Genomic DNA, 122,408 nt, shown 5'->3' with positions numbered 1-122,408 from the left:
TCGGAGCAGCTGTGTGGGGATTACTTAGCCTCCTGACACTTTTACTTAATGTCACGATTTCGGCTGGCCAGAAATCAACTCTGAAAGGAAGGAAGGGGGGGGGAATGGGGGGGGAGAGAAAAAAAATTGATTTTAACTTTTGCTTCTTGACCCGGAGACGGCCATTAAGGAGGGGGAAGAAAGAGACCTGCAGAAGCCGACGGAAAATCGATAGCAGGAGAAAAGAATATTTCTATTTTTGAAGGCTGCTTCCCCAGCGAGACCCCTGGAAGCCCTCAAAAGCCCCTCTCTCGATTCAACACCTGCCTCCTTGGAATAGAAGGGAGTGGCAGGGGTGGAAGGGACCTTGGAGGTCTTCTAGTCCGACCCCCTGCCTAGGCAGGAAACGCTACACCACTTCAGACACCAAGGGTTATCCGACCCCTTTTGAAAAACCTTCCCGTGTTGGAGCATTCACACCTTCTGAAGGCAAATTAATTGGTTAATTGGCAGGTCGGCTGGTTAATTGTCCTCACTGTTCTGGAAGTTTCTCCTTCATCCCTGGTTGCTTCTCGCCTTGGTTAGTTTCCGTCCGTTGTTTCTTGTCCTGCCTTCAGGGGCTTTGGAGAATAATTTGACCCCCAAATCTTCTTCCTTGGGGCAGCCCCTCAAACACTGGAAGACTGTTATTATGTCAGGAGAGAAGCAACTTAGAACCGAGAAGGAACTTCCTGACAGTTGGGACAGTTAATCAGTGGAACAACTTGCCACCAGAAGTTGTGGATGCTCCAACACTGGAAGGTTTTAAGAAGATGTTGGATAACTATTAGTGTCTGAGGTGGTGTAGGGTTTCCTGCCTAGGCAGGGGGTTGGACTAGAAGACCTCCAAGGTCCCTTCCAATTCTGTTATTCTATTCTATTCTATTCTGTTCTGTTCTATTCTGTTCTATTCTATATTCCTATTATCTATTTCATTCCATTCCTCCATTCTATTCTATTCTATTCTATTCTTTCTCTATTCTAAATTTTCTATTCTATTCTATTTCTTATTCTATTCTATTCCTATTCTATTCCTATTCTATTCATTTCTATTCTATTCTATATTCCTATTATCTATTCCATTCCATTCAATTCCTCCATTCTATTCTATTCTTTCTCTATTCTATTCTTTCTCTATTCTATTCTAAATTTTCTATTCTATTCTATTCTATTCTATTCTCTTATTCTATTCTATTCCTATTCTATTCATTTCTATTCTATTCTATATTCCTATTCCTATTATCTATTCCATTCCATTCCTCCATTCTATTCTATTCTTTCTCTATTCTATTCTATTCTATTCTATTCTATTCTATTCTATTCTATTCTATTCTATTCTATTCTATTCTATTCTATTCTACTCTACTCTACTCTACTCTACTCTAATTCTATTCTATTCTCCGCTCCCCTGGTCCTTCTCTTCCCTAGAGTAGCCAGGCCCAGTTCCTGCCACCGTGCCTGTTTGAGCCTTCAGTCTCCTCATCCTCCTGGTTGCTCTTCTCTGCACTTTCTCTAGAGTCTCCGCATCTTTTTTCCATCACCAAAACTGGACGCAGCGTTTCCAAGGGCCGCCTCACCCCAAGGCCTTACAAAGCTGTATTAACACGTCACGTGACCTGGACTCTGCCTCCCTCTTGATGCAGCCTGGAATTGCACGGGCTTTTTCCGGCCACTGCAGCGCACGGCTGGCTCATCCTTCCTTTTATGTAGTGTATGTGCCGCCCCACTGGGCCGTTCGAGGGTGCCGGAGAGGGTTCTTCGCAGCCCCATCCGGCGGGGGTGGGGGTCTCTCTTCCCTTGCCCCCCCAGGCCCCCAGCACACTCACGGCACAGGTTGGAGAAGCCCAGAGGCCTTAGGGGAGAACCTGCAGTTGGGCAGGTGAGCATCCAGTGCCCTTTTTTCGCAGCTGCAAATGGTAAGACGGTCACCAGTCCGCCAAAGGGGAGGGAGGGGCTGCTTGGTCCGGCTTAAGGCTTTGGGGAGGGGGTCCCTTAGATCTCCCTCCCCCCCCCTTCCCAAGAAGAGGAGGGTTTTGAGCACATGGGCACATCTGTGTTGCCACCGCTTGCAACACCCCCTGAAGGACGGTTTTCTCATACCTGGAAACTGGGTGAAAGTCGGCAGAGATCCTCCGTCATCCGGGTCACGGCTGTCCCGAAGGCGCCTTTTTCAGGAGGCGACTGGACTTTCTTCGAAGACGTTTCACTTCTCATCCCGGAAGCTTCTTCTGCTCTGTGACTGGACGGCGGGGAAGAATTCACGCTCCTCGCAAGACAGAGCTGGTCATTTGCATCCTTTTAGAGGGTCCCTGAGGCCACTTGGAGGTTGGCCTGTCTCCTTTGGGTCCCCCGAGTCGTGTTCCTGGTTCCTAAAGTCTGCTATTTTTTTCCCCCTCTGGAAATCCATTCCTACTTCCACCCCATCAGAGGTTCGTCCCCAAATTGGATCATGAAGAGTCTGCAGAGATTCTCCATCACGCAGACCACAGTTGTCCCAAAGGTTCTTTTTCAGGAGGCAGGCCCAGGACCTTTCTTGCTTTTTTGCTTTGTTTGAAGACGTTTCGCTTCCCATCCAAGAAGCTTCCTCAGTTCTGACCGGACCGTTGGAACCTGAGTGGTGCATGTGGGCGTGGAGCCTTCTTGGGGGGGGGGGCAGGAAAAAACATCCTGCAGCCAAGAAAGCTCCACACACCCATTTGCACCACTCAGGTGACCCTGAGGACACAGATAAAACTTCCAAGCGGCCCCAACGACCCTCTCAAAGGGTGCAAATGACCAGTTCTGTCTGCAAGGAGCATAAATCCTTCCCTTCCCCACCCTCCAGTCAGAGCTGAAGAAGCTCCTTGGATGAGAAGTGAAACCTCTTCAAAAAAAAAAAAAAAAAAAAACACCAGAAAGTCCAATTGCCTCCTGTTTTATCTTCCAGAATTCTGGCTGGGGAATTCTGGGAGTTGAAATCCACCAGTCTTAAAAGCTGCCAAGGTTGGAGACACCGGCCCCTCCCCGATGCAAATCAGGAAAGGCCAAATTAGATTGATTGATAACCCCACCGGGTTATTAAAGTTACTTATTTATCCAATTCATAGGGTGCCCCTCTCACCAAGACTTTGGGCAGCGAATAAGCGTGAAGATAGAACAAAACTTCCTCCTCCTCCTCCTCCTCCTCCTCCTCCTCCTCCTCTTCTTCTTCTTCTTCTTCTTCTTCTTCTTCTTCTTCTTCTTATTATTATTATTATTATTATTATTATTATTTATTATTATCATCATTATACACACTGCGAAGGTTGAAACACACAGCGGAAACAGAAAACATCAACCCAGGATACGAACGTAGCCGAGAAGCAGGTCTCTGCTCGGTGTCCGTTGAGCCACGCTGAGCTATGATCTCCCTCCTCCATCCGCTCTTTTGTGGTTGCTGAGACGGAGAAAGATGGCTTAGGAGAGGTGAGGACAAGGGACCGGAGGTTTTTTGGGGGGGGGGGGTGTCACAGGGAAGGGGTGATGCCAGGTGGCGGATCTGGGGTTCCCAAGGACCCCGCAGCTGGAGGGGCGTCCAGCCTTCCTGGAAAGGGAGAGACTGGGGCATTCAAAGTCCTCCTGGCCAAGCCCTCTCCACCCCGGAAGCAAGAAGGAGTTGAGACCCTTTGGAAATAACAAACCAGACCAATCTTTAATCGTTCAAAATGACACCCACGCACACGCTCACAAAACCTGAGAAGGGTCCCCTTTCTCCCGAAAGTCTCTTTGGGACCCCAAGCGGCAGAAGGTCCTGGAAGCCCCTCAAGGGCCCCTCAGAAGTTCTCCAGAAGTTCCATGATCCGTTTTTGCTCGCTCTCCAGGAATTCGGAGTTCTTCCCATCTCCGATGTTCTCCGCATACTCTGCAGGGAGATTGGGGGCAGCTGTGAGTGAGAGCGAGGGTCCTTCCAAGCCCCTCTCACCCCCCTCCCCAAAGAGAAGGTCTCTCAGCCGTGGCTCCACCGCCTTCGCACGGCCTTGGCCTCCCAGGGCCTCTCTCTCTCTCTCTCCCCCTCTCTTCTCTCTGGGGCCCTTTGACTCTTTGCCGTCTGAAATGTTGATAACTTGATCAGAACACAAAGCACAAAGGAAAGGAAAACCGCGGGAAACCAGGAGAGGAAACCAGGAATAGAATAGAATGGAGCTGGAAGGGACCTTGGAGGTCTTCTAGTCCAGCCCTGTTCGAGCAGGAGAAGCTATACAATCTCAGACAAATGGCTGTCCGCTCTTTTCTTAAAAAAAAAAACTGACCTGGGTCAGGTCGAGGGGGCCGGGCTGCTCACTCCCCTAACTGGGGCTCCGTCAGATCCCTTCGGCTCTCAGGCCAGGGTTGTGGCCTGTCGGCCGCCGAATCAGAAGAGGCGGCGTGGGAGTCAGGGTCAGCATCAGGCAACCAGGGAGCTCCGAGGGGGAAGAGGGAATGGAGATGGCCGAGAGAGAGACAGAGGTGGAGCCTGAGCCGTCCATCAGCCCTCAGATGGAGAGTCAACCGCCCCCAGGTCTGGAGGAGGCTGATGAGGTAGAGGAGGAACAGCCGGGTCTAGTGCCTGATGCACGGATGCACAGAAGGCAGAGGAGAGGAGAGCAGTGGAAATCTATGGGCTGGTCCTCAGGACGGAAGAGCCAGGTCTGGAGGTGGCTGATGAGGAAGAGGAGGAACAGCCGGGTCCAGTGCCTGACAAACGGATGTGCAGAAGGCAGAGGAGAGGAGAGCAGGGGAAATCTATGGGCCGGTCCTTGGGATGGAAGAGCCAGGTCTGGAGGCGGCTGATGAGGAAGAGGAGGAACAGCTGGGCCCAGTGCCTGATGTGCAGATGCGCAGAGGGCAGAGGAGAGGAGAGCAGGGGAAATCTATGGGCTGGTCCTCAGGACGGAAGAGCCAGGTCTGGAGGCGGCTGATGAGGAAGAGGAGGAACAGCTGGGCCCAGTGCCTGATGTGCAGATGCGCAGAAGGCAGAGAGGAGAGGAGATCAGGGGAAATCTATGGGCCGGTTCTCGGGACGGAAGAGCCAGGTCTGGAGGCGGCTGAGGAGGAAGAGGAACAGCTGGGCCCAGCACCTGACACTCAGATGCGCAGAAGGCAGAGGAGAGGAGAGCAGGGGAAATCTATGGGCCGGTCCTTGGGATGGAAGAGCCAGGTCTGGAGGCGGCTGAGGAGGAAGAGGAACAGCTGGGCCCAGCACCTGACACTCAGATGCGCAGAAGGCAGAGGAGAGGAGAGCAGGGGAAATCTATGGGCCGGTCCTTGGGATGGAAGAGCCAGGTCTGGAGGCGGCTGATGAGGAAGAGGAGGAACAGCCGGGTCCAGCGCCTGACAAACGGATGCACAGAAGGCAGAGGAGAGGAGAGCAGGGGAAATCTATGGGCCGGTCCTCAGGACGGAAGAGCCAGGTCTGGAGGCGGCTGAGGAGGAAGAGGAGGAACAGCCGGGTCCAGCGCCTGACAAACGGATGCACAGAAGGCAGAGGAGAGGAGAGCAGGGGAAATCTATGGGCCGGTTCTCAGGACGGAAGAGCCAGATCTGGAGGCGGCTGATGAGGAAGAGGAGGAACAGCCGGGTCCAGCGCCTGACAAACGGATGCGCAGAAGGCAGAGGAGAGGAGAGCAGGGGAAATCTATGGGCCGGTTCTCAGGACGGAAGAGCCAGATCTGGAGGCGGCTGATGAGGAAGAGGAGGAACAGCCGGGTCCAGCGCCTGACAAATGGATGCGCAGAAGGCAGAGGAGAGGAGAGCAGGGAAATCTATGGGCGGTTCTCAGGACGGAAGAGCCAGGTCTGGAGGCGGCTGAGGAGGAAGAGGAACAGCCGGGTCCAGCGCCTGACAAACGGATGCGCAGAAGGCAGAGGAGAGGAGAGCAGGGGAAATCTATGGGCCGGTTCTCAGGACGGAAGAGCCAGGTCTGGAGGCGGCTGAGGAGGAAGAGGAACAGCCGGGTCCAGCGCCTGACAAACGGATGCGCAGAAGGCAGAGGAGAGGAGAGCAGGGGAAATCTATGGGCGGTTCTCAGGACGGAAGAGCCAGATCTGGAGGCGGCTGATGTGGAAGAGGAGGAACAGCCGGGTCCAGCGCCTGACAAATGGATGCGCAGAAGGCAGAGGAGAGGAGAGCAGGGAAATCTATGGGCGGTCCTCAGGATGGAAGAGCCAGGTCGGGAGGTGGCTGATGAGGAAGAGGAGGAACAGCTGGGCCCAGCACCTGACACTCAGATGCGCAGAAGGCAGAGGAGAGGAGAGCAGGGGAAATCTATGGGCCGGTCCTTGGGATGGAAGAGCCAGGTCTGGAGGCGGCTGATGAGGAAGAGGAGGAACAGCCGGGTCCAGCGCCTGACAAACGGATGCACAGAAGGCAGAGGAGAGGAGAGCAGGGGAAATCTATGGGCCGGTCCTCAGGACGGAAGAGCCACTGCTGCTTAGCAAAGCCCCACCCTGGCTCTGGGGATCAAAGGAAGGGAGGTGGGGGGGAGATGACTAGATGTGGCAGACAACTGTCCATCTCCTGGGTGGATGGACTCATCCTTAGCCTGCGGTGAGAGAAACGTTTCCAAGGAATCTTGTCGTGTTTGGGGGGCTGGGTCGGAACAGGCAGCCTCCCCTCCCCTCTTCAGAGGCCGGCCTGAGCGTGCAGCCCTTCTCCCTCCCTGCTTCGGTCTTGTACAGGCGTGGTGCCTTAGCTGACCCCAGGACCCACGTCTGTACTGGACCGGCAAACGCCGGGGCAGGAGTGAGCCAGGGCAACGTGCGAGACGAGTGTGGAGCTACCTGGGACTCCAGAACATCCGCATCCGGCATTAATATTTCATGGTGCCAACACCTGCGCATCCCGAGGAGCTCATCGGATGCTTTTATACGTGCACAACAGGCAGGCTGGCGCAGGCAGGAATCGGGGGGGGCGGAGGGAGGGAGGATTTTTCCTCTCAACAACTGAACATCAGCCACACCGAGCAGGGACTCGGCTTCTGCCGGTCTCCCGGGAAAAGGGTCCTGAATATGCATGAGGGTGCACATCTGGCCAATTCTGGCACAGGAAGGAGCCCTGCCTCCCCTGGGGAGGAGGGGGGGGAGGGGGGAGGAATGGGGGAGGGGGTTTTATGAAGAGAAGGACCCGGGGAGACAGGAGAGCAGCATTCCAGTATTTGAGGAGGGGCTCCCCCAAAGAAGAGGGTGAGGTGGGGGGGGGTAAAGCTATTCTCCAAGGCACCTGAAGGCAGGAAACTTGCTTCTCACCAAGGAGAGAAGCAACCTGGAACTAAGGAGAAATTTCCTAAATAGTGAGGACAATTCATCAGTGGAACTGCCTGCCACCAGTAGTTGTGGTTGCTCCATCACAGGATGGTTTTTAAGAAGAGACGGGACAGTCACTTGGATGAAATAGTCTAGGGTCTCCTGCTCAAGGAGGGGCTGGACTAGAGGACCTCCAAGATCCCTTCCAACTCTGTTATTCTTCCTTCCTTCTTTCCTTCCTTCTATCCTTCCTTCCTTCTTCCTTCCTTCTTCTATCCTTCCTTCCTTCCTTCTTTCCATCCTTCCTTCCTTCCATCCATTCCTTCCTTCTATCCTTCCTTCCTTCCATCCTCCCTTCCTTCCCCGCTCCCTTCCTTCTATCCTTCCTTCCATCCTCCCATCCTTCCATCTTTCCTTCCCTTCCTTCCATCCTTCCTTCCCCCACCCTTCCTTCTAACCTTCCCCCTTCCTTCCTTCCCCCTTCCTTCCATCCTTCCTTCCTATCCTTCCTTCTATCTTTCCTTCCTTCCTTCTATCCATCCTTCCTTCCCTTCCTTCCATCCTTCCTTCCTTCCTTTCCCCTCCCTCCCTTCCTTTCTTCCATCCATCTACCCATCCTTCCTTCCCTCCCACTGCAGGTTTTTAAGAAGAGATGGTACAACCAGTTGTCTGAAAGAATGTCGGGTCTCCTATAGGGCCTCCCAGTTCTTTTATTCTGGGTCCAAAGAAGCTCCTTGCAGCAAGGAGGAAGCCATCTCAGCTCTTTGGGGCTTCCAGACAGAGCGCCCCCGGATGGGGGCTGTTTGCCAGGCTCTGACTAAGAAAGTGACTCTGACTTTGCAGCAGATACAAAATGCCATTAATTGGGGGCAAGAGGAACCGGAAGGAAATGGGAGAATCGGCCTCTGATTGAGCCCAGGGGGAGAAGAGAGGGAAGAGGCAGGAACTGGGCCTGGCTGGTCTAGGGAAGAGAAGGACCAGGGAGACAGGAGAGCAGCCTTCCAATACTTGAGGGGCTGCCCCAGAGAGGAGGAGGAGGGGGGTCAAGCTATTTCCTAAAGCCCCTGAAGGCCAGACAAGGAATAATGGAGGGAAACTGAACAAGGAGAGATTTAACCTGGAAATAAGGAGGAATTTTCTGACAGGAAGAACCGTCAACCCATGGAACAGAAGTTGTCAACCCACTTTGGAGGTTGTGGGAGTTTCATCCCTGGAGGCTTTCAAGAAGAGACTGGACTGCCATCGGTCAGAAATGGTGTAGGGTCTCCTGCTTGGGCGAGGGGGTTGGACTAGATGGCCTATAAGGTCCCTTCCCACTCTGTTCATCTAATCTCATCCCTTTGCAGCCGAGTGGCAGGAGAGATGGAGACGGTTGCCGCATCCGGAAGGCGGCCTCTTCTCGCCTGCCTGAGAAGCCAAGAGCTGCCCCCACCCCCCCCGGAGACCTCCAGGGGCCTCCCTGGGCCCCAGCTTCTGGGTCCAAACCCTCAGATCCGAGGCCGAGACCCATCAGGCACCCCTCTTCCCCCCTCCCGTAACCTCCCCAGCTTAGCCTGATGGGGACGCAGCCCATGGGGAACGCAGGTTCCCAAGATTGGACACCTCAGGTCTTCTTCTCAGGGAGGGGGGTTGGATGCTACTGGGTTCCTACCTGGTTTACTTCCAGTTCGATGCCTGACCCTGTGAGCGCACGTGCGCACGCACCCCTAATGTACCAATCAGCCGAGAGGAGGAAGAGATGGAAAGCTGGGAGCCCAGGCGCTTGTCGCTTCTTCTACCCTCTTCTACCCAAAGTCTTTCTTTCTCTCCCCCAAACTCCGCCAGAAACGAGTCTTGGGGACCCTGCAAGGCCTCCTGCTCCAAGAGGCTGCGCCGGCAAAGACTCATTTCTGGCGGAGTTTGGGGGAGAGAAAGAAAGACTTCTGCGGCTTCTGCTGTTTTCCTTGCATGAAGCCAAAAGTCTCTCCCCCCCTCTCTCTCTTCTCCTGAGAACGGAGCTGGAGACGGTCTCCTGCGATCCCAAATAAAAATCGATCGATCGGGAGGAAAATGGGGCGTGGAATTTTCCTGCACACTTTTTGGGGGGATTTTCCCAGGGTCTCTGCTCCGCGGGATTTAAAACGATGAGGTTGGTGGTCCCTGAGGTCCAAAAAGTTGGCGACCCTTAGACTAGAAGGTCCCTACTAACTCTGCATTCTGAGGGTTTACCAGCGAGGGACCGTTCAGCCCAAGGCTGTGGAGACCAGACTGGGGGCCTCCAACAGATTCAGGGACACCAGAGGTGAGGAGGTGAACCCCCCACGCGGTGACCTCGTACCCAACTCCACCCCCTTGGTTCCCTGGTCCACCTGTCCAGCATGTCTGCAGCCCTTGGGGTGTCTCCCCCGGAGAGAAAACAAAAAGGGGGTTCTGGGTGGGTGGGTGGGCGGCTAGGTTCCCCCATCCCCTCCACACACACACACACACACACACACCCCTCCAGGGTGCTTCCAAGGGGGTCCCAGCCTGGTCAGCCGGCAGCCGCGAGGGATGCCAAGGGCTTCTCCCTGCCTCTCTCGCCCGACCCGAGACCCCTCCCCCTCCCCACCTGTCTTCCTATGCAAAAGAGCACCGGATCCCTCTCCGCTCTCAGCCTCCGCCCTCGCCTCCTGCCCTTCCCCCTCCTCCCTGGGGATCCATCGGCTGTCAGGCCGCCAGAGAAACAGGGAAAATATGTAGGCCGTAAAAATCAGGCTCAGAAGCAGGCGGCCAATTAGCATGCAGAAGAGGGAGGAAGGGAAGGGGGAAGGGCGGGGGGAGAGGAGCAAGGGGAGGGGTGGCTGGGACAGAGGGTCCCCAGGGGAGGCTCCCCCCCGCCTAGGGCCTGGAAGGGGGGGGGTCTCCCCAATTGCCCACCCCCCCACTTCCTCTCTCCTCCGTTCGCAGGACCCGCCAGTGAGGTTCACATGGTCAAAATCCTCCCGTCTTCTCTGGGTGCTGCAGTCAAATCAACGCGCCCCCCACCCCCCCGCCCACCATCTGCCATATTTGGGGGGGGGGGGAACAGGCTGCCCCCCTTTCCCAGCATCAGAACCCCAGCCTCCTCCTCCTCCTCCAAGCAGGACAGAGATGCCCCATTCTAGGTTTGCAGACCCCAGAATTCCCACCACCGCAGGAAAGAATCCCCCCCCCACCCGTTTGCTGTTGGCTTTGCATGCCAAGTGGCCTTCGGTGGGGGAGGGGACTCTGCTGGACACCCCGATTCCCCTACAAAAGAGGAAGCTGCGGGAAAATCACCTGGCCAGGTGAGGGGACTCCAGGGGAGGAGGAGGAAGAGGAGGAAGGGGGCGTTCCATGCATCCCAGACGGCTTGGGACTCACCTTTGATGATGTGCCGGACGATCTTGATGGAGCTGCCCCGCATGTTCAGGATCTGGTGCACCCTCTGGCGGATCTGGGGGGAAGGGAGAGAAGAGAGAGAGAGGGGGGCAATGAAGGGTCTCTGTTGGGGAGAGAGGAAGCCTCCCCCTCACCTTCGGGGAAGGGACAGAGGATCGGGCTCCACACGTGGAGCGGCAGCTCCAAGATGTATAGCTCAAACCTACGGAGCCGCGATAGGGAACCCAGGGCACATATGCCGGAAGTGGCAGGCAGAACCATCGCTCCAGCCACGCCAGCCGTCGCTCTTCCGGGTTCCGGTGCGCCGGCCAACCGGTCTCCGTGCGGCCGTGCGCGCTAGAAACCGGAAGTTCAGCTTCCCAGCGAGCGCATGTGTGCCCTAGGGAGCTGCTCCTCCGGCTTCCGGTGCTCCTCCCATGTGCGCTGCCGTTTCGGCACTCGGTGCCAAAAAGGTTCACCAACACTGCTCCAGAGGTAGTCCTCGAGTCAACGACGGTGACTGAGCCCAGGATTTCCGCTGCTAGACGAGACGTTTGCTAAGCGAGTTTGGTCCCGTTTTGTGATGTTTCTTGCCCCGAGAGGTTACGGGAATCGCCGCCATTGTTAAGCCGAGTGGCACGGCTGTTAAGGGGATCCGCCTTCTCAGAAGGTCGCCAAAGGGGATCGCGTGAACCCTGGAGCACTGCGACCGTCGTAAATGTGAGTCGGTTGCTGAGCGTCTGAATTTTGGTGCCGTGACCATGAGTTCTAACTTTGAATGGTCACTAAATGGACGGCTCTAAGTCGAGGACTAGCTGTATACAAGAATCTGGTCAACCAAGGTTCAATATACTACAGGGGCGCCTGGGAAGAGGCAACGGAATTCGGCCTCAGGACCCTGGCTTACCCAGACTGAACCGTAGCAGGCGGCATGGAAGCAAAGAGGCCACAAAGGAAGTTTGGCTTAGTGGTTAAAGGCTCGGAAAGCAAGACACAGGGAGTTCTAGTCCCGCCTTAGGCATGAAAGCAGGCTGGGTGACTTTGGGCCAATCACCAGGAGACGGGGAGTTCTAGTCCCGCCTTAGGCACGAAAGCCAGCTGGGTGACTTTGGGCCAATCACCAGGAGACGGGGAGTTCTAGTCCCGCCTTAGGCATGAAAGCCAACTGGGTGGCTTTGGGCCAATCACCAGGAGACGGGGAGTTCTAGTCCCGCCTTAGGCATGAAAGCCAACTGGGTGGCTTTGGGCCAATCACCAGAAGACGGGGAGTTCTAGTCCCGCCTTAGGCATGAAAGCCAACTGGGTGGCTTTGGGCCAATCACCAGGAGACGGGGAGTTCTAGTCCCGCCTTAGGCATGAAAGCCAACTGGGTGGCTTTGGGCCAATCACCAGGAGACGGGGAGTTCTAGTCCCGCCTTAGGAACGAAAGCCAGCTGGGTGACTTTGGGCCAATCACCAGGAGACAGGGAGTTCTAGTCCCGCCTTAGGCATGAAAGCCAACTGGGTGGCTTTGGGCCAATCACCAGGAGACGGGGAGTTCTAGTCCCGCCTTAGGCATGAAAGCCAACTGGGTGGCTTTGGGCCAATCACCAGAAGACGGGGAGTTCTAGTCCCGCCTTAGGCATGAAAGCCAACTGGGTGGCTTTGGGCCAATCACCAGGGGACGGGGAGTTCTAGTCCCGCCTTAGGCATGAAAGCCAACTGGGTGGCTTTGGGCCAATCACCAGGAGACGGGGAGTTTTAGTCCCGCCTTAGGCATGAAAGCCAACTGGGTGGCTTTGGGCCAATCACCAGGGACGGGGAGTTCTAGTCCCGCCTTAGGCAGGAAAGGGTTCTTGTTGTGGGGAAAACCGGAAGAAAGTCTGTGTCAAACCTATTGGCTGCCTTGAATTATTGACAGAAACGATAAAGGCGAGATACAAATAAACAAATCCTATCTATCCATTCAGAGAGAAAGCCAAAGGTGAGGGCTGAACCTGGAGGGTGGGAGGAAGGCGTGGCCGGTCCTACCTGTGGGATGCCCGCATTGCTGATCTCCGCCATGATGTAGCAGATGAGCTGGAGCACAAACAGACCGGCGTCCAGGCGCCGCAGGTAGAACTCCTCTTCCGTGTCGTCGTCGATGATCTCCCCGCGGCGCACCATGTCCTGCAAAGAGAGTCAGGATAACGGGGTTGGGAGGGACCTTGGAGGTCTTCTAGTCCAACCCCCCACCCCCCCGAAGCGGCAGAGATCCGAGGCCAAGGACTCTGCTTGCTTCACCCACCAGAACCTACAATTTCTTTATATATATATATATATTATTGGTTTTTAAAGGCAAACAAAACATAAAAACATCCAACTTTCTTGCATAAATGTACAAGCAGTGTGTCGGTTGGTTTACAAGTTTTCTGTGCATCCATTTCATAGTCTCAATTACAGTTATATTACATAATAATTCATATTATCAATCAAAAATTGAATACCCTAGTATCATTATCAATCAATCATTTGACTATAATTTTGTTCATTCATACTTTGTGAGATAACTATAATTTACCTAGTTTATTTTATAACAATTCATATAATCCTCCCAAATCTATCCTAAAAACATTTTATAAATATAATAATAAAAAAGAAAAGAAATACATCTTTATATATCCATTATTTTCTAAAATTCTGCATATTCCATTATTGTATTTTATTATCTAGCCATTGATAGAAAAGGTCCCAAGTTTTATAAAATTGTTTGTCCTCTTGAGCTCTAATTTCAAATGTCAATCTACTCATTTCAGAACCTACAATTTATGTGGGGTCCTGGGTGCTCTCTGAGCTTGGTGGCTTTTCTTGCAGGCATTTCATGACCCAACTAGGGGACATCATCAGTGCTAGAACGGAATGTGGTTTATGGAGAAGAGGAGGAGGAAGAGGAGGAGAACTTGATGCTCTCTGAGCTTGGGGTTTTTATTGCAGACGTTTCATGACCCAACTAGGGAATATCATCAGTGCTGGAATGGAGCGAGTGGGGTTTGTGGAGAGGAGGAGTGGGAGGAAGGAGGAGGAGGATGAGAGGAGGAGGATGGGAGGAGGAAGAAGAAGAAGAGGAGGAGGATAGGAGGAGGAGGAAGAAGAGGAGAATTAGGGGGTCCTTGGTGCTCTCTGAGCTTGGTGGCTTTTCTTCCACATGTTTCATGACCCAACTAGGGATGATCCAGGAGGAGGAGGAGGAGGAGGAGGAGGAGGAGGAAGAAGAGGAGGAGGAGGACAATGACTGTGGGGTCCTTGATGCTTTCTTGGTTGTTTCCTCGCAACACTGCATGACTAGATAACGTCATCAGTGCTGGAAGGAGGGAAGGCATTTATCCTATATTCTATTCCCGGGATGGCCAACCTACGGCACGTGGAACCATCGCTCCGGGCAGGCCAGGCATCGCCGGTTGCTCTTCCGAGTTCTGGTGCGCAGGCCAGCTGGTCTTTGTGCATGCGGGAGCGCCGGAAACCGGCAAAGCAACTCCCCGGCATGGATGCTGCACCAGGGAGCTGGTTCTTCCGGTTTCCGGCTCACGCATGGACGCCGGCCAGTGTCTGACTCGCAGCTGCACAGAAGGCAGAGGAGAGAGAGCAGTGGGCATCTATGGGCCAGACCTTGGGACGGAAAAGCCAGGTCTGGAGGTGGCTGATGAGGAAGAGGATGAACAGCTGGGCCCAGTGCCTGATGTGCAGATGCGCAGAAGGCAGAGGAGAGGAGAGCAGTGGAAATCTATGGGCCGGACCTTGGGACGGAAGAGCCACTGCTGCTTAGCAAAGCCCCACCCTGGCTCTGGGGATCAAAGGCAGGGGGCAGAGATGAATAGATGTGCCAGACAACTGTCGATCTCCCGGCCTGATCGACTTGTTAGCCTGCTTTGTGTGTGTGTGTGTGTGTGTGTGTGTGTGAAAGAGAGACATTTTGCCGGGACTGTCGACGCTCCTAATAAAGGAATCATTGATTTAATTACAGCTGGTTTGTCGTGTTTGGGGAACCGGTCAAAACCCTCTGCCTTCTCAGCCCCGGCACTGCTGCCACTGACCCATCCTCCCCGGCCCTGGCTGCGGCCACCCGCAGCCTCTCCCACCCGATGATCAGGCGCCTCCCAATCCTCCAGGAAGGGACTCACGCCGACAGACGGTCTCCCCACCCCCTTGCCCATCCCCCGCCCTCCCCACTGCCCTTGCCGGATCCCATTTCTGCCTTGGGAGGTGGTGGCGGCAATTAGCATCTCATTTAGGAGCCCATTAGCATGCAAAATGCCCGGCGAGAACGTTTTATTGAATCAACCTGCTGAGCATAATTTCCACACGCGACGGAGGATAATGTATTGAGCCATCGCCTGCCTCCCTGTTGCCCTTCCGTGCGGTAACGGTGCTGCCTGACACCGCTGGTGCCCTCCCCCTCTGGGGATGGGGGGGGGATCCGGTTGCCTCCTCCTCCCCCCCGAGGAAAGAGGGAGGCGGGAGGAAGCCCAAAGCCTTTAATTTTGGAAGCTTCAGCCTTGCCCCACTGGCCCTCTGGGGCTCCCTGGGTCCAGCCCTTCACTGCAGGAAAATGAGCATCTCCACCATGTCTCCCAACAAAACACCACAAGCCGCCCGTTTGGGTCCCCGCGCTACACACACACACACAAAAAAGGATGTTGAGATTTTGGGAAAAGCGCAGAGAAGAGCAACTAAGAGGATTAAAGGCCCAGAGATTAAAAAACACATCCCAGGAGCAGTCGCAGGAATCGGGTTTGCGGGGGGAAAAAAGGAAGGAATTAGGGGTGACAGGATAGCGGTCTTCCAATATTTGAGGGCTGCCGCGAAGAAGAGCGGGGGAGGTCCATTTATTCTCCAAAGGAGGGGTCTCCAACCTTGGCCACTTTTAAGGCTTGCGGGCTTGTCTGTTTCTCACCCACCGAAGTGGAGAGATTGCAGAGGAAGGGATCACGAGAGAGAGAGAGAGAGAGAGAGAGAGAGAGAGAGAGTAAGCTTTGCTGGCTGAGGGATTCTGGGAGTTGAAGTCCACAAGTCTTAGAGTGGCCAAGGTTGGAGACCCCTCCTTTGGAGAATAAATGGACCTCCCCCACCCTCCTCTTCGTGACAGCCCCTCAAATATTTGGAGACCCCTGCCTCAAAGCACCAAGACAAAAAGCAACGGATGGAAACTAACCAAGGAGAGAAGAAAAACCTGGAATTCAGGAGAAACTTCCAAAGAGTGAGGACAATTTTAAGCGGTGGGACAGCTTGCCACCGGAAGTTGTGGGGGCTTCATCACTGGAGGCTTCCAAGAAGAGACTGGACTGCCATTTGTCCGAAATAATATAGGGTTTCCTGCTCAAGCAGGGGGCTGGACTAGAAGACCTCCAAGGCCCCTTTCAGCACGATGATTGTATTATGAGCAGTGTTTCTTTCCTCCTCCTCCTCCTCCTCGCCAAACCACTCCCTTCTAGCACCGATTATCCGGGGTCCCTAACTCCCAGGCCGTGGCTCATTCACCACCAGGCCACGCGACCTCTTGCGCTCGTGCGCGAAGCTCCAGTGGGGAGTGGGGGGGGGGCTTCTGCTCACACGAATGGAGTGGTGCGCGGAGGGCCTGTCCCTCACGCACGATCCCCCCCGCCCTCTCCCCCTCCCGGGTTGTCAAGCCTGCAGGGTTGGGGAACCGCTGGATGGTGTTACCTAGCTGGGTAAGGAAACGCCTACGAGAGGACAACCCAGCTCAGAGAGCAGCCAGGACCCCTCCTGTCCAACCCCGAGTGACAAAGAGTTTTGTGAGCTCTGTGTGTGTGTGTGTGTGTGTGTGTGTGTGTGTGTGTGTGTTGGGTGGAGCCATGCTACTCCTCTAGCTCCCCACAAAGCCGGGAAAAACAAAAAAAAGACTTACGTGCTTTTCACCTTCAATCTTCTTGTCGGCTACCTGCACGGCGTCCAGGTACTTGAAATAGAGCTCCATCAGCCTGTCCACCTGGAAGGTAAAAGGAGATTTCTCCGGGTTGGCAGGGGTGTGTGTGTCTTTGGCGTGTCAGGGATGGAGGCCGAGCCTGCCGGCTGAAACGAAGCCCTTTCATGCAGGCTCTCCCCATGTCTCACTTCAGATTCACACAGTGGGAAGGGACCTTGTAGGTCGTCTAGTCCAACCCCCCCACCACCACCACACCACACCCAAGCAGGAGACCCTACACCATCCATTGTTCCTTGTCTGGCCTTGGGGTGCTTTGGTAGAATAGCTTGACCCCCTTCCTCCTCCTCTCTGGGGCAGCCCCTCAAATATTGGAAGGCTGCTCTCCTGCCTCCCCTGGTCCTTCTCTTTACTAGACTAGCCAGGCCCAGTTCCTGCAACCGTTCATCGTATGTTATAACAGATTAACAGAGTTGGAAGGGATATTGTAGGTCATCTAGTCCAACCCCCTTCTGCCCAAGCAGGAGACCCTACACCATTTCTGACAAATGGCAGTCCAGTCTCTTCTTGAAAGCCTCCAGGGATGAAGCTCCCACAACTTCTAAAGGCAACTTTCATGTTCCATGGGTTGATTGCTCTCACTGTCAGAAAGTTTCTCCTTATTTCCAGACTGAATCTCTCCTTGTTCACTTTCCATCCATTGTTCCTTGTCTGGCCTTCAGGTGCCTTGGAGAATAGCTTGACCCCCTTCCTCCTCTCTGGGGCAGCCCTTCAAATATTGGAAGGCTGCTTTCCTGTCTCCCCTGGTCCTTCTCTTCCCTAGACTAGCCAGGCCCAGTTCCTGCCAGTGTTCATCGTATGCTTTAACCTCCAGTCCCCTGTCCACTATTGACCTCACCCCATTCCTAAGAGGTCTGTAAGGGGCCTGCATAAGTGCACCATCGTGCCTACCGTCCCCGTCCTTTGGTCCCCGTTTATTCCTACCTATTTCCTGTATTCCAACTCATGTTTATACTTGTATCCATTATCTTGTCAGCAAATGACCAATCCAATAAATAAATAAAAATGAAAATATATAAATCATCCTGGTTGCTCTTCTCTGCACTTTTTCTAGAGTCTCAACCTCTTTTTTATAGTGTGGGGACCAAAACTGGATGCAGGACTCTAGGTGTGGCCTTACTAAGGCTTTATAGAGTGATATTAGTACCTCCCTTGCTCTCGATTGTATCCCTCCGTTAACGCAACCCAGGATTGCATTGGCTTTTTTGGCTGCTGCTACACACTGCTGTTCTCACTGATAGAGTGCCTCTGAACATGGCAGCTTTACTTACCCCTCATGGCCCCTGAAGCTATGGACCGACCTTTTTTCCGCCTCCTCCGTAAATTTGAGGGGAGGGGGAAATATCAATTCTAATTTAAAGCAGCTCAAAATTGTAAAAGAGCACAGGAATTGCCGCTCTTGCAGAAGACATCCAGCCAGGGGCACCTTGGGATACGCCCGGCAGACAAGCCCGGTGCCCCTCGCATGCTGTTCGGGTCGGACTCTGCCGCCACCGATTTCCCAGAACGGACCCCTCGTTTCGATCCAAACTTATTTGCACAACAGGCTGTGTGTGAGCTCCGATCGAGCGATGCTTTCAAGACGGATGCGCAAAAGAGGGAAGGCGGAAGGAACTGGACTAGGGGTGGGGGTAGGACTAGATGACCTACGAGGTCCCTTCTCACTCTGTTCATCTGTTAAACTCGGGGTTGCAGGGCTGGCCAAAACAGCCACCGTGGAAACTGAACAAGGAGACATTCAACCCGGGAATAAGGAGGAAATTTCCTAACAGTGAGGACAATCAACGCATGGAACATGAAAGATGCCTTCAGAAGTTGTGGGAGCTTCATCCGTGGAGGCTTCCAAGAAGAGACTGGACTGCCCTCTGTCAGAAATGGTGTAGGGTCTCCTGCTTGGCCGGGGGGTTGGACTAGACGACCTATAAGGTCCCTTCCAACTCTTATTAATCTCTTAATACTTTAACACGGGCGGAAAAGCCAGCTGGGCAAAAGACGGGAGGCGGAAGGAACTTGGGGTTGCAGGCGCTGTCCAAAACAGCCATCCCGGGCAGGAAGCGAGAGAAGGAAGGAAGGAAGGAGGCCCTGCCAAGCTTCCGGCACCTTCTTGGGCAGTGCCAAGGTGAAGCACAGAGCTCGGCCTGGCCTTTTCTTTCTATGGATTGATTAGAATAGAATAAACTCTACGGCCACTTGGAATGTCCACTAATGGGCGTCCACTACAAGGAAGACAAGGTGGCCTTACGGCTCGCAAAGGGTCTCCCCTTCTAATGTAAGCATAGGCAGGTCCGCTCCGGCCACCTCTGGCCGCCCCACCACTGACCTTCTCGCTGTCGTTCTCCGTGAACTTGTTGAGCAGCCGCGTCCTTTGCTGACTCCGCAGGTTCCTCAGGAGGGAGGCCAGGATGGAGCAGACGTGCTCTGGGGACGGACCGGAGGAAAGGGAGGGTGGGAGAAAGGCAGGCGTGAGCAATTCCTCCTGATTTACTCTCTCTCTCTATATATATATATATCCAATTTAAAAACCACCTTTCTTTCGTAGAGAGAAGATGTAAAAAGAACAACCAGGTAAAAAAAGTCTGTAGAGATTCTGCATCCTCTAGGTCAGGCTTATAAGGAGATGAGAAGGAGATTCTGGGTCATTCCGACCCAACAGAAACCTGATCCATTGTGCTTCGATGGACGTAACAGGAAGACATGGCCGTGAGAATGAGGGTAGTTTCCAAGGACAAGGAAACAGGTGGTATGCAACAATCATAGGGGTGTGGCATACGGCGATACGTAGTTGGATAGACTGTGAACCCGGGAAAGAGGCAGAAACTGTATATTTGAGCCTGTATATAAACCCCGGCCCTCCTGGGGAAAACGTCTTCTGCCATGAGCAGAATTCCCTTTTGCAAAAGCTAAATAATAATAATAATAATAATAATAATAATGATGATGCAGCTCTTCCATATTGTTCGTCTCCAGTTGTTTTTGTGATTATTATCACATTTGCTCTCCATATATACGGTATGTACATATCCAATTTAAAAACTGCCTTTTTCTTATAGAGAAGATGTAAAAGTAACATCCAGACAAAAGCCCGCAGAGATTCTCTATCTTCCCAGTCAAAGTTGTCCCAAAGGTCCTGTTTTTCCCAAGAAGCAACGGGAATTCCTGGTTTGTTTGTTTTTTTGTTTTCTTGGAAGACATTTCCCTTCTCATCCAAGAAGCTTCCTCAGCTCTGACTGGATGAGGGGGAAGGGAAGGGTTCATCTGCAACGGTTTGCAAAGACTATAAATCCTCCCGTTTGTCACCATCCAGTCAGAGCTCAGGAAGCTTCTTGGAGGAGGAGTGAAATGTCTTCAAAAGAAAAAGACAAGCAGTCGCCTCGTTTTTTTTTTTTTAAAAAAGAGCACCTTTTGGGACAACCAGGACCCGGAGAACGCAGTACTGGACTGTCCTCTGTCAGAAATGGTGTCGGGTCTCCTGCTTGGGCATGGGGTTGGACTAGATGACCGACAAGGTCCCTTCCAACTCTGCTCATCTATTAATGTCCCGTTCATTCTGTCTGTTGGGGTCACTGAGTGACTTTCGTGAACACGTTGGAGAGCGTGGAGGTGGGACAAGCTCTTCTCCAAAGCCCCCCAAGGCCAGAGAAGGAATAATAATGGATGGAAAGCGATCCAGGAGAGATTCAACCTGGAAATAAGGAGGTGGGATTTCCTGACAGGGAGGACAATTAATCAGGGAATCACTGGAGGTGCTTACGAAGAGATTGGCTTGAGCAGAAGGCTGGACTAGATGGCCTCCGAGATCCTTTCCAACCCTGTCCTTCTGTTATTTTCTTTCCCCCAGGACAAGGCCTCTGTGGCACAGAAGCTCTGGAAGAGGAGGGGGAACTGGCTGGCTAAAGACACCCCCTCCCCACCCCCAAAAAGGCTTGCCTTGGCAGACCCTGACAGACCAGCCCACCCCAAATCCTCCGTTCTCCTTGGAGGGACCCCTTTAGATCCATGGGGGGTGGGGGTGGGGGTGGGGAAGAAGGGGGCCTGAAGGGATCCAGGGGGAGGGAGGGAGGATCTCTGGGCAGCCTCACGGCCTCTCCGGCCTCCCAGAAGTCAGAGAGATGCTTTCCGGAGGTCCATTTATTGCCTTCGATTCACAGGGAAGGTTTTGGGCTGAAAAACAGGCCAGGGGTGGGAAGGAAGGAATCGCTGCCGGGGACAAAGCCCCGTGCCGGGATTTAAGCAGCAAAGAGGAAAGGGGATTTTTTTTTGGTGGGGGGTGGGTGTGGGTGGGTGGGTGGCCCTCCAGCAGCCAGAGAAGCCGGTGGGGGCAGCAGCTTTTCTGCCCCTGCGCTGGGTGGACGGGGTGGGCAGGGGGCTCCTGAGCGGCTTGGCTGCCCTGCACGAGGGCTCAGGGTGGGCCACACAGTTCAATGGGACAAGGCCAGCTGCCCCATTTCCTCCTTGCGATGGAAAGGATTACAGAAAAGGAAGGGCGGGAAGGGACCCCGGAGGTCTTCTAGTCCAACCCCCGTGCTCTGGGATGCAGGCAGGGCTGGCGAGGCTCCATTCACCGGATTGATCTCGACTCCACTGGTTGTAAAGCAGAAAACACGAAATCCCTCCTTTCACGGCTGCCCACCGGGTCGGTTCTTTCGGTCCCCCGACGCTGCGGTGGTTCTTCTTCCTCGACGCCCCCTTTTAATGGGCCTTGGCCCAGCGGGGAGGGGAGGTCAACAAACGGCGCCTGAAAAGCACCACCCTCCACCGATCCTGAGAAAGACGCTGAGGGTTTTTGCAGGCTGGGTAGTAAGAGGGAGGGAGGGAGGGAAGGAGGGAAGGAAAAGAGGGCGGGAAGGAGGGGAGGAAAGATAGATAGAGGGAGGGAGGGAGGAAAGGATAAAGAGGGAGGGAAGGAAGGATAAAGAGGAGGGAGGGAAGGATAGATAGAGGGAGGGAAGGAAGGATAAAGAGGGAGGGAGGGAAGGAAGGATAAAGAGGGGAGGGAAAAAGGAAGGATAAATGAGAGAGGGAGGGAAGGAAGGAAGGAAAGATAGATAGAGGGAGGAAGGAAGGAAGGTAGGAAAAGAGGCGGAAGGAGGGAAGGAAGGATAGAGGAGGAGGGGAGGGAGGGAGGAAAGGATAAAGAGGGAAGGAAGGAAGGAAGGATAAAGGGGAAAGGAAGGATAAAGAGGGAGGGAAGGAAGGATAAAGAGGGAGGGAAGGAAGGAAGGATAGATAGAGGGAGGGAGGGAGGAAAGGATAAAGAGGGAGGGAAGGAAGGAAGGATAAAGAGGGAGGGAAGGAAGGATAAAGAGGGTGGGAAGGAGGGGAAGGAAGGATAGATAGAGGGAGGGTGGGAGGGAAGGATAAAGAGGGAGGAAGGAAAGATAGATAGAGGCAAGACCCTCCCCCCTCCCCCTTGTTGTGCATGCCCCTTCCCGCAATGCCTGGCCTCTCTCGCTGGCAGTAAGCACAGCGATGCTTGGCACGCGGAGAACACAAAAGCCGCCCTGCGTGAAGCAGATAAAGCCTCCTTCTGCCAGGGGTCTGCCGTGCGGCACCCGAGTTGGCAACAGGCCCCCTGCCAGGCGCCAGGAATGCCTTGATGATCCAAAGATACCTGCCAGCCTCACGCTCCCCACCTCCGGGCTCTCCACAGCCCCAGCGTGACGGAATTCACAGAATAATAACCGAGTGGGAAGGGACCTTGTAGGTCATCTAGTCCAACCCCCCGCCCAAGCAGGAGACCCTCCACCATTTCTGACAAATGGGAGTCCGGTCTCTTCTTGAAGGTCTCAAGGGATGGCGCTCCCATAACTTCTGAAGGCAACTTCTCTTCCATGGGTTGATTGTCCTCCCTGTCAGAAAATTTCCTCCTTATTTCCAGGTTGAATCTCTCCTTGATCAGTTTCCATCCATTATTCCTTGTCCGACCTTTGGGTGCTTGGGAAAATAGCTTGACCCCCTTCCTCCTCTCTGGGGCAGCCCTCAAATATTAGAAGATGCTCTCCTGTCTCCCCTGGTCCTTCTCTTCACCAGACTAGCCAGGCCCAGTTCCTGCAACCGTTCGTCGTATGTTTGAGCCTCCAATCATCCCCTCATCACCCTGGTTGCTCTTCTCTGCCCTCTTTCCAAAGTCTCAACCTCTCTTTTTATAGCGTGGGGACCAAAACTGCATGCAGGACTCTAGGTGGGGCCTTACTAAGGCTTTACAGAGTGGTGTAAGTCCCTCCCTTGATCTCGACTGTCTTCTAGTCCAACCCCCGCTCAGGCATGAAGCCCTATACACCACATTCTCACTTCCTGAATAGAATCAGAACTATTGAAAGGGGAAAAAAAAAACATCCTAGAGAGAAATCTTGAACTATGGGAGATACCTCCTTTCCTGCAACCGTTCTTCTTAGAGTTTATCCTCCGGGTCTTTCATCTTTAGTTGCTTCTCTCTGCCCTCTTTCCAGAGTCTCAATCTCTTTTTTTTATATCGTGGCGTCCAAAACTGGATGCCAGATTCCAAGTGTGGCCTTACTAAAGCATCATAAAGTGGTATTAAACCCTCCATGTGATCTGGATTCTATGCCTCAATTGACTCCCTCTTCTTTGGGGCAGCCCCCAGGTGCTATCCTGTCCCCCAAGTTCCTTCTTTTCCCCAGACTAGCCAGGCCCAGTTCTTCCTCCAGTCCCTTATATCATCTTCGTGGTTTCTCCTCTTCCCTTCTGGCGCTTTGGAGAATAAATTGAGCCCCTTTCTTCTTTGGGGTAGCCCCTCAGATGCTATCCTGTCCCCCAAGTTCCTTCTTTTCCCCAGACTAGCCAGGCCCAGTTCCTGCAACGGTTCTTCATACGTTTCATCCTCCAGTCCCTTAATCATCATTGTTGCTCTTCTCTGCACTCTTTGGAGAGTCTCAACGTCCTTTTGTACATCGTGGCGACACCGTAAGCTGCTCAGAGTTGCCTTGAATGGCGACATATAAATTGAATAATCTTAAAAATAAAAGAATATCCCCGCAGGTTCTCCAAAAGCTTCCTTCCCAAACTCCAAGACGGAGGCTCCTTCCCAGGGGCCCTTGAAGAGCAGAGCCTGCTTTCAAAGAAACTCTCGTTTTTCCATCCGGGTTTTTCGGCTGATGAGAGAGCTTCGTCCCCCCCACCTGGATCTTTGCTCCTCCGTGACGCCAATACATATTGCAAGGCGCTGCTATGCTCGCCTGATTAATTGAATAAACTCACTTGCTCTTTTTCTTCCTTGTCGCTACAAATTCATCTCCGGTGTAAAATGCTGACCGGATGACAAGCTTGCAAAGATGTTTCACTTCTTGTAGCAGGAAGGCGGAAAAAAAAAAAGGGCCTCGGAGAATCCGGAGGGACGAACTATTACCGGGAGTGCTCGAACTTACGACCGCCATTGGAGCCTCAAATTTCCAATCGCTAAGCGAGAACAGTTTTGCAAAGCGAGTTTTGCCCGGTATTGCAAACTTTCCTGCTGCCGTTGTAGAGCAAAAGGCGGCAAGTTGTTAAGCGAATCACACAGCTGTTAAGTCAACCTGGCTTTCCCCGTTGGCTCGTCGGGAGGTCACAAAAGGAGAAACGCATGGCCCCGGGACACTGCAACTGTTGTAAGCGCGAGTCCGTTGCCGAACATCTGAATTTGGATCCCGCGGCTGCAGGGATGTTTCGATGGTCGTAAGTGTGAAAAACAATCGTGAGTCGCTTTTTCCCGTGCTGTTGTAACTTCTGTTCAGAGTATTGCAGCGTAAATTCAGCGCCAGAAAAGTAAACACAGATGGCTGAGGCTTCATTTAACTTCTTTATAAACACATAAAGCAAACTTTACAACACCAGTCGTAGATTTCTCCAGCGTGGAGCAAACGTAGACAGAAGCAGAGATGTTACAGGTTCAGAGCAGAGCTCTAGTTCTCAACAAGCAAGCAGGTTAGTTTCATTTTCAACCGACAGACTCAGAGCTCAACAAAGCTTCAGAGCTGCAGAGTGTAATATAGAGCCACGCCCAGGCTCCTTCCACTTTCAGTTTCCAAACAGCCCTCATTGGCTGACTTAGTTGCTCTGCCTATTCATTGGCTGACCTTGTTACCCTGCTCTATTCCACTTCATGAATATATTCTGACAACTTCAGACTGTCACTAAGTGAGCTGCTGTAAGTTGAGGACTATCTGTGCGGTTCATTTTTATCGAGAGGGGGATCCCCATAATTTCGCATCTAGCATAAGAAGCAACGGAGGGGAACCAACCAAGGAGAGAAGCAACCTAGAAGTAAGGAGAAACTTCCTGACAATGGGAACAATTCCCCCGTGGAAGGGAAGTTGCAGGGGGGTTGGACTAGACGACCTCCAAGGCCCCCCTCCAGCTCTGTTATTCTGTTAGAACCAAGGAGGAATTTCCCAACACTGAGAACCATCAATGGAACGACTTGCCTCCGGAGATTACGGCTGCTCCATCGCTGGAAGTTTTCATGAAGAGACTGGACCGCCCTCTGTCTGGAGTGGTCTAGGGGTTGCTTACCTGCCCAAGCAGGGGGTTAGACTAGAAGACCTCCAGGGTCCCTGCCAATTCTTGTTATCTGTCTCTCCCGAAGCCAGGCCTGCTGGCTGCCTTGTCTCTGAGCTTTCCCCCACAAACCCTCCTCTTTCCATCACTCAAAAGTGGAGGAATCGAGCAATTAACAATTTCATTTCATTCGAGCTGCCTGTCACCTCGATTCATTACACGTCGGGAAGGCCCTGAGCCGGGGGCGCAATTCTGAACAACCTTGAAAGCGGTCAGGGGTTTGGCACCCGGGGAGACAAGGGTTCAAGGCTTCTCCCCCCGAAAAGTCCACCTGTCTCTGCCAGCCAAGCTCGGAAGTCAGCGGAGGCCGGGAGGGAGGAGGGGGCTCCTTCATTGCTCCTCTGGATCGGACAATTGTTCCTCCCTCCAGCCCGGTCTGACCCTGCAGCTGCTCCTCCTCAGTGACAAGGACACCACCCTGAGGGGAGGGGGAGGGAGGAGGAAGGTGGGGAGGGGGGGAGGAGAGGCATTCAGCACCCTCCCCCTTGAACGGCCTGAGCCTTGCTCTGAAGGCAACCAACCAATGACGCTCCCACCATGAAGGGAGGAGGAGGCAGGAGGAGACGGGAGCTGCACCAGAGCAGAGCAGAAGCCCATAAGGCTCAGGAAAAATGGGGGGCTGCTGACCAACCCAGAAATCCCCTAGGAGCAGCAAGGAAGCCGTCTGTGGCCAGCCCACCAGCGACAGCTATCAGCGGTCCAGCAGAACCAGATCCCACTTCACAAGAAGGGTTCTCCACTCCTCTCCTTGTTGCAGAAGACCTGATGCCACTAGACTCGAATTTCTAGACCTAGAAAACCTTGAATTACACCGTCTTCGGTCTGATCTAAGTATAGTATATAAAATCATACATTGCAATGTCCTACCTGTCCATGAATACTTCAGCTTCAACCATAACAACACAAGAGCAATATTAGCACAGTTGAGAAAGTCCAGAAATATTTCACAAGAAGAGTTCTCCGCTCCTCTCCTCGTTGCAGAAGACTTGATACCACCAGACTCGAAATTCTAGACCTAGAAAACCTAGAACTACGCCGCCTTCGATCCGATCTAAGTATGGTATATAAAACCATTCATTGCAATGTCCTACCTGTCAGTGAATACTTCAGCTTCATAACAACACAAGAGCACACAATAGATACAAACTCAAGGTAAACAGCACCAAACTCGATTGCAGGAAATACAACTTCAGCAATAACAGAGTGGTCAATGTTTGGAATACTCTACCCGACTCTGTGGTTTCTTCCCCAAACCCCCAAAACTTTAATCTTAGACTGTCTCCTATTGACCTCACCCCTTTTCTAAGAGGTCTGTAGGGGACGTGCATAAGCGCACCAATGTGCCTGCCGTCCCTGTCCTATTGTTTCTTTTTATTCATATCCGTTTCATGTATTCATAACCATGTTTAGACTTATACCTGTTATCTAATACTTGCTTGACAAATAAATAAATAAATAAAAATAAAATAAAAACTCCGAGACAGGCATTTCCTCAAAAGTTTCCTCCGATTGGAAAAGTTCTACTGGCACATCTGAGAACCCCCCCAAATCCAAAGTCCAAAACCCAACCCCTGCACCCATCAATCCACCCATCCCATGGTCCCATCGCCCACCGTCCCAACGGGAGACACCCCTTCAACCTCTCCTCCTCCTCCTCCTCCTCCAGGGGCAGGAATCACATGACCTGGACCGAAAAGAAGAATGCTGGGATGTCTAACTATCCACACTCTAAAAATTCCCCCCCTCCCCTATTAATTTCCCAGGCACAGGAATGTGGCGGCATGGAAGTTTCTGGGGTCAATATGGCTTCCAAAGGTGACCTACTGTGCCATGAGGAGGAAGAGAGTAAGAAGGGAGGGCAGGCAAAGGGGAGGGGGTGAAAACCTTCCGGCCGGGGCAGGGAGGGAAAGAGGGCAGCTTCGAGCGATTCCCAAGAGAATGAAATTTGGGGAAGTTGTGGCTGCTTCCTGTGCTATCGGCTGCTGCTGCTGCTGCTGCTGCTTTGGTCACATGATCTTCACTCTCAATGGTCTGTGACAGTTTCCCAGCCACTCTTGCAATCCCTCACTTCCTTCCCTGTCAAGGGAGCAGGCCACTTACCTGCCGGAAAGGAAGGGAAGGGAGAAGAGGGCAGGGGGTAAAGATAGGTTAGGTAGGAAAGACGGAAAGAAAACGCAAGGAAGGAAGGAGAGAGGGAGGAAGAAAGGAAGGAGGAATGGAAAGGAGGGAGGGACAAAGGAAGGAAGAGGGAGGAAGGAAGGAAGGAAGGAAGGAAGGAAGGAAGGAAGGAAGGAAGGAAGGAAGGAAGGAAGGAAGGAAGGAAGGAAGAAGAAGGGACTATGGGGTACTTGGAGCTCTCTGAGCTTGGTTGTTTTCTTGCAGACATTTCATTAAATAACTAGAGAATATCACCATTGCTAGAAGGGGTGGGAAGGAAGGAAGGAAGGAAGGAAGGAAGGAAGGAAGGAAGGAAGGAAGGAAGGAAGGAAGGAAGGAAGGAAGGAAGGAAGGAGGGAGGGAGGGAGAGAGGGAAGGAGGGAATGCTCCCTGCCAGCTTCCCCGGAGAAACTCAGTGAGGAAGCTGGGAGGATGGTGGGAGTCCCTCAGGCTGCTTTCTTGCCCACCTGTGGTCATCCCCCCCCCCATTTTCAGGTGAGGAAATGCGGCTGAAGTCTGGTTATTATTATTATCGTAATTGGGCCGAGGCTTTCATGAGTTCCAGCTCCCTTCCTCAGATGCAGGGAGCATTACTGATATGCATTAAGTATGTAATTCCTAAGTAGATTTGCTAAGTACACTTAATAAGCGTACATTTATGGGAACAGGCTGCAGGATTACAGATAAAAATTACTGATATAGGTTTAAGAGGGGGAAATCAATGCAGATTTATAGAAATAAGCATGCAAATCTGTCTTATAGAGAAACATTAGCAGGGAATCAGAAGCCTTAATACTCCCTGTTCCTGGGGTGGAAAGCCTGCTGGGGGTCAGTTCCCAGAGAACACCCCCCCCAGAAGATCCTCCCCCCTCCCCACATAAGGAGGGGGGGTGGAGGGGGAAATACTGCGGAGGGCTGGCCCCTCAGCAGCTCCCGCAGGGCTTCAAAATCCTTAAGCAAAAGATGACAGCAAGTGGCTGATCCCAAGCCTTCCACACAGGTGCCAGGGAGAGCAAAATACAGAATAAGAGAGCTGGAAGGGACCCTGGAGGTCTTCTAGTCCAACCCCATTTTCCAGCAGGAGAGCCTTACAGAATGACAGAACGGACCCAGGCCAGACGAACGAAGGGCCAATGGCATCCCAAGCCGCTTTCCTCTTGGTGGCTACGCATGGATTCCAGACTAATTCCTCCCTTATACTCTTCCCCCTGCGCATGGCCAGCTGCCCTCCAATGTAACAAGCATTTTGTTTTCTACGAGACAGGCGGCAAATAAATCAGAAATGAACGCTCGCACCAGCCGATATTGTTACATCTGCCTCGGCATCCTTTCCTATCTCCAATTCATGCCCGCAGCCCCGAAAGTCACCCCAAATGGCGAGATGGGTGCTACAAATAACAGATAATAGAGTTGGAAGGGAGCTTGTAGGTCATCTAGTCCAACCCCGCACCCAAGCAGGAGACCCTACACGCCATTTCTGACCGATGGCAGTCCAGTCTCTTCTTGAAAGCCTCCAGGGATGAAGCTCCCACAACTTCCGAGGGCAACTTCTGTTCCACTGGTTAATTGTCCTCACTGTCAGAAAGTTTCCAGGTTAAACCTCTCCTTGTTCAGTTTCCATCTATTATTCCTTGTCTGGCCTTCAAAGGTGCTTTACAAAATAGCTTGACCCCTTCCTCCTCCTCTCTGGGGCAGCCCCTCAAATATTGGAAGGCTGCTCTCCTGTCTCCCCTGGTCCTTCTCTTCCCTAGACCAGCCAGGCCTAGTTCCTGCAAATGTTCATCATATGTTTTAGCCTCCAGTCCCCTCATTGACCTGGTTGCTCTTCTCTGCACTTTTTCTAGAGTCTCCACATCCTTTTTATGATGTGGTGACCAAAACTGGACGCAGTACTCTAGGTGTGGTCTTACTAAGGCTTTATAGAGTGGTATTAGTACCTCTCTTGATCTTGATTGTATCCCTCTGTTAATGCAACTTAGGATTGCATTAGCTTTTTTGGCTGCTGCTGCACACGGCTGGCTCCTATTTAGCTGGTTGTCCACTCAGACTCCAAGATCCCCCTCCCAGTTCCTGCTATTGAGCCTGGTTTCACCCAGTCTATATGTGTCCTTTGGGTTTTTCTTGCCTAAGTGTAAGACTTTACTTTCCTCTACATTGAATTTCATTTTATTGGACAGGGCCCAGTGCTTAATTTTGTCAAGATCCCTTCTGGATCCTGAGCCTGTTTTCTAGGGTGTCAGCTCTTCCTGCCAGCTCAGTATCATCTGCAAATTTGGTCAGTTCCCCTCCTATTCCCTCATCTCAGTCGTTAATGAAGATATTAATTGAAGAGTCCTGGGCCTAAGACGGAACCTTGTGGTGCCCCAATTTGATAATTAATAAATATACAGAGTCTCCTTTTCACAGGCTGACTTGCGGACGGGGGCTGCCGAGCAGAAGCAGGCCAGAATTATCAACTGGGGCACCCCCCCGCCCCCCCATGCCTGGAAGTCAGGAGAGCAGCCCTGAAATAGCGCCAGCGAGCGCCAGGCCCCCTTCTCCACCCTCCCCAACGAGGCGGGAGGCCTCTGGCAACTGTGACAAGGCACCGACAGGAGGAGAGACACAGTTTCGGCTCTGCGTCAACAGGCGCCTGCTGGAAGGCGCATGTAGGGAGTGCGTGGCGTGTTTAAACAGCTGGCAGAGACCGGGAGGCGAGATCAAAGCCGACTTAAATCGCTTTTAGCCTCCCGCCTGGCAAATATTTATCCGCCGAGCACAACCGCACGGACCCACTTGCCGTGGAGGCGGCTCTTGTCCAACTCGGGGTGGTGAGGGGTTTTGGATCGTCAAGCGACGCAGTTGGCATAGTGCAGGCAGGGGGGTCCCGGGTGGCACAGGGACTCTGCCAAGCCCCTGGGTCGAGTAGATGGGGGCCCGTTGGATTTATGCCTTTTGCGGCTAGTTTGGTTCCCGGGAAAGAAAAATATGGGATCGTGCTTGATTTTCACACTCTTCCGTTTTCCCAGCTCTGGGAGAGAGGGAGGCCCGGTTCGTTTTTCAACCCACACATCTGTACCTACAAGTCCCTTCTAGCACTGATGAGGTTCCCTAGCTGGGCCATGAAACGTCTGCAAGGAAACCGCCAAGCTCAGAGAGCACCCAGGACCCCACAATTGTTCTCCTCCTCCTTTCTGAAAACTCCCTTTCTTTATAGCCCTGAAGATGTTACTTAGTTAGGTCATGAAATGTCTGCAAGAATGGCCACAGCCTTCCTCCTCCTCCTCCTTTCTTCCCTATTCCAGAAACCCTGCCCTCCCTTCCAGCACTGATGAGGTTCCCTAGTTGGGTCACGCAAGAAAACCAAGTGGTTCAGAGAGCACCAAGGACCCCACAGTCCTCCTGTATTTTCTTATTTTCTAAAGCATCTGCTGTTTTCTAAAGCAATCCAATCTTCTCCAATCTTGCCAACGCTAAGGCTTGTGGACTTCAACTCCCAGAGTTGGTCTTAAAGTTCCTGAGGTTGGAGGCTCCTGTTCCAAAGCACCTTTGAAGGCCAGACAAGGAACAATGGATGGGAACTGACCAAGGAGAGATTCAATTTGGAAATAAGGAGAGATTTTTCTGACAGGGAGAACAATCAGCCCACGGAACAAAAGTTGCCCTTGGAAGTTGTGGGAGCTTCATCCCTGGAGGCTTCCAAGAAGAGACCGGACTGCCCTCAGTCAGAAATGGTGTAGGGTCTCCCGCTGGGCCAGGGGGTTGGACTAGATGACCTACAAGGTCCCTTCCAGCTCTGATGATCTGTGGTTATCTCCTCCAGTAATCTTCCCATATTCGTTACAGAATGGACCCCGGATCTTGTGAGTAAATACATGGTTGACTTCGCCTCCTGCTCTCCTTTCCTAGTGGAAATTAGCTCAGGCAGAGGGGCCTGGAGAGGAAAATGGGGCTCACTGGTCCATGAAAGCCCCGAGAAATCTGGGAATGGTGGCCCCCACACCCCAATTGATGAAGGAAGGCGGGTGCCCCTGAAATTCATAGAACTGGTCTCTGCTGCTCCAAGAAGAAGAAAAAAAAGGTGAGGGCAGCCATGATGATATAGGGTTTCCTGCCTTTTACATGGGGTTGGACTAGAAGACCTCCAAGGTCCCTTCCGGTCTTAGAATTCTTTGAAAGACAGCCGGGTGGCTTTGGTCCAGTCACCAGGAGACAGTGAGTTCTAGTCCTGTTTTAATGGTGAAAGCTGACTAGTTGACTCTGGGCCAATCACCAGGAGATGGAGAGTTCTAGTCCAGCCTTAGGCATGAAAGGCATCTGGGTGGCTTTGGGCCAATCACCAGGAGACAGGGAGTTCTAGTCCCGCCTTAGGCATGAATGACGGCTGGGTGGCTTTGAGCCAATCACCAGGAGACGGGAAGTTCTAGTCCCACCTTAAGTATAAAAGGCAGCTGGGTGGCTTTGGGCCAATCACCAGGAGACTGGGAGTTCTAGTCCCGCCTTAGGCATGAATGACGGCTGGGTGGCTTTGGGCCAATCACCAGGAGACAGTGTGTTCTAGTCCTGTTTTAATGGTGAAAGCTGACTAGTTGACTCTGGGCCAATCACCAGGAGATGGAGAGTTCTAGTCCAGCCTTAGGCATGAAAGGCATCTGGGTGGCTTTGGGCCAATCACCAGGAGACAGGAGTTCTAGTCCCGCCTTAGGCATGAATGACGGCTGGGTGGCTTTGAGCCAATCACCAGGAGACGGGAAGTTCTAGTCCCACCTTAAGTATAAAAGGCAGCTGGGTGGCTTTGGGCCAATCACCAGGAGACTGGGAGTTCTAGTCCCGCCTTAGGCATGAATGACGGCTGGGTGGCTTTGGGCCAATCACCAGGAGACAGTGAGTTCTAGTCCTGTTTTAATGGTGAAAGCTGACTAGTTGACTCTGGGCCAATCACCAGGAGATGGAGAGTTCTAGTCCAGCCTTAGGCATGAAAGGCATCTGGGTGGCTTTGGGCCAATCACCAGGAGACAGGGAGTTCTAGTCCCGCCTTAGGCATGAATGACGGCTGGGTGGCTTTGAGCCAATCACCAGGAGACGGGAAGTTCTAGTCCCGCCTTAAGTATAAAGGCAGCTGGGTGGCTTTGGGCCAATCACCAGGAGACGGGAGTTCTAGTCCCGCCTTAGGCATGAATGACGGCTGGGTGGCTTGGGCCAATCACCAGGAGACGGGGAGTTCTAGTCCCGCCTTAAGTATAAAAGGCAGCTGGGTGGTTTTGGTCCAATCACAAGGGGATGGTGAGTTCTAGTCCCGCCTTAGGTGCTCCATAACTGGACGTTTCCAAGAAAAGATTGGACCACCATTGGTCCTAGATGCTATGAAGTCCCCTTTTCATGGGGTTGGACTAGAAGACCTCCAAGGTCCCTTGCAGGCCTAGGGTCGTAGGATTCCCCGGAGGCCGCCTGGGTGCCCCTGGTGCAATTCCAGCCCCCGGAGGAGGTGAGGAAGCAGGCGGTTCTCCTGCCTCTCCCTCCCGGGAGTCCCAGCTTCCCCTGGATGAATGGGGGGGGCGTGGGGGGGCGCTCTCTTTCCAGCTGTGGCAACCCAGCTGTGGAACCCGGGTCGGCCTCCTCCGGGCTGCAGAATCCGCATCGGGCAAACCATCTCCGGTCTGCACAAACAAGATCACCAAGTGACACAAAGCCCAGGCCAGCTTGCCAACCCACCCTCTGCGGCTGCAAGAGAAGATAACGGCCGGTAATTGAAACGGTGGTGCGCCAGGCACAACTGGCCAGCCGGGTCTGCCGGAGAAGGGAAGGGAGGGAAGGGTGAGCAGCCCCCGCCTCTTTCCTCCTGCCCGTGCAGGCCTGGCTTCCCGCAGAAGGAGTTGGGGGGGGCTCGGGCTGGGGGGGCAGCTGGAAGAGGGAGGTCACCCGGACTGGCCCCTCTAGGGGTGACACTGGCGGTTTTGTGCCCCCCTCTGTGGTACCGAGAAAGGAGAATGCGGGTAGCTCATCTGGGAGGGTCTTTAGCAGACGTTTCATGACCCAAACTAGGGAAACCCATCAGTGCTAGAAGGGGGGGTTGACAAGAGGAGGAGGAGGGAGAAGGAAGAGGAGGAGGAGGAGGAGGAGGATGGGGAGGATGACTGTGGCCCTTGGTGCTCTCTGAGCTTGGTAGTTTTTTTACAGACATTTCATGACCCAACGAGGGAACTTCAGCGGTGCTGGAAGAGATAAGGCCTCTGGACCCCCTCAGGTGGCTCTGGACTTGAATGGTGGGTTGTGCCTTTGGGGGAGGGGGTGCAGGAAGACCCAGGGGCGCATTTAGCACCATAAAGGAAAATATTTGTAGCTCGAGGTTGATTGTGGGGTCCTTGGTGCTCTCTGAGCTTGGCTGTTTTCTTGCAGACGTTTCATAACCCAACTAGGGAACACCATCAGTGCTAGAAGGGAGGGGGGGGTTTGCAGAGAAAAAGAGGGGGGGGTGAGGAGGAGACGGCTGCCCCCTCTGCCGGCCTATTTGTCTGTCTGTCTGTCTATCTATCTCTATTATCCCATCCCACCCCATCCCATATCTACCTACCTACTTACTTACCTACCTACTTATCACTATGTATTTATAACAGAATAACAGAGTTGGAAGAGTCCCTGGAGGTCTTCTAGTCCAACCCTACCCCACTTCAGACCAACAGTTGTCCAATCTCTTCTTAAATATCGAGATCCCCCTTGTTTTACTTTGTTAAGTAATCCAAGATGGCGAACACCCACTCCGTACTTCTTCCTCCTCCTATTTTCCCCGCAAGCCACCCACCCGGCTTTCGTGCCTAAGGCAGGAGTAGGACTCACCGTCCCCTCTTGCGATTGGCCCAACTCACCCGCCCGGCCTCCCTGCCTAAGGCAGGACTACACCTCCCCGTCTCCCGTTTCTAGGCCGGCACCTTAGCCCCCTACCCCAAACGGGCTCTCCGATCCGATCCTGCCTCTTGTCCTGGGCCAACCAGAGACGGGGCTCCCAATACTCGCTCCCAGAGGAGAAGCCAGGCCGAAGAGAGGCCCCCTACTCCGCCGTGGGGCAACCCAGCAGGCCCCAGGGGCCACGAAGGGCAGGCCCCAGATCCCCAACCCTTTTCCTGCCCGCTTTGAGCAGAGGTTTGAGGGCTCCAGGAAATCCTTCATGGAGGAAGGAGAACTTGGCTCGGCTGTTTCCACAACTCATTAATTCTACACGGTTCCTCCGGCGTAGGAGAGCTGGAAGCGGGAGGCTGTGGCTGCAACCCAACTATGCGCCTTCTTAGCTACTTGCATTTAAATAATTTAACAGTCTGAAACGAACACAACCTCCACCCACCCACCCAGGTGCAGATTTCAACAAGAGGTTAGGGATATAAACGAATGATTCTAATAACCCAACGTGGCAGCCCTGTTTGAAACCCCCGAACAGCAACCGGAGGGGATCTGCCTTGGGATTAGGGACCAGGCGGGTTTCTGGATCCGACCCCAGGAAACCTATTGAATCCAGCCCAGAATGAAGGAGAGCCCCACCCCCCCCTGTGGATCCCACCACTGTCGAACTGTCCTGATGTCGGGAGGCTCTTAAGGAGCTTTGTTCCCAACTGACTCCACGTGGAACAATTCTGAGAAACTTCAGGGCTGCCATCTTGTCTCGCTGGACGAGAAACACGACCCAAATCGAGTTCTTCTGCGTCCCTCAAAGCCGCCATCCAAAGGGACGGCTCCACCGCGGTGCCTGTTCTGACCCAGTTTCTCTCTCATCGCAGACAAGCAAGTCCATCCCTCCAGGAGATAGAGAGATTAGTTGTCTGCCACATCTATTCATCTCTGTCCCCGGGCTTTGATCCCCAGAGCCAGGGTGGGGCTTCGTTAGCAGCAGTGGCTTTTCCGTCCTGAGGACTGGCTCATAGGTTTCCACTGCTCTCCTCTCCTCTGCACATCAAGCACTGGACGTTCCTCCTCTTCTCTCTCTCTCTCTCTTCAATACTCTCATCCCTCCCTCCCTCCATCTGTTCATGGTTTACCATCCAACCATCCATCCGATAAGAGTCTACCTTCCCTCCCTCCCTCCTTCCTCCATCCATCCAACCAACAACCCATCCACCGGTCTCTCTGCCTGTCATCCATCCAACAGTATCCGTCCATCCACCCTCCCGCCTCCTCCTCTACACGGACGCTGCCTCAGCCACCAGCTACATCGTCACTGCCTGCTCAGCCTTGTTTCAACACAAGAAAGAGTCCGGCTGGTCTCCCTTACTGGATGCGGGAGCAGAACCGTAGCCGACAAAGCTGCTGCTCAGTACCGGTCCAGCTCACCAGTGATCGATGATGTGGGGGGGAACCTGGGAGTAGGGTCAGGGGTAGCTTCCCATTCCCTCCCAGGGCAGCGGAGCCTCCAAAGCAGCCCGTCTCTTGACCTGCAGCCGTTGGCGGCTGGGCACTCCATGATGTTGGGTTGCTCTGACAGCCAAGGGATCATAATGGGGAATTAGTAGCCCTTATTTTATGTCTTTTATTTTTATGGGTTCTGCTTTCACACTCCATAACACCCAAGAACCGATCTCTGGAAGCAGGGTGTACATTAAAAGGTTATTAGCACATCCACATATATATATACATATATATTAAATCTTACATACTTTTCCTCTGAAAATGCTTAGTTAACTTTGCTTAGCGATATCCCGCCTATGACCCAATTCCTTAACAAGGTTTATTTTTGAAAAAAAACAAAGAAGATAATCTGAAATCAAAGATTCATTAGAGTGCTACAGAATTGGAATTGCGGGAGCGGGAGGTGGGGGAGGCTTGGAGCCCAATATTTGGAGGGGGTGTGTTTCCTCTCCTGTTGGATGGGTGGAAGGCAGGAGGAAGGATGAAAAGAGGGAGGGAGGGAGGAAGAAACAGAGAAAGAAAGGAAGGAGAGGGGGAAAAAGAATGGAAAGGTGGGAGGAAGAAAGGAAGGAGAAAGAATGGAAGGAAGGAGAGGAAGGAAAAACGGAAAAGAGGGAGGGAGGAAGAATGGAAGGGAGGAAGAAACAGAGAAAGAAAGGAAGGAGAGTTGGAGGAAGAATGGAAAGGAGGGAGGAAGAAAGGAAGGAGAAAGAATGGAAGGAAGGAGAGGAAGGAAAAATGGAAAAGAGGGAGGGAGGAAGAATGGAAGGGAGGAAGAAACAGAGAAAGAAAGGAAGGAGAGTTGGAGGAAGAATGGAAAGGAGGGAGGAAGAAAGGAAGGAGAAAGAATGGAAGGAAGGAAAAATGGAAAAGAGGGAGGGAGCAATGGCGGAAGAATGGAAGAAAGGAAAGAGAGGGAGGGAGGAAGAATGGAAAGGAGGGAAGAAGGACAAAAGGAAGGAGGGAGAAAGAATGGGAAAGAGGGAGCAATGGAGGGAGAGAGAATGGAAGAAAGGAAGGAGAGAGGGACCGAGGAAGGAAGAATGGAAAGGAGGAAGGGGGAGAGGAAGAAAGAGAAAGGAAGGAAGGACGGAGCAAGGGAGGGAGGGAGAGAGAAAGAATGGAAGAAGGGAAGGAAGAGAGGGAGAAAAGAAAGGCCACCTGCACCCCGCAAGCAGACCTCAACCTGCCCTTAATGGAAGACGACGATGCACAGATAGTCCTGGAGATACGACTGCCGATGAAGGGAGCTCGAGCCAGGAAGCTTTTGCAGACCACGCGAAGGCAGCCAAAAGAGGGCATCTTGGGTGAACCGCAAGGAAAATGGCGGCCCCTCGCTGACCTCCTTCCTTCCCCGAGGGGAGAAGGGCCGGAGACCTTCAGGAGGGAAACAAGCCACGATGGACGGGGCCCCAAGGCCTGAGCAATCCTGGTGTCAGCTCTGGAAGGAAGCCATATTGGGATCCGGTGCTGCCACGTAGCCTGAGAAAGGGGGGGAGGGGTGCGTGGGTTCAATTGAGTAGCTCTAAGCAGACAAAACAAAACTCTTTCGTTAGGCCGAGGTCATTAAGTGCGGCGCAGGATGAAGTGAGGAGCTTACTCTGGGACGGATGGGGATGGGGCCAGGCGACGTGATGACGGCCAAGAGCGGGATGGATTTGTAGCTTGGAATATGGCAAAGGAGCCCGGATACTTTCCGATTGCGGATTCCACAGATGTGCCCGTTTGCTATCTTAGCAAAGCAATCTTTGAGAAGACGTTTGTCTTGGAGTTATTGGCTGGGAAGGAGGGTTGGTGGGACGCTGACACCTGGAGGGAGGGCATTGGAGGGGGACCCTTGTAGCCACCCCTGCGGTCGGTCGTAAGTGCGAATTATTTCGGGGGAAGCGCACAGCAGCAGCAGCTGCAAAGCAACAGCTTAGGAGTAGCTTTTGGGAGGCTCTGTTGGGATTTCGAATGGCCGTTACGTGAGTGGTCGTATCTCGAGGAAGGCCTGCGCTGTGGATGGAAGTGGGAATAACAAACGCGGAACTCTTTGAGTCTGGACGTCTCTCTCTTTGGAGATCGAGGGAGATCCGGGCAGTCCTTGAATTACAACCATCCCTTTAGTGGCTGTTTGAAGTTACAACGGCACTGGAAAAAGAACGTGTGTCTTTCTCACACTTAGGACCGTTGCAGATGCCTGGTGGGTCACGTGATCAAAATTAACAAACTGAGGTGATTCGCTTACCGGCTGGGGCAAGAAAGGTCGTAAAATAGGGTGAAACTCACCTAGCAGCTCTCTCGCTGAGCCATGGAAACCTGGGGCTGAACTGCGGTCGTAAGCCGAGGACTACCTGTGAGCGAAAGGTTTTTTGGGGGGGGGAACGTCGCGACCGTCGGACAAGCCAAACCAAGGCAGAAGCCAGATTCACTTAACAACCGGGTTGCTGACTGTTGCTATGAACCACGGCGATTCGCTTAACGACCGGGCTGAGAAAGGCCGCAAAGTGGGGCAAGACAACTGTCTCACTTACCAATGGAAACCTGGGGGCTCCCGTTGTCTTTGCAACCTGATCCAAAAGGTCAGGCCCTCCCCAGGGACGGGTGTCCATTCCCCGGCCAAAAGACCCGAACCCCGAGATGGCCGAGAGGTGTTTGCAAAGGGCCTCCTGGAGCCATAAATCACAGGAGGTGACAGGAGATCCCTGGACAGGCAGACAGGGGAGACCTCGGGGGGGGGGAGGGGGGGGCCTACTCGGAGGGAAGACAATGGCTGCACCGGCAGAATTGCTCTAATTAAAACAAGCAAACAAGCAACAACGTTTAGCTAATTAGAATGAGAAAAGAGAAAGGAAAAAAAAGCCTTAGCCAAAAAAAAAAAAAAAAACGTTTCCCTGAAAATACGACCTACCCTGAAAGTAATTCCTAGCTGGATTTTTACCCGTGAGCCCAATAGAAGCCCTAATTCAGACCCCACCCACGCCGGAGTGGACAGGTAAAAATTAAGCTGCAGTGCAGATTTGAGGGGGTGGAGCTGCCCTACTACGACAGGTGTAGCCAGGCCTCGCACACCCCGACACCTGCCTTGCCGGCCCATTTCTTCTGCAGCCGGCAGGCCTTTCCTGATAACCAAATCCAGAGCTCCCTTATTGGCCGCAGAGGCCATCGGGAACGCCTTTGCCAGCCGTAGAAGCAGCTCCGGGAGGCTTGTCGGAATCTCTCCGTGTTCAGTTTCCATCCCTTGTTCCTTGTCTGGCCTTCAAAGGTGCTTTGGAGAATAGCTTGACCCCCTTCCTCCTCCTCTCTGGGGCAGCCCCTCCTCAAAGGACTGGAAGATGGCTACTTAGTTTTGCCCCCCCGATGCTCCTTCCTTCTTCCCAGACGAGCAGAGCACTTGGCCTATTTTGTTTAAAGCTCCCTTTCATAATTCAGGCCACCTTCGCTCAGATCCAACCATTTCTTCGAAGGTGCCAATTATCCCGTTATTCGCTTGATCGTGCGCATTCTCTCAACGCACCGGCTGGCTCTTCCTCCCTTTCCCATCCTTCTCAATGACCTGCCGAAGAGCGAACATTTCTACATCTTGTTCCTGGCCACTTTTTGTACTGTCAGGTGGAAATCTGCTAAGCACCTTATCTCAGCAAATGGATCCCCCTGCAACTTGTTGCGTTCGCTCTTGCTGCCTTTTCCTCGGTGTAAGAAAAGAACCGACACCTTTCTTCCAGCCACCAGGTGTGGACGCATCCTCCAGAAACACATCAAGCAAGCTGTACAACTACAGCGCTAAAGTGAGCTAACGTTCCCACTGTAGCCCTTCTCTAGATACACTGTCTACACCTGCAGCCCAGCCAATCTTTCAATGAAGCTGTACAGCTAGCGCTTCTCTAGATACACCATCTATACCTGCAGCCTAGTTCGTCTTTCAATATTCCCGTAATAGGCTTTGGAGGCAGCCGGGAAGGGTCAACTGCTGCAAGATTCCCAGTTAATTTGAGTCCCTGTTCCTCTTCATTTTAGTTCCTGTGACAGTTCCTGTTAATTTTAATATTTATGCTGTTTTTATATTCCTGATTTTATCATGCTGTAAGCCGCTCAGAGTTGATTTGGATAGGGATATGTATACTGTATATTTATTTATTTTTGTCAATTGCTTACAAAATAATAGGTATAAGTAAAACATAGTTATGAATACATGGATACATATAAGAATAAAAGAAACAATAGGACAGGGACGGTAGGCACGTTGGTGCGCTTATGCAGGCCCCCTAAGACCTCTTAGGAAAGGGGTGAGGTCAATAGTAGACAGTCCAAGGTTAAAGTTTTGGGGGTTTGGGGAAGAAACCACAGAGTCAGGTAGAGTATTCCAGACATTGACCACTCTGTTGCTGAAGTCGTATTTCCTGCAATCGAGTTTGGTGCTGTTTACCTTGAGTTTGTATCTATTGTGTGCTCTTGTGTTGTTATGGTTGAAGCTGAAGTATTCATTGACAGGTAGGACATTGCAATGTATGTTTTTATATACTATACTTAGATTGGACCGAAGGCGGTGTAGTTGTAGGTTTTCTAGGTCTAGAATTTCGAGTCTGGTGGCATAAGGTATTCTGCAACAAGTAGAGGAGTGGAGAACTCTTCTTGTGAAATATTTCTGGACTTTCTCAACTGTGTTAATATCAGATACATAATGTGGGTTCCAGACTGATGAGCTGTATTCGAGTATTGGTCTAGCAAATGTTTTGTATGCTCTAGTTAGTAGTGTAATATTACCAGAGAAAAAGCTACATAAGATTAGGTTAACAACTCTTAACGCCTTTTTGGCTATGTAGTTGCAGTGGGCTCCAGCACTTAGATCATTTGAGATGAGTACTCCAAGGTCCTTGACATATAAACTCGATCGATTAATCAATTCCTCAATCCATCAAACCGGGCAGTCCACCTGCAGGCAGACTACTTGCTAACAGATCACTGGGCCAATTCTGAAGTGCTAGTTACCCCACTTTGAAGCCTTTTGGAGCACAGCACTGTGATGTACAAGGCAACAACTGGCCAACATTGATTCTGTCCATGCAGTCAGACCATTTGGAGAACACCCAGTGCAGACTTGGGAAGGGAAGGTGCCAAGTAACACATGCCATCCATCCAAGGAACGATGGATGGAAACTGACCAAGGAGAGGTTCACCCTGGAAATAAGGAGGGATTTTTCTGACAGGGAGAACAACCAACTAGTGGAATAGAAGTTGCCTTCAGAAGTTGTGGGAGCTTTATCATTGAAGGCTTCCAAGAAGAGATTGGACTTCCACCTGTCAGAAATGGTGTAGTATCTATTGCTTGGGCGGGGGTTGGACTAGATGACCCACAAGGTCTCTTCCAACTCTGTTCATCTTTTAATAATTCCTCTCCAGGGTTTTTCTTTTCTTTTTACAGACCATTTTTTGTTACAGGAAATTCCTACTTCTCCAGGGAGATAGAGAGAGACCCTACTCTATAAGTTCTTCTACAACGGGCCAAAACAGATGGGGGCATTTGGCTGTGAGACTAAGTAAACTATGGTTCTGTACCAGTTTTTTTTAAAAAAATGTTGATTTCTACTACATAAGTGCGCTTTGGATGCATAATTTGGTTGTATTCTGTGCGGAGTCCACTAGGGCTGGGTCAGACTATAATCGCAGTAGAAAGAAATAATAATTTTCATCACTTTCCCCCCTTTAAATACTAACATTTGGAGCAGGGGTATCCAACTCTGGCAGCTTTAAGACTTGTGGACTTCAATTCCCAGAACTCAACGCTGCCTGGGGAATTTTGGGAGTTGAAGTCCGCAAGTCTTAAAGTTGCCAAAGTTGGGACACCCTTGAATATTTTATTCTGCTTCTACACTTCAACATATCACATTCACTCGCATAAAAACCTCTATTTTTTTAACTCCTCTCTATTATAAAAACGTGCGTTTTTAATCTCTTATTGGTAATTCCATTGCTTCCTCGGAAACTTCTTGTTTAGTTCTTTTACCTACTTCCAAATTATATATATATATATTATTTAATTTCCACCAGAACTGTTCTGCATTTCGTTTGCATCTTTTAATCTTATTCCTTACTTTGTTTCAACCGCACCGATCTTTCTCTCTGTATTCACCCGATGTCTCTGTTTTTAGCTCGGCTCATTCTCCGGAATGCATTCCTGCCTCATCTACATTTTTTCCCTCCTTTCATCCTTCCAGCAAAGAATCCTTTTTACACACTTTTTTTTCTCATTAACAAACTCCACATACTGCTGTGTCATCGGCAGCATAATTCTTTCCGCTCTCTATCAAACCGCTTGCGCAGTCTCCTTCCGAAAGGCCTGGCGCCTATTCATCCTGACGGGAGATCGATATTTCTCTCGCTTTTGAGATGCACGTCTCTCTTTCGCAACTGGATTTCCTCGGAGTGCCACCCCATCCCACCCCCACCCACGAAGATGTTTTGCTTCTCATCCAAGAAGCTTCTTCAGTTCTTGGAGGAGAAGCGAAACGTTTTCAAAGCAAAAAAATCGAACAAACCCAAGTCCTATCGACTTTTGGAAAAGCCCCTCACTGGAAACCGCTTCTGGGCTTTGTGCTTGAGGCAAAAAAAAAACAAACAAACCCGAAACTTTGTCAGAGTCTGTTCATGAACTGGAATAGAGCATGGCCAATGAATAGGCATAGCAACTAAGTTGGCCAATGAGGGCTGTTTGGAAACTGAAACTGGAAGGAGCCTGGATGTGGCCGTAACGTCTGTCTATTGAAAGTGAGACGGCTTCTCTCCTCTGCTGTGTGACTTGCTTGCCTGCTGAACTAAAGTGAAACCGATGTCTGTTTCCGAGCTCCTGAGTTGCTGTTGAAGTTACTTGCAACATGTTTCGGTCGGAGTTTGCTCCACGTTGGAGAGATCTACAACTGGTTTGTAAAATCTACTTATTATGTTTATAAAGAGGTTAAATGAAGCCCCAGTCATCTGTCTTTTCTTTTCTGGTGCTGAACTTACGCTGCAGTACTCTGGACAAACTTTGATTTGGGGTTTTACTGGTTAGATAGATTGATTGCTATAGAAATGGCTAGTTTCTGTTATTATGCAAAAGTATAAAGTTGAAGGTAGATGTTAACGTCTTATTTTACTGCACCCAAAGAGTCATGAGTCAATGCCTTTTTTCTTCCCTCTTGCTTTCTCCCACTATCCCCTGCCCTTTTTCCTTTTCTAATTTCCCTAATATTTGCCTTTGTATTCTTTTCATATGTCGTGTTGTAAAATTAATAAAACTATAAATACTGACTTTTGGAAAAGCCCCTTTGTGACAACCATGATCTGGATGACTGAGAATCTCCACAAACATTTGCCCTGGAATACTTTTGCGCGCTGACGATTAAGGCTACACATCCATTCCGTGCAAATCTCAGTCATAATCTCACCACACCAAGCAACTCTTGGCAGAAAGGACCACAACTTCAGCAAACACCACAAAGCCACTTTTTCTCCATCTTTCACGTGTTTGGGTTTTTTGGTTTTTTTTTTTTTTTTTTGGAGAAGATGACATCTTGAGTACAAAGGAAATCATGGCACACTTTCTACGTGGATAATTTGTACCCCGCTTCATTCCCAGGGCAACAAATCACACACCTTGGCCTGTTTCTGGAAACACCTGTCCGGGGAGGTGTCCTTATTCCGTCTTTCGTACCAGCCTTGCTGTCAGTTTTGGAGGCCATTTTGTAATTAGAAGCTTCCATGCCTGGGAATTTGGGAGTGGGGATTCCATAGAGAGGGGGAAGTTTAGACATAAGCAACACTCCTTTCTCAGAGAGTCAAGGACTTGCTGCCCTGCACCTGGAGGGGAGTGACTGGAGGGCTGTCTCCACTTGGGATGAAGATTTGGTTGGGCCGTGGGATGGACTGGTGGGTGCAGGAGGATGGGATTTGGATTCTTTTTTAATTATGCAGGGAAATGTTCTCAACAAAGGCTTCCGAGACCGTAATTACACACACACTTATTTTAAAAACAAGTCTGGTTATATTTCAATGCTGGGAATTATGTGCATTCCCAGCCGGTAATGAATGTCAAACAGTCCCTCAAGATAAGCACCCACCTTTCTCTCCTTTGAATGGCTGCCAACAACTAGAGTGCCAAATGAGTGATAAAAAACACCAACCGAAGTACAAACTCCAGACAGAGCTTCAAGAATGAATTTGAACCGAATGGACGACATTGCTTCCTGCAAAGGTTTCCCTACCTTTGCCTGTCCTTTATATCTTAGGGGAGGGGCAATCACCTCCCAGCCTTACTCCCGAGTCGCCCCTTTTGTCTTAACTGCTCTTGCCTTCTGGCAGCTCTGCCCACTTGACTGTTTCCTAGTATGATTGGATTGTTGATTGTACCCTATGACTACCATTAAGTGTTGTACATTAGGATTCTTGATTCTTAACAAATGTATCTTTTCTTTATGTATACTGAGAGTATTTACACCAAGACAAATTCCTTGTGCGTCCAATCACACTTGGCCAATAAAGAATTCTATTCTATTCTATTCTATTCTATTCTATTCTATTCTATTCTATTCTATTCTATTCTATTCTATTCTATTCAAGAGCTGCATTTACCCGATTCAGCCATTCACCTCTTCTCTTTTCTTCTCTTCTCTTCTCTTCTCTTTCTCCTCTTTCTATTCTATTCACTTTCTCCTATTCTAATTCTATTCTATTCCATTCCACTCTATTCTTCCTTCCAATATTTATTCTATTCTATTCTATTCTATTCTATTCTATTCTATTCTATTCTATTCTATTCTATTCTATTCTATTCTATTCTATTCCATTCCATTCTATTCTATATTCTAATTCTATTCTATTCAAGAGCTGCATTTACCCGATTCAGCCATTCACCTCTTTTCTCTTCTCTTCTCTCTTCTCCTCTTTCTATTCTATTCACTTTCTCCTATTCTAATTCTATTCTATTCCATTCCATTCTATTCTTCCTTCCAATATTTATTCTATTCTATTGTATTCTATTGTATTCTATTGTATTCTATTGTATTCTATTCTATTCTATTCCATTCCCTTCCATTCCATTCCATTCTACTCTTCATTCCTCTATTCTATTCTATTCTATTCTATTCTATTCTATTCTATTCTATTCTATTCTATTCTATTCTATTCTATTCTATTCATTTCTATTCTATTCTATTCTATTCTATTCTATTCTTATTCCATTCCATAAGAAACAGGCTCCCCTGGTTCCTCTGCCCCGCTGCTGCCAGACTCCGGAGGCTCCAGAGTCAGCACCTATCTCCCAGGGGGCCCTGGCCCCATCTCGTCTGAGCCCTCCCCAGGCTCCCGGACTGGCCCAGGTTCCTCCCCAGCGGCCGTCTCCACAGGCTGCCCGCAGATAACAAGAGGAAAACCCGGAACTCTCCGAGTCGGGTTTTCCCAGATGTGTGCCAATGTGGCTTCGTCAATCCATTCTTCCTGGAGTGAACTTTGCTTCCGAGCGCTGACTGGAGATGGGCAGTTTCACGGGAGCGCCGACACTTGCTGCGCCTCGTGACAGAGCCACGTTGAAACCAGGCTGACGGGGATCCTGGATGTGGTTCCCCCACCCGGGCCACCTCTGGGGACTCAGCGGGAGGAAAAAGGGGAGGACGTTAACACGAGCCGGCAGCAATTTGTGCCTGGGCTACCTGATGTTCGTGTCACACTTCAGTGCCAGGAGCCAAAAATACTCCTTTGGAGGTGACATTTGCAGCGGGCTCATTACTCTTTTCCAAAGAGCTGGCATCAAAGAGACAGCTTCAAACAGGCGGCGTGCACCGCGGGCACAGATGCCGGAGCTAATTAGCCACCCAGCAAGCAGGGAAGGAGTTGGAACTAGGAGGAGGAGCCCAGACACCTCCTGGCTCTCCTTGCTGGCTGGCTTTGCTCGCGGGAGGGGAGACGGATGGACCAAGCTGCCCTCCTTTCGGGGCGCCTGTCCCGGGAAGAACGCAAGGAAGTCCTACCTTCGTGCTCCTTTTCGGAGGCTCCCACTTTCTTGATCTTCTTCGGGGACTTCATGAAGAGAGGGAAGATGGTGCGGAGGCCCAGGATGTCCACAAACTTGTGGCAGTTGTCAGCGCCCTCCGGCCCAATCATGGCATGGTCCAAGACCTTCAAGGCGCTGCTCCGGGAGATCTTCTTCTCCCTGTGGGGAAAGGAGAGTTGGGCCCATGAGCCTGGGCTCTGCTGATGGAGGAGGAGGAGGAGGAGGAGGAGGAGGAGGAAGAGGAGGAGGAAGAGAGGGAGGAAGGAAGGAAGGAAGGAAAGGAGGAGGAGAGGAGGAGAGAGGAGGAGGAGGAGGAGGAGGAGGAGGAGGAGGAGGAGGAGGAGGAGGAGGAGGAGGAGGAGGAGGAGGAGGAGGGGAACAATTGTTGGTGCTCTCTGAGCTTGGCTGTTTCCTTGCAGACGTTTCATGACCCAACTAGGGAACATCATCAGTGCTAGAAGGGAGTGGGGTTTACAGGGAGGAGGAGGAGGAGGAGGAGGAGGAGGAGGAGGAGGAGGAGGAGGAGGAACAACTGTGGGATCCTTGATGCTCTCTGAGCTTGGTTGCTTTCTTGCAGACATTGCATGACCCAACTAGGGGACATCATCAGTGTTAGAAGAGAGGAGGAGGAGGAGGAGGAGGGTAGTGGGAGTGGGAGGAGAAGGGGAAGGAAGAAAGAAGGAAGAGGAAGAGGAGTAGGAGAAGGAGGAAGAGGCCTACTACTGTGAGGTTCTTACTGCTCTCTGAGCTTGGCTGTTTTCTTGCAGACATTTCACCACTGAACTAAGTAACACCATCAATGGTAGAAGAGAGGAGGAGGAGGAGGAGGAGGAGGAGGAGGAGGAGGAGGAGGAGGAAAGAGACGGTGGGATCCTGGGTGCTCTCTGAGTTTAGTGGCTTCCTTACAGATGTTTCATGACCCAACTAGGGGACATCAACAGTAGTAGAAGGGAGGAGGAGGAGGAGGAAGTGTGGTTAAGGCACCAAGCTTTAAACTGGCAGACCCTGAGTTCCAGTCCTGCCTTAGGGACAAAGCCAGTTGAGTGAACTTGGGCCAGTCACACCCTCCCAGGCCCAGGAAGGAGGCAATAACAATCCATTTGCCAAGGAAGCTGCCGGGACTTGTCCCCAAGAGTCAGACATGGTTGGTTGGAAGAAAAAGAAACGATTAGAAGGGTTTACTACATTTCACGAGACAAAAAAGCCCAGCCTACTGTTTCTTTTATCAATAACTGTTACCGATGAATCAATCCTACAGGCAAATTGGAAAGAATGACTGGAATAAGAAATCAGAGATCCTGATTCTGTCTGAACAATGGGAAAGGTTTTAACTTCAGGGATAAAACTTTCCGTAGGTTTTAGATTACAGCTTATTCCACAACAGCAGCAAAAGATTTGGATATACAGAATTGCATCTCCTTTTCTTTGTACAGTATAATGCGTAAGTCATAATGTCTAAAACATTTTTGTACAGAAATACTTGGAGTTTCTATTCTATTCTATTCTACTCTATTCTCTAGTATGTTCTTTATTCACTAGCTATTCTAGTCTTCTGTTCTATTTTTTATTCGCTATTATTTATTTTCTGTTCTATTCTATTGTTTATTCTCCTATTCTATTCTATTCTATTCTATTCTATTCTATTCTATTCTATTCTATTCTATTCTTCTATTCTATATATTTTTATTCACTAGCTATTCTAGTCTGTTCTATTCTGTTCTATTCTATTTTTTATTTGCTATTCTGCTTTATTTGCTATTCTGTTCTGTTTTATTCTTTATTCGCTCTTCTCTTCTCTTCTCTTCTCTTCTCTTCTCTTCTCTTCTCTTCTCTTCTCTTCTCTAGTCTCTTCTGTTTAATATATGGTAAGAATTCACGTCCGTTTCCTAGCCCCTTAAGAGGTATCCCTAAGGCTGAGGGACCTGTTTATAATGTCTCTTTAGAGCCGCTTCCTGCTTTTCCGTCAACTGAATCAATGCCCTTCCTTGTGTTTGGCTCTTTAGAGAACAAATCATCATTTCTGAGGGTGATGCGGAGCCATCTGCAAATATTATAAAAAACGAGTAAGCAGGCAAGCACGCAAACCCATCAACGGCTAAGGAAGGTAGGTCAGAGTTGCTCCCGGTTCAAGTCCAACTGTCCATTCAGAGCCTCTCGGCGGACACAGCCTTTCTCGGCCCTCCGGCTGGGCTGGAGATGGATGGGAAAGCTCAGCCACCCAGGGGAGCCCAGCAGCCAAATGCCCCCCTGCCCACCCTCCGAAACCCACCCCGTCGACCTTCTAGGTTGCGCCAATTACGGATGCGTTTGCCTGCCTGAGGAAAAAAACGCATTTTGGCCTCTGGTGTGCACATTCCTGGCTTGCTCTCGAGTTGCCATAAGAAGGAATGGATGTGTGTGTGTGTTTATGTACGTGTGTGTGTGTGTGTGTGTAGGGGGTGGTGAAGATCTGATGGAGCAATTCGTTGCTATGACCAGAAGCACATTCCATGCGTATCTTTCTCCAGATTGTGTCTCAAGTTACCAAGCCCAGCTGGAGAGGCTTATTTTCCACAGCTCGGGAAAGTGCTTTGTTGGAGAATGTGATTTGTGACACACCCTGAGAGGAAGGGGGAAACAGGGTCATAGGTCAATGGCGGCTAAGCTTTTGGGGCTCCTGTGCCAAAAATTGCATGCATGTGCGCTCGCGTGCCAGCACCCAGAAGGGAATGCGCGCGCCTCCCCCGACCCCTGTGAATGCGTGCGCAATTCCCCCCGTCCCACTGCCCCCTTACCTGCACTGCGCCTCCCAGCTGATTTTCGGCCTGATTGAGGCCTTTTTCGGCCTGCCGGAGGCTTGAGGGAAGCCTCTGCAGGCTTTGCAGGCCGAAAAATAGGCCCGTTTCATCATTTCCGGAAATGATAAAACGGGCCTATTTTTCAGCCTGCAAAGGCTTTCCTCAAGCCTCTGGCAGGCCGAAAAAGGCCCGAAAATCAGCTGGGAGATGTGCGCAGGCGCAGTGAGGTAAATTTGCCTGGGGCTCGCGCGCATAAGTTCACCATCACAGTCACAGGTGAACAGTAAATTACGTAGGGCAGAGACGACTCTACTTGGAAAAAATGCTGATATAAATAATTGGATTTCTTTTGAAACTTGGCTCATGAATTAATTAGGGCATCCTTCGGAACCCTGACATGCTCGTTTTAATGCACCTTCATGTGACTAGGTGGGTGTGGCTTTTTGGGTGCAGCCCACTTCCCGTGCTCCATTTTTTGGGGTGAGGGGGGGCTCCAGTGCCTCAGGGAAGCCTCCTGGGCAAAGCAGGGGGATCCCGGCACAGCTGATCGTCGGCACAGCTGATCATCGGGAGGAAAAAAAGAAATAAATACCGGTTTGACTGAACCAATAGCTGGTTTTTTTACTACCAGTTCCCGAACCGGCAGAATCCCACCCCGGCTCAGAGTGGTGCGGTGGCCTCGAGTTGGAGCTCTCAGCTCCCAACCTGAAGGCTGTGAGTTCGATCCTAGGTCAAGGCCGATATTTCCCTCTCTGGTCACAATAAGAATGTATCTGCTGAACAAAACTCCGCATTGGTGACAGGAAAGGCATCCGGCCAGCAAAACGCTCTTGCTAACTCCATTCAGTTGCCAAGACTCCCGCAAGGGATTATGGGGTCGTTAAGATGATGATGATTTCGTGACCGCTCAAAGTCACAACAGCAGTGAAACAAGTGATTTATGACTGTTGCCCCCACTTACGATCTTTGTAGCAGCCTCATAACCGTGGGATCAACGTTCAAACATTTGCCCACTGGCATGTACTCATGCCGGTTGCTGTGTCCTTCCCTTTTGCGACCTTCTGAGTCCTTGGGGAAGGCCAGGTTCACTGAACAACCGTGTGACTAACTTAGCAACTGCAGGGGTTCGCTTAACAACTGTGGCAAGAATGGTCGTAAAATGGGAGCAAAACTCAACTTAACAAACGTCTCCCCCAACAACATAAATTTGGGACTCAATTGTAGTTGTAAGTTGACAATCAGCTGTATCCATTTTATATTTTACCTATTTTTAAAAAAATTTATTTTAAAAATTTTGTTGGATGGTGGACGCACGTTTATCCCAAGTACGTTTAGGAAGTTGATTTTTCAGGGCTCCGAAGGGCAGTGTGTTGGAACAGAGGAACCGGGGATGAACAACAATTTATTCTACTTCTCTCCCAACACACACACTTGTTGAGGTAATTCCCCGTTAGGAGAATGAGCGCATACAGGGAGACGTATTTGAGAGAAGTGTTGGACTAATACACACACAGCACACAGATACACTGTACAGTAAATGTAAGTTTTTTACTTTCAATAAAGGTTTAAGCAAAGTTCAAAACAAGCAGTCCAAAGTCATTCACAGGTAAGATCAGTCAGTTTTCAGTCCAGGGATAATCCAATAACAAAGTCCAGTGTCAAAAAAAAGTTCAGTAACAGACGTACATTAAATCTATGAATATCAGTCAATTAGGAAAAATGGAGGAACGGCAAAACTCTCCAACAGAAGGAAACAGAGATACACTCACACTCTCTTCTGAGACTAAGACTACGACTAAACAACCCAGGTTTCTGGCTCCATCTTATGGCCGTTTGAGAAACCACACCCAATTACCCTTTTAGGATTCTCTTAAAGAGGCAGTATTAAAATGTCTATCCTGGTTTATATATTTCCAACCCAAATAGCCGTTAGGTGACTTACATTCCTAACAACAATACACACACAGAGAGAAAGAGGGGGTTGGACTAGAAGACCTCCAAGGTCCCTTCCAACTCTTGCTCTTTTGTTCTTTTATTTCCAAAGCCCGCTTGCTCCACCTGGAAAATCAAGAGTTAAAAGACTAAACCAAGTTGGCATTTCAGCTTGGGAACTAGGTCTGGAAGGGACCTTGGAGGCCATCTAGTCCAGGGGTCGCCCAACTTTTGGACCTCGGGGACCACCAAACTCATAATTTTAAATCCCAGGGACCACTAACCGGTTCTGTAGGTGTGGCCTAATTTGTGGGTGTGGCTTGGTGGTCATGTGACTGGCTGGGCATGGCTTGTATGTAAATATTATAAATATTGATATAAATGTTGATTTTTTTTATAAAAAAAGAGCAACTTTTACCCAAAATCAGGCAAAGCAGGCAGGCAGGTTGAGTTGCTCACAGAATCGCAGATTCACTCAGAGATCTACCCTTCTGCTATCTGCTGCCTGAGTCTGCACTGAAAAATAGAAGCTAGGAAGGTTCAGCTATGCTTTTAGATTAGTTAGAAAGCAAGAAATCTGACTGTTTCCTGCTTCCTATCTAATCTAAATCTCCTGGCACAGCAGAACAGCTGATGGTTGGGAGGGAAAGGAAAAATAGCAATTTAGCAGGCAAGTTTGCTGGGTAAGGAGTGAAGCGGGCAGGGAGGGTTCCCACGGGCCATGTGGGCGGCGCAGCCTTGTGTTCCTGCGCAGCCTGGATTGCTTTGGGAGGGTGCTCTGCGGACCACCAGAATTGGCAACCGCTGTTCTAGTCTACCCACAGCAGAAGTCTTCATCTCTCCCTGGGTAAATGGCTGTCCAATCTTTTCTAAAAAATCTCCAGTGATGGAGCACCAAACTACTCCGGGCAATTGCAATTAAAGTCTCTTTCCTTCGAAGGAAGCAATTGTATATTGATCAGAGCTCAAGACAGCTGCATGGAGCTGCATGCCTGGAATATTCATGGCAATTTAAGTTCAGGGCTTTTACGGATCGATAGATCTGTCCAAGGCTGGGTTTTTTTTTTAATTTGAAATATTTGTTCTACCAGAGGGTAGGCAGTTCGTCTTAATCACTTAGAGAAGGGACGGGCAACGGCGGCTCCTTTAAGACCGGTGGACTTCGATTCCCAGAATTCCCATGGCTGGCTGGCTGGCTCGGGAATTCTGGGAATCAAAGTCCACCGGTCTTAAAGGGGCCATCGCTGCCCACCCCTGTTGTAACCCATGCTCTCTTGCATGGGTGGCGTGACGTTTGCCAAAAGTGGCTGCTTTGGAAAACATGGCCCGGGCTGCAGAAACCGACGGAGTGAGCAGAGATGGCTAAATTGACTGTTTGGATTAAAGGGGAAAAATACAAATAGATTTATTTCTATTTGACTGAGAATCTCTAGAGATTTTTAGCTGTGCAACTTGGAATGAACTCCCCTTGGAATGGGGTGGGGGTAGGAATGGCTTTCCAGAGGGAAAAATTGCAGGCTACAGGAGCCATTTGCACCGCCCAGGTGACCCCGAGGACACACAGACCATCCTCCAAGTGGCCTCAGCGACCTTCTAAAAGGACGCAGATGACCAGCTGTTTTGCAAGGAGTCTAAATCTTTCCCTTCCCCACCATCCAGTCAGAGCTGAAGAAGCTTCCTGGATGAGGAGCGAAACATCTTCAAAAGAAGAAACCATAAAGTCCAGTTGCCCCCTGAAAAAAGAACCTTTGGGATATTTGGAAACCGCTCATGGACTTTGCTCGAAGTTGGGGAAAAAATGAAGCTTTGATTTAGGGTTTTACTGATTAGATAGATTTGTTGTTATAAAAATGGCTAGTTTATATTATTATGCAAAAGTAAAAAAGTGGAGGGTAAACGTTAATGCCTTATTTTATTCCACCAAAGGAGTCAGAAGTCAATGCCTTTTTTCCCCTTTCTCTTTTACACACACACACACACACACACAGAGACCCCTCCCTCCTCCTCTCTTTCTCTCTATCCATCTCTTTTTCACTCTTTCCCTTCATTCACTCTTTCTCTGGGCTTTTCTCTTTATCTCTTTCACTCTTTCACTCTCTGTCTCTCTGGGCCATTTGTCTGAAACAGTACAGGGAGTCCTTGAGTTACAACTGAGCCCCCCCCCCGAGCTTTTGTCACTAAGTGAAACATTCGTTAAGCGAGTTGGCCCCGTTTTATGACATTCCTCGCCACGGGTTGTTAACTGCAATTGTTAAGAAGGTGAACACGGTTGCTGCGTGAAGGGAGCCTCCCCAGAAGGTCGCAACAACAGGCCGCATGACACACACCGCCTGGAGACCATCATAAATACGAAGCGGTTGGCGAGAGTCCGAATTTTGATCAGGTGGCCCCGGGGAAAGCTCTGCACAGCGGAGGGAGATATGGTCCTTGGTGGCTGTTTTTTTATTTTTTATTTTATTTTAAATATGGTTTTACATCCTGTAAGCCACCTCGAGTCGCCATGGGCGAATAGGCAGCAGTATAAGTAGTAGTAGTAGTAGTAGTAGTAGTAGTAATAATAATAATAATAATAATAATAATAATAATAATAATATTTTCAGGGCCGTTGTGACTTCAGCCATTAAAGGAATGGTTTTGAGGAAGTCCTGTACCGTTTTCGTGCTTTTAAATATTCTACCTGTGCACTGCCCAGAGACCCTCTTTGGCGTCATTCAAAATATGAAGAAATAACTGAAATATATATTCCTGGGAGTTTCACACAACAGTTCCTGAACGTACTGCCATCGGTTGTAAACCCTGCATAGGGCTTCCTGCTTGAGCCCTATGGGGCTGGACTAGAGGACCTCAGAGGCCCCTTCCAACTCAAGCGATCCTGTCCTGTCCTTTTTCTGAAAGCTTTGGCAGAGGCCGCTCCTCCTCCTCCTCCTCTGAGCGGCTGCGGAGGCTCCTGGCAAGGGGCCGCCCGCCCTGCCCTGCGCATAAATCCATTTGTCTTTTGTGCTGTACGGCTGGCCCTTCCGGCAGCGTCTCGGCTGGTGCCTGGCAGCCAGAAAAGGCCTTTGCACAGGTCAAAGAAAGCCCGGCTAATGGCTTCGCAGCAGGAAAACACTTCTCCCCCTCCCTCTAGCTGGGAAACATGGCCGGAATTTAAAAACTCAGCCGGCGCCTTCCCTTCCGCGGGGAAAGGTTTCCCCGGTTATTCTGCCCAGAGATGGAAGCTGCTGCCTTCCTCTCCCTCCCAGAGGAAGAAGAGGAGATGGGCAACGAGGAGGGGGAGGAGGATTGTGGGGTCCTCGGTACTCTCGGAGCCTGATGGGTCTCCTTGCTGATGTTTCATGGCCCAACTAGGGTGAGGGGTGCTAGAAGGTGGGGGGCTTGTGGAAGGAAGAGGAGTAGGTGAAGAGGAGGGAGGGAGGGAGGGAGGGAGGGAGGGAGGGAGGGAGGGAGGGAGGGAGGGAGAAAGGAAGGAAGGAAGGAAGGAAGGAAGGAAGGAAGGAAGGAAGGAAGGAAGGAAAAGTAGAATAAGCAGGAGGGAGAGAGGAAAGAAGGCAGGCAGGTAGTCAGGAGGAGGTGAAAAGGAAGGAAGGAAGGAAGGAAGGAAGGAAAGAAGGAAGGAAGGAAGGAAGGAAGGAAGGAAGGAAAGTAGAATAAGCAGGAGGGAGAGAGGAAAGAAGGCAGGCAGTGTCAGGAGGGAGGTGAAAAGGAAGGAAGGAAGGAAGGAAGGAAGGAAGGAAGGAAGGAAGGAAGGAAGGAAGGAAAGAAGGAAGGGGAAGGAAGGAAGGAAGGAAGGAAGGAAGGAAGGAAGGAAGGAAGGAAAAGTAGATAAGCAGGAGGGAGAGAGGAAAGAAGGCAGGCAGGTAGTCAGGAGGGAGGTGAAAAGGAAGGAAGGAAGGAAAGAAGGAAGGCCGAAATCCTGCAGCTGTTCTTCATATGTTTTTGCCTCTGGGCCTTTAATCCTCTCAGTTCCTCTTCTCTGCACCTTTCCCAAAGGCCCAACCTCTTTTTTATAACGTGGTGATCAAAACTGGATGCTGTGTTCCAGGTGTGGCCTTGCTAAAGCTTGACAAAGCGGTACTAATAACGTCACGTGATCTTGATTCTATGCCTCTGTTTATGCAACCCAGGATCGTGTCAGCTTTTTGGGCTGGTGCCACATAAAATCTGGCTCCTGTTCAAGCGACCATCCACCCGGACTCTCTCCCAGGATTCCTCAGATCTGGTTTGGCTTCTGCTTTAACCACTGGGCTCTGTAGTAGCGAAGTCTAGTTACAAGTGGAGTCGAGGGTCTTTCTTTCCCAGACGCCCGACCTGAGACGGGCCTGACAGCATCACGGGACTCCAGGACACCGCAATTGTCGTAAACCCGCTGCTGCGAACGGTTGTTGAGGAAGGCCTACGGCCACTGACCGCGAGAGCCAACGCGTCGCGGGACCTGGTTGTATAATATCGAAGGAACAGCGGAATCCCTCACTGAACAAAGGAGAAACCAGACGGGAGAAGAAGAAGAAGTTTAAAATAACCTCAAAGGTTATTTTCAAGAATTAAGCGGGACTTGTTGGATTCGTCCCGCTGGGGTGAGTTGCCCCCCGCTTGAGCTTGGGTCGGCCAAGATGGAGCAGCAAACGGTTGCTGCACCGCAGCGTGACCCTGAGATGAGATAAGGGGGTGCTGGGAAGAGGAGAAGGATCGGGGGTGGGGGGGGTGGGGAGAGCCAGGGAGGAAAATCCGAACGCTGGACTCTCAAGGACTCCGGCTAATTAGCTCTGGAGTCCTGAGGAGAAAAAGGACAAAGAGATTGGAAGAGGGAAGGAAGAGCAGGTCGGCTTCTCCGCTCCCCGCACCACCACCCCGTTGCAGAAGGGCTTCAATTAGCCTGAAGAAAACTCAACACAACGCCTTCCCCCCCCCCAAATAATCCATGCTTTCTGGCTATTTATTTAGTTCCCTGCTGTTTCTGCTGCATTAGCTGGCCTCGCTCGGCAGGAAGGGGGCTCTCTCTTTCCCCAGAGCCCCCTCCCCGCCTTTGAGAAAGCTGAGAGCAAGGGCGGAGGGGAGGGGGATGAGCTTCAGTCCCCCGTGGGAGGGGGATGGAAAAGGGGGCCTTGGTGCATGCTGTGTCTTGGGTCTGGGGGCAGCTCTGGCGTCCCATCGACCTCAAGAGCAGCTCCGTGTGTTCCACACAGAAATCCTTCCCTCCACTCGGCCACGTCCCCTTCACAAACGGGTGTGGACACAAAGGGGCTTTTTTGGGGTGGGGGTGAGGGGCTTATGGGAGGCAATTCAGGGGTTGCTGTCCTCTCAGCGCCTGCCACAAACTGTCACCTCAGCGGGAGACCCTTTCCACAACAGCAACGGGACTCTACCCGGAGGGCCCCCCCACCCGCTGCTCTCTCAGCCTGGCGGTTTTCTTGCCCGACGTTTCCCCTACCAAACTAGGGAACATCATCAGCGTAGAAGGGAATAGGGCCTGAAAGAGGAGGAGAAAGAGACTGCGCTGCAGAGTCAGCAGCGGAGGGTTCGCGGGTATTTTCAAATCTATCCCTGTCTCGGTGCTCTATCCCTACCTGCCTGAAGATCTCCATTGTAGTGCCAGTCCCTAAGCAGACAGTAGTGGCATCTCTCGATGAGTATAGACCAGGAGCTTTAACATCTGTTGTCATGAAACGCTTTTGTCGAACTACATTCAGGCTGGTCTCCCATCTACTTTGCACCCCTACCGATTTGCAGGTAAGAGGAACAGATCAACTGATGCTGTGCTGTCCAGACAGTTTAGTTAATGGGATTTGGGATAGTGAGTTAGGAATTGTGAGCTGTCCCCTTAAGGCAGGGGTGGGCAAACTACGGCCCGCGGGCCACATCCGGCCCGTTGGTCTGTCCAATCCGGCCCACCCCTGAAAAAAAATCGCTGGGCGTGGCGTATTGCCCTGCACTGCGTGGCCCCCAAAGCTGCAAAACAGTGCAGAGCACTCTCGGGGTAGGAAAGAAAAGAACTTTGCAAAGGACTCGGCTGGGAGTTTGAAATCACCTTCGAGTGCGACCTCTCCGAAGGTGAGTCCCTGCCGATCCCCCTTTTTTTCCGGGGCTTCCAGGCTTAAACTTTGCAAAGGCAAAGTTTGCAGGCAGGAGCATCTTCCCACCGAGGAGCAGGAAGGGTTCCGCCTGGCGGGCGGGCGGGCTGCTTGGAGAAGGAGGCTTTTTTTAATGGCCTTTTATAAAATTGGTTCGGCCCTCGAACGCAGATCTGATTTTCCATGTGGCCCCCGACAGAAATTAATTGCCCACCCCTGTCTTAAGGGAATGCATCATGGAAAATGGAGTTAAGGTACCCTGGGAAATGGTAGTCCATGTCACGTGGCCACATCTATAACCCTGATTGGTCACTAAATTGACCCTTGATGGGTCAGGGGAGGTTTCTTCGCTCTTGCCTGAATCTTTTACCATGCGGCCGCTTCAATCATCATGGGGTTGAGACCTTATGATCTTCCTACACCACAATTCAGATATGCAAAGGATTGGACATTCAAGAAGAACCTCGTCATCAATGTGAGTTGTCAGGATGCCTGATGAACCAACAAAAAAGACTTTGTATGGATGCTTTGTGGCGTTGATCTATCTGCTTTTGTACAGTATTTGTACGGGACAGGCAGAATAGTAGGAAGATAGTAAGGTCTCAACCCCATGATGATTGAAGTAGCCGCATGTCTATTGTTGTCTATGTTGTATTCAGCAACAGGGAACTTACATAAGGCTGTTTTTTTGTGAATTATAGTTCTACCTTTAACTCCATTCTACCCAATGGGTTGTTTCTTAAAATATCCAATTTGGGCAAAAATCACAAGATTTGTTTGTGGATAAAGGATTCTCTGACAGATTGGCCACAGTCAGTAAGGATGGGATCTCACCGTTCTTCTACTCTTGATACTAAGCACAGGAGCCCCCCCAGGGTTGTGTGCTAAGTCCCTTCCTTTATTCTTTGTACACACAACTGCACCCCATTGTATGACACCAACACAATTATTAAATTTGCAGATGACATGACAGGGGTGGGGCTCATTAATAAGGACAACGAGTCTGCTTATAGAAAGGAAGCACAAGGGCTGACACTGTGGGGTAAAGAAAATAACCTTACACTTAACACCAAAAAAACCCCTAAAGAACTTATAATTGACTTCTGGAGGAAGAGAGATGTACATTTACCGCTGTTCATAAACGGTGAGGAGGTGAAGAGGGTGGGTGGTTTTAAATTCCTGGGCACTTCTGTCTCGGAGGACTATGAATGCAAAGGTGCTTGTGAAGAAGGCACAGAAGAGGCTGCACCTCTTGAAAAGGCTCAGGGAGGTAACTCCATCTAAGCGCCTCCTTCTGTCCTACTTCCGCAGCACCACTGAGAGTGTCCTGACATACGGCATCTTTGGATGGGATGGGAGCAGCTGTGGAGCGGACAAAAAAAGGCTCTACAGAGAATCATTCAGACTGCCCAGAAGATCCTCGGGCTCCAGCTACCAGCCCTGGACGACACCTTCGCCTCTCGCTGTTTGAGGAAGTCGCACAACATTCTCAGCGACTCTTCCCATCCTGCTCACAATCTTTCTGAAGCTGTTGCCTTCTGTCAGGAACAGATACAGAACAATTAAAACTCGGACCACACGAGTTTCCTGAACAGCTTTTATCCCAGAGCTATAATGGCACTTAACAATGAACTTAAGGACCATCATCAGTGAGCTGGTCTGTTGTGTGGAGGCTTGTGTGTTTTTAGGAGGCGGGGAATTTTGGCAGGTGGGTGGGTGTTTGGGGATTATCATGTGTGTGTGCATGTTGAGTCTGGTCTCTGGGTGTTATGTGAATTTCATTGTATGTTTATACTTTGTTTATTCATACAATGACAATAAAGAATTCAATTCAATTCAAAAAGGGAAGGAGTGGAGGAGGAAGAGGAGGAGGATCGTGGAGTTATTCAGTGTCCTCTCTGAGCTTGGTTATGTTCTTGTACACGTTTTTGCTACCAAACTAGATAACATCATCAGTGCTAGAAGGGAGTGGGGGTTTATAGAGGAGGAGGAGGAGGAGGAGGAGGAGGAGGAGGAGGAGGAGGAGGAGGAGGAGGAGGAGACGACGACTTGTGGGGTCCTTGGTGCGCTCTGAGGTTGGTTGTTTTCTTGCAGACGTTTCATGACCCAACTAGGGAACCTCATCAGTGGTGGAAGGAACTGAGGTTTGTAGAAAGGGAGAGAGGAGGACTTTTCATTACCCAAACTACATAACATCAAGAGTGCTAGAAGGGAGAGGGTTTTACTGAAAGGAGGAGGAGGAGAAAGAGGAGGAGGAGGAGGAGGAGGAGGAGGAGGAGGAGGAGGAGGAGGAGGAGGAGGAGGAGGAGGAGGAGGAGGAGGAGGAGGAGGAGGAGGAGGAGGAGGAGGAGGACTGTGGATCCTTGGTGCTTCCTGAACTTGGTAGTTTTCTTGCAAATATTTAGTGAAGCCCAGGACAAAAGAGGAGAAGGAAGGAAGGAAGGAAGAGGGAGTCAGAGGGAGAGGGAGGAGGAAAGGAGGAAGAAGAGAATACAGAATTGCCCTTGGAGATCCTTCCAGCCCAACCTGAAGCCCATTCCAGACAGGTGGCTCTCCAATCTCCTCTTCTTGGAAACCTCCAGCCATGGAGCCCCCACACCTCCTGCAAGCCAGCCGTCCCTGTGCTCTCCAGACACCCCGCTTCTACCTATGATTGGGGCTTGAGCCCCCATCCCTGTCCCCGCAAAACCCCCACCCCCGTGGCCTGGGCCTGCTGTCCCTAACACCCCTCCCCCCTTTCACCTGAGCATGAGGTTCATCAGCTGCAGCCCTTCCCCCTTCAGGAAGCGATCCCGGTTGGAGCTGAGCATCAGCGAAGAGCAAAGCGCGTCAAAGAGGTTCTCCATCATCTCTTCCTCCTCCGCGGGGCCCGGGTTGTGCCGCTTGAACACCTGTCCGGAGGGGACACAGCACGGGGGCGGGGGGAGTCATCAGCCACCTCCCCGACTCCTCCCCTCCACCTCCCCTTCGTGGCAGCCCCGGAATACTGGACAGCTCCCCATCACGTCCCCGTCCCCCCCCGGTCCTTCTGGGCCTTGAAACCGAGACACGCCCCCGGTCACGCAACCCCGCTGGGCCAACGGGGAATATTTAACTGGGATTTAAAGGAACTGGGGCTGAGGAATATTCACGTTAAGGAAATAGACACAGAACTGCTAAGGAATCTCAGTCCTTCCGCTCCCCCCCCACCATTCGGGCCAGAAGCGAGGAAGCTTCCTGGGTGAGAAGCGAAACATCTTCGGGGGGGGGGGTGAAAAACGACAACAAGGAAGTCCAGCTGCTTTTTGGAAGGAAAAACAAAACCAAAAACCAACCCCCCACCTTTGGGACTTGCAGGCAGGAGCTGGTCTGGCCTGGGGACCCCCTTTCAACAGGCGGCCCTGCTGCGTCCCCCCGTATCTCCCCACTGGGTGGTGTCCTTGGGGCGGCCTTGCCTGACCCGCTGCAGGAGGGGGCGGGGAGGGAGCCCGTCCCACCCCCCCTCCCCTTGGTCTTCCCATCAGATGGCTCTTGGGGCAACCTTGTTGGGGGTGGGGAGGAGTCTGCCCCCTTTTTCTTCCCACTGGAGGGCTCTGGGGGCAGTCCTGCCAGGGAGGAGGGAGTCTGCCCGGGCCCCCCACCCATTACCAACGCTGCTCCTGAGCCGAAGGGAGGAGGCTGAGCCCCATGGCAGCTTCTGGCCCAAGAGGATCCTGTCCCGGGGGGGAGTCTCAACTTACGACCTCAGCCCGGAGCAGAACGGCCGTCGCTGAGCAAGGCGGGGTTGGGATGGGCGTCGCACCCAAGACGAGGATCCCTTTTGCCAGGGTTACTAACCAAAGCCCTGAGGTTAAAGTCAACTGACGTGGACTTGGGGTGCTTTAATTCCGAAGTCGGTTTCCCACCCGGCTCCTATCCCGCAACTCCGGGGGCATGCAGCATGAAAGGAACATGGGGGAAGGGGCTTCGACAAGCTGCAAACGGATTGAGTTGTTTAAAGAAAACATCCTGGGGGGCTTGTTTCGCAAGGGGGAGGGGCAGCGAATATTGTAATCATATCATCATCTGTCTTCAACTAGAGGGGACAATAGGTGTGCAATGTTGGTTTGTTTGTTTTTTTCATGCACTTTTGAATGCTTTGATAGTTTGGGGTGTTTTTCTGTTCCTTCTGTTCCCCTTTTGCACCTGTTTTTTTTTGAGTTCTGTATTCTGCATTTTAACTTGGTTTTGATCCAAACGGAAAACATCTAAAAAAAAGAAAAGCACTAAAAACCCCCCATGAAAATCGAGCTCCGCAGAAACACTTGGGTGGGGGGGGGGGTCAGAAGCCAGCTGGACCCTGGGATGCGAGTCAGTCAAGCCCCCCCAAATTCTGATCATGTCCAAGGCTGGCCTTTAAGTCGCCTTTTTTTTCCCCAGCACCGTCGTAACTTCCAACGGTCACTGAATAAGCAGACGTACGTCAAGGACCCCCTGAAAATGCTCCTCGCGGATCCTTCCTGGGCTGCGTGAAGGAGGTGCGTCGCAGCCCCCGCCCCACCCTGGGTCTCAAACCCTGCTGGGCTTCGGCTCCGAGTCTCTGCCCCTCGCGCCTTCTCCCCTCCCCTCCCCTCGGCTGAGCCTTCCCCCCCTTCTCCCCCCCCAGCCCCCTCAGGCCAAGCCAGAGGGCAGCCAATCACTCACCGACAACTGCTGAAGCAGGACGTCGATCCCATCCAGTTCCCCCAGCATCTCCCGGTTGTCTGCAGGGAGGAGGAGAGGGGGTCAAAGGTCAGCTCTGACAGCCCCCCCCCAACCCGGCAAAGGCGAGGAGGGGGCACAAGGCAGATTTGACAGCTACCTTCCAGGTCAATCTCAGCTTCTAAAATCGATAGGGCTGGCCCAGAGAGGCGGGGGGATTGAGGGGGGCACGGAGCCCGCTACGGACTGGGCGGGGGTGGGGGGCAGGTCCAGGACTCACCGTCTGTGTTCTGGAGAAGGATGGCCAGCACCTCGCTGCAGTAGAGCTTGTTGGCATCAAAAGGCATCTTGGCCTGCAAGGGGGGTCGGGGGTGGGGGTCGGGGGGAGAACAGAGCAGCTGGTCAGGAAATGCATTTCGCCCCCTTCCTATGGCCAAGGAACTCCGGTCTTGGCGGGGGGGTGGAAGGGTTGGGTGCCCAGCCAACGCCAACCCTCTTCGTGTTTTCAAGGGACGATTCACATCCTGGTCGGTGCCCTTTTCTCACTCTGACCATCGGGAAGACGACACAAAAGCACGGCCGGCCAGACAACAAGGTTTACAAACAGCTTTGATCCGTGGGCTGTCAGACTCCCAAATGCAGCTACAACCGCTCTCCATGCATACGTGGAAACATCATTGCTAATTGCTTGTATAAGGACCATTTTCTATAATATTAGGCACGTTGTATTGTACCATCCTTATGGAGAGCACCAGCAGGAGCAAGATCGATTTCGCTGTATATATGTACAATGATAGTAAAGGTGGTGGTGGTGGTTGTTATTATCATCATCATCATCTTCTTCATCACACAGTCAGTCAGATGTTCCGACTGGGTTTGGCATTTCTGTCTACCTATCGAGCCCTTCCTGAGGACCGGGATGCAAAATTGGATGTTTGATGGTGTTACAGAGATCGCCGCAGGACGGAAGCTGTTCCAAGCAAAGCTGCCTTCCGCAATTGACCGGCGGCAAATCGGTCAATGCCGCTGATGGTGTTTAAGTGGTGCTCCAGTGGTTTTGGGACCGCGCCCAGGACGCCTATGACTATGTTTGCCTTTGCCATAGTCGTTCTATTTCTGTTTGTAGGTCTTTTCAATTTCTTTTTCTTCTCCTGTTCGTTCTCTTCTCTTCTGCTGTCTCCAGGCACGGCCACATCCACTATCCGGACCTTTTTCTGTCTTTCTTGTCGACAACTGTTAAGCCCAGGGTGTTATGTGACAGGTGTCTGTCTTTCTGGATTCTGAAGTCCCAGAGCAATTTAACTACTTCATTTTCCATGACCTTTTTCTACTTTGTGGTCCCAGGCAAATGATATTTCTTGCAGATCTTCCAGTGGACCATTGTTGCTACTTTGTCGTGCCGCTGCTTGTGGTCAGTTTGTGCAATCCTCTTGGGGCAGCTCACCAAGTGGTCCACTGTTTCTTCAGCTTCTTTGCATAGGCGGCACTTCCTGTCTGTTCCTGTCTTCTCCATTCTGGCTTTGCATACGTTGGAATCGGATTCCGAGGCGGAGGCTCGGGAGTGGGAGTGGGAGTGTGGCTCCGGTGGCTGTGGAGGAAACTGGGGAAGGGCACAGGCTGGCTGGGCATTCAGAGGAAGACCCAGACCCACCCCCTCTTCATCCTAGGGCACGCAGGGAGGAGCGGAGAAGGAAGCAACGTGAGTTACGGGGGAGAAAAGGGTCCTGATCCCCTTCATTAGCTGCAGCTGGGAGAACAGGATTTTAAAAGGGTGTTTGCGCACAGCTCCTTGCTGGAAGCAAAGCGTGAATTATCTTTGTTTGTCAAGTCTTATCTGAGTTCTGGCATCCTCCCAACTGTGTGTGTTTCGTTATCTTTTGAAGTCTGCAATTCCTTATCCCGGCCTGTCTCGTTAATTGCTGCAGCTTTGTGGTTTGTGTTGGTTTTTATTTATAATCTATATGTACTTTGGGTTCAGACTGAAATTCTTCCCTTTAAAAACTGTTCTTGGGAGAAGTTTTTTCTCTAGCCGATGATAACTGGTCATTGGGGGCCAAGTTGGAGGAATGAAAGGGACTTTACCTATTTTTTGTGACTTTGTTGCTTTTGTGCCACGCCCCTTTGGGTCATCACACGTTTGTCCTTAAGGCTTGGTCTTGCGCAGCCAGAATTAATCCCTCGGTCTCTTTCTTTAACTTTCCTGCACTTATCCATTGCCAGGTCTTGTTATTATCTGCTTTGCCTGTTATTTTTTTTTTAAATGTACTGGCCATGTAGTGCTTTGTCTTCCCATGCCTCGGTTCTGTTCCTCATTTGGTCTTCCTTGTAGGCCTCCTCCTCCTCCTCCTCCTCCTCCTCCTCCTCCTCCTTCTTCTTCTTCTTCTTCCTCCTCTTCTTCTTCTTCTTCCTCCTCTTCTTCCTCTTCCTTCTTCTTCCTCCTCCTTCCTTCTTTCTTCTTCTTCTTCTTCTTCTTCTTCTTATTATTACGACACTGGACGGACTGGGCAGCCAGTTGTCCAGAATGGTATGTATGCTAAGGAGGTCCAGTCTTAGGAACTTTTAAGACTTCTGGACTTCAGTTCCCAGAATTCAACACTACCTGGGGAATTCTGGGAGTTCCTACAGGTCCTAAAGCCGGCACAGTTGGCCATCCCACCTTAAGAGGAACCGTCAGAGAAAATCTGCCCATGGCTCACCTTCAGCCTCTTAAGAAGCCACTGCATGAGGCCCTGCTGGGCGGCATCCGCACACACCTCTGGCCGAAACTCCGCCATGTTCTCAATGATAGCTTTGAAGAAGATTAAGGGGTGGGTGGGGAGAGAGAGAGAGTACAGAAGAGACTTATCGGTGCTGAATTTCCAGAGATTTCACAGTCACGAGCGTTATCTCAGCAGGCTTCCCAACGCGGCAGCGTTCTCTACAACAGTGGTCCCCAACCTTTTTTGTGCCACGGCCCGGTACCAGCATCACAAAATGATCCGCGGCCCAGTACCGGCATCAGCACGCATGACAAGGCAAGGCGAGCTGAGCGACCGGCCAGCCAGCCGTCCCCCACTTCTCCCCGCCACCTTCAACTCCTCCTTTGTACCTTTGTCGATGGGCTTCGCTTCGGGACGGCTTCGGGACGGTCGCTCGGCTCCCCTTGCCTTGGGTGCTGAAAGAATCCTCGCGCCTTAGTTTCGTTCGAAGCCGCCCCCCCTTCAATGAAACTAAGGCGCGAGGATTCCTTCAGGACCCAAACGCCACTTTCCAACTGGAAAAGCTGACCTGGAAGCACTTTCTCGTCAAACAAGATGGCGGGGCCCAGCAAACTGGCGGCCCGGTAGGAAATGTTCCACAGACTGGTACCGGTCCGCGGCCCGGTGGTTGGGGACCCCTGCTCTACAACAATGTTCCTCGACAATGTTGGCGTGGACTTCAACTCCCAGAATTCCCCAGCCAGCCCGGGTTGAGAAACATTGCGCTAAGACATGGACCTCTGGCCTGGGGCGATGAGAGCCAGGTCATGCCTTGAGAGGCCCAGGCTGCTGGAGATGGGTTCCTCGCTCTCGTTCGCACGCCCTTGTCTGGAAGTTGAGTCAGGGCAACTGGACTTCCAGACAAGCTTCACTGACGTATCTCCACCCGCCGTTGTCATGCTTCTCTTTTCGACTTATTGTCCGTGAATATTGTCGATTCATAAACAATGCAAAAGAAACACAAGGAGAATATAGCTGTAGTATCTATTTAGATCCTATAGATGGCGCTGGCAGCAAACTGCAGTGTCTATAAACCTATATAGGGCCTCTTGGCTACTTGCATGATCTCATCCTCTATCTCAGTGGTCCCCAACCTTTTTTGTGCCGCGGCCCAGTACCGGCATCACAAAATCATCTGCGGCCCGGTACCAGCATCAGCACTCATGGCAAGGCGAGCCGAGCAACCGGCCAGCCAGCTGTCCCCCGCTTCTCCCCGCCACCTTCAACTCCTCCTTTGTACCTGTGTCGATGGGCTTCGCGACGGCTTCAGGACGGTCGCTCGGCTCCCCTTGCCATGCATGCTGAAAGAATCCTTGCGCCTTAGTTTTGTTCGAAGCCGCCCCCCCCCCCCCTCGATGAAACTAAGGCGCGAGGATTCTTTCAGCACCCAAACGCCGCTTTCTACCCGGAAAAGCTCACCAGAAGCACTTTTACATCAAAACAAGATGGCGGTGCCCAGCAAACCGGCGGCCCGGTAGAAATTGTTCCACGGGCTGGTACCGGTCCGGGGATCGGTGGTTGGGGACCCCTGCACTATCTGTTGGGTTGGAAAGTCCTGGACTTTCCAGGCTTATAGGTGATCTCATTTTACTAACATCATCACTAGTCTTAAGGGTTGGTTGGGAGGTTTTGCCCATGTAGCATCTATTCTCCAGTCCAGATGCTGTTATCTATGTTGCCTTTGTCTTCTGGTAAAAACCCTATAAATGTAATAAAGGCTGCCCATGCAGTCAGACATCTTGGCACCCTGCATGATGGCTGGTCTTTAAAATCCACCCTATATCAAGATGATAACCAGAGAGACGGATGGAGAGCAGAGAGCTGGGAGGAAGGAGGGGAACTCCGCCATCAATCCAGCAGCCTTTTCCAGTGTGGAAGAGGGCCGTTGGGACCCCAGGCTCTTGGAAGGCAGGAAGTCTAGGAGGACAGGGGAAGATTTGACCTTGGAGGGCAAGATGACTGCTTCCCCTTCCAATGGGCCCCCAACTTACCCAGAGTATTATGAACGCCGTCCGCCTCTTCCTTGACGCTTTCATCCAGACGCTCCAGATTCTGCACCAACAATGCAACCACCTGCCCGTCCACCTGGGCCAAGGAAAAGAAAGAGAGAAAGGGCAGAGTCTGTTAAGAGTTTGCAGCAATCCAACCAGCACACAAGTAAACAATTCAGCTGGATTCATTTATAGAAGAAATGTCTTTATATACAATAATATTGCATATAATATTACAGGGCCAGCACCAAGGAGGCTCGTTTCAATTTCATTGGACACATGTTGTGCATTGACAATAAACGTTGGTTTGGTTGATTGATGATATACAGTATGATGCATGCATACAATACCCATGCAGCAGAGGTCAGAACCAGAACTCTTAATCCAGAAGTCGTAATCACAGAAGCTATATACACAGAAGCAAATCAACTCTTACATGCAGTTCTTTTAGTTTTAGTTTACTTTATTCCCGTTGCACGTCGTACAAAGAAATCAAACACCATCTTCAGTGTACATCATGAACAGGACCATGAAAATAAATCCATACGGAAAATATACAGAACTAAGCCACGCCCAGGCTCCGAGCCGGCTGGCATGGCTCACAACAGGTACTGTTTCTTAGTCACCAAACAGTTCCTGTCGGCTGATTTGTTGTTGTGGCTATCCCAGCTCATAATTTCCTATATGCAGACGAGACTCAGGGCAAGCAGGCTGGAGAAGGGAAAGGCCCCTACACTGGCAGGCGGCAAGCAGCCAAACACAGCGGAAACCAAAATGGCTGCCACTGAGGGATGCTTTGATGAGTAAAACGGTCTTTCGGTCAAAACTTTGATCCAAAGCACCTGAGGGCAGGACAAGAAGTAACGAGGGGGGGGGGGGGATAGTTAAAGAGAGGTGCAACCTGGAAGGAAGGAGAAATTAGTACCACTCTGTAATGTCTCGGTAAGCCCACGCTTGGAATATGGCATCTACTTTTGGTCGCTGCAATATATAAAAAAGAGGTTGATGCGTGAGGGTCCTTTTGCTTTTATATATATATATATATATATATATATATATATATATATATATATATATATATATATATATATATATATATACACACAGACATAGATGTATTAAATTGGTATGCCGCCCATCTCACTGTTGGAAGAGACTCTGGGCAGCTTACAACATGACTAAAAAAAAAAAAAAAGACAATATCACATGGTTAAAATTAAGAAAGATTAAATAAGGACCAAAAGCTAAGAGGACAGGTGACACGGGGGTGTCACCCACCGGCATACAGTACCCTTAAAAAGGACTCCAGCCCAGCTGGCAGAGCCAACTTTTAAGACTCTCCTTTTTTTATTATTTATAAAAGTTTAGAAAATTTATAAGGCTGCCCGCTCACCCTCTGTGACTTTGGGCAGCTTACAATTTTTTTAAAAAAAAACAACAACCAATATACAAGCATAAAACCAGTAATAACTACGCACCGCTCAGAGCCGTGGGTAGGAGAAGGGCAGTTATACCAAACTTAACCAATAAATAAATAAATGGGGAGTGAAGACTGTAAGGCAGCCAAATCAGGCTGAAGAGCAAATTAACTCGATTCAGGGAAAGCCTCCAACTTCTGTTCAGGAATATAAAGGATTTGATCTGCAAAGCCGGCGGGGGAAGAAACGCTTTGTGATCCCTCCAGCAAGCAATTTATTGACCGCTCAGGAAAGGTCAGCTGGACGGCTGCTGGCTGTGCACAGCGATGGCCGAGAAGGATGGGCCTTGCCGACGGCGTCTGCTGATGGGACAAGCACCATGAGCTTTGGTGTCAAGCGGAAAGGCCACCCCTCCTGGGGACCCTCCTTTGGGGCTTTTGGAAATCGACTGGAAAGGGAGCTCTGAAAATGGGAAAAGGGGGAAGAGAAGCGATGGGATCCCGGTCAAGGAGTCGAAGGGGAAGGAAATATTCAGGCTGGTCGAAAGAGTCTTTGTGAGGGATGGATGGACTGATTGATTGATCGAAGAAATAAATAAGCAAGTAAACAGATCTGGGAGAGGGGAGGACGGGCTAGCTTGCAAAGTTCAAGATGGGAGTCAAATTTATATACATATAAGAAAAAGACCCCTCGACGCATCATCACAAAATCTCCGGAACCGTAAAGCCTACAAACTTGAAATTGGGCACATCTGTTCTTCTTGGCTTCTAGGGGCTCACTAAGAAAGGATTTTTCCAAATGTCCCTCAGAGAATTTAGAGTATTTCCTATATTATTATTATTATTATTAACACGCTCTGATGCTAAAGAGTTCTGCTCCCCCTCCCCACCTGAAAAGAAATCTCTTCCAAAGGCAAAACACAAAAGCAGAGGAGTTTCAGTTTCACAGCAGCAAGCAGCTTTAGGACAGAACAGTTGAGCTAAGCCCCGCCTAGTCTCCTTGCTGTCTCCTTCCTGCTCACCCAGCAAATACTCTTTCAGTTTCCAAACAGCCCTTCAACTCTCTCACACACTGACAGGACGCTCCAGCCTGGCTGGAGAATTCTGGGAGTTGAAGTCCACAAGTCTTATAAAAAAGTGGCCCAGTTTGGAGACCTCTGCCTTAAATGAATCTCATGGCGGCCTAACTAGACGTCATTGGCAAAAGCCTGAAAGAATAATTCATCGAGGAGAGAGAGAGAGGGAGGGAGGGAGGGAAAGAGAGAGAGAGAGGGAAGGAGGGAGGGAGGGAGGGAGGGAGGAGAGAGAGAGAGAGACCAAATACAGTTCTAGTCTATCTACTTTTCTATGACATGAATGTGGGTCCTTTAACAGTGTTGAAGGGAGTTTTCTGGCTTTTTTGTTTTCTGTTATGGTGTTTAGTTTTGATACTTGCAAGGAGAAGAGGATGGAGGGAAGGGGAGGGAGGAAGGAAGGAAGGAATACAAGAGATAAAGGAAAGAGTAGAACAGATGGACAGAAGGAAGGAAATTGAAACAGGAAGGAAGGAAGGAAAAAAAGGGAAGGGAGATATAGAACAGAGGGAGGGAGGGAGGGAGGGAGGGAAGGAACAGGAGAAGGTAAAAAAGGAAGGAAGGAATAGAACAGATAGAAGAGGGGAGGGAAGAGATGAACAGAAGGAACCCAACCAGGCAGGCAGGAAGGGGGATGGAAGGAAGGCAGGCAGGAAGGATGGAAGGAAGGAAGGAAGGAAGAAAAAAGGAGGGAGGAAGGAAGGAAGGAGATAAAGGAAAGAGTAGAACAGGAAGGAAGGAAGGAAGGAAAAAAGAGGGAGGAAGAAGAAGGTAAAAGAAGGAATAGAATAGATAGAAGGAAGAAAAGAAGGAAGGGAAGGAAGGAAGGAAGGAAGAAGGAAGGAAGGAAGGAAGGAAGGGAAGGAAGGAAGGAAGGGAAGGAAGGAAGGAAGGAAGGGCTGGTTTTTCTAGGGTGCCAGTGTTGCAGAGTAGTTGGTGGAGCTTTTCTTGCAGGGTGGGGGGCAGGGAGGTCTTTTCAGCCTTGGAGGGAGGGAGAGCTGCTGTCTTTCGAGAGAGAGAGAGAGAGGGAGGGGGGAGAGAGAGAGAGAGAGAAAGGAGGGAGAGAGAGAGAGAGAGAGAGTCATTATTTCCATCAAAGAAAGGAAAACCTTTCAGACCCTTCTGGCTCAAAGCCGGACAATCAAAGGCACTCGAATAAGCCGTAACAAAAGAGAAAAAGAGAGAGAAAGGGTTTTTTTTGTCTGGGTTTATTGCTTCCCTGGGCGAGAGATTCAGGATGCTTCACCTTCTGTGCTTCTATTCTGTGGGCAAGCGGCAGAGCGGCCTTCGGGGCAACGGCCATTAACCTCTGGAAGGTAACACAATGGCACGCCAAGCGCTGAAGGCCGCCAGCGTGGAGCCACCAGAATCTTTGCAGCTCCGAGTTGAACTGGGGGAGTCCCTGGGGCTCTCTGAGCCTCCTGGCTTCCCTTCACCACCCAACTGTCCTCACTGAGAGGGAGGGAGGGAGGGAGGGAGGCTGTGGAGGGGAGGAGGAGGAGGACTGTGGGGTCCTTGGTGCTCTCAGAGTTGGGGGTTTCCTTGCAGCTGTTTCATCACCCAACTAGCAATGGTGTCGGGAGGAAGTGGGCTTTGTGGAGGAGAAGAGGAGGGAGGAGGAGGAGGAGGAAGGAGTTGAGGAGGAGGAGGAGGAGGAGGAGGAGGAGGAAAATAGACACTTGGGTGCTGAGATGAGTTGTCCTCTTGAGACATTTCATGACCCAACTAGTTAACATCGTCAGTGCTAGAAGGGAGGGAGGTTGCAAATAGGAGGAGCGGGGGTGGGAGAAGGAGAACTATGAGGTCCTGGTGCTCTCTTGAGCTGGGTTGCTTTCTTGCAGACATTTCATGACCCAACTAGGGAACATCATCAGTGCTAGAAGGGAGAGGGGTTTGTGGAGAGAGAGAGAGACAGAGAGAGAAAGGGAGAAAGAGAGGGAGGAGGAGGAGGAATAATAGGAGTGTGGGGTCCTTGGTGCTCTCTGAGATGGGTTGCTTTCTTGCAGACATTTCATGACCCAACTAGGGAACATCATCAGTGCTAGAAGGGAGAGGGGTTTGTGGAGAGAGAGAGAGGAAGAGAGAAAGGAGAAAGAGAGGGAGGAGGAGGAGGAATAATAGGAGTGTGGGGTCCTTGGTGCTCTCTGAGATGGGTTGCTTTCTTGCAGACATTTCATGACCCAACTAGGGAACATCATCAGTGCTAGAAGAGGGGGAGGGGGAGGACAACTAAGGGGTCCCTGGTAATCTCTGAGCTGGGTTGTCTCCTTGCAAATGTTTCATCACCCAACCAGGGAACATCCGTCAGTGTTGGGGGCACTTGTCCAGAGGGCTCAGGACTCCTCCCAAAGGGATGTGGGGCCTCTACAAAGGATCTTCCTTGGCTTTCAAGGCGTTGACCCCCCAGCCCAGCCAGAGATGCCACCCGGTGCTACTTACCAAGGCATCTATGAGGACCCCGGCCCCTTCCTCACTCTCGTGCAGGGTGTCGATGTCCGTGAGCTCTTGCAGAAGGTCCACCACCGCGATGGCGACATGTAAGGGGTTAGGGTTAAGGCAAAGCAGCAGAACCTCCTTCCCAGCAATTAGGGGAGCAGGGGGTCTCCAAAAGGGACACCCCAAAATGTCTGCGCGGATCAACGCCCTTCAAAAATAGGGCCATCCAAAGCAATCGAGCAGTTCTTGAAAGAATGCAAGCTACCATCCCCCTCTGACGGGGAAGGGCCTTCCCCCAGGGACCCGAAGGACCTCCATCTTCTTCAAGCGGGTCTGAAGACAGAACTCTCCCTCCACCGGGCTCCTGGGGGTCGGGGTGGGGTTAAGGTCTTGGGGTTTAAGACCAGAAGTGAAGCTGTTAAAATATTGGCTGATGCAATAAGAATAAGCATAACATGGATATTTCCCTTTTAAGACTAGGGATGGGTTCTATCCCTTTAAGAGGCATTTATATAAAGGCAGACTTTAGAGGGCGTGACCTCTCTTCTTGTGTATTCATTGCAATACCAGAGTTCTCCCTGTTAAGAGTTAAGCAGTTTGCTTACTTGTTATTTTGCCTACCACTTATGTGTCTGTATATAACTGTGTTGTGGCTCCGGGCTTGGATTCAGCTCCTGTGATTGATATGAGTTCAAGTGAAGAGGTCATGGCAGAAAAATATGAGCCGGCATGGCTCAGTGATTGGACTGATAACCAGGATGAGGAGATGGACGTGACAAAGGACGACAGACCTGATGTATTAGAATTGTCAGGACCTTTGACCTCCTCTGGTTCCTTATCTGATCAACAGCCGGGAATGGCTGACAGGGAAGTTTTGAGAGAGTCTTCTAGTGGAGATGAGAACTTGGAAAATTTGTGGTTAAATGTAAAAAATAGAAGACGGTCGAGAAGGCAAAATCAGCTGGAGCGAATGAGAAGAGCAAGTCAGTAAATTAGTACGTTGCCTCAATGAGTATAAAAGGACACAGCTGGGCTGGTACAATTTGCCAGGAACAAAGTGACTATTTGAGTGAGGACGTTACAGCAAGAAGCTCTGAGACTGGAGATTTATTCCCAGGACTGGTTTCCCGGACAGAGTAAAGATTTATGCTGTGGTTTCTGTCAGCCGTTATCTTGTAAGACTTCTTTCCGTTTAATTGTGAAACGGCTGCTTTCTGTTTTGTTCGTTTGAATTTTGAAGGGGAGTCATAACATAACTGTATTGTATATAAACCACTGTTAAACGTCTGTGTGCTGTGTTTTGCTCCTGGGTTGTCTATAATAGCGGTCACGCTGAAAATGCTCTGACGGGGGAGGGGACACACGGATGTGCGCCAAAGGTTGGTGAGAGCTGATCCCTCCAAGGGATCCATTCTGCACCCTTTTTCCTATTCTGCTTGGATCACTGTGGACCACCAAAAAAAAAAACCCAGTGGCCTTATCAACACAATTTTCCAATCCATCAGTCAATGAAAGTCAACCTCCAGGCCTCTCCATCTTCCGAGGCCAGTTTTGGTGAATCTGTTACTAGCCAGGCTAATGTCCAGGGATGTGGAGCCACAGGAAGCTTTTCAAAACCACTCAACAGCTGGGGGGGAGGGGCAATTCCTTCCCCCTCCCCCACCTTTTCAGAGACAGTAATTCTCAGGGATATGCAGTTGTCAACGAGAGCCCTGGCCTTTGACGAGAATGAGAACCATAATTATCTAATAGTTACAAGCCTTCTGCAAAATTGGCTAGGGGTGTCCCACCTTGTCAACTTTTAAGGCTTGGGGACTTCCAACTCCTAGCATGGAATTCTGGGAATTGAAGTCCACAAGCCTTCAAGTTGAGAAAAGTTGGGCAGTTCTGGTCTCAGGGTCAAGATTCCCACTGGAGGTTGGACACAAGACTCAAGTCCCCATGACTTAAAGCTGACAAGGCTGGAGACCCCTGGCTCAGGGCCACAATTGCCATTCCCTGAGTTGCCTGCTCTCTCGCTGGGAGGTATCTCTGGAGAGTCTCCATCCTCCAGTCCTGGTTGTCCCAAAGGTGCCTTTTTTTTTCCATCCAAGAAGCAACTAGACTTCCTGGTTTTTCTCTGAAGACGTTTCGCTTCTCCTCCAAGAAGCTTCTTCAGCTCTGACCATCCACCACCCAGTCTTCTCCGCCATCCAGCCAGAGCTGAAGAAACTTCTTGGAAAGTCCAGCTGACACTTGGGAAGAAAAGCTAGGAAGGAATTGCCGAACGCTGTGGACAAACCTGCCACAAGCAGCATCCGTGCAAAACTCCAGGGCCGCAAAAGCCACCTCGGTGCTACTAACTGGAGAAGAGACAGACTCTTCATAAAGCTGCAACCAATTAACAAAGAAAGCTGGAAGAAAATTAACATGCGATGCACTTAAGAGTGCGCTGCCCTATTTCTAGTCATTAACCTCAGAGGCCGTTCCTCTAACCGCAGCCCCGTCTCGCTCATCCGAGACTGATGGGGTCCTCTCCGGTCAGTTTTGACCTTGGGCGCCCAGATTGTGAAATGTCCTCTATCACAGCTCTTCTGAGGGCCCCTTTGAGATGCACCAAAGAAACCTTTGTTCCTCAGGTGATGTTCTTCTCCAACCTCTGCCTGGCATCCAGGACACCGAATAACAGGGCTTGGAAGGAACTTTGGAGATCTTCTAGCCCAGGGGGTCTTCAAACTGGGGCAGCTTTTAAGATTTGTGGACTCCCGGAATTCCTCCTCCAGTCAGGTTAGCTCAAGAATTCTGGGAGTTGAAGCCCTCAAGTCTCAAACTTGCCAAGTTTGAAGGCCCTTGGTCTAGTCCAACCCCCCGCTCACGCAGGAGAACCTATTGTCAGGATTCTGGCAGGATTCGTGACAAGGGTGACAATGGATGATGTGTCTCAGAGGTGGCTATCTGTCAGGATCCCAGCAGTGACCCCCAATTCAGTCATGAGCCTCGAGCCAAACTTCCAAAACTTCAAACGGATTTATTGGGAGTGAACATGTCCGGCACTGCCTGGGTGAAGCCGGCTCTGAGGCACGTCATTCATTGTGACCCTTGACCCTGGTTTTCCCGCACCCTCTGGGTGTATCGTAATTCCTATTCTCCGATGGGACACATCCTTAGCCAAGAGTCATCAGTCAGGGTCTCCAGTGAGAATTTTCCTCAGCAGAAAGTTCAGTCACCTAGTTACTATCTTTGAAAACATTTATGGAATGCACTTCCGGTTTTGCAAGCTACTACACTGCTCCCCCCTCCCTTTCTGTTGGCAACTCTAAAAGACCATAGAAATTTTTTATGAGATGACACCTATCCCATCTCAGACAAGTGACTGTCCAGTCTCTTCTTAAAAACCTCCAGTGTTGGAGCAGCCACAACTGCTGCAACGGTCGTAAGTGGGGAAAAACGGTCCTCCTAAATCATTTTTTTGCAGTGCTCTTGTTAACTTTGAACAACCACTAAATGATCCGTTGTTCAGCCGAATAAGTGTCCTTTGAACCATACATCCTATTTCAACAAAAAGATATTTTGATAAAAGATTGCTTGATGCAATATTATTTTACCACCGGGGAGAAAAGTCACTTAATTCGGATGATCTGCTCCCAAATGGCTGCCGAACGAGAAAAACGAGTGAATTGGAAGCGAACGAAAAGAGGGAGGGATGTTTTCAGTCACGTCAGGCCACCCCCTGGGGGACATCAACGACTCCAGTTTGTTCTTCCTCTCGTCCTGATTCAGAAGACCTGCCAAGCTCCTGTCTGGCGAGATTTGATAGCGAAACGTGTCCGTGATGGGCTTGCGAGAACCGGCTGCTCAGCTGAATTCGCTTCCTGATCTTTTGATAGTCTTTCTTGTCTGTTGTACGCAGCGATAGAAGCGAATTTTAGCAACAAAGAGAAAACGGAGGGTTTTTTTTTTTCTTTCTTCTTCTTCTCTCTCTCTCTCTCTTCGGAGAGTGATTTAAAGATTAAAACAGCGGGTTCAAGACTCCAGGGACAGAGACCTGTCCTCGGGGGAAGCGTGATGCTATATGTCAAAACTCTTAAAGCATGTCCTGTAAATTGATATGCCGATGGTGAGACATGCAAGGTGTTTCGTTTCCACACACACACACACACACACACACACACACACCGAATAGCAATCGTTTGCTCACCATTTATCCTTGGTGTTTCAAATTGTAGCCCTAGGGGAGGGAACAGAATAAATTCCTTGGCAGGTTTGAGATCAAGCAGAAAATTCTGCTCGCCGCTCAGCTTGGAAAAGTAAACCAGGATAAGGGAAGGGCTGGTGCGTCGCTTGTCATCACGGCTTCTGGTCCAGCCTTGGCTGCCAATGGATACTTGGCTACCAACAAACATCCAGGCACAGGGAGAACAACAGGGCTGGAAGGGGCCTTGAAGGACTTCTAGTCCATCCTTCTGCTCAACCAGGAAACCCTATGCCATTTTGGAGAAATGTAGAATAGTAACTTATCATCCCTTTAAATGTACACTAATTGTGGCAGGCATTCAAATAATGAAATGGCTGTCCAGTCTCTTCTCTTCCACTGTTGGAGCATCCACAACTTCTGGTGGCAAGCAGTTCCACTGGTTAATAGTTTTCACTTTCAGGAAATTTCTCCATAGTTTCAGGCAGCTTCTCTCCTTGATTAGTTTCCCTCCATTGCTTCTCCTCCTGCCTTTTGTTGCTTTGGGACAGGGGTCTCCAACCTTGGGCACTTGAAGCCTGGAGGACTTCAACTCCCAGAATTCCCAGCCAGCTTGGCTGGCTGGGGAATTCTGGGAGTTGAAGTCCTCCAGGCTTCAAGTGCCCAAGGTTGGAGACCCCTGCTTTGGGAAATAGATTTTCTCTGCGACAGACCCTCAAATATCAGGAGGGTGGTGTCGTGTCGTATCATCCCTACATCTTTATTTCAGTAGACTAGATATCCCATTCCTGCCGCTGCTCTTTGTATGTTTCAGCCTCCAGTCCTCTAATCCAGTGGTCGCCAACCGGTGGGCCGGGGACCGCTGGTGGACTGTGAGGAAATGTTGGTGGCTCGCAGAGAAATGTCCCCCCCAAAAACAATTAATCCAGGCTGCGCAGGAACACAAGGCTTGCGTCGCTTGCATTGCGCACAACATGAGGGAGTGAGAGGAAGGGGGAAAAGGCGGAGGGGGTGAACTTGTCCCACGCGCCCCACTTGCCTGGCCTGGCCACCGGGCTGCTTCTTTCCGCTTCTTTCTTCTTCTGCTTCTGGCTGCATGCAAGGAAAGCAGCCAGTCTTTCTTTCTCTCCCCCAAACTCTGCCAGAAATGAGCCTTGGGGACCCTGCAAGGCCTCCTGCTCCAAGAGGCTGCGCCGCCACAAAAGACTCATTTCTGGCGGAGTTTGGGGGAGAGAAAGAAAGACTTCTGCGGCTTCTGCTGCTTTCCTTGCATGAAGCCAAAAGTCTCTCTCTCTCTCTCTCTCTCTCCCTGAGACGGTATCCTGCAATCCCAAATAAAGAACGATCGATCGGTAGGAAAACGGGGTGGGGGGATTTTCCTGCAGATTTTTTTGGCATGTTCCCAGAGTCTCTGGTCCGCGGGATTTAAAAGTATGAGCTTGGTGGTCCCCGAGGTCGAAAAGGTTGGCGACCCCTGCCCTAATCCTCCTGGTTGCTCTTCTCTGCACTCTTTCTAGAATCTCAACATCTTTTCTGTATCATGGCGACCAAAACTGGATGCAGGATTCCTCGTGTGGCCTTAGCAAGGCCTTATAAAGAGGTACTCTGGCCAATGCTCATTGTTACCCCAGATTCATCACAGCTTCTCATGGCTGACGGGGACAGAACCGGCCGTATTTTCTCGTCTTCAAGGCTGCCACTAGCAAGACCTCCATCATTCATGTCCCTCGGCGTGACCGGCCCATCCTAGTCAACCTTTTAACAAATGACACGGCGCCGAGGCTACCGAAGCCTTCAAAAAAAAACCTTGAGGGGGGGAAGGAACTTTCAAGGCCACAGAGCTGCTTACGCAGAGGAAATATTTCCAGATACATTTTCTCCTGGTCTGCTGCTGCTGTTGTTTTTCTAAACTGAACGGGGAACGGGGATTTGCAGAAAAAAAGCATTGCATAGTTGGAAGCTCAAGCCAGCAAAAGCAGCCACGAAAGCCCCCTTTCCCCCGCTCTGAACTGGGGGCCCAGTTGGATGGTTTCAGCTTGATGATGATGATGATCTCCATTCAATCGTGGCTGATTCTTGGTGATTTTATGGGCTGGGAGGGGCCTCTTCGTATCCTCCCACCTTGAACGAGCAGTCCTTCTCGGCTCTGGCCGGTGTCCATTTTCAATGGTGCCCAGCCAACGTGTCCTTTGGCAGCCTGGTTTTCTTTGACTGAAAACTCTTCCCAATGCAATTGCTTCGTCCGGTGAATTTCCCCCCCAAGACCTGGCCGAGGGAAGTGAGGTGCCGTTCTGCGGTTTTGCCTTCCAGGGACAGGTCTGGCACGTGATGCGCTCCAGTGTTTGTTAGTCTCTTTTGCTGTCCAAAGAGCACGCAGGCGCCTCCTCTGGCACCATAGGCTCAAAGGAATCCATTTTCCTCCTGCCCTTTTTTAAGGTCGAACTTTCACAACCACAGGGAGCTGTGGGGAACACAACGGAGCAAACTAACCTACATTCGGTGGCCAGTTGCTCCTAGCTTGACTGCCTTACATATAATGAGCTGTATGCACCAAAATTTCATTTTAATGTATGCTAATTAGTGTACATTCAAAGTGACAATAAAGCTATTGTCAACTATAAAACGTGTATCCAAAATGTTTTATGAGTTCTGTTCTAATATTTTATTGTATACTGTACTATACTATTCTAATTCTATTCTAATCCATTCCATTCTATTCCATTCCAATTCTATTTCTGTTCTTAATAATCTACTTCTATTCTATTCTAATATTCTATTCTTATTTTTATTCCTATTCTATTCTAATATTCTATTTCTATTTTATTCTAATATTCTATTCTATTTTGTTCTATTCTATTTTTATTCTAATATTCTATTGTATCCTATCCTATCCTGCGTTCTATCCTTGCATGCTGTTCTGTTCTACTCTACTGTTATTCCCTTCTATCCCTTATTATATCCTATTCCTATTTTCACAAACATAAGTTAGCACACACCGCTCAGCCTGCCGAAAGTAGCCGCTGTGTACTATATCTGTGGAAATTCTCCGTCATCCAGGTCACGGCTGCCCCAAAGGGGCTTTTGTCCCAATGGACTTCATTGATTTTTTTTTTCTTGAAGATGTTAGTTAGAATGGAAAAAGCTTCTTGGATGAGCAATGAAAGGTCTTCAAATAAAAAGTAATAATAATCAACAAAGTCCAATTGCTGTTGGGGGAAAAAGCCCCTTTGGGACATCATGCAGCATCTTCAAAGAAGCCAAACCAGAAAAATTCCTTTTTGTTGTCGTCGTTGTTGCTGTTCTCAAAGAACACTTGAGACCTTGTTGTTAAATCTGGTGGTGGGTTGTTGTTTTTTTTTCAGCCTTCTCATCTAGCCTGTCTTCCTTCCTGGCCAAGATAACACTTCTAAACAGAGGTTTTCGACTGTTACTTATCAGTCACTAGGAAAGGCAACTGGCTGACATCAGACGGGTGGCGTCTGGTAGATTTGTTGAAATGCGTACGGCAGCCTTGCAGGCAATTTTCACAAAGCCTTTTCCATTTATTTATTTTTTTTCCCTCTCTGCAGCTCCAGGTCAATTCAAGATAAGAGAGACAGAAGGGACTCCCAGCTGACTTCTAACATGGCAGATAGAGGCTGCTTTAATAACCCTCTTGGGCAGGGATCTGCAAACTTGGCGACTTTAAGACTTGGGGACTCCCAACTCCCAGAATTCCCAGCCAGCTTAGCTGGCTGGGGAATTCTGGGAGTTGGGAGTCCCAAGTCTTAAAGTCGCCAAGTTTGAGGACCCTGATATAAACAAATGGAGATGAGGAAGACCACAAGCCTCCAACCCAACCCTTCTTTGAGGTCTTCTTCACCCTAAAGCAAGGGTGGGGGAACCGTGGGCCTTTTAGGACTTGTGGACTTCGATGCCCAGAATCCCCATTTATCCTTTATCACATTCCATCCTATTTGCCGAACCAACTTGGAACTGAGGAGACAGAATCTGTGGGTGCTCCAACACTGGGAGTTTTTTTAAGAAGAGACTGGAGGGGGGGGGGGCATTTGTCCGGAATGGTCTATAGGGCAGAGGGTGGGCGAACATTTTTGACACCGAGTGCTGAAACGGGAGAGCGCATGCGAACACAGGGGAGCGCCAGAAGAACAGCTGGCCGGCGCACATGTGGGCACGCGGGAACCCAGAGGAGCAACGGGCGACGGCTGGCGTGCTCAGAGGCATGGCTCTGCGTGCCACTTCTGGCACGCGTGCCATAGGTTTGTCATCATGGGTATAGGGTAAGAGTGTCTAACCTTGGCATCTTTAAGACTGGCGGACTTCAGTAAGATAGACAGACAGACAGACAGATAGATGATAGGTAGGTACAGAGATAAGATTATAGATAAAGATAGATGAGGTAGATAGGTAGACGATAAGTAGATGGATAGATGGTAGGTAAGTAGGTAGAGACTATAGATAAGATATAGATAAATAGATAGATAGATAGATAGACAGACAGACAGACAGACAGATAGATAGTTGCTATAAAGATAGATATACTATATAGGTAGGTAGGTAGGTAGACTATGAAGATAGATACTATATAGATAGATAAGATGGATGGATGGATGGATGGATGGATGGATGGATGGGTGGATGGATGGATGGATGGGTGGATAGATAGGCAGGCAGGCAGGCAGGCAGGCAGATAGATGATAGGTAGGTACAGAGATAAGACTATAGATAAAGATAGATGAGGTAGATAGGTAGACGATAGGTAGATGGATAGATGGTAGGTAAGTAGGTAGAGACTATATATAAGATATAGATAGATAGATACTATAAAGATAGATATACTATATAGGTAGGTAGGTAGACTATAAAGATGGATACTACAGATAATGATAGATAGATAGATAGATAGATAGATAGATGGATGATAGGTAGGTAGAGACTATAATGACAGATACTATAGATAACAATAGACAGACAGACAGACAGAGATGTAGGTAGGTAGGTAGGTAGCTATAGAGAGACAGACAGACACAAGACTCAGTTCTAATTTGCTGAAGGGCAAAACCTTCCAAAGTGGGCCCACAGAAGGGAGGGGTGGGGTCTCTCGGCCAGCCCCCTCGCCTCCCCCCAAACCGCCCATCCGCAGTCTTTCTTTGCATTCCCCACCCGGCCCCCTGCGCCTCTCCCTGGCGGTGCTGCAGGCCCCCCCGTTTCTCCCAAGACGAACCTCCGGAGCCCCCTCCTGAGACAGCCGGCCGATGCCCCCCACCTCCCCCTCCCCAGATAATCCTTCTGGCTGCCCGGCCCTGGGCGAGGGCGAGAGACCGACACAAACCAAGCGGGGGGCGATCCCTCCCTCCCCTCCCCTCGAGAAGGATATCGGTGTTGTCGTGGCCCAGGAGGCCCAGGAGCGAATGGACGGCGTTGAGCTCCACCAGGAGATGGTAGAGGTCCGGCATGGTGGCCACCACGTGCATCTCTTGAATGATGTCGTTGAGGTCCAGCTCGGATTCCATGAACCTGCGGGAAGGAGGGGCAAGAGGGATCGGGGAGGGTCCAGGAAGATCTCGTCTCCCACCCCGAGGTCAACCTGGCGGCCTTGCCCCAAAAGATGCCCTTCCTCCCCCCCCCAAAAAAGGGCGACTGGACGTTCTTGGGGCTTTTTTGGGTCCCCCGGAAAACATTTCGCTTCTCAACCAAGACCTTCCGCGTCAGAAGCTTCCTGGAGGAGAAGCAGACGGTCCTCGGGGAAAACACCCAAGGAAAACACCCAGTTGCCTTTTTTTTTTTGGGGGGGGGAAGCACCTTCGGGACAAGCAGCCGGATTTGTCCAAATCGAAATCCACACACTTGGCAACTGGTTCGCACTGATGACCGACCGTTGCTGTGCCCGGGGGTCACGTGGTCCCCCTTGGCCACCTCCTGACCACCAAAGCCCATGGGGAGCCTAGATTTACGGAAGACTCTTCCCTTCCCTTCCCTTCCCCTCCCTCCCTTCCATCAGAACAAGCACGGCGATTCACTTCCAAAGGTCGTGAGAAAGGCTGCAAAAGGGAGTCAGGTTCACTTAACGAAGGCTTGCTTAGCGACAGAAATGTTGGGACCCCGTTGGAGTTGTAGCTTGGGGGTTATTTACTTGATAGGTGTTATCGTTTCCATCTTTTTTAAATAGTTTCCTAGTTTTATAAGCGTCAGCCCCGCCCCCCAGAAGTGCCTCAGTGGAGTTGGGCAGGTATGGCAACCAAAGGAGAACACAGGAAGACAGCCTGGGCTGTCTTGCTCTCCTGCTGCCTCCCGAATCCCTCCTCCTCCTCTTCCTCCCCTCTTCCTCCTCCTCTTCTTCTCCTCCTCCTCCTCCTCCCCTCCTCCTCCTCTTCTTCTTCTCCTCCTCCTCCCCTCTTCCTCCTTCTTCTCCTCCTCCTCCTCCTCTTCTTCTCCTCCTCCTCCTCCTCCTCCTCCTCCTCCTCCTCCTCCCTACAAACCCCACTCCCTTCCAGCATTGACAATGTTACTTAGTTGGGTCATGAAACATCTGCAACAACTCAACCAAGCTCAGAGACCATCAAGGACTCCATGGTCCTCTCCTCCTCCTCTTCTTCTCCTTCTCCTCCTCCTCCTCCTCTTCTTCTTCTTCTCCTCCTCCTCCTCCTCTCCATCTTGGGTTTGGTGTTTTGTTGCCGTTAAGCTGAAGGGAAGCGCAGCCTCTGCCTCCACCACCCTCATGGCCAGTTCCAAGCCCCGACTGGCCCATTTTCATCCCGGGGGCTCCGGGAGATGCGCTGGCCCCGCCCTCGGCTTTCCCCTCCCTGGACTCGATCACCACCCCAAAAAGAGTTGATGGGGCTTTTTGTGCAGCCATTCCTTCCGGGTTGCATTTAGGACGGCCGCCCAGAGGAACGAACAGGCGGGCAGGGCCAGGCCCTTCCCCAGACGGACACAGGGAGGAAGACCGTCAGGAAGCGAGTTAGGGCTCTTCCCCAAGGCCCGTTGCTGAAGCCAGGTCAAGGGCAACGGGGGTCCTTTCCGCTCCAAATGGAGAAGGCGGGTGGCCGTGAGAAAGAGAGCGAAAGAGAGAGAGAGGGAAAGAGAGGGAGGGACAAAGGGAGAGAGAGAGAGAATAAGAAACAGAGAGAGGGGGAAAGGGAGATAGAAAGAGAAAAAGAAATAAAGAGAAAAAGAGGGAGGGCGAGAAAGAGAGACAGCAAGGAGAGACAGAGGGACAGAGAAAAAGAGGAGAGAGAGAAAAAGAAACAGAGAGAAAGAGAAACAGAGGGAACGAGAAAGAGAGAGAGAGAGAGAGAGAGAGAGAGATCCTTTGGATAATTCAATAGTCGAACCAAATCTGTAGCCTTTTCTGGATGTTTAGCCCAGGACCACAATTGACCCGAACATTTCTCTTGCTAAGTGAGACAGTTAGTGAGTTGTTAAGTTACTAACACAATCTTTAAGACCATTGCTTGTGAGATGGTCACAAAAGGGGATCATGTGACTCAGGGACACGGCGACCGTCGTAAACACGAGTCTGTTGCCAAGCGGCTGAACTTCTATCACATGACCATGGGGATGCTGCAACGGTCTAAGTGTGAAAAACGGTCATAAGTCCCCTTTGTTCAGTGCTGTTGTAAATGAACACCATTCAGGTGACCACAAGGAGACAGATAAACTCCCCAGGGGCCTCAGTGACCCTCTAAAAGGATGCAAATGACCAGCTGCCTGCAAGAAGCATAAATCCTTCCATCCTCCACCTTTTAATCAGAGGTGAAGAAGCTTCTTGGATGAGAAGTAAAACGCCTTCAAAAGAAAAGACCAGGAAAGTCCAGTTGCCTCCTGAAAAAGGACCTTTGGGACAACCAGGACCTGGATAGCAAGAGCACTTAGACTTATATACCGCTTCACAGTGCCTTTACATCCCTCTCTAAGCAGTTTATAGGGTCAGCCTCTTGCCCCCAACAATCTGGGTCCCTATTTTACCGACCACAGAAGGAAGGAAGGCTGAGTCAACCTTGAACTAGTTATGATTGGCTTGTTGGTAGTGAGCAGAATTAGCCCTGCAATGCTCCATTCTAACCACTGTGCCATCACGGCCCTTCCTTCCTTCCTTCCTTCCTTCCTTCCTTCCTTCCTTCCTTCCTTCCTTCCCTTCCTTCCTTCCATTTCCTTTCCTCTTTTCCTTTCTTTTCTGTCCTTCTTCTCCCTTCTTTCCTTCCTTCCTTCCTTCCATTTCCTTTCCTCTTTTCCTTTCTTTTCTGTCCTTCTTCTCCCTTCTTTCCTTCCTTCCTTCCTTCCTTCCATTTCCTTTCCTCTTTTCCTTTCTTTTCTATCCTTCTTCTCCCTTCCTTCCTTCCTTCCTTCCTTCCATTTCCTTTCCTCTTTTCCTTTCTTTTCTGTCCTTCTTCTCCCTTCTTTCCTTCCTTCTTTCCTTCCTTCCTTCCTTCCTTCCATTTCCTTTCCTCTTTTCCTTTCTTTTCTGTCCTTCTTCTCCCTTCTTTCCTTCCTTCCTTCCTTCCATTTCCTTTCCTCTTTTCCTTTCTTTTCTGTCCTTCTTCTCCCTTCTTTCCTTCCTTCCTTCCTTCCTTCCATTTCCTTTCCTCTTTTCCTTTCTTTTCTGTCCTTCTTCTCCCTTCTTTCCTTCCTTCCTTCCTTCCTTCGTTCCTTCCTTCCTTCCTTCCTTCCTTCCATTTCCCTTCCTCTTTTCCTTTTTCTGTCTTTCTTCTCCCTTCCCTTCCCTTCCCTTCCCTTCCCTTCCCTTCCCTTCCCTTCCCCTTCCTTCCTCCCTCCCTCCCTTCCTTCCCACTTAGCACATAGACTTATGTACTGCTTCACACTGCCTTTACATCCCTGTCTGAGCGGTTTCTAGTCAGCCTCTTGCCCTCAACAATCAGGGTTCCTATTTTACCAACCACAGAAGGAGGGAAGGCTGGGTCAACCTAGAACCTAGTGAGATTCGAACTGCCAAACGGGTGGCAGCTAGCAGTCAGCAGAAGCAGCCTACAGTACCGCCCTGTAAGCACTGCGCCACCACAGCTCATGACTGAGAACCGCTAGAGCAGCGGGGTCCTCCAAACTTGACAGCTTTAAGACTTGTGGACTTCAACTCCCAGAATTCCTCCTCCAGTCATGTTAGCTCAGGACCTCTGGGAGTTGAAGTCCACAAGTCTTAAACTTGCCAAGTTTGAAGACCCTCGTGATAGATGATAGGCAGATGATATATAGATAGATAGATGGTAGATATGGAGGGAGGGAGGGAGAGAGAAGAGAGACAGATGATAGATAGGTAGGTAATAGATCAGGGGTCTTCAACCTTGACAGCTTTGAGACTTGTGGACTTCAACTCCCAGAATTCCTCCTCCAGCCATGTTAGCTCAGGGATTCTGGGAGTTGAAGTCCACAAGTCTTAAAGCTGTCAAGGTTGAAGGCCCTTGTGATAGATGATAGGCAGATGATATATATATAGATAGATAGATGATAGATAGGTAGGGAGAGAGGGGAGAGAAGAGAGACAGATGATAGATAGGTAGGTAATAGATCAGGGGTCTTCAACCTTGACAGTTTTAAGACTTGTGGACTTCAACTCCCAGAATTCCTCCTCCAGCCATGTTAGCTCAGGATCTCTGGGAGTTGAAGTCCACAAGTCTTAAACTGGCCACGTTTGAAGAGCCTTGAGAACTTCAGCCTCCCTTCTGAGGGGAGAGAAGAGGCACCTCCGTCTCCCTTCGCACCATGAGGACTGGACGCCTTCCGGAGAGCGGCCCCTAGAGAAACAGGCAGGACCACCCCCCCAACCCAACTTACTTCTCGGGGTTGTCCGGGAATTTGATCCGGAGCTCCTGGTTCTTGTAAGACCTCTTCTCAAAGGTGAGGATCATCTTCTTCACGGAGCTTTCGTCCAGAGGTTCCTCCTGCCCAAACACAGCCTCGTTTAAGGAGACAGTCACAGCCCACCTCCGGCACCCACCACAAGCCCAGGTGGAAGAGACTCCCCCACCCCGTGGCCTTGGGACTGTCCGCCTGCTAAAGGGGGTCTCGGATCGGGGGGGGGCCCAACACTGGCAAGTGGCAGCTGGGAGGGTCCCTCATTTTGCCACCCCATTGCTCCCTCCCTCCCCACTGCTGTGTCAGGTAACAATTGGTGGGAGGGGGCTCCTTGGTGCTCCCTGCGCTTGCTAAGAATAGGAATAGAAAATACGGAATTGAATGCATAGGAGAAGAGAAGAGAAGAGGTAGAGTAGAAATAAGAATTAGAATAGAATAGAAATAGAATAGAATTAGAATAGATAATAGGAATAGAATAGGAGTAGGAAGGTCGCAAAAACAACCCCTGTGACCATCGTAAATATCTCCCAAGCATCCGAATGTTGAGCGCATGAGCACAGGGAGATGCTGCAACAGTCGTAAGTGTGAAAAACGGTCAGAAGCCACTTTTTTCAGTGTCGCTGTAGCTTCGAACAGTCACTAAATGAACTGTAAAAACAGTCGTCGTCCCCGCTTTGCAGGAAAAATGCAGGAACTGACAGGAGAGGATTCTACGTTCTGTGACGGGGGGGGTCTCCAACCTCGGCCCCTTGCGGACTTCCAGCTCCCGGAATATCTCAACCCGTAGAAAAGGATTCTGGGAATTGAAGTCCACACGTTGAAGACCCTGAGTCACCAAGGGGCCGAGGCTGGAGGTGCCAGTTCTAAGACTGTTGGAGAAGCCATGGTTTCTGCACTCAAGTGGGGACACCACCACCGTCCCCCCGAAAGCGCTGCCTTGTCTGCGTGGCCCCGGAAGGGAGCAGGTGACCGAAGGGCCCGGGGGAGGGGGGGGTCGGCTACCGGCCAGAGCCAGGAGCCAGGAGCCAGGGCAGGGCGAGACCCTCACCTCTTCCTCCTCCTCCTCGCCTCTTTCGATGATGTGGAGCAGCTTCTTCTTCTCATCTTCCGACTCCTCGGCTGCCGGGGGCTCCTCCTCCCGGTAACGGCCACGCTCCCGAGAGGCGACCGGCTTGTGCCGCGTCTTCAGCTCCTCCTCCTCGTCTTCCCGGGTCCGTTTGGTGCCCCTGTTTGGCTGGGAGGAGGAAACGTGACGTCGGCGGAGACCCCAGCCCAGCCCGCGTGGGCCCCGAAGGAAGAGCAGCACCGGGGGGAGCCAAGGCTTGGCTTGAAAGGGACCCCTGGAGCAAAGAGGGAGGGAGAGGGGATCTGGCTGGGGGAGGGTGGGGGACTCCAGGGGTCCTGCCCACCTGTGCCAGGTGGAGCCTGGAAATGCCGGCGGGGACCAGCCAAGGGGGCCACACAGCCACGTCCCAGAAGGCAAGAGGTCCCCTGTGGGGGTCCCGACTCCCTCTCTTCCCATTATCCCCCCTTTTCTCTTTCTCCCACTTCTCTTTTTCTTCTTTATATTCCCACTCCTTTTTCCTTTCCTTCCTCATTCCCCTCTTTTCCTCCCCTCCTTTTTTACTGCCTCTTTTCCTTCCTTCCTTCCTTCCTACCTTCCTTCCTTCCTTCCTTCCCTCCCTCCCTCACTTTCCTTTCCTTTTTCTTTCCTTCCTGCCTATCTTGCTCCCCTCTCCCTCTTTTCCTTCCTTCCTTCTTCCTCCTTTCCTTTCTCTTCTCTTCCTTTTCCCTATTTCCTACACTTCCTTTTCTTTTTTCCCCCTTCTTTTACTTTCTTTCCCTTCCTTTCTTCCTTCGTCAGGGGCAGCAGCTTGTCCTCCAAGGCCGAAAAGACCTCCCTGCCCCCCACCCTGCAAGAAAAGCTCCACCAACTAATCTGCAACACTGGCACCCTAGAAAAACCAGCCCTTCCTTCCTTCCTTCCTCCCTTCCTTCCTTCCCTTCCTTCCTTTCTTTCCTTCCTTCCTTCCTTCTTTCCTTCCTTCCTTCCATCCATCTTTCCTTCCTTCCTTCCTTCCTTCCATCCTTCCTTCCTTCCTTCCATCCCCTTCCTGCCTGCCTGGTTGGGTTCCTTCTGTTCATCTCTTCCCTCCCCCTCTTCTATCTGTTCTATTCCTTCCTTCCTTTTTACCTTCTTCTGTTCCTTTCCTCCCTCCCTCCCTCCCTCCCTCCCTGTTCTATATCTCCCTTCCCTTTTTTCCTTCCTTCCTTCCTGTTTCAATTTCCTTCCTTCTGTCCATCTGTTCTACTCTTTCCTTTATCTCTTGTATTCCTTCCTTCCTTCCTCCCTTCCCTTCCCTCCATCCTCTTCTCCTTGCAAGTATCAAAACTAAACACCATAAGAGAAAACAAAAAAGCCAGAAAACTCCCTTCAACACTGTTAAAGGACCCACATTCATGTCATAGAAAAGTGGATAGACTAGAACTGTATTTGGTCTCTCTCTCTCTCTCCCTCCTTCTCTCTTTCCCTCTCTCTCTCTTTCTTTTTTTTTGGGTTGGTTTTTGAAAAGGGGGTTCCAAAAAAGGAACCCAGGGGACATTTTGTTCGTGCCACCTCCCCCCCCCCCGGGGCCTGCTTACCTCGATTCTCGGGGACCCAATGAGCCCCCCTCTCTCTGACCCCCCCCCCCGACCTGCAGGCAGGCTCTGCGTGTCCTCCCATCGCCTTCAATCCCCCCATTGAGGGCAAGGAGCCTCTCCCACTGAGCTGAGCATCCAGGCCTCTCACGCAGCCCAGCGCTGGGCCGGAGGAGGAGGGGAAGGGGACGCAGGGCCGGGCCTGACAGAGCCGTTCAGCCCCCAACGACGCTCCAGACAACCAGGTCCCCCCCTGCCTACGTCCAAGGAACCCCGGTCGTGCCTGGGATAGGAGGGTCCTCACATGCCCTTAGGCGTCCCTCTATGCCCTTATATATATCTTAGGTGTCTTTATCTGGAGACTAAAACTTAAGATGAATGGAATTGCAGGAACTGGGCCTGGCCAGTCGAGGGAAGAAGAGAAGGACCAGGGGAGACAGGAGAGCAGCCTTCCAGTATTTGAGGGGCTGCCCCAGAGAGGAGGAGGAAGGGGGTCAAGCTATTTTCCAAGGCATCTTTGAAGGCCAGACAAGGAATAATGGATGGAAACTGAACAAGGAGAGATTCAACCTGGAAATAAGGAGAGATTTTTCTGACAGTGAGAACAATCAACCCATGGAACAGAAGTTGCCCTTGGAAATTGTGGGAGCTTCGTCACTGGAGGCTTCCAAGAAGAGATTAGACTGTCATCTGTCAGAAATGGTGTAGGGTTTCCTGCTTGGGCAGGGGGTTGGACTAGATGACCCACAAGGTCCTTCCCAATTCTGTTTATCTGTTATAGAATAGAATAACAGAGTTGGAAGGGGCCTTGGAGGTCTTCTAGTCCAACCCCCTGCTTAGGCAGGAAACTCTACACCACTTCAGACCAAAGGTTATCCAACCTCTTCGGATGTTATGTCCCTACGTGTCCTTATGCGTCCCTAGAAGTCCTTGTGGGCCTTAAATGTGTCCTTGAAAAGACAAGGGCACCTGTTGGAACTTCTCCAGAGGGCTACTAAGCCATTGGCCACACATCCAGGACAGCCTAAATCCAATGACCTCACAGGCAGTCTTTGACTTATGACCACGTTTGACCCCCAACATTTCCACGGCTAAGCCGAGCGCGAATGGAATTTCATTTTAATGGACACCGGTTAGCGTCCATTCCAAGTGACCCTAAAGTTATTCTACTCTACAATCTGCCCTCCCCCCTCCCTGCTGGACCCCCCCGCCCCTCCCATGTGGACCGCGAAGCGAAGCTGGCTTTTGACGGTTCTCCCAACGGAGCCTCTTTGCATCCGGCGTATTTTCAAAACAGCTTGCTCCGTTCGTGATTTGCATATCCCGCAACACAGTGTGTGTGTGTGTGTGTTTGTGTGTGTGTAAGTATGTGTGTGTGTATTCACCCCCTCCCTTTGGAGGTGTGGAGAGGTGATTTACAAACCGTGCCATAAAATAAGATCAGTGCTCGGTGGGCATCCTTTGCCGGATTGCCTCCCGGTGCACGGCTCACCAACCGCCCTGCCTCCAAAAGGGTCCCTTTGAAGAGGCTCCTTCCAGCAAAATAAAAAATTTAAAATCTGGAGTTGCAAGCTCGGGTAAACTCCAGCCTCATCAGCCCGACGCAGCAGGGCTGAATCTGGGAGGAGGGCGGCGCGAGGGACTCGGGCGGGAATTAACGCACTTGCCTTAATCTTGTTTAAGAAGATGCCGGCTGCAAAAGCAAATAAACCCGGTTACTATGGTGCCGGGAAGCCGTGCGTTGCAGGAGGATGAAAGCGGGGGAGAGGAGCGGGGGTAGAGGAAGGGGCTTTGTGGAGGCCAGCAGGCAAAATCTTCAGCCGTCGAAGGAGAAGAGCCACCGATGAAGGTCCCGGTTTGGAAGTCCCAAGTAGGGCCTGGTCTACTCCAAGGCAGCCTTTTCATCCTTGGGGGATCCCCTGGGTAGAAGAAGGCCCCGCTCCTCCTCCCAGACCCAGACTGGCCAGCACCCCCATCCTCACCCCCACCCCCTTAGAAGGAGGAAGCCGCCTGGGCTCCTGCAATTTCGGAAACAGGAAAGTTAAGGTGAAGGAGTTTCATCCCTGGAGGCTTTCAAGAAGAGGCTGCACTGCCTTCGGTCAGAAATGGGGCAGGGCAGGGATGGCAAACCTCTCCGGCAATGCGTGACCAAAGCAGAACGTGTGTGTGTGTGCGCATGCGCGCGCATATGAGCACGCCGGAGTGCCAGAAAACCGAAGACCAACTAGCCGGGGCACGCATAGCTGTTTTTCTGGGTCACTTTTGGCCATTTTCAGCCCATTTTTCGAGCCGTTATTGGCCTGAAAACAGCCCCAAAACATGGCCGCTTTGGGTATGTTTTCAGGCCGTTTTTCCAAGCCAAAAATGCCCCCCCAAAGACTCAGAAAACAGCCTGGAAAATGTGCCATCACCGGTCTAGGATCGCCTACTTTGGGGTGGTGGTGGTGGGGGGTTCGACTAGATGACCTGCAAGGTCCCTTCCGTCTCTTGTCGATCTGTTACAAGATGCTGGCTGCTGGCCTGCTGGGAGGGAGATTCATTGGCCCCTGGCCAGGGAAGGCATTTTTGCAGGCATGGGGAGCGCAGGAGGGGGAACCCTCGGTGGGAGGCAAGGAAAGAGGGGGGGCCCCTTCGTTTCTGGCACCCCCAAAATAGAGGGGATGGTGAGGGGGCTGCCTGGTGCTCTGGGAAGCGGATGGTTTTCCTGCAGACGTTTCTGCTGCCCAACTTAGGTGGGTGCCCTGATGACGTGGCCTAGTTTGGGTATGTCTGCAAGAAAACGTCAACGCTCAGAGACCACCAGAGTCTTCCTCCTCTCCACAACCCCCGTTCCTTCCTAGCCCTGATGATGTCCCCTAGTCGGGTCGTGAAACGTCTGCCAGAAAACCCCAGGATTCTCTTTCTCTCTGAGGAAGTTGAGCGGCTACAAAAAGGCAAAACATAAATAAATCAACCAACAGGCTCGGGGAGCCCCGAGGACCCCCCAGTCTTCCTCCTCCTCCTCCTCCTCCTCTCCACAAGCCCTACTCTAAGCACTGATGATGACGTTCCCTACTTGGGTCGTGAAATGGCTGCCATAAAGCTCAGAGAGCCCCAAGGACGCCATCATTCCACTCCGGACCACAAATACCCTCTTTTATTGGACCAGCAATTTTTTCCCTCTTCAGAAAACTTGGCTTGGGAGAGGGGGAGTAACGGGGAGGAGGCCCCACCCGGCAAAAGATTGGATTTACAGGAGGCAGAGGTAGCTTTACAAAACAGATGAGGTCTGCTAGCTCAAGCGCCAGCGGACCAGAAGGCCACGAAATGCTGGTGTTTTGGGCCGCCCAGCCCCAAGGGGAGGAGAGGTTAGAGGAGTGGAGGCGAAAACCTATCAAGAACGGCTGCAGGGATTGAAAAGAAGAACTAGGGGGGTCTACCAATATCTCAGGGGCCGCCACAAAGGAGTGGGGGTCAGGCTAAGGCTGGGTGGCCACCTGTCTGAAATGGTACAGGGTCTCTAGCAGTGGGGTTAGACTAGAGGACCTCCAAGGTCCCTTCCAGCTGAATGATTGATGGAATAAAAATGGTGATACCGAACTACAACAGAGGGATAGAATCAAGATCATGAGAAGTATTAGTTCCACTCTATAAAACCTTAGTAAGACCACACCTAGAGTCCTGCATCCGGTTTTGGTCACCACACTATAAAAAAAGAGATTTGAGACTCTAGAAAAAGTGCAGAGAAGAGCAACCAGGATGATGAGGGGACTGGAGGCTAAAACATACGACGAACGGTTGCAGGAACCGGGCCTGGCTAATCTAGGGAAGAGAAGGACCAGGGGAGACATGAAAGAGGTTTTCTAATATTTGAGGGGCTGCCACAGAGAGGAGGAGAAAGAGGGTCAAGCTATTTTCCAAAGCACCTGAAGGCCAGACAAGGAACAATGGACGGAAACTGATCCAAGCAGAGATTCAACCTGGAAATAAGGAGAAACTTCTTAACAGTGAGACCAATGAACCAGTGGAACTGCCTGCCACCAGAAGTTGTGGCTGCTCCACCCCTGGGGGCTTTTAAGAAGCAACCGGACAGCCATTTGTCAGGGAATTGTACGCTGTCTGCTGCTTGAGCAGTGGGCTGGACTAGAGGACCTCGAAGGTCCCTTCCGGCTCTATCCCGATTTGACCACTGGTCCTGGGGACCGACTCAGATTGGATCCTGGAAGAGAAGCCCCTGAACTAGCTAGGTGGGCTATGACCCCCGGATGTCACCAGAAAGCCAGGGGGCTACAATCTTTAACCGTCGTCGGCTCAGGCCATCCGCCAGGGCTCCCTCTGGAACTGCCAAGGGGATGGATTTTTGGCCCCTCGGGACAGCACCAGGTGTGGCAGGCAGGATCGTTGTGTTTTCTGCTGCTTCTCCGCCCCCCATTTACCTCCTCCCATCAATACTCAGGGCTGAACTCGGAGGCAGGTTGCCCAGAGGCCGGGCGGAGCCACGGCTGGCACGGAGGCTGTTTGATCAGGCAGAGCCCAGACTCAATGTTTGGAGAAGGGAGATCGGAAGGAAAAAGCGATTACGGAGAGAAGAGGAGGAGGAGGAGGAGGAAGAAAAAGAGGAAAAGGAGGAGCAGGAAGAGGAGGAGGAGGAGGAAGAAAAAGAGGAGGAAAAGGAGAAAGAGGAGGAGAAAGAGGAAAAGAGGAAGAAGAAAAAGAGGAAGAGAGAGCAGAAGAGGAGGAAGAGGAGGAGGAGGAGGAAGAAAAAGAGGAAAAGGAGGAGGAGGAAGAGGAGCAGGAGGGAAGAGGACGAGGAGGAGGAAGAAAAAGAGGAGGAAATGGAGAAAGAGGAGGAGAAAGAGGAAAAGAGGAAGAAGAAGAAAAAGATGAAAAGGAGGAGGAGGAAGAGCAGAAGAGGAGGAGGAGGAGGAGGAAGGAGGTGGAAGAAAAAGAGGAAAAGGAGGAGCAGGAAGAGGAGGAGGAGGAGGAAGAAAAAGAGGAGGAAAAGGAGAAAGAGGAGGAGAAAGAGGAAAAGAGGAAGAAGAAAAGAGGAAGAGAGAGCAGAAGAGGAGGAAGAGGAGGAGGAGGAGGAAGAAAAAGAGGAAAAGGAGGAGGAGGAAGAGGAGCAGGAGGGAAGAGGAGGAGGAGGAGGAGGAAGAAAAAAGAGGAGGAAAAGGAGAAAGAGGAGGAGAGAAAGAGGAAAGAGGAAGAAGAAAAAGAGGAAGAGAGAGCAGAAGAGGAAGAGGAGGAGGAGGAGGAAGAAAAAGAGGAAAAGGAGGAGGAGGAAGAGGAGCAGGAGGGAAGAGGAGGAGGAGGAGGAAGAAAAAGAGGAGGAAAAGGAGAAAGGAGGAGAAAGAGGAAAAGAGGAAGAGGAAGAAGAAAAAGAGGAAAAGGAGGAGGAGGAAGAGCAGAAAGGAGGAGGAGGAGGAGGAAGGAGGAGGAAGAAAAAGAGGAAAAGGAGGAGCAGGAAGAGGAGGAGGAGGAGGAAGAAAAAGGAGGAAAAGGAGAAAGAGGAGGAGAAAGAGGAAAAGAGGAAGAAGAAAAAGAGGAAGAGAGAGAGAGAAGAGGAGGAAGAGGAGGAGGAGGAGGAAGAAAAAGAGGAAAAGGAGGAGGAGGAAGAGGAGCAGGAGGGAAGAGGAGGAGGAGGAAAGAAAAAGAGGAGGAAAAGGAGAAAGGAGGAGAAAGAGGAAAAGAGGAAGAGGAAGAAGAAAAAGAGGAAAAGGAGGAGGAGGAAGAGCAGAAGAGGAGGAGGAGGAGGAAGGAGGAGGAAGAAAAAGAGGAAAAGGAGGAGCAGGAAGAGGAGGAGGAGGAGGAAGAAAAAGAGGAGGAAAAGGAGAAAGAGGAGGAGAAAGAGGAAAAGAGGAAGAAGAAAAAGAGAAGAGAGAGCAGAAGAGGAGGAAGAGGAGGAGGAGGAGGAAGAAAAAGAGGAAAAGGAGGAGGAGGAAGAGGAGCAGGAGGGAAGAGGAGGAGGAGGAGGAAGAAAAAGAGGAGGAAATGGAGAAAGAGGAGGAGAAAGAGGAAAAGAGGAAGAAGAAGAAAAAGATGAAAAGGAGGAGGAGGAAGAGCAGAAGAGGAGGAGGAGGAGGAGAAGGAGGAGGAGGGAAGAGAAGGAGGAGGAGGAAGAAAAAGAGGAGGAAGAGGAGAAAGACGACAAGGGGAAGAGGAGGAGGAAGATGATGACTGTGGGCTCCTTGGTGCTCTCCGAGCTTGGCTGTTTTCTTGCAGACATTTCATGACCCAACTAGGGAACGTCATCCGTGCGAGAAGGGATTGCAAATCCACCAGAAATCCTCCCTCCAGCCAGCTCCCTCCTCCGACCAGCCCTGTCTTGCAGGGACAGCAAATCCCAGCGACCAGCCAGGGGATCGGATGCAGGGCAGTAAATCCGTTTCCAAGCGAGAAGCTTTGAGAGGCGGCAGCTCTTGTGAAAGGAAGGTTTCCTCCCCCCCCCCACCCCCACACCCTGATTCTAGGCTAGGACCAACAGGAGGCCAGAGAGACCGGAAAGAGGCCTGAATAAAGGAAATCTCCCCCACCCCAAATCCCCTCGCTGCAGGAGCCTTTCATTTCCAAAGCGGGTAGAAAAAAATATGAGGAAAATCAATTTTCGTTTTCCATACAAACGGCGGGTGGGGGGGGGGCAGAAATGAGGGCGATGAAATACGGCGCAGTCTTACATTTCGGGATGTCTTCCCTGCCATATGCAAATTATATCAGAAGTACTTAGAATTAAACGAGAGGGCAATCAATAATGGCAAAAGCACCTTGTCCAAAACGGGGGAAAAAAAAGTCCTAAAGAAACAATGAAAGGTGAAAAATGAATGTTTTCCCTCGAAATTAGAAGCGGTTGAAAAGACACCAGTAGAAGAAAATATTCGTAGCTCAGGATTGAACTGGAGTCCCTGAGCTGAGTTGTTTTCTTGTAGGCGTTTCATGACCCAGCTAAGTAACATCATCAGTGCTAGGAGGAGGAGGAGGAGGAGGAGGAGGAGGAGGAGGAGGAGGAGGAGGAGGAGGAGGAGGAGGAAAAAAAGAGGAAAAGAAGGAGACGAAGAATAAGAGAGGAGGAGGAGGAGGAGGAGGAGGAAAAAAAGAAGAGGAGGAGAAGAAGGAGATGAAGAAGAAGAGGAGGAAGAGGAGGAGGACTGAGGTCCTTGGTGCTCTCTGAGCTTGGCTGTTTTCTTGCAGACATTTCATGACCCAACTAGGGAACATCATCAGTGCTACAAGGGGGGTGCATTGGTCTTGTTTGTTTTCTTTCTAGGATTGATGATGTTACCTAGTGGGGTCATGAAAGGTTTTGCAAGAAAACAAGCAAGGACCCCTCCCTTCAACCCTGAAGCACCAACATTTTTTTTTTCTGGTTAAGGTGGGATTTGAACTCACCGTCTCCCAATTTCTAGCCTGGTACCTTAACTACTTGACCAGAAGTCTCCAATCTTCACCTTGTCCAACCGTGGCTACTTTAAGACTTGGGGGGGCTTCGATTCCCAGGCTGCCTCAGCCGGCATTTGCTACCTCGGGGATTCTGGGAACTTGGAAACTTGCAAACTTACCCATTTGGGAAACCATGGTTTAAAGGTGGCTCTCCGGGCAACCCCAGCTGGCTTCGCTTTTGCTAACAAACAGACCTGTCCCAGGTACTCCTAGCCGGGCCCAGGTTCCCGGGATGCCCGAATGGAAGGAATTGGTTGGAAATCATTGCAGCCCCACATGCCTTTTAAGGGACAATTCCCCCTCCGCCAACAATGCTGGCTAAGGCTTAAACCAGCTTGGAGTTTGTTTGTTTTTTGCCTCCCCTCCTGAAATGCAGGTGACAAATCGGCGTTTGCGAGCATCTGACTCCCGGCTGCGGGCGAAGAAATGGATCAGAACGCAGTTATAAAAACATTAGCTAGATTTAGGGAGGCTGCCTTTGGCGGGAAAGAAACGGGCCGAAGGGAACGAGAGGCGGTTCCTGGCACATCGGCAGGAAAGGCGGCCCAGGTGGGGGTAGCCTGAAGACCCCACAGGCTGTGCACCTCTGTGTGTGTGTGTGTGTGTGTGTGTGTGTGTGTGTGTGCCACAAACACTGCAGTCTCACAAAAGCGTTCCGGGTGAGAGGGGGGGGGGTTATTTCAGGCAAAGGACTAACCTGCTAAGTAAACTGGAACAGCCCGGAGTTGCTTAAGACGCGGAAGCCGTAAACTGTGATTTGTGGACCACAACGGCCTGCTTCACCCCACAGGCTAAGCCAAGGCCAAGATACACAGAAGTGGAACCCTGGGGGCTCTGGGAGTTGGGTTGTTGTCCTTGCAGAGGTTTCATGACCCAGCTAGGAAGCGTCATCGTCAGCACCTTCATCAATGCTGGTTTGCAAAACCCCGCGCCCCTTCTAACACTGATGATGTTCCCTAGTGAGGTCATGAAACGTCTCCAAGGAAATCACCCAGCTCAGAGAGCACCAAGGACCTCCCAGTCCTCCTCTTCCTCCTCCTCTTCTTCCTCCTCCTCCTCCAAATCTCCTTCCTTCTAACACTGATGATGTTCTGTAATTGGGTCATGAAACATCTGCACGAAAACAACCAAGCTCAGAGGGCATCGGGGATTTCACAGTCCTTTTCCTCCTCCTCCTCCTCTTCTCTCCAAACCCCCTTCCTCTTAGCACTGATGACGTTCCCTAGTTGGGTAATTAAACACCGAAAAGAAAACCACCCAGTTCAGAGAGCACCATGGAACCCCACAGTCCTCTTCCTCGCCCTCCTCTCTCCAAACTCCTTCCCTTCAAGCACGGTGATGACGTTGCCTAGTTGGGTCAGGAAGCGTCTAAAAGAAAATCCCAAACTCAAAGAGTACCAAAGACCTCCGCCCAGAGAACACCAAGAACCGCAGGATTCAATCCTGAGCTACAAATATTCTGCTCCGGTTCCATCGGATACAGCAATTTCTTTTGAAACTCTTAGAAACACCAATCCTGGAGGATAATTCACCTTGGCAAATTGCGAAAAAGCCATTCTAAAAATTAGCTCCTCTTCCCTGCTGCATTATGTAATAAAATTGCAACTTTCCCCAATTCTGCGGCTGAAGAATCTCTTCAGCAACGGGTTGGGGGAGCACTTTGCCCCCTTAATCAATGCTTCTGGTCCAATAATGGCAGCCAGTTTGGATGATCTGAAAAGGAGACTGGTCAGTTTCACGACGAATCAGGCTGGCAAAGGAACTGGGGAAACTACCGAACGATTTTTCACCATTGCATCTCCTGTCTATATTCCCCTCAGGCATATAAATTGTTGCAATAAAATCAATTCGATTCTCATTTGTTTTCAGAAAATACCAGGAGGCTCAAGGGCAGCTTCTATTACAGCCAGGCTGGCATTTCAAACGCGAAAAATTGGCCAAATAAAGACAAAAGGCTTTGCGGGGGGGAAAGAGAAAAAAAAAAAAAAACCTCTACAAAACGGACAAATCGCTCATCATAAATTACTGATATTCATACTGGATGTGTCTTCTCCGACAGATGAACCCTTCTCTGCGCAAATATCACACTGGACGGCAATACAGAATGTGCAATTTATGATGCCGGCGTTTGGAGGAGTGATTCCCGAGATATTCCCACATAATTAACATCCTGGGTACTTCTAGATGCTCTCTTTTATCTTGGCGGGAATCCAGCCGCGATGCTCGAAGGAGGGCAAGAAGCAATCGCGTGCAAGAAAAGGACAAGGGACGCCACAAAGACCCGTGTTCTAAATTAGCAATTGATTTTTATCTGTCCAGCAGGGGGGAATTAAAAAAAGAAATGACACGCCGCTATATTTTAGCTGAACTTGCTTTCCCTTCATAAGAGGAATGTAATTATTATAGATAATTAGAACAAGCGGAACACGAGAGAAAGACATTTGCTCAGCCGTTCCAAGTTATTGCCGGGATTAAACGAGGGAGACCTTTGGCTCCAGCGAAAAGGACTGAGAGCAAACAGAGAGTCATTTCCAACAAGAGAGGCGGAAAAGCCGAACAAGATCAAATATGTCCATAATTCAAATATGTCCACAATCATCAAATAGACACCCCTCGCCTCCTAGCGCTCCCATTTTCAAGGCTTTACAACGCAGGCGGTCCTGGGCTTACGGACACAATTGAGCTCAACTGTTGTTAAGTGAGACAGTTGTTAAAGTGAGTTTTGTCCCCCCCTCGTTTCACGACTTTTCTTGCCACGGCTGTTAAGTGAATCGCTGAAGCTGGTCGCACAGTTGTTAAGTGGGTCTGGATCCCCCACCCGACGTTGCTGGTCGCAGAAGGGGATGACGTGACCCTGGGACACTGCAACCGTCGTAACTACGAGTCAGCTGCCGAGAACCTGGATTCTGATCCCGTGACCACGGGGAGGCTGCAATCATCGTGAGCCTCTATGAAGATTCTCAGTCTTCCAAGTGCTTTTTTTTTTTCTTTCTTTCAGGAGGCAAGTGAACTTTCTGGTTTTTCATTGAAGACGTTTCACTTCCCGTACCAGAAGCCTCTTCATCTCGGACAGGATAATGGAGAAAGGAAAGATTTGTGCTCCTTGCAGACAGCTGGTCCCTTGCATCCTTTCAGAGGGTCGCTGAGGCCACCTGGAGCTTTCTCGGGGTCCTCGGGGGTCACCTGAGGGGTGCAAATAGGCGTGGAGCCTTCTCCGCACCCATATGCATGAAAACATCTGCACAAAACATCCAGGAGCCAAGGAAGTTCCACACCCAATTTGCACCATTCAGGACACAGAGAAACCCCCAAGCGGCCTCAGCGACCCTCGAAAAGGGTGCAAATGACCGGCTCTCAGCAAGGAGCATAAATCCTTCCCTTCCCCACCATCCAGTCAGAGTTGAAGAAGCTTCTGGGATGAGGAGCGAAACCTCTTCAAAAGAAAAAAAGAAACAAACAGAAAGTCCAGTTGCTTCCTGAGAAAGCTCCTTTGGGACAAGTGTTGTTCAGTGTGAAAAATAGTCAACAATTACGTTTTTCAGTGCCATTGCAGGTTCAAATGGTCACTAAACGAACTAAATCAAGAACTACCCCGTATCTCCTCCCGCTTCCATTTTCAAGGCCTGGAAAGATGAAGTAGAGAGCAGGAAAACTCTGTACAGGAAGTCCTCCATTTACAACAGTTCATTTAGTAACGGTTGAAAGGTACAACGGCACTCAAAATAATGACTTATGGCCCTTTTTCACACTTACCCCCACCGCACCATCTCCCTGGTCATGTGATTTACATTCAGGTGCTTGACAAACGACTCACATTTATGACGGTTGCAAGTGTCCCGCGGGGGGTGGGATCCCCTTTGGAAACCATCTGACAAGCAAACTCAAGGGGAGAGCCAGATTCACTTAACAACCGTGAGACTCACTTAACAGCAGTGATTCTCTTAACAAGTTTAGCGAGAAAAGCCATCCAATGGGGCAACACTCACTTAACAAATTTCCCACTTAACACGATAAATGAATGAATGAATTCTTTTTATTGGCCAAGTGTGGTTGGACACACAGGAAATTTATCTTGGTGCAAATCCTCTCAGTGTCCATAAAAGAAAAGAGACATTTGCCAAGAGTCCAGAATCATCAGGTGCAACACTTAATGATAGTCATAGGGTAGACCCAACTAGAGAACATCATCAGTTGTAGAAGGAGTGGGGTTTGCGGGGAGGAGGAGGAAGAGGAGGAAGAGGACGAAGACTGTGGGGTCTTTAGTGCTCTTTGAATTTGTTTTCTTGCAGACATTTTATTACCCAACTAGGCAACGTCATCAAGGCTGGAAGGTTTGTGGGGAGGAGGAAGAGGAAGAGGATTGAGGGGTCCTTGATGCTCACTGAGCTTGGTTGTTTTCTTGCAGATAGATAGATAGATAGATAGATAGATAGATAGATGATAGATAGATAGATAGATAGATAGATAGATAGACAGACACATATACATATATGTGTATATATACATATATGTGTATATATACATATATATATATATATATATATTTGTGGATCTTTGGTTGTTGGGTTTCTCCCGCGTAAGATTGAGTATCTAGGCAACGTTTGATGAAGTCTCATTCATCATCTTCAGGCTTCTGTCTTCGGCTCTTGCTTCTCAGAGTGAATTCTCAGAGTCACTCTGAGAAGCAAGAGCCGAGACAGAAGCCTGAAGATGATGAATGAGACTTCATCGAAACATTGCCTAGATACTTCAATCTTACGCGGAGAAACCCAACAACCAAAGATCCACATACAAATACCATGAGAACCTCAGAAAACAAATATATATATTTATATATATATTTATAGAGAGAGAGAGAGATGGAGATGGATGGAAGGAAGGAAGGAAGGAAGGAAGGAAGGAAGGAAGGAAGGAAGGAAGGAAGGAAGGAAGGAAGGAAGAAAGAAAGAAAGAAAGAAAGAAAGAAAGAAAGAAAGAAAGAAAGAAAGAAAGAAAGAAAGAAAGAAAGAAAGAAAGAAAGAATTCTTTATTGGCCAGGTGTGATTGGACATACAAGGAATTTGTCTTGGTGCAAATGCTCTCAGTGTACATAAAAACATTTGTCAAGAGTGAAGCATCATCAGGTACAACATTTAGTAATAGTCATAGGGCACAATAAGCAATCAAATCATACTAGGAAACAGTCAATATAAATTGTAAGGATACAAGCGACAAAGTTACAGTCATAGAGTCACAAGTGGGAGGAGATGGGCGATAAGGAGGGATGAGAAGTTTATTGGTAATAGTAGTGCAGATTTTGTAAATAGTTGGGACAGCGTTGAGGGAATAATTTGTTTAGCAGAGTGATGGCTTTTGGGAAAAAAACCGTCCTTGTGTCTAGTTGTTCTGGTGTGCAGGGCTCTACAGCGTCGTTTTGAGGGTGGGAGCTGAAACAGTTTATATATCCGGGATGTGAGGAGTCTGTAAATATTTTCACAGCCCTCTTTCTGACTCCCGCAGCATACAGGTCCTCCATTGCAGGCGTTAAGTTGAGGGCTCCCTGTATGACAGAAGCCCCCTGTGTGACTTAGTCCTGGTAAACTAAACCCATTCAACATGCGTAACAACTCCACAATCAGGTGTCTCTTTATGTACTCTGGTGTGTATGTGTATGTGTGTTTGTGTGTGTGTGTGTGTGTGCGTGTGCGTGCATACAAGAAGGTGGATGGGCCCACTTGCAAAGGAGCGGGGCCTTCTTTCCTACCTTCTTATCCGAAGGGAACAGGGGGTGAAACGGGGGGGGGGGAGGGCGATACCTCCCTACTCCTCACAGGGGTTGGGGGACGCAGGGAGGCCTTGACTCCTGTAGGCCTCCCACCTCTGCCAAGAGAGGCAGCTTCTCTTAGGGGTCCTGGGAAGAGAGCTAAAAACCTATGAACAAGGAGCCCCAGTGCCCCCTTGCACTGGGGATGTTACCTAGCGGGGTCAGGAAACGTCTGCCGGAAAACAACCAACCTCAAGAGAGCACTGAAGAGCCACAGGACTCCTCCTCCTCTCTACAAACCTCCCTGATGATGCTATCAAGTAGGGTCAGGAAACGTCTGCAATCAAACGATCAAGCTTCCTCTCCCCGAGACTTTCTTCTTTCTGGCACTGAGGATGTTTGCTATTTGGATCATAAAAAAATGAAAAATGAAAAAGCCCCAATCAAGGAGAGGAGGAACCTGGAACTGAGAAGAAACTGCCCAACAAGGAGGACAAGGAATCCGGGGGATGACGGGCCTTCAGAAGTCGTGGCTGCTCCGTCCCTGGAGGATTTTTTAAACAAGAGCTGGACCCCCATCTGTCTGGAAGGGTATAGGGTTTCCTGCCTGACCAGCGGGCTGGACTAGAAGACCTCCAAGGTCCCTTCCAGCTGTGTTCTGGTTTTTCTATTTCTATTACTCCCGATTATCCCCATCCAAAGACCACATATAGTTGTCATCCTTCTCCCCTAACTTCCCCCCTCCCTTCTAGCACTGATGATGTTCCCTAGTTGGGTCATGAAAGGTCTGCAAGGAAACAGACAAGCTCAGAGAGCACCCAGGACCCCACAGTCCGTCCTTCCTTCCTTCCTTCCTTCCTTCCTTTTTCCTCCTCTCCCCTCCCTTCTAACACTGATGATGTTCCCTAGTTGGGTCATGAAAGGTCTGCAAGGAAACAGACAAGCTTAGGGAGCCGCAAGGACCACAGAGTTCTCCTCCCCTCCTTCCTTCCTTCCCCCTCCTCCTCCTCGTCCCTTTTCTCAATTATTCCTCCTCCTCTCTCTCCTTCTGCTCCCTTTCATCCCACTCCCTTCTAGCCCTGATGACGTTCCCCGGTTCAATGCCAATAAAGGCTGTTGCTGCTATTATTATTATTATTATTATTATTATTATTATTATGGTATTATTAGTATTGGTATTATTGGTATTATTATTAGTAGAATTGGTATTAATGGTATTATGTGTGTGTGTGTGTGTCTCTTTATGTACTCTGGTGTGTATGTGTATGTGTGTGTGTGTGTGTGTGTGTGCATACAAGAAGGTGGATGGGCCCACTTGCAAAGGAGCGGGCCTTCTCCCTACCTTCTTATCCGAAGGAACAGGGGTGAAACGGTGGGGGGGTGTGTGAGGGCGATACCTCCCTACTCCTCAAAGGGGTTGGGGGGACACAGGAGGCCTTGACTCCTGTAGGCCTCCCACCTCTGCCAAGAGAGCAGCTTCTCTTAGGGGTCCTGGGAAGAGAGCTAAAAACCTATGAACAAGGAGCCCCAGTGCCCCTTGCACTGAGGATGTTACCTAGTGGGGTCAGGAAACGTCCGCGGAAAACACCCAACCTCAAGAGAGCACCGAAGAGCCACAGGACTCCTCCTCCTCTCTACAAACCTCCCTGATGATGCTATCAAGTAGGGTCAGGAAACGTCTGCAATCAAACAATCAATCCCCCCTCCCTTCTAGCACTGATGATGTTCCCTAGTTGGGTCATGAAAGGTCTGCAAGGAAACAGACAAGCTTAGGGAGCCGCAAGGACCGCAGAGTTCTCCTCCCCTCCTTCCTTCCTTCCTTCCCCCTCCTTCTTGTCCCGTTTCTCAATTATTCCTCCTCCTCTCTCTCCTTCTGCTCCTCTTCACCCCACTCCCTTCTAGCCCTGATGACGTTCCCCGGTTGGGTCATGAAACGTCTGCCAGAAAGCCACCAAGCTCAAACAGAGCCCCAAGGACCCCGTAAGGCCCCTGCTTGCCCCTCCCTGGACCAAGGGCCATTGGGGTCTCCTCACGACCCCCACCCCACCCCACCCCCGCCCTTCCTGGGCCCACCCAGTCAACCAATACACACAACAGAACAGCTTCACAAATAAGGTGAACTCTGCCATGGATCCCACCAGGGGAGGCTAAACCAATTTCACTGTATGCATGATGGACAATGCCAATAAAGGCTGTTGCTGCTATTATTATTATTATTATTATTATTATTATTATTATTATTATTATTATTATTATTATTATTATTATTATTAGGTATTGGTATTCTTATTAGTATTGGTATTATTACTATTGGTATTATTAGTATTGGTATTATCAGTATTATTATTATTGGTATTATTAATTGGTATTAATGGTATTGGTATTAGTATTGGTATTATCGGTATTATTAGTAGTAGTATTGGTATTATTATTAATTGGTATTGGTATTCCTTTTAGTATTGGTATTATCAGTATTATTAGTAGTAGTATTGGTATTAATGGTGTTGTTTTGTTGTTGTTGTTGTTATTATTATTATTATTATTATTATTTAGAGTTCAAAAGACCTGCATTTCGGTTAAAGCCCAGCCCAGCCTTGGGGGTCGGAAGGGGGCGAGGGGGCAAAGCAAGGGGGCTCTGGGGAAAGACAGAGGCCCCTCCTCCCCCTCATTTCAGTCAAAGGGCGGGGGCGGAGGGGAGAATGCACAGTTGTGCCCCTTCTCCTCCTGAGCCCCCGACCTATTAGATGCTTCGGGCGGGGGGGGGCGTGGAGGGAGCCCCCTGCTCACCTTTTGAGGCTTTGCCGTGGATGGGAGACCGCGAGGCGATCCCCGCCGCCCCCAATTTCTCGTGGAGGGAGTTTCACCGGCTGACGCCCCCCAGCCCCCCACGCCGCCTCACCTGGTAGTTGAGCAGCTCCCCACGTCCATGGCCGCCGCTCCGCCGCCGAGTGTCGCGAAAGGTCGCGAGTTGCCGTAAAGCGCCCTTCTCTCTTCCCCCCTTCCTCCTTTTAACTCGGGAGGCGGCCAGGCAGGACCTTCCGCCGTAAAGCACGGCGCCGCCGGTTGGGACGCCCCGCCGCCGTAGTAAAGCTCTGCTTTAGAGCGGCCGGCCCGTAAATACGGTAATAGGAGCGCATCAAATGTTTTGGGAGAGCTGTAGTTCTCCGATTGGATGCGCAGCTCAGATTTGGCAGGCCGGGGAGGGGAGGGGGAGATTGTGGGGTGTTCTTCCTCCCTCCCTCCCGCCCCCCTCCTGGGATGCAGCTTAGAAATGCAGAAATGTATATCTGAGAAAATGCAGCTTATTAAGAATAGAATAGAATAGAATAGAATAGAATAGAATAGAATAGAATAGAATAGAATAGAAGAGTTGGAAGGGACCTTGGAGGTCTTCTAGTCCAACCCCCTGCTCAGGCAGGAAACTCTTCATCACTTCAGGCAAAGAAGTCTTCCAGTCTCTTCTTGAAAGCCTCCAGTGTTGGAACATTTACAACTTCTGGTGGCAAGCAGTTCCACTGGCTAATTGCTCCTTGACCTTTAATATTTTGAATTTCAAAAAGATGGTGATAATAATGATGATGATGATGATAATAATAATAATTTGTTGCAAGACAATAGCTCGGACTGACTACAAACAATGTCACAAGTTCCAGTGGACCATCTGAGCGACTGTGTTGTGACGCTCTCTGTAGTCAGTCTGAGCGATTGTCTTGCAACAGCTCAGTATTTGATCAGCGGTTTCATCCAAAGAAGTGGACGAAACCATCGATCACGTACTGAGCTGTTGCAAGACAATCGCTCAGATTGACTACAAACAACGTCACAACACAGTCGCTCAGATGGTCCACTGGAACTTGTGTCACAACTACCATCTGCCTGTAGCAAAGAACTGGTGGGATCATAAGCCTGAAAAAGTGGTCGAAAATGAGCATGCAAAACTACTGTGGGACTTCCAAATACAGACTGACAATGTTCTGGAACACAGTACCCCAGATATCACGATTGTGGAGAAGAAAAAAGTGGGGATCATTGACATGGCCAAACCTGGTGATAGCAGAATCGACGAGAAACAACTTGAAAAAGTCACCAGGTATCAGGACTTAAGAATCGAACTGCAGAGACTCTGGCATAAACCAGTGCAGGTGGTTCCAGTGGTACTGGTCACACTGGGTGCTGCTGTGCCTAAAGACCTAGGCAAGCACTTAAAAACAATTGGCGCTGACAAGATCACCCTTGGTCAGCTGCAGAAGGCCACCTTACTGGGATCTTCTCGCATAATCCGCCGATACATCACGCAGTCCTAAACGCCTGGGAAGTGTTCGACTAGTGATTTGTGATTCGAAACCCAGCGTGGTTATCTCTGCTGTGTATACTGTCATTTTTGTGCACAATAATAATAATAATGATAATATAGGAACTACTAAAGCTCTGATGGTCGTTTTGAAAAATCCTTCCTTAGGGAGCCCTAGAAGCCTAGAGGAATGTAAGTGCCAAATTTAGGACAAATTTCAAGTTTGTAGGCTTGATGATTCTATTGATTTATTTTATTTTATTTTATTTATTTTGTCAAGTGATTATAAGATAACCGGTATAAGTATAAACATAGTTATGAATTCTGGAGATTTTGTGATGATGCTTGAGGGGGGTGTTTTCACTTTTATATAGATAGAAGAAAAGATCAAAGAAGAGATACCTGAAAGTTCTTGTTCCAAAGGCCACGTGTGCATGAAGAGCACAAAAGCCCCTTCAGAAACACCTCCGAGAGGGCTGCTCACCCCTGGAGGTGGCTGATGGTAGTTGAAGTCCTCAAGACTTACAAAATTTCCAAGGTTGGACCTCTGCCCCAGGCTTAAACCCACATTGTTCAATTTTAAGAGGTGTGGACCTCAATTCTGGCTGGAGAATTCTGGGAGCCTCTTAAAATCATTCCGGTTGGTTAGATCAGAGGTCTCCAAACTTGGCAAGAAGCACTGCAGGATGTCCTCGACTTACAACTTATGTTCTTATCCCCAAACTTGTCAACTTTTAAGACTTGTGGACTTTTGCTGGTTGGGGAATTCTGGGAATTGAAGTCCACAAATCTTAAAAATTGACAAGTTTGGGAACCCCTGGCTTAGATCATGATGTGGCCATACTGGAATATTCTTTTTCTTCCTTTGCCTGTGTTCCCTGGGTATCCGGCATCCAGGTTCCCAAAACGTAACATCTCTCTGACTTCCCAGCACGGCCTGATGTGCACAACCCACAAATTGGCCAGGTTTTCTTGTTGTAGGATCCCAGCCAGTGCATATGCCAAGCTGCGTGCCAGTTGCGCCAAAGCGAGAAAAGAGGGGCATGTCTGCAACCCAAGAACCCATTATCCCTAGCCTGGGGAAGCATGGAACATGGATGCTCCCTGGTTAGATCATGGGAAAAAAAAACCTGCACGAAAAAGTCTATAGGGTTTCTACAGACTTTTAGCTATGCAGCTTGGGATTAACACCTTTTGGAAGGCGTGGGAGTAGGAATGGGTTTCCAGTGAGAAAAATTGCAGACTACAGGAACCATTTGCAACACTCAGGTGACCCTGAAGACACAGATAAGCCCCTCCAGTGGCCTCAAGGACCCTCTAAAAGGATGCAAATGACCAGCTCGGTCTGCAAGGCGTATAAATCCTTCCATTCCCCACCAGATAATCAGAACTGAAGAAGCCTCTTTGGATGAGAAGCGAAATGTCTTCCAAAAAAAAAAGCAAGAAAGTCCAGTTGACTCCTGAAAAAAAAAAACACCTTTGGGTCCAAGTTCAGAGACATCCAAAACATCCAAGTTCAGAGACCCCTCAGTTCAACCCTGAGCCACAAATATTCTCCTTTCACGGAACTTATGGAGGTTGGCAGGATCCTGAGCCGCAGCTGTGGTTGTGCTCGGAGGCGGCCTGATCTTGCCATGGTTGGACCCTTTGCCAACCCATCAAGCCTTCCTGGTGCCACCCTGCTTGCTCCGCCTGCAGAAGCAGCTGCAGCGAGAGGCACATTGTGTTTGCATTCATGGATAGTCCTTGCCTTGCGACCACAGCTGAGCCCTAGATTTCCGCTGCTAAGCGAGACATCTGTGAAGGGAGCTTCGGAGCCCTTTCGTGGCCTTTCTTGCGGCGGTCATTAAATGAATCACGGCCGTTAAGTTAGTCACGTGGTGGTGAAGTAAATCTGGCTTCCAGGTCGGCTCCTGTTTATCCGAAGGTCACAGAAGAGGATCACGTAGCACCAGTGGGACACGACGACCGTCGTAAATATGAACCAGTTGCCAAGGGCCGGATTTGGATCATGTGACCGTGAGAAGGTGGCAATGGCTCTAGGTGAGATAACCGGTAGCGGAAATTTTGAGTGGTTGGGAGAACCGGCCAATCCCACCTCTGACTGGCCCCACCAACCCCATCTATTCTTCGCCTCCCATCGAGTCCCAGCTGATCGGCTGGGTCTCCTTTGGTTGCCCTGCACAGGAGAACGGAGCTGGAAAGCAGGTTAGTGGAGTGGGGGAGGGAAGGGGGATTTTGCAGTAACCTTCCCCTGCCTTGCCCACCAAACCACACCCACCAAGCCACACCCACAGTTGATTGGCTGGGTCTCCTTTGGTTGCCCTGCATAGGAGAACAGAGCTGGAAAGCAGGTTATGGGGCAGGGAGGGAAGGGGGATTTTGCAGTATCTTTCCCCTGCCACACCCACCAAGCCACACCCACCAAGCCACACCCACCAAGCCACACCCACATAACACCAAGCCACCACAGCTGATTGGCTGGGTCTTCTTTGGTTGCCCTGCACAGGAGAACAGAGCTGGAAAGCAGGTTAGTGGGGTGGAGAGGGAAAAGGGGATTTGCAATATATCCTTCCCCTGCCACGCCCACCAAGCCACGCCCACCACATCCTCCAAGCCACATCCACAGAACCGGTAGTAAAAAAAATACTGAATCCTACCAGTGCAACAGTTAAGTGTGGGGAAACGGCTATAAGTCACTTTTATTTATTTATTTATTTATTTGGTTTTCTTTTTTTTTTCTGAAATATTTTTTTATTGTTTTGTATCATACATTACCTTTCTTTGTTGAGCAGTGCGCTCTCTAGGTGTCCAAGCTGTTAACATAAAAACATCTTTGTCATTATGATCATATGTATGTATGTATGTATGTATGTATGGCATTCAGATGAACACCATACACAAGCCTGATGATGGCAGATGAGATTCTGCCAAAGCGTTGCTACAACTTTAAAGCACAACTACAATGACGTAGGAAAATACCGAACAAAGCTGAATGCCATACATGTAAGTACCATGGAAAACTTGAGAAAACAAATATATATATATGTATGTATGTGTGTGTGTATGTATGTATGTATATGTTTTCTTAAGTTTTCGCAGGTACTTACATGCATGGTATTCAGCTTTGTTCGGGTATTTCCCCACATCATTATAGTTGTGCTTTTAAAGTTGTAGCAACGTTGGCTGTGTGTCTATCAGCTGCCACACACCCTGACCCCCAAACCAAGCAAACGGATACACGCTATGAACACATATCCAGGCCTCAAACTCGGAACCAAACCAAAACCTGGAACGTCACATCACAGCCACCCGCTCAGGATATCACATCATGGAACTCAGGAGGTTACACCACAAAACGTCAGGATGTTACAATACAGCCAATGACCCAGGAGATTACAGCACAAGACCCAGGATGTCACAACAATAGAACTCAGAAGGTCATCACAGAGCCCATTATCCAGGTCGTTACAACGCAGGAGGCGGATAGACACACAGCCAATACTTCAGCCGCACATGTTCTTACGAAAAAGCCAGCCAATCTTCAAGCATCAACTCCACCAACCAATCAAAAAATGACAACACAGCCAAACTCCCCACCAGTATATATAGAGAGATGGCAGCTCGCAAAAGCACAAAGCTGAAAGCAGCAGCCTGAAGATGGCGAGTGGGACCTCGTCGAAACATCACCAAGATACTCTCAATCTTACATAGGAAAAGCCCTGAACGCACCAAGACCTGCATGTATGTATGTATGTATGTATGTATGTATGTATGTATGTATGTATGTATGTTATTTAGGTTTCTTCGGGTATTTTCCCACGGCTTAATATTTGTGCTTTTATTATAGCGACATTTCAGCAGAATCTCATCTGCCATCCTCAGGCTTGTGTATTGGGTTCTTTTAAAGATGAGATTCTGCCGAAATGTCGCTATAATAAAAGCACAAATATTAAGTTGTGGGAAAATACCCAAAGAAACCAAAACTACATACATATAAATACCCACGAAAACATAAGAAAACACACACCCAAACCCACATATATGTACAAACATACATACATATAAACTAATATGCGACAACATCCATCATATTATCACATATATTATCTTCCTTTATAATATTGATTATATAACTGTCAGAAATATTTACTCATCTGTTTTTTTTTCTCCTACAAACCATATTTCACTTAATTCCCCTCCTCTAACCTCAGTATCTGTCATTTAACTGTTTATAGCATAGTTCCCATGTTATAAGTCACTTTTCTCAGTGCCGTCGTAACTTTGAGCAAGTGGGAATGATTCTAAATCGGGGACTACCTCTCTTTATTTATCAAATTTATTTGGATGTCCACCTCCCAGTTTGGGCAAGCGAGGTTCCCCCCGCCCCCGCTTCACCCACCGTTCATGGAAAGAGAAACGCAGCCTCGGAGCTAACAAAAGGCCCTGAGAAATGAATTTCATTTGCAGCCAAATCTAATCCGATGATAAGCAAAACTTCATTGTTTGAGCTCAGAGAGCTTGCGATGAAAAGCCCATTGTCTGAAGCCGTGCACAACGCCGTGTAGAACATCCCCGCCAACAAAGATCTCTCTCCGGCTGCCTGATGAGCCTGCAGGGTTATCTCGGCGGGGGTGGGGGTGTCTGCCTGGAAGGGAGCCCCAAATTAAAAGCATCTATAATTTCCTGACAGAGGCCCCCCCAGCCCCCCCCAGCTTGTGCCAAACAGGAGGAGGAGGAAGAGGAGGAGGAGGGGGAAGAGGAGGAGTGTGGAGGTCTTTGGTGCTCTCTGAGCTTGGATGCTTTGTGGCGGAGGTTTCGTGAGCCGACTAGGGAACATCATCAGGGCTAGAAGGGAGTGGGGCCTTGTGGAGAGGGGAGGAGGACGAGGAGGAGGAGGATTGGGGCCCTTGGTGTCTTGCAGTGTTTCATGACCCAAACTAGGGAATATCATCAGGGAGAGGGGTTGGACAAGAGGAGGAGGAGGGAGAACGAAGAGGAGGAGGAGGAGGAGGAGGAGGAGGAGGGAGAAGGAAGAGGAGGAGGAAGAGGAGGAGGAGGAGGAGGAGGAAGGGAGGATAGGGAGGATGACTGTGGCCCTTGGTGCTCTCTGAGCTTGGTAGTTTTTTTACAGACATTTCATGACCCAACGAGGGAACATCATCGGTGCTGGAAGAGATAAGGCCTCTGGACCCCCTCAGGTGGCTCTGGACTTGAATGGTGGGTTGTGCCTTTGGGGGAGGGGGTGCAGGAAGACCCAGGGGCGCATTTAGCACAATAAAGGAAAATATTTGTAGCTCGAGGTTGATTGTGGGGTCCTTGGTGCTCTCTGAGCTTCGCTGTTTTCTTGCAGACGTTTCATAACCCAAGTAGATAACATCATCAGTGCTAGAAGGGAGGAGGAGGAGGAGGAGGAAGAGGAGAAAGAGGAAGAGGGCTGTAAGGTCCTCAATGCTCTCTGAGCTGGGTTGTTTTCTTGGGAGATGTTTCATGAGCCAAGTAGGTAACATCATCAGTACTAGAAGGGAGGGGGATTTGTTCACCACCTTGAGTTACTTATAAAGATGGATTAAAAATCAGATAGATGATATAGACAGACAGACAGACAGACAGATATGGAGAAGCAGATAGGTATAGAGACAGATGATAGATGATAGATCTAGAGAAAGATAGACAGATATGGATAGATCAGAGGTGGGATTTAGCAGGTTCTGACCAGTTCTGGAGAGCCAGTAGCAGAAATTTTGAGTAGTTCAGAGAACTGGCAAATGCCACCTTTGACTGGCCCCGCCAACCCCATCTCTTCTCTGCCTCCCACGGAGCCCCAGCTGATCGGCTGGTTCTTCTTTGGTTGCCCTGCCCAGGAGAATGGAGCTGGAAAGCAGGTTAGCGGGGTGGGGAGGGAAGGGGGATCTTGCAGTAACCTTCCCTTGCCATGCCCACCAAGCCATGCCCACCAAGCGATGCCATGCCCACCAAGCCACGCCCGCCAAGCCATGCCCACCAAGCCATGCCCACCAAGCGATGCCACGCCCACCAAGCCGTGCCCACCAAGCGATGCCATGCCCACCAAGCCACGCCCGCCAAGCCATGCCATGCCCACCAAGCGATGCCATGCCCACCAAGAGATGCCCACCAAGCCCCCAAGCCATGCCACGCCCACCAAGACACTCCCCACCAAGCCAAGCCACGCCCCACCAAGCCACACCCACAGAACCGGTAGTAAAAAAATTGAATCCCACCACTGGGATTGATAAAATGCAGGAGGAGGAGAAAGAGGAGGGGAGCCGGAAAGGAGGAGGAGGAGGAGGAGGGGAAGGGAAGGGAGGGGAGGGAAGGGGAGGGGAGGGAAGGGAGGGCGCAGCTGGAGAAAATGAGCTCCACAAATCTCCCCTCCCGGAGAAGAGAAACAGCCCCGATGAATCTCCTTCATTAGCTCTGCCGTTTCCCAGGGGCCCCCAGCTGCAACCCAGGCCCAGTTGCACGACGTAAAAAAGCTCCCCAATCCTCTTCAAGGGAGCCCCCAGGGAGTGCACTGCAGCCACCATCCCCCCACCCCCCAAGCCCAGATGACCAGGGCACAAGGGACGGGGCGGAAGTCGTTCCCCTTGGAAGCTGCAGCCCAGAGAAGCTACGGGCGGGGGGGCAAAGGCATTTCAATCCGTTGTCTCAAGACCCCGGATGGATTTCCTTCGGGGGTCCCAATCGTTTCCATTTTCCCGGCTCTTCCATTTAAGCCCCCCCCATTGTGTTCTGAAGATGGTTTATGGACGGGGTGGGGTGTGTGTGTGGAAAAAGCGCCGCTTAATGAAACTGCGCGAAATGCAAATAGCTCGACATAAATTAGGTTTCAGTAACGGGGGGAGGTTTGGGGGTTTTATTTTAAGAAAAAAGGAAATAGGAACAGCTCAAGAGAAGGTTCCCTGAAGATGGGAGGGTGGAGGAGCCTGGAAAGGCCGGTAGAAACCCAGAGAGGGTTGCAAAGCGGGGGGAGGGGCCGGCCTAGGAACGGGGGGGGGTCCCGTTTCTGCCCCCCCCTCCTCACCCCACCAGCCCCAGATGCTCCTCGGAGGGGCTTTGGGTGAGTCCCTGGCCCTCCGCCCCAGAGACGGTCGGGGTGCAGTGGGGGCAGCGTTTGGCTCAAGAGGGTTTGGGGGCTTTTGAGCTGGCCCCTCCCTCTCAGCCCCCCCCTCCCACCTCACACAGGTGATTCCTTCAGTGCCCAGGTGGGCTCCAGTACATTCAACAGACGCTGCAGGACGTCCTTGGCTTACAACGTATGTTCTTATAACAAATTTGGCAACTTTAAGACGTGTGGACTTCAGTTCCCAGAATTCTCCAGCCAGCGGGCCCAGAGCGGCTTTGCCAAGATCGCCAGCAATGTAGAAAGATGCTCCTTTTCCTTTCTTCTCTTCCCTCCCCCCCTCCCTCCCATTTTTCCTCCCTTCCTTCTCTCTCTCCCTTCCCTTCTCCTCTCACCTGCTCCCTCCCTTCTTTCCTTCTCTCCTTTCCTCTCTCCCTCCCTTTTTCTTTTTCTATCTCTTTCCCCCTTCCTTCCCTTGTGCTCCCTCCCTCTCCTCCCCCCCTTCCTTCCTTCCTTCCTTCCTGCCCTCCCCCCCTCTTCTTCCTCTCTTTCTCCTCTTTCTCCCTTCCTTCTCTCCTTTCCTCCCTCTCCCTCTTAGGGGTCTGGAGGCTAAAACATATGATGAACGGTTGCAGGAACTGGGCCTGGCCAGTCAAGGGAAGAGAAGGACCAGGGGAGACAGGAGAGCACCTTCTGATATTTGAGGGGCTGCCATAGGGAGGAGGGAGGGGGTCAAGCTATTCTTCAAGGCTCCCTTGAAGGCCAGACAAGGAACAATGGATGGAAACTGAACAAGGAGAGATTCAACCTGGAAATAAGGAGAAACTTTCTGACAGGGAGAGGAATCAACCCACTTCAGAAGCTGTGGGAGCTGCTTCATCCCTGGAGGCTTCCAAGAAGAGACTGGACTGCCCTCAGTCAGAAATGGTGTAGGGTCTCCCGCTTGGGCAGGGGGGTTGACTAGATGACCTACAAGGTCCCTTTCCTCTGTTAAATCTTCCTTCCCTTCCCCTCTCACCCCCTCCCTCGCTTCTTTCCTTCCCTTCTCTCCCTCCCTCCCTCCCTCCCTCCCTCCCGTATTTCAGGGTGGCTGCCAGTCAAGAGGAAAAGGCGATAGAAACCGTGCATTTTAACAGGGTCCTTTCCAGAGCTGTCCGCTCTGAGGAATAAAAGTTGACAGGTCTAGTTGAGTTAATCAGGCTGGATAATAGAGGGAGAGAAAGGAATCTCAGGCTGGATTGAGGACGGCGACGAAAGAGGCGGCCGTTCCCCAGGTCCTCCCCCTCCCCTCAACGGCAGAGAACCAGCCAGTCCCCTCCTGCCCGGCTCCGGTGGGCTCCCTCCGTGGCTGCAGCTGTGGCCCAGGGGGGGGGGGTTTGGCTCTCTGGGGCCCCTGGAAGCTCTCTGTGTCTCTGAGGGTCTCCAGGACTTTCTCTTTGGCTTCTTCCTTCCATCTCAGCCCCCGTCCCTCCCCTTCCTTTGTGGGGAGGAGAATAGGAGGTGGGCACTGGGGGTAGGGGGGATTCTTCCACCCCCACAGACATGGGGCCCAGGGATCTGACCCTGGGGGGTGCCCGGCCTGGCAGAGACGTCTCCTGGTGCCCATCCTCCAGGTGTTCTTCTAGCCCTCTCCGGAGAGGACTTTGGTCTCCCCGGGGAGACTTTGGGTGGGGCCTTCCTGGGTCATCTCCAGGCGGCACAAACCTCCCTGAGCCCAGAAGGAGGAGAAGAAGAAAGGAATGAAAAGGCAGAAGGAGGGAGGGTAGAGGGAAGGAGAGACAGGTGGGGTGGGAGGAAGGGAAGGGAAGGAGGCAGGAAAAGGTTGATTTTGGAGAGGAAGGGAGGAAGGAAGGAAGGAAGGAAGGAAGGGAAGGAGGCAGGAAAAGGTTGATTTTGGAGAGGGAAGGAGGGAGGGAGGGAGGGAGGGAGGGAGGGAGGGAGGGAGGGAGGAAGGAAGGAAGGAAGGAAGGAAGGAAGGAAGGAAGGAAGGAAGGAAGGAAGGAAGGAAGGAAGGAAAGGAGGCGTAGGTTAGGATTGGGAGGGAAGAAAGGGAGAGAGGAAGGAAGGAAAGAAGGAAGGAGGAGGGGTGGGAAGGAAGGAAGGAAGGAAGGAAGGAAGGAAGGAAAGGAGAAGTAGGTTAGGATTGGGAAGGAAGAAAGGAAGGAGGAGGGAGGGAGGAGTAGGTTAGGATTGGGAGGGAAGGAAGGAAGAGAGGAAGGAAGGAGTAGGTTAGGATTGGTAGGGGAAGGGACGAAGGGAGAGAGGAAGGGAGGAAAGAAGGAGTAGGTTAGGTTTGGGAAGGAAGGGAGGAAGGTAGAAGTAGGTTAAGATTAGGAAGGAAGGAAGGAAGGAAGGAAGGAAGGAAGGAAGGAAAGAAGGAAGGAAGGAAGGAAGGACAACAATCTGGGTCCTCATTTCACCCACCTTGCAGGAGTGGAAGGCTGAGTCAACCTTAGGAAGGAAGGAATGAAGGGAGGGAGGGAGGGAGGGAGGGAGGAAGGAAGGAAGCCCTAAGCAAGCAGATTTCCCTTCCTGACCAATCCTCCCTGAGGGCCACCGACCATCTTCTAGCCTTGAAATGCAAATAGAAGGAACCCCCCCACCTGTCCCCCACCCCCCTTTCCTTATGCACTCTGTGGCTTCAGGCTCCTCCCCCAGGGACTCCGCCGGGCTCAGCTGGCATGGACAATTCCTCCGCAGAGCAGCAGCTTCTTGGGGATCCAGGCCTCCCCTCCTCCAATGGGTCAATGGAGGAGACCCTCCCCCCAGGAGAAGGGAGCGCTGCTCCTCTGAGATTAGCCTGCAGAGCCTTCCCTGGAGGTCGGCTCTTTCCCCTGCCAAATGGGGCTTCTGGTTTCAAAAAAGATGCTGGATAACCCTTTGCCTGAAGCCCCGAAGGGTTTCCTGCCTAGGCAGGGGGTTGGGCTAGAAGACCTCCAAGGCCCCTTCCAACTCTGTTATTCTACTCTAGTCTATTTGGGGTCAACATGAATGAGGCCAACATGGGCCAAGGAGAAGAGGGAAAGCAGAGCAGCTGGGGGGAGCTCCTAAAACTCAGGTCAGCGTCCCCACAGCCCAGGAGAATTGGGGTGAGGGGCTCTGAGGTCTCCGGATGGAGGACTCTACCAGGAAGCTGGGCGGAGGGGTGAGCAGAGAGTATTCATCCTGGAAGGAGAAGATGACATGGACCCACCAGCCATTCCTGGTCTCCATGCAAGAGAAGCTCCTGAGGGGAGGGTCCCTTCCTTCCTTCCTTCCTTCCTTCCTTCCTTCCTTCCTTCCTTCCTTCCTTCCATCCATCCATCCATCCTTCCTTCCTTCCTTCCTTCCTTCCATCCTTCCTTCCCTCCTTCCTTCCTTCCATCTTTCCTTCCTTCCTTCCATCCATCCTTCCTTCCTTCCTTCCTTCCTTTCCTTCCTTCCTTCCATCCATCCTTCCTTCCTTCGTTCCTTCCTTCCATCCTCCCTACTTTCCTTCCTTCCTTCCTCCCTCACTCCCTCCCTCCCTCTCTATCTCCCCATCATTCTTTCTCTCTCTCTCTCTCTCTCTCTCCTTCCTTCCCTCTTTCTTTCTTTCTCTTTCTTTCTTTCCTTCCTTCTGAAGTCACTGATTAACAGTTGGAAGGGACCTTGTAGGTCATCTACTCCAAACACCCCCCACCCAAGCAGGAGACCCTACACCATTTCTGACAGTCTAGTCTCTTCTTGGAAGCCTCCAGGGATGAAGCTCCCACCACTTCCGAGGGCAACTTCTGTTCCATGAGTTGATTGTTCTCACTGTCAGAAAGTTTCTCCTTATTTCCAGGTTGAATCTCTCCTTGTTCAGTTTCCATCCATTGTTCCTTGTCTGGCCTTCAGGTGCCTTGGAAAATAGCTTGACCCCCTTCCTCCTCTCTGGGGCAGCCCCTCAAATACTGGAAGATGCTCTCCTGTCTCCCCTGGTCCTTCTCTTCTCCAGACTAGCCAGGCCCAGTTCCTGTAACCGTTCTTCGTATGTTTTATCCTCCAGTCCCCTCATCCTCCTGGTTGCTCTTCTCTGCACTTTAGAAAAAGAGTCTCAACACCTTTTTTACATCCCTTCTTTGTGGCAAGCCTAAGATATTGGAAGATGCTATCATGTCAGGATGCTATCAAAGCCAAGATGAAATGCTCTCTAACGGTTTCTTTATTCTTTATTATTATCTGCAGTTCACTACGGATTTCATACTCACGAGACCATCTGCTAAGAATTAGGCCATGTTTCCTTAAGGAGCAGCTTCCTGACTCCTCACCCCAACCTGTCTTTGCAAACGCAGAGGAGATTCTAACCTATTTCCAGTGCTACGGATTACAACAAAGAAAGCAAAGAAGCGACCATCCCGGAAGAGGAGACGAGGTAAAGGAGCGGGAATTTTAAACAGATAGGGGGGAAAAATAGGGGGAAAAACCCCTCTCCCTTCAATCTTTCTGACTAATTTATGCTCACTGGCTAACAAAATGGATGAAATTCACCTCTTAACCCTCCCATGCTACCACCCTTTTTACAAAACTAGATAACGCAGTATCAACAGTGGAGACCTTCAAATTTCTAGGTTCTACTATATCACATGACCTAAAATGGACACCTAACATCAAAAATGTTACCAAAAAAGCACAACAAAGAATGTTCTTTCTGCGCCATCTCAGGAAGCTCAAACTGCCCAAGAAGCTGCTGATCCAGTTCTGCAGAGGAATTCTTGAGTCTGTCATCTGCACCTCTATGACTCTCTGGTTTGGCTCTGCAACCCAACAGGACAGACACGGACTCCAGAGGGTAATTAGGACTGCAGAAAAAAACACTTACTACCAGCCTGCCTTCCATGGGGGACCTGCATCCTGCAGGAGTCAAAAAGAGGGCTGTGAAAATATTTACAGACCCCTCACATCCCGGACATAAACTGTTTCAACTCCTTCCCTCAAAACGACGCTATAGAGCCCTGCACACCAGAACAACGAGATACAAGGATGGTTTTTTCCCAAACGTCATCACTCTGCTAAACAAATAATTCCCTCAACACTGCCCAACTATTTACAAAGTCTGCACTACTATTACTGTTAATCTTCTCATCACTCCTTATCGCCCCTCCCCTCCCACTTGTGACTGTATGACTGTAACTTTGTCATTGTATCCTTACGATTTATATGGACTGTTTCCTAGTGTGATTTGATTGTTTATTGTACCCTATGACTCTCATTAAGTGTTGTACGTTATGATTCTTGACGAATGTCTCTTTTCTTTTATGTATACTGAGAGTATTTACAACAAGACAAATTCCTTGTGTGTCCAATCACACTTGGCCAATAAAGAATTCTATTCTATTCTATTCTATTCCTATTCCAGGTCACCCCATTCTTCTTTTCCTTAAACTAGACATGTCTTCTATCCATCCATGATTGGTCAGATGTCTTTCTTTCTCATCTTTCCTTCTTCCTTCCTTCCTCCCTTCCCTCTCCTTCTCTCCCTCCCTCCCAAGGAAATCACGGGGGTGCCTTTCAAAACGCAGCCCATCCGACAGGCCAATCCATACAGTAGCCTTATATATATATATATTTTCCCCCTCATGTCGACGGGATCTCTTTTCTTGTTCCCGCCTCCTTCCCTTCTTTCTTTCTCTCTCTCTCGCTCTCTCTATTAGCCTGATTTATCCATGATAAAACCACAATAAAGTCGGCAGATTTCCATCGGCCGCCGTAATGGACCTTGACTACATTTTATGCCCACACGCATACGCGCGCGCACACACAGGCACACATACAAACAGACAGGGACATACATGCCTTTAATGCAGTCAAGGTCCATTACAAGCGGGCGATGAGTTTCGGCCGCATTTCGGCGCTTTTATGGCGGATAAATCAGGCAGCCCAGCAGGTACCGGAGGTGTCGGGGAAGCCCCCTGCCCCCAAAGCCTCTCCGCACACGGGGAAAGAGGCAGAACTCCGGCCCGTTCCCTAATTGCCCCCCCACCCCCCGAAGTGTGGAAATTACCGAAGAGTAAAATGCAAATTGCAGGTAACCTTTCCGGAGTTGACGGCTAGAATTGCGCCTTTGGAAGGGAGCCGGCGATGCGCCTCTGCAGGCTGGGGGGTGGGTGGGCTGGGGGGGTGGGCAGTTCTTCACTTTCTCCCCTCAACCCCCAGTACTTTAACTGCTAATAGAGTCGGGGGTCTTTGTTAATGGGAAGAGTTAAAGAGCAGCCTCCTCGTTGCAAATTAGCGCTCAGTTGCTTTCGGTGGCCCCGTGCAATCTTGCAGGGCGAAGAGCTGATGATAATATTGGGGTACGTAAAACCCCCCTTTTGGTGTGTGTGTGTGTGTGTGTGTGGTGTGTGTCGTGAGACAGAAAGGCGTTTGAAAGAACACAGTTGGCAAAAGGTGGGGAGGCGGGGGGGGGGGGTACCTGGCTGCATGCGGTGGGTCGAAGAAGGGAAAACACAGGGTCGCAACTCAGAGGTGGCGGCCAAGCTTAAAAACCAGACGGGAGGATCTGTTCTACTCCAGAGCGACCTTCCCATCGCAGTCGGATGCTGGACTCGGCGTTGCTAATCCCGGGTTTCCCTAAAGGCTTCCTTTTGGGGGGTGGGCGCCCTCGGGGCTTCTTCTTACCCTGGTGCAAAACGGTTGCACTACCCACGGGGACAAAGAGGTGGCTGCTCTACCCGTCCAGAAGGGACGCCTTTCCATTTCTATGAGCTCCGGTCTACTTGACTGCGACTAATCATGTTTCTGGGATCTTTTTCTCACTGGGGTCCTTTGGGGGGGGGTCCCTCCTCCTTCCTTCTCCACTCCACAATCCCCGCTCCCCTTCTGGGTCGTGAAAGGTCTGCAAGGAAACAGCCAAGCTCCGAGAGCACCGAGGACCCCATAGTCTTCCTCCCTCTTCCCCCTCCCCTTCACAAAACCCATTCCCTTCTAGCTCAGTGGTTCCCAAGCTTTTTTTCGCCCCGCACCCCTAAAGAAATTTCACTCGAACCTCGCACCCCATGAAATGTAGACTTTAGGAACTACTGAACGCCTTAAATCTATGGTAGGATTGAATCTTTTCAGCTATGTATGTGACAGCCACTAAATAATGATGCTTAACTCTAAAATGAAAACAAAGTTAATCCATTGCATAATAAATAAAAATGCCAACATAGAGCCAATATCCTATTATTTACCTGGACTTTCCTCACACCCCCTGGAACATCGAGCACCCCAGTTGGGAACCCCTGTTCTAGCTGATGTCTGTCATGAAAACAGACTCTGAGATTACAGACCCCTAAGGACCCCCCACGTGTGCTTCAACCCTGAGCTGCCAATAGTCTCTTCTGTTTGGTATCCTTTTCTCCAGTTCCACCATTTTAGCCTGCTAACCCTGGAGCCTCCAGCCCAGTACAAATGGGGTGAAGTGTGGAGCAGCTTAGCTGCTGGGATCCCCCCCCCCCCATGTCCTTCAAGCTGCCTCTCAGCCGTCTTATGTTGTTGGAAGAAAAATCCTTCTGGGTTCAGTTCCAAGTGGGGGGGGAAAGACACTGGAAAGATGGAGGCTGTTTGGAAGCTTTAATGGTGGGCAGGAGAACCACGTGGCCTGGAGCTCCAGAGTGAAAAGGAAGGACGATCCCCTGCTTCAAGGAGAGAAGAGAAGGTCAAGAAAGAGGGCTGAGATGCGGAGAGTGCCTGGGTTTTATAACTTTTCTTGGGATTTGAATTGAAGCTTGTATTCGGATTGGTTGTCAGACTCCCATGAGGCCATGCAGGGGCAACTCTGCAGGCTGTCCTGAGTTCCAGGCTTGGTTGAGCCTTGCTAGATGATCACTGCACTGAAAAGGGCTTTTGGCAATTGCTGTAGCTTTGCCTGGAGATCTTCGTTATGTAAAGTATTTTGGCCCAGGCCTTAATGGCCCACCCATTCACAAAGGTGGCATGTGTGTGTGTGTGTGAGAGAGCTTCTGCTTCTGAGTTTCTACTCTTTTTTTTAGAGGAAATATTCTGCCTTTTTAATATTTCCCAGGATATTTCATTTTTCTAGGACAGGGGTGGGTGCTAACTTCCTACAATCTCTAGGAAGTAACTGGCGTTTCCCAACCCCTAAAGCAGGAGTCCTCAAACTTGGCCACGTTAAGACTGCTGGACTTGGAGACCTCTTCCCTAAAGAGATTTTTCCCTGCGGATTTTCTTAAGACCACAAAATCACGTGCTGTAGTAGAGAACCCAGCTTGCAGATTTACACAGCGTTCGGAATTAATGATTGGTGATTAATAATGTGCCTGAATCTCTCAGAGAATTATAGATCGGGGCTCAGATAAAGCGGCGCGTTTGTTTTTTAGGAGAATTCTGCACAGATCTGGGAGGCTGTCTCCGGCATACTGATCAGCCTGCGAAATTAGGGCTTCTCCAGAACTACAGCTTGGTTTTTATATGGGGGGAGAGGGGGTGTCAAACAAGAAGATTTGGTGCCCCCCCCCCCCCCCCCCGTATCCTCAAGGCGGCATCTGGGTGAAATCTGTAGAACTTCTGCCAGCAAAGCGATTTAGTATCAGCAAAGCACAGCTTCAAAGTTAGACATTTGAAAACCTGCCCAGGCATAAAAGATGATTAACTTTGTGCAACTGTAACGGGCGGCATTTTTGCAGCTCGCTGATATGTGTGCAATTTTTAAACTGGGGATGGTGCGCAAAAGTAATTAAGCATCTTTATTCATCCATCACAGCATCCAGCACAAACACAGGGCATGAATAAGTGAACTTACTCAGCAGTCCTGCTCCTTCTGGAGCCCAGAAATAGGTACAGCTTGCTTAGGTGGCATTTACACACAAGTAAACAGGTAGAGGAGGGTACTTGCAACAACCAGTTAAATAGGAGCCAGCCGTGTGCGGCAGCCGCCAAAAAAGCCAATGCAATCCTAAATTGCATTAACAGAGGGGTACAATCGAGATCAAGGGAGGTACTAATACCACTCTGTAAAGCCTTAGTAAGGCCACACCTGGAATACTGTATCCAGTTTTGGTCACCACATTATAAAAACGGTGTTGAGACTCTAGAAAAACTACAGAGAAGAGCAACCAGGATGATTAGGAGACTGGAGGCTGAAAGATACGGTGAACGGTTGCAGGAACTTGGCCTGGCTAGTCTAGGGAAGAGAAGGACCAGGGGAGCCAGGAGAGCAGCCTTCCAATACCTGAGGGGCTGCCCCAGAGAGGAGGAGGAGGGGGGTCAAGCTATTTCCTAAAGCCCCTGAAGGCCAGACAAGGAATAATGGATGGAAACTGAACAAGGAGAGATTCTACCTGGAAATAAGGAGAAACTTTCTGACAGGGAGAACCATCCACCCATGGAACAGAAGTTGCCTTCGGAAGTTGTGGGAGCTTCATCCCTGGAGGCTTTCAAGAAGAGACTGGACAACCATCTCTGTCAGAAATGGTGTAGGGTCTATTAATAGTGATACTAGGGTATTCAATTTTTGATTGATAATATGAGTTATTATGCGATGTAACTGTAATTGAGACTATGAAATGGAGGCACAAAAAATTTGTAAACCAACCGACACACTGCTTGTACACTTATGAAAGAAAGTTGGATGTTTTTATGTTTTGTTTGTTTTTGTTTGTCTTTAAAAACCAATAAAACTTGTTTTTTAAAAAAAGAAATGGTGTAGGGCCGCCTGTTTGGGCGGGGGGTGGACTAGATGACCTATAAGGTCCCTCCCAACTCTGTTAAACCATCCTCAAAAAGGACCCTAATTTAATAGATAGTCATTGGCTTACAATAGTCCATTTAGTGGCTGCTTGAAGTCATGATGGTGGCTCTGAAAAAGTGACTTCTGGCTGTTTTTCACACGACCGTCACAGCCTCCCCGTGGTCACGTGATCCAAATTGAGACATTTGGCACCTGGCTTGTACTTACGACAGTTGCTGTGTCCTGGGGTCGTGTGAGCCCCTTCGGACAAGCAAGGTCAACAACCGTGCTACTAACTGATTCGCTTAACCGAGGCGGCCAGGAAGGTCGACCTGCCGCCTCCCGCTTAGCCTTGAGCTCCGTTCTGGTCACCCTGTCGAGAGCCGCTTGTAACGGCCTCTCCTGAGTTGGGCGTTTTCTCCTTCCAGGAAAACGGGGCCTTGGATTGACGTCTCCTCCGCCTGGATTTAAAACCCCACAAAGTGTGACCGTCGGAATGAAAGGCTCCTCCCAGGGAGGCAGCCTGCGGGGAAATCACTGCCGAAGCCCTGGGAAATTTCCCAGAGGTGACTTTGGAATGAAAGAGGAGCAGAATTCCTCTAATTTGGTGGCAACCGGAGGGATCCAGCTCACTGAACACGCCGTTCACCAGCTCAGCAAATGGGCCCGGAATTGGCTCGCTTTCCCCAATCGCTATTTTCGTCTGCTGGATGCCTCCGAGGGGCGCCAGGCTCTCGGCCCCTAGCCCAGGGGGCTCACATGCGCGAAAGGTCCGAGGGGGCGGCCCCTTTGTTGTGGGTCTGGCATGGTGGGGGTGGGGGGCTCTTCTCAAAAGTC

The 122,408-nt window shown here is 50.5% G+C and overlaps 1 protein-coding gene across 1 annotated transcript; it reads right to left on the bottom strand.

Moving 5' to 3' along the window:
* Positions 1 to 3,661: 3,661 nt before the first annotated feature.
* CTNNBL1 (catenin beta like 1) lies at positions 3,662 to 103,660 on the bottom strand. The gene is made up of 17 exons (XM_087928743.1): positions 103,645 to 103,660; positions 103,423 to 103,535; positions 85,776 to 85,961; positions 84,707 to 84,813; positions 80,295 to 80,434; positions 70,750 to 70,847; positions 65,821 to 65,914; positions 63,788 to 63,879; positions 61,372 to 61,444; positions 61,095 to 61,153; positions 59,175 to 59,323; positions 45,633 to 45,814; positions 18,890 to 18,987; positions 16,495 to 16,575; positions 12,624 to 12,761; positions 10,617 to 10,689; positions 3,662 to 3,898 (listed from the first exon to the last, which is right to left on the bottom strand). Exons 1-17 carry the CDS (start codon positions 103,658 to 103,660, stop codon positions 3,810 to 3,812), a joined length of 1,788 nt encoding a protein of 595 aa, XP_087784869.1. The 3' UTR covers positions 3,662 to 3,809.
* Positions 103,661 to 122,408: the final 18,748 nt, after the last annotated feature.

The sequence above is a fragment of the Pseudonaja textilis genome, chromosome 3, assembly GCF_049901715.1.
Source record: "Pseudonaja textilis isolate UNSWEBS1 chromosome 3, rPseTex1.2, whole genome shotgun sequence".
NCBI lineage: Eukaryota > Metazoa > Chordata > Lepidosauria > Squamata > Elapidae > Pseudonaja > Pseudonaja textilis.
This window is presented reverse-complemented; position numbering and strand designations above follow the sequence as displayed.

Bases quoted from the DNA above. Each gene is read 5' to 3' on its own strand.
- CTNNBL1 (XM_087928743.1), bottom strand. The intron at 61,154-61,371 runs GTGAGTCCTGGA...TCCTCCCTGCAG, and splicing joins CCTTCTCCAGAACACAGACG to ACAACCGGGAGATGCTGGGG. The intron at 12,762-16,494 runs GTAAGTCTTTTT...CTCTCTTTGCAG, and splicing joins AGATTGAAGGTGAAAAGCAC to GACATGGTGCGCCGCGGGGA.